This window comes from Xiphophorus maculatus, chromosome 19 (assembly GCF_002775205.1).
Source record: "Xiphophorus maculatus strain JP 163 A chromosome 19, X_maculatus-5.0-male, whole genome shotgun sequence".
Taxonomy (NCBI): Eukaryota; Metazoa; Chordata; class Actinopteri; order Cyprinodontiformes; family Poeciliidae; genus Xiphophorus; species Xiphophorus maculatus.
In genome coordinates, this window is record NC_036461.1 from 547,630 (window position 1) to 689,719 (window position 142,090).

Consider the following 142,090-nt stretch of genomic DNA (forward strand, 5'->3'; position numbering starts at 1 on the left):
GACCATTTTTCAGAGTTGGTTTTGTTACAGGTTGCCTCTGAACAAGGGGTTTACATTCTGATCAGAGAAACGCTGATCTGTTTTACCCAGAGGACGTCTGGCTTCATCGGACCCTAACAGATGACGGCAGAAGAGATGAGGCTCTCAAAACTGCAGACTGACGATTTGCAGCATCTGATGCAAACCTGTGAGGATCTTAGTTTCCTCATGACGTCCAGTCTGCTCTGTTCCTTCTTGCTTATGCATCCTGGTTGGATGGTTTGCCGTCCCCTCGCCACTTCTGGGTATTTAAGGCGACTGATTATCCTGAAACATTTCAAGCCAACATGAGGACGCAACGCAGCGTTTTATCAATGTTTGCTTTAAAGCCAGAAGGTTCTCTGTTTTAGGATGTTTCTGAAGATCTTCCACCAACATTAAAATGGTTTTGTTGGTGCAGCAGATTCCCAGACTTTAAAACCAGAAGCTGACAGCAGTCTGTTATTAAGGCTTCTGACCTTTCTGTGTTTGTTCTTCATGTCGTGTGCTGGTCGCCCACTGACCGTCTGCTGAAAATAAAGCTGCTCTACTCGCCTGGCTTCCTCAGTCTGATGAAAAACCACAAATGTTTCATTGTGGACGAGGAAACGTAACCTTTCTGCTGTGCCAGAACACATTTCCACATTTAGTAAAGCAGTTTCTGTTTTTCTCCTAATTAGAGGTGCTGGCCGCTCTAACACATCAGCTCAAACTGAAATGATTAAAGAAATATTCTGTGTTTAAAAATAGCTGCTTTGAAAAGATGCTAGGTGACCTGCATCAAACATCCAGTTACCATGACGAGTTTCCACCCAATCAGGTCGAGTTTACAGATTTAATTAACTCAGGTTGACTGATTATGTAACAAACTGTTTGTTTTTATTGCTTATGCATGTGCAGCATGTTGCTGTTCCTCTGTGGCTTCAAACCTCATCAGGCAGGGATTAGAAATAATAACTGCCTGAATTCTGTTTCCTCGGTAGGAGTGATGCCTTCAATTGGTAATTTTGATCTAAATTACTAGTTTAATTAATAATTGTCTAAGCATCCATCCATCCATCCATCCATCCATCTTCTTCCGCTTATCCGAGGTCGGGTCGCGGGGGTAGCAGCTTCAGAAGGGAGGCCCAGACTTCCCTCTCCCCGGCCACTTCTTCTAGCTCTTCCGGGGGAATCCCGAGGCGTTCCCAGGCCAGCCGAGAGACATAGTCCCTCCAGCGTGTCCTGGATCTTCCCCGGGGCCTCCTCCCGGTGGGACGTGCCTGGAACTCCTCACCAGGGAGGCGTCCAGGAGGCATCCTGACCAGATGCCCGAGCCACCTCAACTGGCTCCTCTCGATGTGAAGGAGCAGCGGCTCTACTCTGAGTCCCTCCCGGATGACTGAGCTTCTCACCCTATCTCTAAGGGAGAGCCCAGCCACCCTACGGAGAAAACCCATTTCGGCCGCTTGTATCTGCGATCTCGTTCTTTCGGTCATGACCCAAAGCTCATGACCATAGATGAGGGTGGGAACGTAGATCGACCGGTAAATCGAGAGCTTCGCTTTATGGCTCAGCTCTCTCTTCACCACGACGGACCGGTACAACGCTGCTTCACGGCAGACGCTGCACCAATCCGCCTGTCTATCTCCCGCTCCCTTCTTCCCCCATTCGTGAACAAGATCCCGAGATACTTAAACTCCTCCACTTGGGGCAGGACACCCCCCCTGACCCGGAGAAAGCACTCTATCCTTTTCCGGCTCAAGACCATGGCCTCGGATTTGGAGGCACTGATCCCCATCCCGGCCGCTTCACACTCGGCTGCGAACCGCTCCAGCGAGAGCTGCAGATCACGATCTGATGAAGCCAAAAGGACCACATCGTCTGCAAAAAGCAGAGATGAGATCCTAAGGCCACCAAATCGGATGCCCTCAACACCTTGGCTGCCCCTAGAAATTCTGTCCATGAAAGTGATGAACAGAATCGGTGACAAAGGGCAGCCCTGGCGGAGTCCAACTCTCACCGGAAACGAGCCCGACTTACTGCCGGCAATGCGGACCAGACTCTAACACCGGTCATACAGGGACCTGACAGCCCGTATCAAAGGGCCCGGTACCCCATACTCCTGGAGAACCCCCCACAGGGCTCCCCGAGGGACACGGTCGAACGCCTTCTCCAAGTCCACAAAACACATGTAGACTGGTTGGGCGAACTCCCAGAACCCTCCAGGACCCTGCCGAGGGTGTAGAGCTGGTCCAGTGTTCCACAACCAGGACAAAAACCACACTGCTCTTCCTGAATCCGAGGTTCGACTATCCGACGGACCCTCCTCTCCAGGACCCCTGAATAGACCTTGCCAGGGAGGCTTAAGAGTGTGACCCCTCTATAATTGGAGCACACCCTCCGGTCCCCCTTTTTGAACAGGGGGACCACCACCCCAGTCTGCCAGTCCAGGGGAACTGCCCCCGATGTCAATGCGATATTGCAGAGTCGCGTCAACCAACACAACCCTACAACATCCAGAGCCTTAAGGAACTCCGGGCGGATCTCATCCACCCCCGGGGCCTTGCCACCGAGGAGCTTCTTAACCACCTCGGCGACCTCGTCCCCAGAGATTGGAGAGCCCAACCCAGAGTCCCCAGGCTCAGCTTCTTCAATAGAAGGCTGGTTGGTGGGATTGAGGAGATCTTCGAAGTATTCTGCCCACCGGCCCACAACGTCCCGAGTAGAGGTCAGCAGCACACCATCCCCACTATAAACAGTGTTGGTGCTGCACCGCTTCCCCCCCCGAGACGCCGGATGGTGGACCAGAATCGCCTCGAAGCCGTACGGAAGTCTTTCTCCATGGCCTCTCCAAACTCCTCCCACGCCCGAGTTTTTGCCTCAGCAACCACCCGAGCCGCATGCCGCTTCGCCTGCCGGTACCCATCAGCTGCTTCCAGAGTCCCACAGGCCAAAAAGGCCTGGTAGGACTCTTTCTTCAGCCTGACGGCATCCCTCACCGAAGGTGTCCACCAACGGGTACGAGGGTTGCCGCCGCGACAGGCACCGACAACCTTGCGGCCACAGCTCCGATCGGCCGCCTCGACAATGGAGGCACGGAACACGGTCCACTCAGACTCCATGTCCCCCACCTCCCCCGGGCAGTGTTCGAAGTTTTGCCGGAGATGGGAGTTAAAGCTCCGTCTCACAGGGGATTCCGCCAGACGTTCCCAGCAGACCCTCACAACACGTTTGGGCCGCCAGGTCTGACCGGCTTCCTCCCCCACCACCGGAGCCAACTCACCACCAGGTAGTGGTCAGTGGACAGCTCCGCACCTCTTTTCACCTGAGTGTCCAAGACATACGGCCGCAGATCCGATGAAACGACGACAAAGTCGATCATCGAACTGCGGCCTAGGGTGTCCTGGTGCCAAGTGCACATATGAACACCCTTATGCCTGAACATGGTGTTCGATATGGACAATCCATGACGAGCACAGAAGTCCAACAACAGAACACCATTCAAGTTCAGATCGGGGGGGCTGTTCCTCCCAACCACGCCCCTCCAGGTCTCACTGTCATTGCCCACGTGAGCGTTGAAGTCCCCCAGTAGAACAAGGGAGTCCCCAGGAGGAGCACTCTCCAGTACCCCCTCTAAGGACTCCAAAAAGGGTGGGTAATCTGAACTGCCGTTCGGCCCGTAAGCACAAACTACAGTCAGGACCCGTCCCCCCACCCGTAGGCGGAGGGAGGCTACCCTTTCGTTCACCGTAGTAAACCCCAACGTACAGGCGCCGAGATGGGGAGCAACAAGTATGCCCACTCCTGCCCGACGTCTCTCACCTTGGGCAACTCCAGAGTGGAAGTATGTCCAGCCCCTCTCAAGGAGACTGGTTCCAGAACCAGAGCCGTGCGTCGAGGTGAGACCGACTATTTCTAGCCGGAACCTCTCGACCTCACACACTAGCTCCGGCTCCTTCCCCACCAGAGAGGTGACATTCCACATCCCAAGAGCTTCTGCAACCGAGGATCGGATCGCCAGGGTCCCCTCCCTCTGCCGCCACCCATCACACACTGCACCCGACCCCTTTGCCCCTCTCGCAGGTGGTGGACCCATGGGAGGGGGGACCCATGTTTCCTCTTCGGGCTGAGCCCGGCCGGGCTCCATGGGTTAAAGCCCAGCCACCAGACGTTCGCCATCGTGCCCCCTCTCCAGGCCTGGCTCCAGAGTGGGGCCCCGGTGACCCGCGTCCGGGCGAGGGAACACGAAGTCCAATGTTCTTATCCATCATTGGGGTCTTCGGGCTGTGCTTTGTCCGGTCCCTCACCTAGGACCTGTCTGCCTTGGGTGACCCTACCAGGGGCATGAAGCCCCAGACAGCATAGCTCCTAGGATCATTGGGGCCCTCAAACCCCTCCACCACGATAAGGTGGCAGCACAAGGAGAGTCTAAGCAATTTTATTCAAAGCTAAATGTGACTTAGAAAAGCAGGACACATCACGAATAAACTCAACATGAATTATTCTGGCAACAAAAAGCAAACATTACTGGGGTGGACGTATACATTTGAGCCTGTATGAAAATATTTAGTTAGAAAACTCAAACTTCAGCAGCCATTATGCCACTGATGACTTTAACTGTGCATTATGTCAAAATTTAGAAATTAGAGGGTTAATATTTATATCAAACTCTCTGTTTTATTCATTTATTCAGGAAAAGGTTCAGGAAAAGTTTCCCGTTTTCCCTCCAGCAGGATCTTTGAAACAACTTCCTGCTTTAGATGCAAAAACATTTCCATGTCTGACAAAAACAGAAATAATTCCCTCGAGAAAAGCCAAACACTTTTCATTCATGTTTCATTTCCTGTCCACAACTCGTTGATGATTTTACGATTAATCTCCGTTTCTGCTGTTTGACACGTTACAGCAGGGCTGCAGAAAACCAGCGTTCCCAGCAGGACGGGACAACTGGGAATCACTTCCTGCAGCAACAATGTCCTAAAGGAAGGAACGGTAACACTTTGACGGGTTGTGAATAAGACTGTCATGACACTGTCATAAACATGAGGAAGTCTTCATGAATATTTATGTCATAAAGTGTCATTCGGTAAATCATGACACTTTTAATACACAGTTGACATTATTCAAAATGTCTTTGTTATGACAACCTGACATTATCCAAGAAATCATGATCTGACATAAATTTGTTATAAAAGTATTACTGATTACTGATATTTATGGCTAGCGCTTTAGGTTAACGTAGCTAACTTTTAGTTAGCGGTACCATTCAGAGACCCAGAGAGTCGGACCTCGTTTGATCGATACACACAAAAACAAATCAGTCCCAGGTTTTTATTTAGGGGCATCAAACTGGTGATGTTGGTGTGTGAGCTGCAGCGGTCCTGTAGGGGGCGCCGGACTCTTACCTGGTGCAGGGCGCCAACGATCTTGCGTGCCTCCTGGAACACGGCCTCGGGGCTCCAGTGCTGGTTGATGAGCTTCAGGGTCTCTGCGAGGCGGTTGTGTTCCCGGAGCCACAGCGTATGCAGCGCGATCAGAGGCAGGCCCTCGTTGACCCGGCCGTCTCCGGCCCGGAAACACTCCACTCCCTGGCCGCACGTCGACGGCGTCGCCGCTACGAAGGGCAGGTAAGGTCTGCCCTGCCGGTCCCGGAAGCGGCCGTTTACGGCCAGCTTCCCGCTGCGGCTGGAGAGGTCGCGGAGGTCGCGCTGCAGCTGCGGCGTGTGGCCGTACACCAGAGAGGCGTCGATGAAGGACGAGACAGCGTTCAGCTGCTGCCGCTGCAGAGCCCGCAGGATGCCGGAGCCGGTCCTGGAGCTGCAGGCCGGCGTGGAGCGATGGAACGGCATGCAAAGGGAGTCCTGAGTCTGAGAGGCAGGCACACGCCACAATGTAATCAGATTACATATCGTACTCACTGATCTAAGAACGGATTTCAGTTCTTGGTGTTTTGAGCAGAATCACCTGGATGGGGAAGCAGGGATGCAGGTTTCCACACGACGTGCGGCAGTCCCGCTGCGCCCAGGAAGCGGCTCCGCTGAGGCTCTGCGGCGTCAGGGTCACATCGTGGTCGATGTACTGACCCCAGTCCGCCAGCAGCTGGGAGTACGCAGCGTCTGAGCCCTTACAGGAAGTCCTCACCACTTCCCTGCTGACACGCCGCGGCTGCACACACACAGCCAATCAGCACTCAGACTGTCATCACAGCCAATCAGAAAGTTGATTGGCTCTCTGATTGGCCAATCAGGTGAGAACACCTGGAGGTTAAAACCAGATCATTTAAAGCTGTAACTTTTATAAAAATGTTCTTACACGTTTGTTGAAATCGTCATCATGTCATGCAAACTAGAAACAACCAATCAGAGGAAGGAGGAGGGTCTTAGTGCTGTCAATCATCCCCTCTTGCTCTCTACTGTACTGCAGCTAGCACAGCCTGTTGTGGATGCTAAAGCTAGTTAGCATTACCACTGATGACAGCAGATAAACGGTTTTCCTGTGAGTTATTTCTTAGCTATTAGCACCTTTAGCAGCAAGTACATGATGATGATTGACAGCGCTAGGCCCTGCCTCCCAGCTCTGATTGGTTGTTTTTGCTCAGGGAGAAGATCTATATTTTCACAGATTATCTGTCTCACGACAAGGTGAGTAAAACAGTTTTTAATAAAAGCTTTAAGTGAAGCTGTGGAGAAACACTCCGTCTCCTCATTTCTCCTCCTGATTCGATAGAAAGTGGATCAGAGCGGCTCAGATCCACTAACCAGACTGCAGCTGGTAGTTATTTACTAAGTTTCTCCTGAAACTGACGGCGGTCTGGACTGAGGAACAGAACCGCTCCCCACGTTCATCTGAGCGGCTCGTATTCATTTCAGCCAATCACTTCCTGCCCGCCGGTCTGCCTCATAGTCCAGCCGGTTTCCGAGGACCTTATCAACCGGAAGCAGGCTGCGGAGCGAACCGGACCGCTGCTCCGGCCCGGCTCTACCTTCACTCAGATTACCGGGGGAAGCTGGGATCCGTGATGGAGCCGCTGGGGGTCCCAGCCTCTGGGTTCCTCCTCTCCGTCCTCATATTCAGCTGGAAGCCATCGGACCAAAGCCGTGTTGGCGGCGCCCCAGTCAGGATTCTGTCTGACAGAAGGAAGAAACCGGCTGCTCCGCTTTAACCCGACAGACTCAGCAGGAAATATTTCAATCTAAATGACATTTAACCCGATTCAGTAAAACCGTTAGAGCAGCTAATCACCGTAAACCATCAGCTACAGAACATTAGCATGCTAACGCTTTCATATTTCCCATTAGCCACTTTGATTTAAAGGATGGTGATCATTTTTCAAGATGGCTGCCATATTTGAGCCTTTTAAACTAGTTATTGTCATAAAATGTTGTCCATTTTCATGACTTCATGAACTTTATGTCACAAATATTTTCTGCTTTGGTCATTGTGTTCATAAAACTTTAATAAAATGCAGCAGAATCAGAAACTGATGTTATGTTAGCGAGTCTCACACCTGGAAGGACAAGATGAGGGATGGTCGGCTTAATGGTTAGCATTAGCTGCTGCTAATGTTTCATGGGCTTAGCAGTTTGGGGTTAGCGCCTGTTAACTTTTTATGTGTTTAGCAGGCTAACGCTAATGTTCACAATTTTTTAAAGTTATGCTAATTGCTTTATGTTTTAGCAATTTAGCGTTAACTCCTAATAATTTTTTTTAGGTGTTTAGTGTTCCTTTCCAATCACTAACAAAAATGACCTCTGGTTGTTTTTTAGCGGTTAGCATCAAACGCTGGATCTCACTGGTCAAACCCTTTAGCCTGTCTGTCCTAAAATCTGAAGCTGGGAATTTATTTCAGCTGAACAGCTGAAAGCTTCACTTTTACCAAGTTTTACTCCACATTCAGTTATTTCTCTTTGCCGTAATAATAAAGTCTCCTGACCTGAAGCATGACCCTGCGCCGCGGCGGTTTTGCTACCTGTTGTTGCAGACTCCTGATATGCTGCGATATTTGTCATGATGACTTCCTTCACAGACGGCTGGATCCGTTTCAGTCGGACACTGAGACAACTCTGCAAGCAGCTCCAGGTTTTCCCGTGACAAAAGCTCTGACACAAGCAAAAAAATGAAGTCACTGCAGCTCAGCGCCGCCGCAAACGAGCGTTAAAATGTCAGGCTTTATGGTTTCTACATGATTTTGGTAGCACAGCTAGAAATGAAAGAAAAAGATTAGAACTATGGCCGTACCTGATGCTGTGAAGTTCCTGTTATATTTCTGCTTTGCTGCATTTTTCAGGATCTGCAGGGCGGCGTGGAAAATCTCCCCAGACCTGGAAATCTCCTGATTCTGAGGATGGAAGTGAAACCTGAAGCCATGGCTGCAGAGAGGAGTTGGAGGGTAAAGCAGTTTCATTTTCAGACTGTTTGGGCCGGTGCTCGTCTGGGCCGGGTACCGCTGGCTGGAGGCGCCGTCAGCATCCTGAGGAGACGAGACCAGAAAGTCTCTGAAGGACGAGGCTGAAAATGAAAAACACAGAACTTCAGAGCTCAGAGCACAGCCTACATATTTTAAATTAAAATGATTTACTTTCTTGATCTTGTGTTTCATTTTTCCAAATGGCTGCCGTGGTTGTAACGGAGAATAAATGTTTGAACTAAAATCAGCAGCAGCTATTGCCAGTGGTGGGCAATGCTAACCAAATGGTTAGCTTCAATAACTAGCTGAGCCAGAATCTCAGCTCTGCTAATGCTAAACCAACAAAAAAATTAGCTGAAGCTAATGCTAAACGACTAAACACCGAGTAAATAGTGGAAGCTATGCTGATCTAGTATACAAATAAAAAATTAAATATGACCAAAAACCAGAATATTATGCTGTTAAATCTGGATTATTTTCTTCACTTTTTTCATTTTAGAATTTTAATTTGTCTGCTAATTAAATTCTGCAGGAAATTAGATGAAATATTTAATATTTGAAACTTAACAAGGATAAACTTTTTAAATTGAGACTCAAAGCTTTTAATACAGATATAAATAAAAAGATGAGTCTCAAACATGAACGTTTTCTTTCTCTTGCTGTATTAAACAAAATTCATAAGAAATATTTACTCACAGCTGAACGTGGAAGGAGTCGGTGGGACGTCGCAGACCAACATCACCAGAAGAGCCAGATGGAAACATTTCTTGGTCTTCATGGCTCCTCTGCGTCCGGCAGCAGACGGGTCTTTATGCGAGACCTGAGGCAGGAAGCAAAACATGCAGCAGGTCAAAGGTCACAGCACCTGACTCCAGAGGGGCTCTTCATCTCACATCACTGAGCCGACTGTTGTTTTTACCTCTGCATGTTTCTGAGGAGACATCTTGATGGGCCGTTACCGTGACAACGCTGCAGGCCAGTCGCAGCACTCTGGATTTCTCCAATTTTCTTTCTCTGGCTGCTTCCAGGTGATAAGATGCCGTCCAGAACCAGCAGAACCAGCAGAGCTGATGAGGTTAGAATACAGCAGAAATCTGCTTTTATTCTCCCACATTCTGCAGAAATTCTGCTGCAACAGCAGCAAAAAAAACAAAACAAAAAGACAGAATAAAGACTGAAAAACATGGCAGCGCATTGATTCAACACAAATGGTGTGCAGTTATTGGCAGCTTCTCTGGTCCAGAGGATTGTGGTAAAATAAATCAAAAACATGTATCTGAGCATTAAAAGGGCAGATTGTTAGTATAAGTATGAAACTGGAACAGCAGAGATTATATTCAGAATTAAAACCTGTTCAACACCTGCAGGGATGTGAATACTTATCAAGTTCGCCTGGAGCGGGACGGTTTAGAGTCCAACAGGTCAGGCAGACTGACAAAAACAAACTAAATCCTAAAAACTAAATTAATGAACATTAATCCGACTGTGTGCTAAAAGCTAGAGGCTAGCAGCTTTTAGCACAACAGTCTTTAGATGAGAAAAATAACCTCCAACGGCCCAGAGGAGCAGCTTCTGCTAGCGGCTGTCATCTGTGCGTCAGATTAACTGTCATTCCGGAAACACACGAATACAGAGGTTCCGGTCGGAAGGTTTGCATGGGGAACAATGTGATTAAAATTGTCTTAATTGATTCATCAAAATGAATGTGTTAAAGACCCGAACATTACTGAACCACATCAGCAGAGGGAGAACCGGGGAGCAGCCTGGGACATTAATTCAGGTGTTTCAGGAAATATCAGAGACAGCAGAGTTCATGTGATGCGTTCATGAACGTAGGAACATCAGCTGCTGCTGCATTCAGGCTGAAAGATCTCAGTGAAATGCGGCGACTCGGCGTATCCATCACAGCAGAGTTACTTATCCGAACTACAGCAGAACTACAGCGTAGTTACAGCGGGTCGGCCCTGTGACGGCTGGCTGGGTCTGGAGTGGACCGAACCGGTAACCATAGAAACTCCTCCGTTATCACTGAAATGCCGGCTGGCGGAGCAGAGTGCTAGCAGGTGATGCGGGACGTGACGCTGACGAAACCTCTTGATGTGATGACGTCATAAGAGCGTCAGACTGGGTTACCTAGCAACACATCAGGCCGGATGGCGGCGACAAGTTCAGCTTCAGAGCTTTAAATTAACTGCAAAGAATTACAGTTAGTTTACAGCATTTCTTTATAATATTCATAAATCAACATCCAGTCAGTGAAAGTTTCTGAAAGATGAAAAGCAGAACTGAACCTTTCTGATTTTAATGTTTAAGTGAAAATAATAATTACTGCAGCAGCCAGCGCCGGCCATCAGGAAGAGTCAACAGTAAAATATAGACTCCATAAAAATGGTGGCTATAGCAGAAAATACGATCCATAAAATAAAAATAGGATGTTAATGTTTTCATGAGGCAAGTAATATGTATAACGTGACCAACATGTTCTCCAGATTATAAAAGCTGGTTACCATGAAAACATGAATATGATCATTTTAAAGACATCATAATCCAGATTAATCTGGTAAAACAACAAAATGCTGATGGTTAAAATTATAGATCAACTCTGCAAACTCTCATGTTTATCAGAATTTTAAAACACATTTTAACAAATTTATTTCTGAGAATAACTTAAATTATCATTCTCAGAATAAAATCCGAATATTTATATTAATAGTAGTAATTAATACTATAATAAGTATTAATAACTACTATTAATAGTAAAATGTAGTAAAATGTGTAAAAAGGAGAAATAGCAGCAAAATAACAACAGATTTTTATAAAGATAATTCACAAGTAAAAAGGCAACAGAGCGAAACATTAACCAGTTGAATTAAAGTTTTTAAAGCAAAAAAAAGTTTTAAAAAATGGAGCAGTTTTATAAATATAATAAAATTAATGTCAGTAATAAGCAGATAAACATGAGCTACAGGCAGCTGGTCTATAAAGTTGGTTTTCTTTATTGAAACAGCAGAAAATATGTGATTCATTGGTGAAGCCTTGAATATTAATGAAGCAACGAAAACTGAACATTAACAGAGTGAAATTTATTATAAAAGTGTTTAATAATCTGCTGGATGGAACAACGTAGAAAAAGAGTCGATCAGATCAGACAGAAACATTCCAGCTAAAAACACAAACAGGAAGAAATGGAGACGGATTCCCGTTTTGTCTCCCAGCCAGACGAAGGACGAAATGCAGAACCATCAGAGAGTTCTAGTTGAGGCGGATCCAGCTGGTTCCGTCTGACCCAAATCAGTCCCAGGAGTTCAGCAACATGAAATATTTCAGAAAATATGACCAAAATATGACCTTCTTAGCTGGAACTGATGTTTCCGGTCCAGAAAGTTCCCGTTTGATCCCGACGCGGAGCGTCAGCACGTTCCCGTCAGCGCTGCCTTTTGTTGCTTCCAATGAAATAAACTCTTTCAGCTGATAAAGTCTTTATGATGAATTAATCTAAATGTTTGGAAAAACAATTAAAATGTTTGTTTTAAAATCTAAAGAACAAATAAATCAGCCACTTCCTGTTACAGCTTTTAGTTTACTGATATTAATCAAATCATTTATTATGACAATTATTACACTGTAATTACCGGGCAGTAATAACCTGCAGCTAGATGTTAATAATTCATGTATTATTAAATAATAAATCAGAATGATTAGTTTATGACATAATAATCACCAACATTAGACCAGTTTCTATTTAAAAAGTCTGAATTTTACTGATGAATCAGCATCAAATCAATATTAATGTTCTATTATTTGCTCCCTAGTTATGATTTTATTAAGATATTTCATGATATGACCCAATAATTAGTTTTGTTTCTGAATCTTTATCCCTCGCTGCTGTAACAGGAAGTGTTCTCCGACCCAAACTGAAAATATTCACCATCATGTTCCGACCTGGATAAAAACTGTGAGCATTTATAGAAAAACATCCAGGAACAGGAACGTGTCTGGTGAGCTACAGGAACAGGAAGTCTAGCTGCTGATGTGCGTGGCGAGGCTCTGGCCGCACAGGAAGCCGGGCTCCAGGGACGCCACCTTGGCAGCGATGAAGGAGTGGATGCAGTGGAGGACCGCCGTCAGGTTGGCAAACTCCAGTTCCTGACAGGAGAAGAAGAATCACAACATAATCAGAACTCAAGACTTTATGTTTTAAATTTAATGTAGTCGCCATTTTTCTTCACAAAATGGAGGAAATTTGACTTTATTTCCATTTGAAACACCAGGCTACGATGACTCCTGGTGCTTTCTGCAGTGAAACAATAAAATCCTCTAAAACTCTAAAAATCATTTATTTTAATAGTTCAATCATCAAATATCTGTCAGTGCGCCCAGGGGAAACCATCTTAGCACTACAGCAGAAATTTAAAAAATGTCTTCCTTATTTCTGGAGGTTCAGCCAATCAGCATCAAGGAAAACTAAAGCTGCTCCTGGATTGGCTGCTCTATTAGCCAATAGTGTGTCAGCTAGCAACGCTCAGTTATTTACTTTAGCATTTTAGATATTCTCTATGAAAGGCTCCAGAAATAATAAACATTTCTTTGTAAATATGTTTATATATAGATAACAGTTAAATAGTAAAACTTTTACTACTATAGTACATTTTGAGCGTTTTACTTCAACAAACCAGTTTAATGTTAAAAAAAGAAACAAAACATTTTAGCATTTCCAACTATTATCTTACAGATTAAAAAATTCATGAAAGTTAATAACTCATTTACTCTAAAATCAGAGAGAAAACAGGCTTTCTTACCTTCATTTCTATTTGGTTGCTGTCAGCGTTTTTAAAGAGCAGCTTGACTCGGGTTTTTCCGTCGTCAGATGAGCCTTTCAGCTGAGAGAACTTGTATCTCCACAGAACAGCCTGCAGGAGGAGAGCCAGGTTCAAACAGAACGACTTACAGTTTCACCACCGAGACGCTCTAAAAACCCAGAGGAAAACAACTTGGGGACGCTGGTGAATGACTGCTGAGACGTCATGGCTGCACTGTTGCCATAGATACCACAGCCAGGAAATAACATGCTGGAGGACAGCAGGAAGAGGAAGTGGATTACCTTTGAAGTCACGTCTGAGCAGCTAAACCCGGATCCAAAATCCAGCGTGAAGCTGACAACGCTCCCCTGGCTGCTGCACATGTAGCTTTTAGACTGAGGAGGAGAAGAAGAAGAAATTTACCGCCATTAGCCAGCTAACCGCTTAGCTAGCCCAGCTAGCACCGCCATTAGCCAGCTAACTGCTTCGCTAGCCCAGCTAGCACCGCCATTAACCAGCTAACAGCTTCACTAGCCCAGCTAGCACCGCCATTAACCAGCTAACTGCTTCACTAGCCCAGCTAGCACCGCCATTAACCAGTTAACAGCTTCGCTAGCCCAGCTAGCACCGCCATTAGCTAGCTAACAGCTTCACTAGCCCAGCTAATGGGATCTTAAATAGTAAAAAATAAACAATAAACTGCCCTGCTGAGCAAAAAACTCCACGCATCAACCTAAACTATTTTCAAAGTGATGACTAGCGACACATCTAGCAACTTTTTATCAGTAAAATGAATAGACAGATGTAGCAACTTTTAAAAAAGCAACTGTTGAAGACTTTTTTAAAAAGTAGCTAGCAACTTTTTTCTCCCAGAAAAGTAACTAGTTGTTAGATCCAACTAACTAGATCTAACAACTCTTTTTCTAAGAAGTGACGCATCATTTTAAGTGAAATGGTTTTCGCTGTGTAACGCTGGCCAAGCCGCTAAATAGCAAAAATTAACGTCTCAACCAGTAGAGGGCAGCACAGACTGTTTTAGAAATTTACACCAAAATGTCACAACTTGGACAGAAACAAAGACAGAATTTAGTTATTTCATCTGCAAAGAAAAGCTGATTTGATGTTTAGTGACATTTTAAGCTTCTGAGACACAAATAATCCTGAAGTAAAATTAAAATTTTTAATAAGTGCAAATAATTTAATGTTCATCAGTGAATCCTGAAGCTCCTCAGAATTACTGTCCTGTTTGTTCCTCAGCCTCTTTCTGTCTAATTAATCTGGAGAGAAGAGAAAGCAGATTAATAAAATTAATTATCGAGATGATTATTACCATCTATGGCTCAATTATCTTTATTGATTATGAATTAATTTTAATCCTGAAAAACAAACAAATGTCCTTCAAATATTTTAGTTTAATAAAGATCAATGAATGGAGGAAATTAATCCTTAAGATTTATTATAATTAATTATAGCATTTTATTATCTGTACAGAGGTGTAAAACATGAAAATGAAATAAATGATGTATTTAAGATGTAGATGATTTTCTGTGACGATTCGGGTCAGAAAACCTGAACATGTGTAATAATTCCTCAGTCTGTCGGCAGAAAGAAAAGATCCACTGTAGCAGATCCTTACTGGTTATGATAATCAATAAGGAAACATTATATAATTAACAGGCTATGGCACTGAAAAATAAAAGAATTTCCTTAAACACCATCATCCAGTGAAACCAGTAAAAACTCTGGAAAGTAACTGGTGAAGAACAAAGTGCAGAAACATCACGATAAATCTGATTAATATTTCTCAGTTAAATGTTCAAACCGATCTGAACGGCAGCTAGCCAGCCGGAAACTCGTTTGATTTCGTTTCTTGCGTCGCGGCTTGATTTTGGGCCGCAGCGTCTCCTCGGCTGGAAGACGGTCTGGCTGTTCAGATTCCTCTCTGTGCGTTTCTGTCCTCACACACACTGAGAGGAGGCCTGGAGATTTTCATTATGGAGTGCAGTGGGAGCGGCAGCCAGGAGGAGCAGGAAGCTGCTGCTGCTTACTGTCACCAGGAATGAGACGCTGAGCTGTGACTGCGCTTCACTAATTGGAAAGGATTTAGCAACATTTTCTCTTGAAGGAAATCTGCTTAGCACATTCTGACAGGACTGGGTGAGAGATAAAACCAGGAACACCAACATCGGCTCTCACTGCTGAAGCAGAAAAAGGTTTTGAGTTAAAGGTGTGTGTGGTTCCAGATCAGCGTTTTTATACCAGCTTCAGTTCAGTGACCAGGAATCACTGAGGCTTGCTTTGGTTCTGCATCATGCAAACATTCAGAAAGAACCGAGGAATGCAGGATGAATTCATCAAGATAAATGCAGAAACCTGGAGAACGGCAGAACGAAGCTTCTGACAGATCCGGTTAGCCGGCGCGTCTGCTGCAGAACTTCAGATGAAAACTCTCTGCCGGCTGCCACAGCTGCACGGCAGAACGGACCAGAACCGAACCAGAACATCCTGAGGCGGTCTGACAGGAACCTCTGCATGGTTTCTATCAGAGGCTGTGATGCCGAGTTACAGCAGAATCACTGAAAACATCTTAAAGCAGCAGAGTTTCTGTCTCCACTCCGCAGGCCATAAACATGTCAGGGTTAGCTAAAATGCTAAGGCTAGCTGAAATGCTAAGACTAGCTGGAATGCTAAGGCTAGCTGGAATGCTAAGGTTAGCTGAAATTCTAAGGCTAGCTGAAATGCTAAGGTTAGCTGAAATGCTAAGGTTAGCTGGAATGCTAAGGTTAGCTGGAATACTAAGGATAGCTGGAATGCTAAGGTTAGCTGAAATGCTAAGGCTAGCTGGAATGGAACTAACGGAACATTTTAGGAGACGTTTGGATCAGTTTCAGGTTGAACTGATCCTAGTGCATGCAGGAGGAGCGACCCGGTCCGCTCCGCCTGCATGCATGCCGGCGCTCACCCCGACGCGCTGCACCTCCAGGAACACGGCCCTCTGGAAGGACTTGTCCCAGGTTGCCAGGTCTGAGGCCAGCTCCACCCTGAAGGTGTGGCTCTGGCCGTGGCCCACCAGGATGCTGAAGCAGAGCGGGTCGCCGCCCGGCTGCTCCGGGGAACCGTGCAGACCCAGGAAGAGCCGCGCCTGCAGCCAGCAGTCCTCAGCCAGCCACAGCTGCAGCAGGAGGGGAGAGCATCACCTGATCAATAACCTGATCTATAACCAATAAACTGCCTTTATTACTGAATTACATAATTTATTACTTAATTTTTACCATACTTATAAAACATCACAATGTCAAAATAAATATTTAGCTAATATGCAAATTCACTCACTGATAACAGGAAGTGGACTACCAAAATAAAAGCTGGTTCTTCAGAACCTCTTTAGCATCGTTTCTTTTCCTGTTTTCTTGTTTCCTGTTATGATAAATAATCCTGTCAAAATAAAAGCTGATCCAGACGGTGAGCAGCAGAAACGTTTGACAGTTTCAGCTTTTATTTTGGTAGTCTGCTTTCACTTATTGACAAGGTGAATTAGCATATTAGCTTTAGCTTGCTATCTAAATGTTTATCTTGCTAATAAATATTTTGTTTGAAACTGTAACTGTTATAAATGAATGAATAACATGATGAAAACAAATGGCTCAGAAAATCTATTTTCAGTTTTTCCACAGAATAGATTCTGATTTACGGATCACTGTGAGAGCAGGAAACCCGACTCGGCGCTGATCCGACTCACCTTATGAACCTTAAATAGAACCTCACAGAGGTTGTATGTAGTTTCAGGTTTTCCCCAGTCGGTGGCGCCGACCTGAGAGAACATCAGAAGGTTCGATGAGCTTCAGAAACGAAAACCTTTCTGACCTCCGTCATTTAAGGTCCTGAATAGCGTTCTGGCTCGGAGTTGTTGGTACCGGTGGCCGTCTGAAGATATAAAAATATGGCCCTCTCAGCGCCAGGAACCTGAAGGCCGAACTCCTGCAGGGGGCGCTGTTCTCTGGAGCCTCACACACCCAGCCCATGTGGACGATCTGAGAAAACAGTAAATACTTTATTAAAGCAGAAATAAACAGACAACACCAACATGATGCAGACGTTACAAACGGTGAAAACAACTTTCATCTAAATAAATGAATTTTTAATCATTTGAATATTTCATCACTAAAGTCAGTCAAGAGCGATCTGATTGGACAGCAAGCAGCTGCTTACCTGATCATCAGAAGAAGACGATTTATTCAGCATTTTAATCTGCAACAGAAACAGACATGAAGTTATCAAAGTGTCTCATTAACAGCTTTTATTTCTAAGATGGTTTTGGTCTCAAAGCAGCGAGGGTCAGCTTCCTGTTCCAACATCTAAACTAAGCAAAGATCAAATCTGAAGCAGATCTGCTGATTTCTGATTCAGGCAGGAAAACGTTCAGAGTGTTTGGCGACTGAACAGCCTTAAACCTTCAACCCTTTAACGGTTTATGTCTGAGGAACCTGCCTTGTTTCTGTTAAAGGGAGTCATTTTGCTCCACTGTCGCCGCATGCTTGGTCAGGAGGAGGGATTACTGAGATTAACTTTTACTAATCTGGATTTTCTGATCTTTTCTTTCCGGGTAGTTGTCTCCACCCAGAGAGTCTATTTAAGAGCTGCAGGTCATTAAAAGAAGCGCTCCCATCTCTCCAAAAGCAACAGAACAACTAGATCCTGATTGGCTGTTTAGCAATCACGCTCATGGTGTCACTAATTAGCCGTGCATTAACGAGCTTTTAAACATGGCAGCTGTGAGCAGAAGCAGCAGCACTGGACCGTCAGAATAATCAGAGAGAGACGAGGAAATGAGCGAGGAGCTGCTTGGCGAGTCGATGCCTGGTTAACAGACACATCAGACCCAACGGGCCAATCACAGAGCTCCGCCTCCGATCTGGACTCACGCTCTCCTGCGTCAGCTCGCCGATGTTCGCAGCGATGGCCTGCAGCCAGTCTGAACTTTCTGCTGCCGAGCAGAACTGTAGGACGCTGCAGCTGAACGCATCCGGGGAGAACAGCTCGAAGCAGTTGGACCTGGAGGAGGGGTCAGAGGTCAGAGGTCAACAGGAACAAACAGCCACAGTTATCTTAGTAAACACGCAGATTTTGATCTAAACGTAATAAAAACATTCAGAGTTTCATGAAGAAGAAAACAACGAGCCAGCGACTCTGAGCAGAAATAAACCCAAAAGCGTGACGTATGACCTTCATCAGACTAGCTGCAGATGCTCCCAAGGTCATGGATGGCCCAGCTAAAGTTCAGGACCCAGCTGGATTTAGTTAAACTCCTCCTACTCCAGGTGTCTTCGGGTTCATGGAGGCTGATGCTGTAGCAGTCAGTCTCTGCTTCTGACTAAATATAGTCTTGACACACTAACATCCTGAAGTAACAAGTCCTGGATGATTCCACCAGCTGTTAGCTCACTCTGCTAATCCACCTCCTTTGCTTTTGCAGCCTAACATGTTGGTATAGCCTTTAGCGTTAGCTTGCATTAAATAACATGTTGGTATAGCCTTTAGCGTTAGCTTGCATTAAATAACATGGTGGTATAGCCTTTAGCGTTAGCTTCCATTAAATAACATGGTGGTATAGCCTTTAGCGTTAGCTTGCATTAAATAACATGTTGGTATAGCCTTTAGCGTTAGCTTCCATTAAATAACATGTTGGTATAGCCTTTAGCGTTAGCTTCCATTAAATAACATGGTGGTATAGCCTTTAGCGTTAGCTTCCATTAAATAACATGGTGGTATAGCCTTTAGCGTTAGCTTCCATTAAATAACATAGTGGTATAGCCTTTAGCGTTAGCTTGCATTAAATAACATGTTGGTATAGCCTTTAGCGTTAGCTTGCATTAAATAACATGTTGGTATAGCCTTTAGCGTTAGCTTGCATTAAATAACATGTTGGTATAGCCTTTAGCGTTAGCTTCCATTAAATAACATGGTGGTATAGCCTTTAGCGTTAGCTTGCATTAAATAACATGGTGGTATAGCCTTTAGCGTTAGCAGAACTGATGTTTCTGATTAGTGCTTTTATCTTTAGTGCAGCTAGTTTTTTAGCTAGCGGTGTCCACCAAGGCTGAACCGCTTTGCTTTGGGTCAGCTGAGGAAATATGACATCCATCCATCCATCCATCCATCCATCCATCGGTGGGATTCAAACCCACAACCTTCTTGCTTGAAGGCAGCTGCCCCTCCATGCAGTTAAAACTAATATCGTATGTGTTAGCATGTGATGTGGAAACATCATTAGTATAATCTCATGAAGAGAGACATGTTCATGATAAATATCTGTTTTATCAATAAAACACAAAGTTTGCTTCATGATTTGTGAAAATCTGTGATAAACTAAACAGAACCTGCACAGTTAAGGCCCTGAGATTATTTACATATTCCTCAGATTACAGGACAAAAATGGAGCAGCAGTGATTTTTCATTCTGATTTATTGATTAATCCTAAAAATATGAACAGCTGCTGTTTTTTATGTGCATCTTTCATTTGTTATAAAAACTGTAAACTCAGTATCTCAGGTTTTCTTTCATCTGCTTTAGTTTAAATACGGATTAGATTAGATTAGATTATCATTATAGTGAGGATTTTATCATCCATGTCGACCCTGATAGCTAATAACGTAGCATTAATGCTAACGTAGCTTCAGTTAGCTTGACCCCCTGCTGACCTCACAGCTTCTGCTGAAACAGAATCAACCGGAATTAATATGAGACTGAATTAAAACGGCTAACTGGGAGCTAACTGGGCGTTAACTGGGAGCTAACTGGGCATTAACTGGGAGCTAACTGGGCATTAACTGGGAGCTAACTGGGAGCTAACTGGGAGCTAACTGGGAGTTAACTGGGTGTTAACTGGGAGTTAACCAGTAACTGTATTTACTAGCTGGGTTATGGACCCAGGAGGAAGATGTTGGGATCATTTTTCTCCTTGTCATCTATCGTTTCTGGCTACAAAAGCAGAAATCCTGGGATGTTGTCGGCTCATTCTGGCTGAAATAATCTGGATCTTTTAGAGCGCTGAGAGTTTCTGAAGAAAATGTTCAATGATGTCAGACAAAAGCAGCTCTGAAGGACCAAACAGGCTTCATCAGACAGAGACAGAAGCAGGATAACATCAGAAAAACCTTGCATATTCTAAATCATGTAGTTCAACAAAAAATAGAGACTCTTGTACTGAGTCTGGATGCGGAGAAGACTTTTGACTTGGTCAGATGGTCTTTTCTTTACAAAGTTATGTCCAGGTTCGGGTTCCACCAGACCATAATAGATGTCATTGCAGCTTTATACAATAAACCATCGGCTAGGATAAAAGTTAACGGAGACCTTTCTGATCCCTTTACTTTGGAAAGGGGTACCAGGCAGGGATGCTGTGTTTCGCCGCTCCTCTTCGCCCTTTTCATAGAACCGTTAAGTCAGTGGATAAGACAGACATAGCTGGAGTTCACATGACATCGGGGGAACAAAAGTTGTCATTGTTCGTGGACGATTTATTGTTAACCATAACAAACCCAGCTCAAACTCTACCTGTACTTATGGAGGCGATCGAGGAATATGGTTCGCTCTCTGGTTACAAGATAAACATTACCAAGACTCAGGTTTTAACGATAAACTATAACCCACAGAACAATATTAGGAGCCTGTACAATTGGAGCTGGGAAGCAGAGTCCATAAAATATTTAGGGGTCACTTTGCCCAAGGATTTTTCCAGGATTTTTTATGTCAACTATGGGCCCCTAATTTCAAATCTGAAATCTGACATACAGAGGTGGAATCTGATCCCTTTCTCAAATTTACACTCCAGAGTGGAGTCGGTCAGAATGAACATTCTCCCGCGCTTCCTATATCTATTTCAATGTTTACCTATCTTGATATCAGAAAGGCGTTTCATAGAGTGGGAAAGATTAATATCTCAATATATTTGGCAGGGGAAAAAGGCAAGGGTTAGGTATAAAACGCTGCAGTTAAATAAAGAGAAAGGTGGACTGGGTTTTCCCAATCTACAGATTTATTACCTTGCAGCTCAGCTAAGACCAGTGCTCTGTCTAAGCTCTCCATCCTACGATGCAAGGTGGAAAGATTTGGAAGGAACAACAGTGGAAGGAAAACCTTTAATATCAGTGCTAATGGACAAGGATTTACAGGAGGGGCTGAATATACCACATGAGTCAATGCTACACACAATGCTGGATTCTTGGAGAAAGGTACTTAAAATTTGTGGATTGGGTAACCAGATAAAATTCCTCAGATGGTGTGCCTTTGATTCAGCTTTTAAACCGAACAAGATTGACAGAAGATTTGGAGGATGGATCCAAAAAGGATTAACCACTTACTATACATTTACCCAGAAGGGGGTGTTTCAGAGTTTTGAGGAGCTTCAGAGATCTAATGGGCTGGAGAGGGACGACTTCTTTAGATATCTACAGGTTAGGGCCTATTTTAATCAAAATATACGTGACAATTGGGAAACAGCCAAACCTGGACTTTTTAAGGTGTTTTTGTCTTTGTTGAAGTCAGGTTCATGCAAGAAACTTGTTTCCTTGCTGCACAATGGTTTTCCATCCTCTGAACAAGGTGACACAAACTACATAAGAAACAAGTGGGTAAAAGAAGGAAACATCCATCTCAACTGAAGTCTGGGAACAGATTAACAAATTACACTGGATGACCTCGAGCTCCAATACATGGAGACAGTTCTGCTGGAAGAACACTGTTCGATATTTTGTACCTCCAGTTCAGAAAAAACATCGGGGCAGCAGAGACACATGCTGGAGACTCTGTGGAACAAACGGGGCAAATCACCATCACATCTTCTGGGGTTGTCCTGTGATTAAGGATTTTTGGGAGCAACTGTGTTCCCACCTAAATAACATCTTTACTGAAAGGATCCCATGTAAATGTGAATCCCTATATTTAGGAAACGTTTCATTTGATAACTGGACTCTGGATGATAAAAAACTGCTGTTAATGCTTCTGGCAGCGAGCAAAAAGTCAATCACTAGGAAATGGTTAAAGCCTGAAGCAGCTACAGTTGAGGACTGGGTCAATATTGTACAGGACATTTACATTCTGGAGAAGTTCTTTTTCTGTTCAAGATCGAAAGGAATCGTTCTTCAGGATCTGGTCTAAATGGACAAACTATGTAAAATCAGTCATTCCTGTGGGCTAAATATGTCAATCGCATGCAAATACTGTTGTGCTGTGTATTGTACCCTGGCTTAGGATTATGGCAAAATGATGCTCTTGATTGTGTTTTCTTTTTTTTCTCCTAACATAAGAAGAATTAGATCTGGCCCTCCTTTACCCCCCACTCACTCTTGTGTTATGGTTGTTTGGTTACTGTAAAAAATAAATAAAAAAACCTGGATTGGCTTATGCTATTCCTTCTTATACTTCCACTGTGTTGGAAGTTGAATTGTACAATGTAATTGTAACTTGCCTTTCCAAATAAAAGATTTAAAAAATTTTTTTTTAAAAAGCAGCTCTGAAAAAGCAGTCCCTGTTCGGACGGAGATGGACTGAAATGAATCCTTCAGAATCGAATTGTGATCACACAGCGTCTGCATCTCAGAGTGGCTGCTCTGACCTTTGAACCCGTTCTGTCTCTGCATCAGCATCAGAGAGTCAAACGATGAACCGACTCTGACCCCCAGAGGTCAGCGGCTCGGTGCCGACGCAGCCATACCTCAGCTTATCGCTCCCGGCTCGTTGTCTGGAGACTCTGGCCATCTGCAGCGGCAGGCAGACGGCGTCCAGCCAGCGCTTCTCATACTTTGGCTCATTCGCTGAGAGCGAAGGGGGCGGAGCCTGAGGGGACACAGAACAACCAATCAGCTTCCAGTAAAAACCATCGTCACTAACTCGTTCTACAGTCTATACAATAACACTGGAGAAACTTCAAATATTAAATAAAATCAGTTTATTATGTTTAAAATTTATCTGGCTGCACTAATAAGATTTCTATTTTTCCTTCAATGCGTGTCGGCTGATTAGCTACTGAATCAGGTAATTACAGAAAATGTCCATCGGCTTTAAACTCACTCTGAGCTCAGCAGAATTTTGACAGAATATAAGAAATGATGGCAGCCAAACCCTGAAATATGATCATTATTACCATATTAGAATCATCTGCAGCCCGTATTTACAGACTGATCCGGTTGAAACAGTTCGCTGCAGTGAGGCGGATGCAGAACGATAAACACAGTCTGGAGGCTCAACGTTACCAATTAGCAATTAGCCGTTAGCGGTTCTGCTGACTGGAACCTGCTGACCTCAGCTCTGTGCTGATGAACAGATCGCTTCACATCGTCTGAAGAGCCGACAGCTAACAGGAAATCCTTGATCTGTCAGCAGCATCTGACCTGCTGTAGTCTCACGATCATTTCAGGGATTTATGGATTCATAACAGGAAGGCAAAACGTTCCAGCGGCGCCACGAGCTGGGCTCGGGTCGGACTCTGGAGCCCCGGGAAGTTCTGCTCCAGCAGTTGGCAGCTGACTGCTAACAGAACCGCTACGCTAACTCTGAGGTCCCTCACCGTGTGGTTCCCGTTCAGATGGAAGCCGCTGTTGAAGAGCGGAGAGGAGACCCGGTTCTGGTCCAGCCCAGGAGAACCTGGGCAAGAAATCAAGGAAATCAGAGGAAATTTCACCAAAATACGACAAAAATAGCAAAGATAAATCCTGGAGGGAAGTTCTGGTCCAACCTGCCTTCATCTCCATGGCAACAAGCTAAAACTCACTGTGCAGAACCACAGCAGCCATTTTAAGGCTGGACTACAGAATAAAGTTCATCACTTTCAGAACCAAGAAATTCCCAACATGCTGATAAACATGGCTGCTGGTTCTGGTTCTGGACCTTGCTCTAGAACCCCAAAGTGTCTTCAGTCAGAGGCCTCTTCAGATCCGCTGTAACACAGACCTCTACAGGAGAGCCTTTCACTAGAAACCTGGATGATCTGAGTTTCAATGTTTCATCAATTATTGAATTTGATCCGATTCTAAAGTTTCCTTCATCTGATCCGGATCAGAACGCCAAACTCAGACTGAGGGAGGAAGAGGAGGAAGAGGAGAGGCCGACCAATCAGCCGGCTGGAGGAGCCGTTACCGAGTGGCAGCTTCAGGAAGGACGGGACTTCGCTCAGGTAGCGGACGGTGATGGTGACCTCATCGCCCGCAGTTCTCAGCAGGTGAACCTGCCGGAAGAAACACACCTGTCAGGTGAGACGGAGAAAACCTTCATCTGCAGTAGCAACATCTAAAACCAGTTAGAAACCAGTTCAAACCAGTTAGAAACCAGTTCAAACCAGTTAGAGAATCAGAAGGAAGTAAACGAGCAGCTGTCATGGCGGCCATTCAGAGAAACTCTCATCAGCTGCAGGAGGAGAGAGAGCAGACGTTCAGGGTTATGATGATGATGATGGTGGTGGTGGTGATGAAGATGCTGAACAAAGAGCCAAACTGGACCAAATGAACTCAAACATCTGGAGGACATCCATCAGAACCAGGTGAGCTTCCTGGTTTAGTGAAATTATTTTAAATATGCCACAAAAAAAATCCTAATTCTTATTTTCTACGATTCAGGATCAATTAACAAAATAAAACATCTGGCGTCTGTCGGCCTCCATTTTGTATGTAGGTCAGTCTGATGAGCGACGCCAAAATCACGTGAATATGAGTTTATTAGCCATTATTATTATTGATTGGTGGACAGCAGAAAGCAAACTTACCACTTCCTGGTGCGTGCAATGCTCCACGTTAATGCCGTTAACCTGCAGGAGAAACAGAGAGCAGTCGGCCATGATGGAGGACTTACAGTCAGTTTACCTGCAAACTGAATGAGATGAAAGATGATTTTATGGAGGAAGAAACGTTTCCAGGTACAGAGCGACTGACGGATCTCCCAACTTAAAAAACCTAGAAACAAGAAAATCTGATCTAAAAACATTTTAGTTTTACTTTAAGGTCTAAATCTGCCAACACTGTTATTATACTGAATAATATAATAGTCGGTGAATCAGTTGGTTCTTAACACCCACTGTGGAAGGTCTGACGGACCACTTGTGGGTCCGGAGCCGCAGGTTGAAGACCCCTGAGGAAAAATGTTTGTTCTATTTTAATATGAGAAATGATTTGATTTGTTTCTTCATAAATAAAGAGATACGATCCATAATAAGCTCCAGGATCAATATTAATATTGATTCTCTAGGAACAACCAAAGATATGAACATAAATGAACATAAAAACTGGAACATTTTGTCACCAATAATTAGTTAGTTTCTGATGAACAACATGTAGAGAAAAACGTAAAACTAAAGCAAATCCTTCTCCACCGCTTCCCGTCAGACAACAGGAAACGGGCGAGGCGAAGCAGGAAGTGATGTACTGACCTTCAGCACGGCGTCCCCGACGAACAGTTTCCCCGTCTGATCGGCTGTGGGTAAAAGGTCAGAGGTTAACGTAGCGGTTAGCTAACGGTAATGATATGAAGTCGTCTGTCGAAGGTTCTGTTCCGGTTCTGGGTCGGTACCGGTATCTAATAGTTTGAACCCACAGAACCTTTCCATCGAGGACATTAAGGTCATTCACTGTTACTATAGCAACGCTGTACAGCTGACTGCCTGTTCTACCGCAGCAGACAGCCTGACTAATCAACCGCTGCTTTAGCAGAAAATAATAGTTTTAGAATCATTAAAGTTTGGCATTTTACCAGCAGATGTTTATTCTGAATAAAAACATTAATAAAGAAATTAATCAAGATTTAAAATCAGTGCTGGTGGATAAAAAAATCACAAAACATGGAAACAGAAAAACCTGCAAAAAAAACTAACTGCAGGAGCAAAGAGAATAAAACCAAGTACACCCCTAAAACCAAGTACACCCCTAAAACCAAGTACACCCCTAAAACTAAATACACCCCTAAAACTAAATACACCCCTAAAACTAAATAGACCCCTAAAACCAAGAACACCCCTAAAACCAAGTACACCCCTAAAACCAAGTACACCCCTAAAACTAAGAACACCCCTAAAACCAAGTACACCCCTAAAACTAAATACACCCCTAAAACTAAGTACGCCCCTAAAACTAAGTACACCCCTAAAACCAAGTACACCCCTAAAACCAAGTACACCCCTAAAACCAAGTACACCCCTAAAACTAAATACATCCCTAAAACCAAGTACACCCCTAAAACTAAATACACCCCTAAAACTAAATAGACCCCTAAAACCAAGAACACCCCTAAAACCAAGTACACCCCTAAAACCAAGTACGCCCCTAAAACCAAGTACGCCCCTAAAACTAAGTACACCCCTAAAACCAAGAACACCCCTAAAACCAAGTACACCCCTAAAACTAAATACACCCCTAAAACTAAGTACACCCCTAAAACTAAGTACACCCCTAAAACCAAGTACACCCCTAAAACCAAGTACACCCCTAGAACTAAATACACCCCTAAAACTAAGTACACCCCTAAAACCAAGTACACCCCTAAAACTAAATACACCCCTAAAACTAAATACACCCCTAAAAATCAAGTACACCCCTAAAACCAAGTACACCCCTAAAACTAAGTACACCCCTAAAACCAAGTACACCCCTAAAACCAAGTACACCCCTAAAACTAAATACACCCCTAAAACTAAATACACCCCTAAAACTAAATACACCCCTAAAACTAAATACACCCCTAAAAATAAATACACCCCTAAAACCAAGTACACCCCTAAAACTAAGTACGCCCCTAAAACTAAGTACACCCCTAAAACCAAGTACACCCCTAAAACCAAGTACACCCCTAAAACCAAGTACACCCCTAAAACTAAATACACCCCTAAAACTAAGTACACCCCTAAAACCAAGTACACCCCTAAAACTAAATACACCCCTAAAAATAAATACACCCCTAAAACCAAGTACACCCCTAAAACCAAGTACTACCCTAAAACCAAGTACACCCCTAAAACTAAATACTCCCCTAAAACCAAGTACACCCCTAAAACTAAATACACCCCTAAAAATAAATACACCCCTAAAACCAAGTACACCCCTAAAACTAATACGCCCCTAAAACTAAGTACACCCCTAAAACCAAGAACACCCCTAAAACTAATACGCCCCTAAAACTAAGTACGCCCCTACTACTCCCGTTTAGGGAGAATGCTAATAAAATGCCCTGATTCATTTATTGTTAATTCTGGGCAAGAACAGGTTCTACTGGAGTACTCGGGTGTCCTAAAGGTCAAAAGTCACGACACCAAAACTGAATTACTGCTTGGAAGGAGGGAAACCTTTTCTGTCTAGAAACAAAATGGCTGCCGGACTGAGGTTAGCAAATAAAAAACTACGGAGACAACGAGACACGTGATGGTATGGTTTGTCTTGGCACATTGAAATAAATCTACAACAGAAGGACTGGAAATCAAATGGCCTAGTCAAAGTCCAGGCCTTTAACCCCGTAGAGTGAATTAACGTTTTCCTCTCTGATTCTGAAATGTTTTTACTTTCTGAACGTTTCTTTCACCCAGCAGATTAAAACCAAACCTTTTCTTACCGACTTGGTCCTTGAAGATCTTTGAAATGACGACGGGCACGTTGTGCTCCGCTCCGCCCTGCAGAGCCAACAGGAAGGCGTTAGCGTTAGCTCCAGAGCTAGCCGGGTGACCTTCAGCTCACCTTGATGCTGAGGCCTAAACCGCCGGCCGCCTGTCGTCTCAGGACTACGGCTCTGTGCTTTAGAAATGGGGAGTTTTTATTGGCAGACGGACTTTTTTCAGCAGGAAGTGAGCGCACGGCGGCAGGTGAACTTACGTTGGCTTTGGGCTCAGAGCCGTCGGTGCAGACCACGTCCAGCTTCTGGATGGTCAGAGCGTCTCTGCTCAGCCGCAGGCAGACGTCGAAGCTGTCGCCGCTCTCGCCGCTGCACAGCAACGCCACTCCAGATCGGCTCTGGAGAAAATCAGGACAGCAAACATTCAGCTTCAGGACGACCGGAAGATTCTGCCGGTTTGGGTTCTGGACCTGAAGAAGATTTCATTGATACTGAAATTAGATCAAAAAGATCAACTATTTGATATTATTTAGATTTCCTTCCATGAAGCAACGGCAACATTGCTCAGAATCAGCAACATCAACAACATGGAGGAGCTGCTGAAGCAACACAACCATCATTATGAAGGTTTGTGCTGCAGTCTGGTGGTTTGTGCTGCAGTCTGGTGGTTTGTGCTGCAGTCTGGTGGTTTTGGTTGAATTGATCTCGGACCGTTTCAGTTAAAGAAAACTGAACTGATTAACAGAAACTCGATAAAGTCGACCACAGGCTGAGTAAATACACCACTAACCTACCCCTGTTTGGGTTCATCCACATTTTGACTCATGAGAAGTTTAGTTCTAGCAAAAGGTTTGCAGGATCATCGTCACGGCGACGTGGGTCACTGAACAGACCTATGATGATTTTGATCTGAGAGGTCAAAACATCCTGAGCAAAAGGAATAATAAGAGAATCAAAGCCGCTCTTAAAGTCGACTTTATGCAGCAGAGAGCAGCGCTGGAGGGGAAGCATTAAACACACACACACACACACACACACAGCAGGGTGCAAACTCAAACAGAGATCACATCAGTCAAACATCGCATGGCGTTTCCCTCCGTGACTTTATGAATCAAAAACACTTCAAAACAAAATCTGAGCTTCATTAAAAGTTGAAGGATAAAGTTTTTAATGTCTAGAAGGCAAAACAAAAGAAACATTTAAATAATTAACCAGTTTAGTTTTCTAGAAGCAGCAAAGCGGCACCAGCAGGGGGCGCTGGCTGGGCTAAGGAGCAGAGCCACTTCTGAAGGTCAGAGGTCAAGCTCTTCTCCTCATCAAGCTGAAAACTGTTTGACTCGACAGACGCTAAGGATTCTGACCAGCTGCAGCCCCGAGAGGAAACTCCAGATTCACGTCTTAATAACAGACCAGACAAGCAGACAAGCCTCCATGGGGCGAAAAACTAAATCATCCAAAAATCTGAGAAACTGGCTCAACTGGAAACCAGCAGCAACCAGCAGGAACCAAAGTGATGATTTCTGATCATTTCCAGTTTTCTGAGAAACATTAAAACACAGATCCTGCTGCCGCCACAATCACTTCAATCATTTCTGGATTTCCAGTCAAAATTCAGCAGCAGGTGAGTTCAGAGGTAAAGATCCGTTCCGATTGGATCAGCCTCCGGTTCTGTTTGGTTTGTTGTAAACCGCTCTGCTCCTCAAGAACCTCGGCTTTTTGACCCGGGCCACTGAGTTCTGTTGGACCGGAGGGCAGTTCCAGAAGCTGCTTTAACGACCTTGGAAATGTTTTTAGGATGTTTTTCCTCCTTCAGTCCGGTCGACCCGGTTCCACTGGACCCAGAACTCCCATCATCTGCTCCACCTCCAGCTGCTGTGGTTCTTTGACCCAAACCAACCTGTTCCCCTCCTGGCCTGTGGGGGCGCTGCACCAAGAACCACTGAAGGAAACGACACAAAAACCTCTGAAGACACTGAGAGCAACTTCCTTCTTCACCAGATGGAAACAAGATGGAGGCGTCAGATTTTAGAGGATGGAGGATTTCTCTTTAGTCTTTGGCTAAAGACCAGGAGCCATTTCTGCTGCTTGCGCTAGGCTAGCACGTTAGCTTTGGTTGTATTTACCCAGAATGCCCTGCGCTGTAGTCCACTTCCTGCTTTTGGAGTGTTCTCAGTTCCGCTTGGCGTTCACATTCAAACCGAACCAGAGTTCACTTCAACCGAACCCAGACCGAGGTTTGAAGGAGCAGAGGTCAGAGGTCGATAAGCATTCACAACTCACCAACCGAACTGGACTTTGACTAAACAAATGGACGGGAGTTGGCTTGGAGTGGACTGGACTTGGACTCCCTCCGGGTTCAGAGTACCAACTAGGTTCTGCACGTTTGCCGATTATCAGATCATTCCTGGTTTCCATGGAGACGGTATGTGGCAGACTCTCGGCTGTTTGTTAGAATAAAAACATCTCGTTTCCTGAATGAAGATTTTCTGCTGGTGAAAATGTGTTTATGCAAAGGAAACATGAATCCAGATAATGCAGCAGAGCTCTCCACTCCAAATTATTTACCTCCATATCAGAGCCTGCTGAGTCAACACACACACACACACACACACACACACACACACACACACACACACACACACACACAGGCTTCGTGAACTCGGCCTGCCTGCATCGAGGAATAAACACCAATAAATGTTTATTTGGTTGAATAATGATGGAGTAAAAATCGAATCTGAAATGAGATTCAGGGAGTTCAGGATTATTTTATTTAAACCAGATTTAATTCAGGAGGGCTACTCTTTTAGGAACACCTGTCTAAATGTTTATTTACACTGAATCAGCCAATCACACGGCAGCAACTCACTGTAAAATAAACCCAGTAACCATTGATGTTTGTGTGTCCAACCTGAGGGTCGGGGGCCAGTTCTGGCCCGCCAATACTTTGTTTTTATAAATATAGACTCTAAAAAAATTATTTTCTGAACTCAGATTAACTCTCAACAAACTGAACAAAAGATGAAACTTTTTACATTTAAGATAAAAACCAGTTTGAGCTTCACCTGTAATAAAATCTATTAATCACTTTTACATCCAGATATTAATCAGCTAATCAATAATTACTCCCGGATCAGTCCTACACTCTGCTACAAGCAATAAGGAATGCTCTTATTGCATTCTAGACAACATGTTTATGTTCTTACTTAAAAACAAGTTTATTTGCATTTTTTATATTTATAATATTGTATAAAATAAACAGGTTTTTTTCAATCTGTCAATAATCAATACTGAAATCGTTAGCTGAAGTCGGAAATGCTATGTTAATAAAAACGAGTCAGCTTCAGATGTTTATTACTCTTATGGATCCAGCAGCAGGTCCAGGTTCTGGACCCGCCCGGAACCCAACGCTGCTACTTCCTCAGAGTGTATGAATAATTCTGAGCCCGAATGGGTCAAAGAAAATCCGGAATAAAAATGAACTGGTCCCAAAAGGTCCGAAAAGGTCAATAATAACCCGGAACGGGGTTCGGACAAACCATTATTATTAATAATATGAATTGTCCTCAGCAGGGAAACATCTGCCAACGCATTTCCGAGCCGAACCGTTCTGGTGGTTCGGCTGGGTCGGGAGCGGCTCCGGGTTAAAGCCCTGTGTCGGTTCCGGTGGTTCCGACACTAAAACCCCAGAAACCGGCTCAATCAGAGGGAAGTCCGGACGGCTCCCTCTGGGTACCGGACCTTCATCAGAACCGCTCTCTTTTTGAACAACCCTTCCGGAACCAGAACCAGAGCTGGACCTCCGCGGAAGTTTCGCCGGGAAGCGGGACCGAGCAGCGGGTTCCTACCGGAGTTGGCACCGGGAGGCTGGCGGGTCTCCGGCTCCCGGTCACGCTCATCTCCCCGGGCTTCCTCAGCTCGGTGGACCGCGCGGCGGCTGCTGCCCGGCGTCCCGATCAGCGGCGCGGCGGGGCGGCATGCCCGGAGGCTCGGCGCGGATCCGGGAAGCGGAGGCTGGGCTGCAGGAGGAAGAGCTGCTGCTGCTCCGGCCGTCAGGGCTCCTCTGCTGCTCAGGACGCCCACCTGCGGCCCGCAGCCTCCTGTTGACCCATCCTGCGTCAGAGCGCATTAACCCGTTCAATGGCTGCTCGCTGCAGGAGGTCCAATCAGAGTCCCTGGCTTCTCATCGATCCTTATGACGACATGAAAGCGGAGATCAATAAAAACAAAGTTGATCAGAGGCGGACCGAGGCGGCAGGCTGCCCTGGGCGGCTCCAGTTAGCGGCCCCTCATGTTGACCCTCCCTGTCCTGAGTGGCGACCCGCCACCCTTTCAGAGCAGCAATTACCTCTGCTGCTTTTTCCTTCCACTCAACTTTCTATGAATATGATTAAACTTTCACTGAATATTGTGTTTTTCTGAGATATTTTCTGTGAGCCAAAATAAAAATTCAGAGATTGTTGAAATGAGAAAACCAGAGCTGGTTATAACAAGATTTATGTCCTTAAAACCCAAATATCTTCTCAGTTGACTCAGAAACAGCTGATGGGATTTTTAGATGTCTGGAACAAACAGGAAGAGAAAACGACAAAGTGATGCTCTTTAGATGATGCAAGATGACCGTATTTTTATAACTTAAAACAAATTTTTGTTTTAACAAGATATGAAACTGATTTTAAATAAGAAACTGTCTTTCAAATAATTCTGTTCCTGAATTTTGGCAGTTAAAAGCTTCCTTACAAAATCACAATAAAGGCTTAATTATTTCACTTCATCTGTGATGATTCTAGATAAACGATTCTTTCTTCCAATACGTTAAACTTTCTCACTTTATTCTATTTTTTATCTCTATATTTTACATATTTATTTCCTCTTGGGGATTATTTTATGAAATCCGTTTTTGTTTTTCGCTCCAGCTCACAGAGAGAAGCCTGATGAATCCAACCCGTCCTCCAAGTTGGGAGTTTTTCTCCAGGTTTGTGTTGCTGAATTTGTCTCGGCTCCATTATTACCCAGTTAATGTGAAAAATAATCTCCAGATCAGACCTGTGATGATGCAGCGTTTCTGCTGAACTCAACATGTTGATGTCAGGATTTTGACCTCCAGATGGATAACCCCAAATGATCAAACACTTGCTAAAGAAACTTTAGGCAGTAAAATGTTAAATAAAAATCAGCAGAATGATATTATTTTCAGTCCATCTGTTCTCTGCTGATCTCCAGATCATTGCTTCTCGCCGTGCGGCTCGAAGAACTCCAGGTAGCGCTTCACCTTTTCTAACAGACACCAGGAGACAAGATGGCCGCCAGTGATCTGGGTCAATCAAGCCTTCATCAGCCACTCAGCACCGCAGGACTCCATCCGCCGTGAGTTGTGATCTCTGATAACTGCAGGTTCCCAAACGGATGGAGATTTTCCACAGAAGCGTTTATAGATTACATTCATAAGCTACCAACTACAACAGAGTGAGTCTGATTAGCAGCTTCTGCTAAATAGAACGTATGCTAGCCAACAATCATAGTTCTGATTCAGCTACGTATATAGCTAGCTCTGAGCTAAACATTCAGCTTGCTCTGAGCTAAATATTAAGTATCGCTGAGCTAAGCTTTCAACTAGCTCAACGTTAAACATTCAGCTACCACTGAGCTAAGCTTCCAACTAGCTCTGAGCTAAATATTAAGCTAGCTCTAAGCTATATATTCGGCTGGCTCTGATCTAAATATTAAGCTAGTTCTGAGCTAAATACTATGCTAGCTCCAAGCTAAATGTTAAGCTAGCTCTGAGCTAAATATTTTTGCTAGCTCTAAGCTAAATATTTTGCTAGATCTTAGCTAAATATTATGCTAGCTCGGAGTTAAATATTTTGCTGGCTCTGAACTAAATAATAAGATAATTCTGAGCTAAATATGCTAGCTCTGAGCTAAAACACTGAGCTAAATATTCAAATATTGCATCCTGATTGGTGGAGAAAGTGGCAACAGTGTGTGATCAGGATGTTTACTAAAGATTGAAGGAATACAAAAACTCAAATTCAGGAGAAAAACATGAAATATAATAAATTTAGACAAAATCAAACTGAGTGAAAGCAACCAACCCCTCTGAGCAACCTATTCCCCTCCTCGCCTGTGGGGGCGCTGCATCAGTAACCACTGAAGGAACCCATAAAAACCTAAAGACGAAACAATGCAACTTCATTCTTTACCTAAGAAAGTTGCGCTCCTTTCGTGAACAAGGATTTTTTAGTCTTTTGCTAAAGACCACGAGTCATTTCTCCTGCTAGCGCTAGGCTCACACGTTAGCTTTGGTTGTATTTACCGCTGTAGTCCACTTCCTTCTTTTTCAAACTGCACCAAAGCTCACTTAAACTGAACCAAACCTTCTGTATGTGTTCAGGTTTATTTTATAAACTCACATCGGCCTCCTAAACCCTGAGCTGTTGCCATGGCAACCGCACTGGAAACCAGAGAACCAGATTGATGAATGAGCTACCTGTCCTCCAGGTTTGCTTCAACCGAACCACACGTGGAAATATCCTTAAACATAATGACATTCCGAGCAGCCAGCGGCTAATCCGCTCAGCCGCTTTGTTAAAGTCGACTTTTAATTCCAGGTGAAGGAGCTGAAGTGGAACGAGCTAGAAACTCCATCAGGAAGAAGAGTTCAGCTGCGGCCCGGATCAGCGCCGCTGCTGTCCGACTTTCTCTAACGCATCGTTATCACAGCCAGGGCCTTCATTATATGACAAAGAGTAAAGAAAACTGTTAGCCTTCCTGTCCAAAACCACAGAACGTTCAGAACCAAAGCAACAGAAAACCTTCCCAACAAGAGGAAAGCTTGAAGGAGAGAAAATCACGATGTCCGACAGGAAAACGAGCTGCAAACCCATGAAAGATGAAACTTCAAAACACAAACGCAACAGAAAAATCACAAGAAAAAGAAGCAAAAATATATTGGAGGTAATTAAAATTAAACTGCTAAACACAAAGTACTGGAAAGCTAGAGCTAAACGGCTGAACACAAAGAAAAATGATCGGAAGCTCACCCCAAACCTCTAACAAAAACATTTGCCGAAACTGACTAAAACACAGAAATTTAGCTGAAGCTAATGCTAAGCACAAAAAATAGCAGAACCTAAAGCTAAACCTAAAAAATAAGGAGCGGACGCTAGTGCTAAACTGTAAAACATTCACAAAAGTAGCTGAAGCTAGCACAGTAAACACACAGCAGAATTAGTAGAAGCTAATGCTAACCATTAAGTTTACCATCTCATCTCCTTCCTGTTGACTGATGTGAGACTCGCTAACAGGAAAGTCCTCAGTTTCTGAATCTGCTACATTTTATTACTTTAAAGTTGTATGAACAAGATTAGTAAACTGAAAAACATCTGATGAGACAAAGTTTATACGTCATGGACACGACAACAGGTTTAAAAGGCTCAAAAATGGCGGCCATCCTAAATGATATTGAAGTGGCTGATTGGAAATGTAAAAAAGATATTTTATGCTTATATCGACAAGATTTTTTACAGTAGTAACTTTATGTCTCATTTAGCTCAGATGTTGTGAGTTAGCGGATCAGAAACGGGTGATATAACGTAACCTTCTGAATAACTTCCTGTGATTATTACTATATTAAACCATCATTATTATTTTAATAAAAAGACTGCCGTCCTGACCTCCGCAGCCTCTTTCTCTCCGGTTCTTCTATAATTCAGGGCCAGGCGATGGAGCTGCGGGCCTCTAACGCCCCCTGCTGGTCAGCGGCTCAGCTTTCATGTTTAGATGCTTTTGCAGCCGCTCCAAGAAGGAGAAGAAATAAAAGCGATGCTCTGCAGTGATATGCAAATGAGACACTTCAAAGCGGAGCAGCTGGAGGGATGAAAACCAAACCCGATGCCTCCTCCCGCCTCCACACGGCGGGAGCCGCCGGCGCCTCCGGTGGCGCCGCAGGAAGCTCTGAGCGGACACCGCAGAGAGGCAGCCGCCATGTTCAGGGCGCCGGGCCAGGACCGGGCCAGGACCGGGCTCATTACGGGCCAGGACCGGGCTCATTACGGGCCAGGACCGGGACCGGGCTCATTACCGGCCAGGACCGGGCAAGTTCATCTAAATGACGAAGTGAATCTGGAATGATTTCCTTTTCTCATCTTCGTTTCAAACTGATCTAAGACTCCTTTCAGGATCTGCTCCAACGTCCCCCCCCCCCCCAAATTGGTCGTTACCATGGAAACAGATCTTTCACCAAGCAGTGACCTGTGGTGATGAAGGTCTGCTGGTTTCATTGGTCCAGAAAATACTGAGGTCCGAAAGGCTCAGACGGTTTGGTGGTTAATTTCCCTTTGGGATCAAGAAAGTGTTTTGAATTTGAATCAGGCTGCGTGGCAAAAGTTCTGCTACGTTAATAGTTCTTAATGCTATTAAAAACTATGAATGTACCAAAATTATTAATAGTTCTGGTGCATAGAAGTGTGTTAATCGTTCCTAAAGTTCTGGTACAAAGCGGAGTGAAGGAAGGAAAACTAACTGGTCAACTGTAAGGCTAACAACAGGCCAGCATTATCCTGGGATTGTCTATCTGTAAGCACAAAAGGCTAGCATTAGCCTATCTAAGGCTAACCCTAGCAAGTAAGTAAAACGTTATTTATATAGCACCTTTCAAGACAAAGATCACAAAGTCATTCAACAAGCAAAATAGGCTATTAAAAGCTAACACTAGCTTATCTGTGCTAATAACCAGCAGAGAACGAAGGCTGTCCAGTGGGTTACTAGGCTAGGCATGCTAGCCACAAGCCTCTCCAAAGCTAACGCTAGCTTCTCATTGGCCAGCGCTGGTTGCTTGGTTACTAGCGCCAGCCTATCACTGAACAGATTAGTAGTTAGCTTAGGAATGGATGTGGCCTCCTGCTATGTGGTTGTAGCCACCGCTAGGTGTTAGTTAATGTTAGCGCCATCGCCATGATCTGAAGGAGGTCCATCCAGCCCACTAGAAGGACCAGAACCTTGTTGGAGAAACGTTTAAACCTGAACCTGGAGAGCCTGGGGAACTTGGGGAACCTGGAGAGCTTGGGGAACTTGGGGAACCTGGAGAACCTGGGGAACTTGGAGAGCCTGGGGAACTTGGAGAGCCTGGGGAACTTGGGGAACCTGGAGAGCCTGGGGAACTTGGAGAGCCTGGGGAACTTGGAGAGCCTGGGGAACTTGGAGAACCTGGAGAGCCTGGGGAACTTGGGGAACCTGGAGATTTGTCCCAAACTGAGGGGACCTGAGGAAGAAATCACTTCTTGGTTTCACCCTAAATGGAAATGGTTTTATTACGTTAAGAAATCAACACACTTAAGAAACGGATCTATGTACACTGGTTCTACTGCGGATTAAAAAACGGACCAAGCTACAACACCAGAGTCACGTAGCGTTCCCACGTCCCATAAATAAAGAGTTAAAACAATCATGGTGAGGTCTGAGGAGCAGCTGCTGATGGTCACTATCCTACATGAAGCATGCCTGATCGTCTTCCATGGGAAACAAAGAAAAGGCCGAGGTGTGTTTACATGAACTAGACCGTCCATCAGGTCAATGATGCTAGCAGCAGCAGCGTGGTTCTGGATGAAGAGTGGTCAGAGTAATCAGTCCGGATGGGTCCCCGTTCAATCTGGATCTCAGTTGGATCCCTGAAGTATCTCCCAGTTGGGTATTGGTTTGGTTCCAGTGGGTCCCAGTTAGATCCCAGTTAGGTCCCTGTTGGGTTCCAGCCGAATCTCCCCGTTAGATCCCGTTTGGACCCCAGTTGGGTCCCAGTCCCTCCCTCAGTGCTCCTCTTTGTCCCGCCCCTTCCTGTCCTTCTCGTCCTGCAGGGCGGCGCCCAGCTTTTTGATCAGAACCGACAGAACCTTGTCCAGCGGGTCCATGACGCCGCGCTGCAGCCACTTGGGGATGGTGGTGCGGGCGTGGTGGAAGCCCAGCTTCTGCAGGATGTAATCCACCCCGACCGGGTCGATCTTCCTGCCGGTCCAGGAGATCAGCCTGGAAACACAAACAAGATGGCCGCCCTCAGTCCTCAAAATAAAAATGAGAAAGCTCTTAAATCAGGAAACGCATCAGCTGTCCACTGAATTTATCGTTTATAGGAAATGATTCAGTTCAGCTTTTACTGTAAATAAATATTAAGTTTTCAATATTTTGGAGTTTAGTAAATAATTTATTTTCTTTCTATTTCTTATTTTATCTAAGATGAATCAAAATCTGGTGAAAAACATTAATATCTGCAGAGTATTCTAGTATTTCTACATAAAAACCAGATTATCGGGGGCGCTGGTGAGCAAGATATGGCGTAGGACGTACTTTTCAGAGCTCCTGCAAAATCCGTTTTAATTACATAAAAAAAGAGAAAAAAACAGCATTAACCACGGTAATATCTGTTGAAAAATTGGAGAGAAAACCTTACGGTTATAAACAGCCGGACAATCCGAACATAATCATCCTGAATGGCCGAAAAACTGCAAAAGTATAGATGCGGAAGCGATGCTAATGCTACAAGGCCTGCTAGGACCACGAGACAGCGGGCAACAGGCGACGCTGACCCACCGACAACCACCGGGTCTGACGGGCCAAATATGAGTAACGAAGAAATGAAAGCGGACATCTTATTGTCACTGAGAGGAGATATCGCTAAAGTGATAAGAGACGAGCTTAAAGGCGCATTAGCGGAAGATTTCCAAGCTATAAGATCCGAACTGCAAGCGGTCCGTTCCGAAATTGCTAACAACTCAAAGGCCATACAAGCTGAAATGGATATTATAAAGACGGAGGTCCGGGACTTACAGGGCGGCCTATCAACGTGGTCAGACCAGGTTACTTCACTACAGTCTACTGTAACAAGCTTACAGAAGGAAATGTCAACGCTCAAAGATAAATGTGAAGATCTAGAGGGGAGCACGAGAAGGTCTAATATCCGCATAGCGGGCATTGAAGAACGTCCTGGCTCCAGCTCCCCACAAGCTGTGGCAAAAATCATCAAAGAAGTTCTGCAGATGGACCGAGACATAAAGGTGGACCGCTCACACCGTACACTCACCGGGAGAGGACCCAGGGACCGTGAGACACCAAGAGTCATCATCGCTAAATTACATCATGACGGGGACGCGGCGGAGATCCTGAGGAGAGCCCGGGGCAGAGCTCCGCTTTTTCACAATGGTCACCGTGTCGCCTTCTTCTTCTTCCCCGATTACACGGCCAGCGTAGCCAAAGCAAGAGCCACCTTCACGGAGGTACGGAGGGCGCTGCGGGGCATCAAGGAGGTCCGCTACGGCCTCCTCTATCCGGCCCGATTTCGGATTACATATCATAATGAAGAATAGGAGTTCCTCGACCCCAAAACGGCTATGGAATACGTCCGGAACAATATTACTCCAACAGAGTCAGCCGAATAAAGGTACCGTTAGCCTATAGAGACAATAATATTAGAAAATATCTCATTGTCATGGCTAACGTTCATATGGCTCTCTTTATAAGGTTTATGATGATAAATCTATAGATTTCAACGATAGGAGCAAATACGCTGTTTTATTTTAGATTTCTTTTTTAGGATTTGCGGGAGTTTCTGCAGTATATTTGAAGCTTACGTGGTTATATTATTTTCCCCATTATGTCTTTAGCTTACTTCCCACCTTGTGTACATATCTAAGCGCACCTACTGCACATATATTCAATCTTGGTTGTGCACTTTAGCGGCTCATTTTAGCTGCTGGGGACTATGTCCCAAATATTCAAACATTGTATTTACCTGTTCTATGTTTTTCTAGTTCGGATCCCTCTGTTCCCCGGGGACCCTGCGCAAATTATTTTTGCAAACTTATTTTGTTTCTGTTATTATTATCATTTTGCCTCATTTCTTGCTCATACTCATTCTGTGAGACTAGAAATGCTGGTCACAGTTGTCAAAAATTTGCTTTATCCCTCCCTGTTTGGTTTTGTGGACATTCTGTACATATTCCTTAGACCCCACACAGATAAGACAGTGTTATGCATAAAGGGTTTGTTGCCATTTATGATATATTCTGAGATGTCTAAACATAGACCACATAGAGATAATGGATGACCCACTTAAAATCGTAACTTATAATGTAAAAGGGCTCCACAATCCAGCCAAAAGAAAGAAAATATTGAATCAATTAAAACAAATCAACTGTCACATTGCTTTTTTGCAAGAAACTCATCTATCTGATACAGAGCATGAAAAATTAAAAAAATCTTGGGCAGATAAGGCTTTCTACTCATCCCACCAGTCGGGGGAAAAAAAGGGCGTTGCCATACTTGTGCACCGGCAGATTAATTTCACACAAACGTTGCTACATAGAGACAAAGAGGGAAGATATGTATTAGTTAATGGTACAATTGATGGCATAGAAGTATCGCTTGTAAATGTGTATGCACCCAACACGGATGCGCCTGATTTCATAAAGTCACTGTTTAAGGTAATATTACAGCACAGTACTGGGCTGTTGTTGCTGGGTGGGGACTTCAACTGTACTCTGTCACAAATATTGGACAGATTACCCACTCCAAAAACCCCCCTCTCTAGAATGAGTAGGATGCTTAAACATCAGATTATAGAGACGGGTATTGTAGACATATGGAGAAGCAGGTTTCCCAGAACTAAAGACTTTACTTTCTACTCAAACAGTCATGCCTCCTACTCTAGGATTGACTATTTCTTTACCCCAAAGTCAGAACTGCATAGAATAGTAGATATCGAAATATTACCTATTACTATTTCTGACCATGCACCTATCTTATTAAAATGGAATATAGGACACAGGCTAACATCTAAACAATGGAGGCTTAATACGTCCCTGCTTAACGACAAGGTATTCATTGCATTTATTACAGAGGAGCTCAGGATATACCTAGAAACTAATACATCTACAGAAACAACACCTCTGATATTATGGGACTGTGCCAAAGCATTCCTTCGGGGCCGCATAATATCCTTCACATCTGCGAGGAAAAAACAGAAGAATGCTAAACAAAAAGATTTGGAGGACAAAATTAAAGAATTAGAGCTTAAACATAAAAGACACGCTTCAGCTAAAATCTTGAAGGAATTAAATGTAACCCGCAGACAACTAAACAGCCTACTGTCAGATAAAGTAGAGGGCAACTTGAGGTTCACTAATCAAAAATATTATGAATATGGCCAGAAGGCTAGTAGGTTATTGGCATTTAGATTGAGGAAACAACAGTCCTCCAACATGGTTCATAAAATAAAATCCCAAGAGTCTATTGAGACAAGACCTGACAAAATAGCAGAGGCCTTTGCAAAATTTTACAAATTATTATATACAAACACCGATACCTGTAATAATGACCAAGAGCTCACAGATTTTTTAAATAATATAAAATTGAACCACTTAACGGATGAGGCGGCGTTGAACTTAGATCAACCGATTGAGGAATGGGAGATCAAGCAGATAATTAAATCACTTAAGAACAACAAAAGTCCAGGCCCAGATGGATTTACAAACGACTTTTATAAAACTTTTCTAGATCTTCTGGCCCCCCTGCTATTAAAAGCATATCACCATGCTTTAAAATCCAAAACTATGGCACCATCTTGGACAGAAGCCACTATAGTAGTAATCCACAAAGAGGGTAAGGATCCTACAGACTGCCAGTACTATAGACCTATCACTGTTGAATACAGATTCATACTCACAGCAATCCTAGCAAGACGACTTAACAAATTCATCACCCAAATCATACATCCCGATCAGACAGGATTTATTGTAGGCAGGTACTATGCTGATAATCTAAGGCGCTTACTAAACATAACAAGCGTTCAAAAAGAGAGAAAGATTGAATCAGCAATCATATCCTTAGATGCCCAAAAGGCGTTTGACAGAGTGTCTTGGAAATACTTAATTCATACTTTGAAATGTTTTGGATTTGGCCCACATTTTGTTGACTGGGTGCAAACACTTTACTCCTCTCCACAGGCAGCAGTTAAAGTTAATGGCTTTAGGTCTGCTAGATTTTCATTAGAACGGGGGTGCAGACAGGGGTGCCCGCTCTCACCCCTTCTGTTTGCCATTAGTGTTGAACCGTTAGCCCAAATCATTAGAGATGATGCTAATATTAAAGGGATAGAAATTAACAAGAAAGTACACAAAATCTCATTATATGCTGATGATGTATTATTGTATTTGACGGAACCTAAATCAACAATCCCCCACCTGGAAGAACTCATCTCTCAATATGGATTTTACTCAGGCTACAAAATCAACATAGAAAACACGGAAGCTATGGATGTAAATGGCACAATTTCAGACTTCATAAAAGTACAGAGTGGCTTTAAGTGGCCCAAGAACGGTATCAAATATCTGGGTATTCAAATACCTCCACTTCTATGTGACCTCTATGAGGCAAACTATAGCAAACTTCTACGAGTCATCAAAAATGACCTGGAGCGTTGGGATACACTCCCTATCTCTCTGATAGGTCGTGTTGAAAGTATCCGTATGAACGTTTTACCAAGACTACTCTATCTATTCCAGATGCTACCGGTGGAGATTCCCAAATCTACCTTCGACACTTTAGATAAAATGATAACTGGATTCATTTAGCAAAAAAAGTGACCTAGAATCAGATTGAAAACCCTGCAGTTACCTAAACCCAAAGGGGGCCTCAAACTCCCAAACTTCAAATATTATTACTGGGCTGCACAACTTAAACCCTTATTAGTATGGCTAGAGAATAGTGCAGATACTCGTTGGCTGGAAATAGAGGAAAGCAGGTGCTCAATACCACTACAAACATTACCTTTCTTAGATACTCCTGCAAAGGAAATGACAATCTGGACAAAAAACACCCTCAAAGTTTGGAACAAAATACAATCGGCTTTTAAATTATCAAAACAGATTTCACTTTTATCAAATATAGGATATATATGAAGACATTTACACCGAACAATTTAGATTCTGGGTTCAAAAACTGGTCTAATTATGGGCTATCTCATATCCACCAATTAATTAATAAGGGGAATTTCAAAACCTTTGAGCAGATAAAAAGTGAATTTGGCCTCCCTAAGACGGACTTCTATCGATACTTACAACTTAGAACCTTTGTGACGACACACAACAATTGGACTAAACTTCTTGAATCTACACCTATAGAAAATTTCCTAATGGACATACAAAGGGGAAAGGGAAATGATAAAGTAATTAGTAAAATATATGACCTGTTTCTGTCCATAAATGTGCACGATTCCACAAACATAAAGCATAAATGGGAGACTGAATTGCAGGAGTCAGTAGCAGGAGACACATGGGAAGAAATATGTACTGAAGCACAATTAACAACAAATTCTAATACATGGAGAGAATTCAAATGGAAAGTAATAGTCCGGTTTTTCAGAACACCAGCAATAACCAGTAAAATGAACCCAACACAACCCAGTCCGTGCTGGAGAAACTGTGGGACGCAGAATGCAAATCATACTCATATCTTTTGGGCTTGTCCTAAACTAAGTGTATTCTGGGAGGACATTTTTGAAGCTCTCAAGGTAATTTTTAGAAGAAATGTTCCAAAAACCCCCTTGGTGGCAATTTTGGGAGTAATACCCTTTGGATTGGAGAGGAAGGATGATAGATATCTTCTAAGAATCTTGCTCACAGCAGCATTGAAATGCATAACTATCAGATGGCTGAAGCCAGGACCTCCTACATATAACACATGGATACAAAAAGTTTGGGACATTCATTTGATGGAAGAAATCACATATTCCTTAAGGCTTCAAAAAACAGTTGTTAATATAAGGTGGAGCTTCATACCGTTATTATTTCAGTGACACAATTACAGGATTGCCCTTTTGCACTGGTATGTTCTCTTGGGTCGGTCTAAAATACCAAGGTGGGAACCACTTTAACTCAGGGAGGATTTAATCGTATGTTTTGTATTTATTTTATTTTGCTGTTATCTGTCTGTTGATTTTGTTTTGTTGTTTTGTAATCATTATTACATTTGTTAAGAACACCTACTGTCTCATCTCCTGTTGCCAAGTTGTAATGCAGATGACAAATGTCAGTAAGAGACGGAAGAATGTAACCTTGAACATGTGTTGTAAAAAAAAATAAAAATAAAAATAAAGTTCAAAAAAAAAAAAAAAAACAGATTATCAATAACAGAAATAAAAAAATTGACAAATTGTGATGCAAACCGAAACGAAACAGACAAAATAAAACTTTACATAAAAACAAAAAATGACCTGAAATGCATTTTATTATTAATAGAAGCTGTAAAAAAACAGATTTTGACTTTAGAGAGTGATTCAGGTTTATTTTATTACTTATTTTTTTTTAACTTAATGCATTTATTTTCACTATTTAAATAATTTTGTAATGTTATTAGTTTAATATTACTAAAATGTTTATTTCATTCATTTTCTAATAATTTTTACATGACTAATTTATTTTTATTGTTTGCTTGTTTTTTTTTACTAAATTTCTTAAATTATTTTCATTATTATTATTCATGTATAATAATAATAATATCAGCTTCAGTTTTTGAATCAGGCTGTAATTTCAGGTTTTGCTGTTATTTTCTCCTCTGCCGAGTCGTGAGCCGGACTTCGGTTCTGGATGATTCTGGATTGTGGTGGCGGTGGGGGCGGGGCCTCACCTGAGGGTGGGCTCCAGGTGCCAGGTGTTGCACATGAACTCCCTCCAGTCCACGGCGGTGTAGTTGACGGCGTCGTCGTGTTCGCTCTGCGCGCCGCCGTTGTCCTGCGGCGCCGTGGGGCTCTTCTGGCCCTGCCGGGCGACCGGCAGCCGCGGGGCGAAGAGCGCTGAGGAAGAGGAGGAGACATTCTTCATCAGCCATCGGAGCTCCTGGTTTCAGCCTGAAGCTGGTCGCCACGGTAACCAGGTGAGCTCACCTTTCTCCTTCTCCTTCAGGTAGGCGGACACCAGGTCGTGCAGGAACATGATGAGCTCCGCGTCCATGGTAACGCAGATGTGGTCGGTGAACTCCGTCACCATGCTGCACTCCACCTTCGGCTTACCGCCGGCGTCTGCAACAGAGACCAGAACCGGGTCAGAACCGGAGCGGAACCCGGAGCGGAACCGAGTCAGAACGCCGGCAGCCCACCGCTCAGCGCCGGCTCGTCGGCGTCCTGCACGTGGATGGACTTGAAGTCCAGTTGCATTCTGGGTAGGGCGAAGATGGTCTCGGTCTCGTGGTCGTAGGCGTGCGAACCCCGGAAGCTGCTGAGCAGGCTGGAGCTCCGCGCCGCCTCACCGCTCTGCTCGCCGCTGGAGTCCACGTTACGCAGCAGGTTCAGCTCTGCAGCACAGGGGTCAAAGGTCACAGACACGTTCTGCAGAACAAAGCCCTCAGATTATTTTCATCCAGCTGACCAAACATTTCTCACATGGATTATTAAACAGAAATGGAACCTTTGCTGAACAAACACAGTAAGATTTTATTGTGTTTTAGGAAAATATTCAGCAAAGTTTCAATAATCTTTATTAAAACTTTAATATAGTTTAAAATTTAATAAGCTTCAATAAACTAATAAACTTTTGTTTCCATCTAAACTTTGTGTTCTTGTCTGTGGCAGAATTGAAATGTTTCTCTTCTGGTTTTGTCCGTTTTATTTTTCGTGTTTCATGTGGAAAAGTTAAAAATGACTGAAAACCAAGAAATATTTTTAAAAACTGAAATCACCAAAAAGTTGTGAGGATATCATCAATAAACGAAGCATGAATTATTTTTAATAAAGTAATCAGATGTTCCTGTTGGGACGTCAGATGATTTTTGATAATTTTTATTGTTAAATGAAGAAAACTGGAATAATATTTCATCTGTTTTGATCTGAATCTAAACGTTTTAATCGAGCAGATCTGGGATTGCCAAAGTCAACGAGTCCCTGGTTACCATGACAACAGAGCGAAACTAGGAAGCTTGGAGAAAGATGACGATTTTATGTTTCTAACAGTTTTACGATGAAACTCAAAGTTTTGTCCTGATTTTTCTCTTTCTTCTGGAGTCGTCGTCGGGCCGTAAATAAACCAGTCCAGGGGCCACAAACGGCCCTGGCGCCTTACCTTGAACCCGCTCGGTTCTGTGGGCGGTACCTTTGTTCCGCATGGCGGTGACGTAGTTGAACCACTCCTTCACCGTGGCGACGCCGTGTGGCGGGTTCTCGTGGCGACCGCGCGTGATCTTGGTGATGGTCGCCATGGGACTCTCCAGGGCGCCACATGGCTTCGTTACCATGGTGTTGTGTCCAAGATGGAAGTCCAGCGTCTGCACGATGTAGGTGGAGTCGTCTCTGGAGCCTGCAGCCAGACAGGAAGCGAGTCAAGTCAGGCAGGAAGTGGTTAGCGGCCGATCGGGCGGCAGAAGCCCCTCCCTCACCGTCCTCCCAGATCTTCTGCGCCTCAGTCCAGAAGGCGATGTTGGGCTCCTCCAGGTGGAACAGCGCCCAGGACTTGGACCGGAAGTTGGGCCCGTGGAAGCAGGCCAGTGTTGTGTGGTTGCCATGGAGACTCATGGAGCCGCCAAGCTGCACGGCGTCTTCGGGGAGCGGCGTCTGGAAGAGCGAAATGTGGCAGCCGGCGACGACCTTCAGCACGCCGGGCCAGTGGCGGTGATGGGCGGCGTCCACGTCTGCTGGGAGACAGGAGATTACCCTAATCTGACAATCTGCGCTAATCTGCTGCTGCTGGCCTAGGCCTGTCGCGATAAACGATTAATCAATTAATGGTACGATAAATTAAAACTATCGACGTCATTTTAATTATCGGCTTTATCGTCTCTTCCGGCCTTTTTCTCTTTCTGTTGATGACACTGAATGAAAAAAGGCTCAACTCTGGTGCTCTCCACTGACCTCTGACCTCATTTCCTTAGTGTAAAGCCCAGCCTGCACTATCTTATCCTGCATAATCTTAGAGCTGTCAGCCGATTGTCGGCCCATTTTCAAAACCTGACAGACCAAACATTAGCCGACAGAAATCCTAGGTATAACGGTTCCACCGGGTTCGGTCCTGCCCTGTGGTGTCCAACAATGGGCACAAAATAATGGCTACAAGTTCAGTGAACTAATTTTAAAACCAGGCATTAATCAATGCTTTACTACAATCTACCTGCAATGCATGTGGCTAGTGTCAGCGTAAAGTCCTGACTGAATGAAAATCATTAGAACCTGTTTACGTCACGTTAACGAAGAACAGCTGAAAAGTTACCGGGTTTATCAACTGCGGTAACAATTTCGCTCCAACTCCTCCTCTTGTCATTTCTATATTCTTTACATATTGAATAAACATTAATGTTGTTTCCACATATCATCTCCAATGTCCTGGACTTCGGGTTGCGCCGTGTCAGCTGTTTGGGATTCCCCTCCGTAATTTCCCCTCAGAAAGCAGGAGGAGAATCCTGGCTTTCTGATTGGCTGCCTGTCACATTCAACAGGTGGAGTTAAGATCCCAGTCGGGAAAAAACCCTGATTTGGATCGGAGGGGCAACTAGATCTACCGTAACACACCACACAATCGTAGAAAGACCAACATGCTAAGATTGTTGTAAGGGGAAAAATAGGAGCAAAAAATCATGTAGTGTGAATTATTGCATCAGGTAGTGGATGTGCCCATCTTCTCTATTTAAATCTAATTATTACTGAAGGGCAACATAATATACAGACTTCATAATCTTTTGGTTGAATGCAGTATTTATTTCCACTTTGGCTTTATGTTGTTTAGTTTTTATCAAGTACATTTTTTGTCAATGGAGACTGAGAATCCATTTTATTTTTGTTTTTGGTTGTTTTGTTTATTTTGTTTATCAGCTCCAGTGTTAAATATTATTTTGAAAATAAAGTGTATCTATCTTTGGCAGGAAATCACATGCATTATTACATCATTTCCATTAAATCAGTGTAAAAAGGTCTTCAGACAATATTATCGTTTATCGCAATAATTTTTGAGACAATTAATCGCTCAGCAAAATTTGCTATCATGACAGGCCTATGCTGGCTGTTAATCTGAAGCACCAGCCCTCAGCTCCCACGCAGTGAGCGGTGCGCCCCCCGGTGGTCCTTACAGAGCTCCGCAGCTCCTTTCTCGGCACTGATGACGGGCGTTTTGGGGGGCAGGTAGGGCCCGGGGCCCCAGGTGGACAGCGCCCGCTTGCTGGTGTCGAACTGCTGGGTGAAAAACTCCTGGAGCTTCATGCCGATCTTGATGAGGTCGGGCGTTGTGGAGCGAGAGATGATGACCTGGAAGATGTCCCACTGCAGGTCGCCGTGCACAAAGATCTGACTGGAGGACGGAGACAGAGGAGTCACTACGCACTCTTCAGAAATTTATCTGGACTAACCTCCAGCTGTTAAAATGAGCTGCAACAGCTTTTATTTTTTTTATTATGTTAAGACTTTAAACTGTTTAGAGGTTCAGTTTATTAACTCGGTTTGTTACATTTAATCCACAGTCTGAAGAAAAAGTGAAGATGATTCACTCGGATGTTTATTTTTACACTAAACAGTAAAAATATTTATTTCAACTTCTTCACTTTTGACTTTTTAACATTTTGCACAAAATTTCAAACAATAATATCAGCTAATCAGAAGAGATTAAAACATTTTGCATAACCGTAAAAAGGCTTGGTTTGTTTCTTTTCTGTGAACTACAGTTACTATGTCAGTATTGGAGCCAGATTAAATGGTTTTGTTTGTTTTAAAAAGAGAATAAATTCATAACTCAGAACCAAACTGTTATGATGAGGATCTTCTTGTGAGGTTACAGTTGGTTTACAAACAGGGAAATATTGAGTCTTTATTCTGCTCTCATGACATCATGACTTTATTCTCATTTTTTCCATTCTCTTTTCTAAACTGCTGCTGTTTTTATTTTCAGTACTTTTCTCCTCTATGGAGGCAGAAAAGTTTCTAAATGTTCTTTGCAATGCAGGATTACACCAGTGTGTCTGCTGCCACCTGGTGGTGACCCCTGAACCCCAGCAGCAGCTGTACCTTTTCTCGGAGAGGCTGCTGTCCACTGCACACAGGTTGACCTTCCACTCGTCCTGCAGCTGCAGGTCGGCGTTGCTGAACACGCCCATCAGGATGCTGGAGCCCATGTAGTCGACCCGCGCCTCCGTGGAGCCCATGGTGATCTGGATCTTGTGGCCGGGCTGCTGGTTGGGATGCTCCGAGATGTGGGCTGCAGAAACCACAGAGCGACACAAACCATCGCTGAGAGCAGACCCGACTCGCTGGATTAACTCTGGATGGATCAGCAGAGCCACCAACGCAAAAAGAAAACCCTTTAAGACATTATTGATGAAATTTAAGACCAGCATCACGACAGAAACGCACTAAAGAAAAACTCATGTCTTATACAGTAGTGCCAAGCAACAGCAACACGAGCAGCAGAAGTGAGCCAGGGGCAAAGACGAACGTCGTCCAGGAAGCTAGCTAGCTAGCTAGGGTGTGTTAGCCTCTAGTTAGCAGTAAATGTCTTGGACCAAAAAAATAAACTTCATACAATGAGATACAGTAGTTCTTTAAAGCAGTGGTTGGGGACCACAGTACCGGTCCGCGGACCAATTGGTACCGGGCCGCGCAAGAAATAATGAACTACTTCCGGATCTTTTATTTTGAAAATCCTAAACCGGATTTTACCGGTTACGTCTTGCGCGTCAAAATTGAGCCAACTTGCAGCAGAATGAGTAACAAAACAACATCGGAGTACTGCGCGCGCCCCCCTCCCCTCCCAAACAACAGCATCGGACTCGATACTTACCTGGCGCTCGCACCCCCCTCCCCCCTCATGCCCCGCCCCCTCGGTCCGCAGCAAAATTGCGAAGGGCTGACCAGTCCGCGCGACTAAAAAGGTTGGGAACCACTGCTTTCAAGCACAACATGTAAGACCTGTGGTTAATATATATAAGGTCAACTAACGAATTTTAGACATTTTAGGGCCTTAATTTTAAATACATGAATTTAAAGGGGCAGTATTTAATACATTCCTGGCAAACAGAATCATTTTGTAGAACAATCCAGTAACTATGTTACCTTCAATTGCTATAAAACTGCTGAATATATCAAATATGACAAATTTTACTTCCTGATTTAACATCTTCAACCTGTCTCTAAAAACTCCTGCTCTTTCTGAAGCTCCGCCTCCAGGAAGTCATCCCAACATGGCTCTTCTACAGTATTAGCCCTTTAAAACATTTTTGCCAGCATTACACTGAGCAGCAGCTCCTCTGATGAGCTCAGCAGCTGTTTGCTAATTGCTGCTGGCTAGTCTGAAGGAGCTGCGGCCGGCGTTTACTCACCGACCATCTCCAGGGTGTTGACGTCGATGTTGCCGCCCACCACGCCGCCCTTGGAGTCGAGCTTGGAGCGACCCAGGCCCACCGACATGCTGATCTCGCGGTCGCGGTTGCTGCCCACCGACAGGCGGCCCTGGCTCTTCAGGCCGCTGGTGGTCCAGCTGCAACCGCAGGAACAACGCCATCATCCACAGACAAACTCAGGTCCACACAGAGCCAGCAGTTCAGGAGTTTTCAAGATGGCCGCCAAGGTTGTGGTGGAAAATTTATTTTTGAAATCTCCAATTAGATTAAAATGTTTGATGTCAGATCACAGCCATCATCTTTTGAACCATAAAAATCTGATATTTTCTTGATATTGTGTTTTCTTTTTCTGGCAGACATTTTGAAAAGGCTAAAACATTTTAGTTTGGTTCAAAGCTAACAAACATTTTAAAAAATTAGCAGAGACTAATGCTAAACTGCTAGCCTGTAGACTGGCCAATCAGGAGCTGCCAGAAGTTCACCATTTTTTATTTTTTCTGATCAACTAATTTAGTGATTTCTGGACCCAGCAGAACCTCGGCCGGCCTCAGGGTAAAAATGGCTCCTGGTTGCTAGGAGACCACCTACGTGTTGTTGCCCATGACGTTGCTCATGTTCATCTGGACGGTCAGCTGTTTCAGGTTGATGGCGAACACCACCAGCGTCTCCCACGGCGACCCCTGCTGGCCGGCCGACTTCCCGTTCTTCCCGAAGGCGGGCGTCGACGTTTTGGCCAATGGCTCTGAGGGAGAAAGGTTAAAGGTCAGGAGGAAGCCGGCGCCGGGGCGGTTTGAACCGGGGGGGCAGTTACCGGTCCTAGGGGCAGACGAGTCGGACACGCTGCGGGTGCGGCCAGGCGCCGGGGACTTGAGGTGCCCCAGGCTGCCGGGCGACATGTTGGCATGCTCTGAGAAGACGTTGGGCGATTGCGGAGCGTGCGACGCCGCCGAGCCGCCGTCCCACGTCCTCCAGTACGCCTTCCGACTGGACTCGGGCGACAGGTGCTGGGCGATGCTCTCCGCTGAGTCCGGGGTGGCGGGACCCGAGGCTGCGGAGGGAAACGGCTGATGAGACGGCCGCCACGGAGCGTCAGGAGCTCAGGGACAGGAAGTGCTTACGCGGAAGGTTGATGGTCTGGTCTCCCAGGAAGAGGCGCCTGGCGATGCTGCGGCGGTACCAGGCCCGGGGGAACGCCAGGATCTCGCTCAGGCGCCGCATGTCATACTTGAAGGAAGCCGACCCGATGTCGCACACGGCTGCAACGACAACTTCCTGTTTAACTGATGTCACTTCCTCTTAAACCACAGCCACACCGCTCTAATCGCTGCAGAAACCTCTGATTCAGAGACCTGCCGCTGCGTCCCCTGCTGGCCGAGCCCGCCCTGTCCTCCAGCCGGTTGCTAGGAGACGCTGCAGCCTGACCCACCTGACCTTTAATTCAGCCCCATTAGCAAAGTAAGTACACCCCTGGAGCACGGTGAAAGGAGGGGTCATGTTGTGGGACAGCTCCTCAGCTGCAGGAGCTGGACAACTTTAACGCAAGACCATCTATCCAACAGCTGAAGCTGGGTCAAACCGGGTCATCAACAGAACCGAGACCCAAAACTCAGCAGCTGATCTACAACAGGACGGCCTACTCAAAGCCCAGACCTCGAACCAGACTGAGATGCTGCAGCGGGTCAAATAACCTGAGGAACCATGAGCGGACCAGAACTGGGCATAGGGTGTCCTTCGTTTCCCCAGCAGCTCGGCTCCTACCTGAGATGTTGATCAGGGTGGTGTCCATCTTGCCTCCCTTGGAGACGAAGCTCTCGATGAAGGTCGGCGCTCCGGTGCGCCTCATGCGCGACAGGCTGACCTTCACGAACTCCAGGTTGATGCACAGCGAGTCCTTCCGGCCCGTCACCGACGACGGTTCGTCGTCTGCGGGAGACCGGCATCAGAGTTCAGTCTGCCTCTCGGCAACCTTAAAGGTTCGGTGTTTGGCCACTCACCTAGCGGGCCCGGGCCCGGAGGCAGGCCCGTGACGGCTGATTTCTGCTTCCCGGCACCGTACGGGTGGAACACGTAGAGGGAGAAGTCCGACATGCAGGCGGTGAAGCTCAGGCCAGACGAGTTGCTGGGCGGCGCGGTCAGGTCCGACTGGCTGCTGCTGTGGCGGCTCCGGCCCAACGGGCTGCCCAGCTGGGGAGATGCTGTAACAAATGCACCGTCTGTTAGCTAACCAGAACCAGACAATGTCATACGGCTAACTAGCAAGCTAGCGGCGCTAACCCTGTTTTATGGAAAATTTGTAAAAAGTCATGTTAATTAATGTTTTATATTTTATTCATTAAAAACTAAAAACAAAAACATTGTCAAAGTTATCAAAAACGGCAAGTGAAGAATTTGCTTTGCTATTAGCGCATTTCCAGTAGTGTGCCAATTGTTGTCAAGAACCCAGCGGTCCCAGCAGAACCGCCCCCCTACCTCTGCTGGGGGGTGACTTGGGGCCGTGTTGCCCCGGCGGGGTGGAGGACGGCGCGTGCGGCCCGTCTGTGGGGTTGGTTCCTGTCGGCGTCTCCAGTTCTCCGCGGTTGGAGGAGAACACCAGGTCCAGCGACGGCAGCTTCAGCATGCACTCCACCCTGGACATGGGCAGGCAGCTGAAGCGGATCTGAGAGGGCTGGAAGCAGACGGGTCCGTCAGAACCAAATGGCATCAGGGAGGCTAGCTGCAGCTGCAGAGGTCACGGTTCGGGTCAAACCTGGACTCTGACGTAGACGACCACATCCACCGGGAACGAGGAGTAGGCCGAGGTGGAGGAGGAGACCAGCGAGGCGGAGGATTCCTCCAGCGGGTCCACCGGGTCGAACTGACCCATGTCCTCCTCCTGGGTTGCCGTGGCTACCGAGACAAACATCGACCGTGAAACGAGGAGCGCCGAGTCGGTGCAAGGAGCCATCAGTGGCACAGAACCGACCTGCGTAGCTCCGGTCCACCGGCGTGATGGGAATGGTCTCCAGAGCTTTTTCCAGGAAGTCCAGCAGACACGGACTGATGACCATTTCCTCCGGCAGAGTCTGAAGCGCCACCCAGGCGTACAGCTTGGCTGTCTTCACCCCACCAATGCCCTTCCCTTTGGCTGCAGGAACAGAGCCAGAGCTGAAACGGCTAGAAGCAGTCTGCATGAAGCGGGTTGCTTCAACTATACGTTCACATCAGATCAGAGGCCCATGCAGCTAGAAACACTGAAAGGCTTCTAGACAGATAGCAATTTGTCTGGATAGCTAGCTAACGCTACATAGCTATCTCACTATTTGCTACATAAATAGCTATACAGATAGAAAGATAAATACTGAAGAGTCGACATTAGTTCATCAGATGGAGGAGAGGGAGCTACAGCATGCAGCTACAAACAAATGCATCCATGTAGATGGCTATATAGCTACAGTGATAGCTACGTAGCTATACTGATAGCTATCTAGCTATGTAGATAGCTATCTATATAGCTAGATAACTAGATAGCAATATTTAGAAAGATATATATCCATATATCGATAACTCAATAGCTAGATAGCTAACTATCTAGCTAGATGAATGGGTATCTAGCTCTAGATAGCCAGCTAGCTCTAGATAGCCACCTAGCTCTAGATAGCCACCTAGCTATGTAAATAGTTACACATAGCCATAGACAGCTTGATAAATAGCTTGATAGCAAGAAACCTCAATAGGCTCAATAGTCAGATAGAGAGCTACCTGTCCAGTAAGATATCTGGACAGGTAGCTAGCTAGCTAGCTAGCCGTCTCCAGCAATAGAAAGCTTGATAGCTAGAAACACAGATATCCAGAGTTCACATTAGCTCAACAGATGGAGAGAGGGGCAACAGCATGCAGCTATAAACAGAGAAATGCACAGTACCTGCAGCAACAGGTGGGGGCGGGGGAGGTAGGAGCGAGTTAGTCTTGCAGTGGACAGCATTGGGGGGGTTTGGGCCACTTTCTTTCATACCATACAGCTTGGACTCTTTGGAGAGCGTGCGGGGCAGAGAGGATCCCCGCGAGGCGTTGGGAGAATCCGTCTTCAGCGTCTTGGAGTTGTAGTGCAGCTTCAGGAGAAGCGGAAACATTTCAGATTATAATCTCAAACCTGGAGAGACAAGGACGTTCAGAGAGCAGCTGACCTTCACGTCTACGCCGGGGATGTAGAACACCGTCGTCTCCAGGTCGTTGGACTTGGTCTGCAGGGTGGCAGGGCCTTTCTTCCCGGCCAGGAGGTGAGTGGAGGAGCTGTAGGCCGGCTGCAGCTTCTTCTTCTTGGGAGGAGAATCCTGGTCCAGACTCCTCAGGATGCGGTCGCAGCTCCTACACAGAAGAAGAAGAAGTTCTCCATCGGCGAACATTTACGAACCCAACCAGTGAGAGAGGGTTTCACCTGCGCAGGGCGACGTCCTCATGCTCCGACTGCTGAGTGGTAGGGTGAAGGACGCACTTTCCGCTGTCGATCTCCACGCGCACGTCCAGCTCAAAGTCAATGTTCTTCTCCGGCGCTGGGCTGCTGAAGCTGCGGCTGGCTGGCGTGCCGGGCCAGCGTTCGCTGAACAGCTGGCTGACGGCCGAGAAGCCCGACGGCTTCTTATGGGACGGATGGCTGGGAAACACAGAGGTTTCCTGACCAACAGGCTCACATTTACCCCAAAACTCACCACAAAAAGGAGCCTCTGCTCTTTCCTTTGTAATCGTAACATGAAATGTTAATTTCTACTGCATGAGAGTAATATCTGAACTTTATGATGAGCAAAAAGTTTTCTAAACGAACTTCATCCAGCTCTGTTGCTGGGAGAAAAACCACAATTAGATAGAAATTACTACAACTAGCCATCTAGCTCAATAGATGTCAGCAAGGTTGATATCTAGCTCACTTTCAATCTATCCATCAAGCTACATAGCTAGCTAGCGACTGAGATGGCTAGATAGCAAAATCGCAAAATAGATATTCAACTATCTATCTGGCGATTCCGCTATCTAGTTTCCAGTTATCTATTTAGCTAGCTGGCTAGATAGATACACGATTAGCTAAATAGCTTTCCATCTATCCATTACGCTGTATGGATAGCTAGCTACCTCTGGATAGATAGATAGCCAGTTAACTAGTCATCCTGAGAGCTTGATAATCTAAATAGAGTTGGGCGGCTCCATTTAGACCCTGAAACTAAAAATCGCTCTGAGTTGTAGCCACGGTTTGTTCCAGTCCCGACTTTGTGCAAAAAGAACTGATATTAGAGATCGAGCTCCATCAGGTTGGAACAGGAACAGAGCAAACGGACACAACCCAGAGAACCAAACCGCGGCTTCACTCACAGCGGCCGGCGGTAGCTCGACGGTCTCTCAAACTCATCCTCCTTCTCCGAGTCCTCGGAGGACGAAGAGGACAGGTCGTCGCGCCTGGAGTCGTAGTGCTGGAAGGGAACGATGGGTGAGAAGACGGCGGGCGTGGCGGGGGCACTGAACACCGACTGCTGGCCCTCCGCAGAGGATGGAGGATGGAGGTGAAGGTGATGATGAGGATGGGATGGGTCGTCGATGGTGACGGACAACAGATCGCACTCGGACTCCTCGGGAAACTTTCAGAGAGGGACAGAGATTCAGACCGGCAGGATCCAGACGGACGGGCCCAACCATCCCGCAGGCGTAGAGACCGCCTGAAAACCCAAAGAACCAAAACACCAAAAGACGACGCGACCCGGCGTCCACCGACTGAACAACGCCATGAAACAGAGAAGCTTTTCTCACATGGATGGAAACCATCGACACCAGCAGACGAGACAAACTCCCTCCAAAGAGCGGCCATGACACGGACCAGACAGAACCCGGAACGGCTCTGACTGGGTCCAGCTGAAGGTTGACCTCATGCCGACAGCAGAGAGAAGCAGGACAGCAATGAGGGAGGAAGGCGGGAAATGGGACAGGAAGTGGAGGGGAAAGGGACAGGAAGTGGAGGGGAAGGAGACAGGAAGTGGAGGGGAAGGAGACAGGAAGTGGAGGGGAAGGAGACAGGAAGTGGAGGGGAAGGAGACAGGAAGTGGAGGGGAAGGAGAAGTGGAGGGGAAGGAGACAGGAAGTGGAGGGGAAGGAGACAGGAAGTGGATGGGAAGGGGACAGGAAGTGTAGGGGAAGGGGACAGGAAGTGGATGGGAAGGGGACAGGAAGTGGGGCTGGGCTGCTCTGATCCTGCTGGGGGACCATTTGGACCTTAAAGTCACCAGAGCGGTTCTGGGACGGAAACAGGAAACTGCTTCCTTTAAAACAGCTTGACCTTTCACACAGCCGGGGTCAGAGGTTCTTCTGATGGCACCGGGTCAGATCGACCCAAACAGAACCAGTAATGCCTCCATAGTCCTCCATTATTCCACCCACTTTCTGCAATAAAGCAGCAACACCACAGTATGATGCTGCCACCACCATGCTGGGCAGTCAGAGGTCAGATGGTGGGGGTAAAACATGGGGGGTGGGGACTGGTGCAGGTCGTTTTTGTTAGGAATAAGGTCAAAACATAAATATGAATTAAATACATTTATATTTAATTAATGAGGATAAATTCCTGATGAAGATATTTTGTCAGATTAAAAATATAAGAGAATTTAAAGATCTTAAATCACCTGTCTTTGTCTAATCTATAAAATGTTTCAAGTGGAGTTTCTAAAAAATATCAACTATTTAATAATTTTTTAATTTATTTTAAGAGTTTGTATATTAGCCTGATGCTTGGAAGTTGGAAACAGTTAAAAATGAGTAGCTTTTTGTGAACAATAATTAAGTCGCCTTTTATTGCCTCATTTTATCAAGAGCTCAAAAACATCGACATTATATTGAGAAACAACCAAAATGTTACTAAAGAAATAAAAAAACAGAACAAAAGAATCCTTTATATTTTCAGTAAATGCAGACCTAACAGGATCTGATGAGTTTTAAAAATGACTCACCTTTTGTTGCTGGTTTAGTTTATTAATTAGAATCTATAAAATGTCCTGAATCTGATCCATATGTGATAATCAGCATTGCATATTTTAAACGGCCGGTCCTGGTTTTTCCTCTGCATTTCCAGCAGCTGTGTCTCACCTGAGCGGCCGGCGCCTCGGCTGTCCCTGACCCGACTGCCGTTTGAGTCCCTGCGTCCTGCTGAGTTACAGGGATCAGACACGACGCATCTTAAATAGAGCAAATATTTCTTTACTGTTCCTCCTGAACGCGCCTCACCTGCGGCTCTGCAGGCGACCCTGCCACTGTTCTCTGCTGAAAAGCACAGAACCAGGTCATACCTGACATTTTCACTTCCTGAACCTACAATCTGCTTCAGTTTTGTTCATTTCCAAAACGAGTCAGCAACTTAAAATGTCCTTGTCGTCACAGAGTGAATATTTTTATATTTTTTACCTGTAAACCAGGGTCACTTTCCTCAGAAGAGCCGATCTGAGTGGGTTTTGTTTCCTAGTCGGAAGAACACAAGCTTGCATTATAAGCTGCCAACAGCTTCACATGCTGCTAACCGCAGAGCTAACTGTGAAAATACAAACCAAACCGGACGAAGCTGCAAAAACTAAAATCACTGAAAATCACTAAAATCAAACGGTGGGTATGCAGTGTATGCAGCGCATCGGGCGCTGCACTAGAGGCGCACAAAAAGGATGGGGGGAAACTTTTTCTAGTCGGCATTTTCTGTATTCAACAGCTGCTTGTGCATGAATGAAATGATTAGTAATAGAGGAACGGCACTGATTAGGCGCCCCTCCATCACCCACACACACACACACACACACACACTAAGCGGCCCTTGGAGAACGCACTGAGGTGTGTTTTTTTTTCTTTGAAATTTGAATTGTAGTAATGAACTCGACAACAGGGAGCTAAAGACGGGCGGCAGAAAAAATCTCCGGGGGACAAAACAGAAAACAGAAGAGGGGGAGGGATGAAGATGTTGAGAGACGAAGAAAAGCTTTTCAAAGTGGTTGAAAGACAGAAGGTAAGTAATGTGAGACAGGAGAGTAATGTATCAACATGTAAATACTTATATTAACTTAAGCTGGCCTAAAATGACAGGTGGCTGTTGTCTCGTTGCCACCCGCCCCATAAACTACGGAACCGTCTCGTATTTGACTCTTAACTGTTGTGTGCCGTATTGAACCCACACCGGGCGCAATTTGTTTCCCATTTCTATAAATGTCTGATAGACACAGGCTGTCACACAGATCTCAACAGTAACATAACACATTAAATGTTAAGGTTATGTTGAGCATTAAATGTTAAGGTCAGCTAAAATGTTGTGGCGTGAGCTAAATAGGACCTTAGAAACAAAACCTCTGGCAAAAATACAGACGGTGGTGGGAAGAAACACATTCCAAGCTGAACAACTTCAGTGAAATTGAATGCAGGTGATTTTTTAAAAAAATGTTTCGGCGACATTCAGTGGCGCACAGTGAGCTGCATGATATCAGACAGGATGGGCCAGGAGAGGAACACTAAAGAACCAGACATCATTTATTATTACTGATACTTTAATTAAAGATGAGTTGTATAAGTTTATGTTTGTATCAAACAAACTAATCTTCAGTGTCACTAAAGCTCAGAGACTCAAAACAGTTGGTGACTCTTGTTCTAGGACTACACTAATAATATACACCGCTTACATTTAGAAAAGTGAATATTTAATTTTCTAGCTAGCTAACAAGCTAAATATTTAAGTCAGAGTTTACAAACACAATATTTACCTTGGATCTTAATATTTACAATATTTGGAACTAAATATTTAGCTCAGAGCTAAAATCTTTAGAGCTACAAATTTAGCTTGCTAACGAAATATTTCATTTGAAAATGTGACGACCGTGTACAAACGGCTAACGGGTCTATGGAGCCTTCAGCAACACTTACATATAGATATGTAGATGATTGTGTATCTATGTGTGAATTAATGAGGACCTGAGTTTCCAAATAAAATCACTTCAGCTGCAGAAAAGCAGCTCAAACAGCCAGAAAAGTCCCAACAGTCAGAAGAACGCCGCGTTCATCACGAACACTGAAGTAAAAGCTGAGCTCCGGTTTCAGGTCTCAGCGAAACATGCAGAGATGTTAGAAAGACTAAAGGAAAGCTGCTGATGCAGATTCATAACAGGATGACATCATGAGGCAGTATCAGTTATTGATTACGCAGCATTAAATCAGATGTTTTCCTACAGAAATTAATTTATTAGTGAACTAAGAGCTGAATGCTTGTTATGCCTCCTGTTGTGATTCGACTCTCAGCTCATCAGAGGACAGATCTGATTTGGTTTTCTAACATGATTTAGTTTGAACCGTCTACCTTGAATATCTCTGCTGGGCTGACAGGTGAACGTTCAGAGTCCAGAAGCTGAACTTTATTCTTTAATTAAACAGAAAGTCATGAAGAAAACAGATCCGTTAGAGCAGCAGACAGGCAGTGGTGTGAGGTGAAGCTACGCTCCAAAACTGTTCCTGCATCGTCTAATGAGGATCCCTGCTGATCTATCCACGTCCCGCCAGCAGGGGGCGCCGGACTTTACCTGGTCATGGATGTTGAAGGTGACCCGAGGTGAAGGAGCGGACACGTCCACACGTACTTCTGGGAAATCATCCACATCCCCGACCTTAGAGCTGCAGACAGAAACGTTACAGAGACGCTTTCTGTGACATCAGCAGAGCTGAGCCAATCAGCAGGAAACGACTAATGGCTGCAGAGCATCCTAACGTTTCAACGTTCGCACTCTGACCTCTGGCGTTCGATCCGTTTCTGAGGCGGCCGGCCCGCCGCCGCCGAGATGCTTTTGGAGCGGCTGTAGCTGGGTTTGTAGCCGAGGCCCCACTTATCCTTCAGGGAGGCGGCCTGGAGGAAACAAACGGGTCAGAGCAGAACCAGAGCCAGAATTCTGACTTCTGCATCCCCAGAACCAGGCAGCATTCAGCTTCTATGCTCCACTAATCTGGAACAAACTTCCAGAAAACTAAAGACCAGCCGAAAGCTGGATCCAGCAGGATCCGCATCGAGACGTTTCGATTTCCACGACTTCTGGAAATAAAACCTGATTAGAAATGTTTCTCACTCAGGGAGGAATGTGTTAAATAATTACAACACAACACTGGATCTGTTGTAGTTTAGGGGCGGCTTTGACCTTGAACTGACCCTCATGCTGGAGCGCCGCAGCTTCTTCCTGACGTCTCTCCTGATGTCCTGGACGGCCACCGACTCCAACTGCTGGTAGCGCTGGATCTCCTGGTTGATGGTTCCCTCGCTGGCGCCCAGCTTCCTGTAGACACACAGGAAGCGCCGCGTCTGCACAGCGTTCACACACAACCTGCACCGCTCCGCGGGACGCTCTTACTTCAGGTCGTCGATGACCTTGGCCTGTTCATTCAGCTCCCGGATGTCCACCACCCTCTTGGTGACCTTCCTGCCGCGGGCATCCAGCGCCGCGCCGCACGTCGCCTGCCGCCGGGGGTCAAAGTTCTCCTGCAGGGAGCAGAGCGGACCGTCAGCCCGTCGGGACTGAACGCCAGTCAACACGTCACCTGAAACCCGAATCGCGACCGGATCGATTGGAAGATTGATGAGCGATTGATTGACCCTCCACCACCATCACCGCCTGGGGAACCAAGACCGCCTCTAAATCACCCCAATGATCAATCAGCCGCCAACCAGCATTCTGGGACCAGAAGCTCCATGTGAACCCAGCGGACCCAGAGTGGTTCTACATACGCAGGCCCAGGAGAGGGGCCTCTGGGCCCGGGCCCCGGACGGGGAGCCGCCGTCGGAGCCGTCCGCAGAGACACTCTGCGGCCTGGGGCTGAGGCCCAGGATGTGGTTCACCAGGCGTCTCTTTAGGGTCAGCCGGGGGCTGAACGGCGCCTCACAGCTCTGCAGGAAGGAGACGGGCGGGGTTTACCCTCTGACCCCAAACAGGAAGGAGGAACTCAAGCAGCTCTGACACAAAAACCTTCTGCCAGTTTACTGTTCAGCTTCAAACAGAAAAATCTTCCACAGACAGAAACCTGATGACAAGTTTCCCTGCAAACATCAGCAGCTTTTCTTTAACTCACATAAAGCAGGTCAAATTTTCAGCTGGTTTTTATAACTTTTAGCTCTACAGATGATAAGCGTCTGATTCTCGGCTCCGTCTGAACCGAGCTCGGCGCTAACCGGACCGGGTCACTGACCGTGTGGACGGTGGGCAACATGGTGTCGGCTTCGTCCTCGTCCGACAGGTCTCCCATGTTCACCGAGTTCTGGTCGGCGATGTCGTCGGCGTCCTCCTCCCCCGTCAGCGACGTCAGCGTGTTGCCCAGGGCGTTCAGCCGCTTGCCGATGTTCGGGTCCATGTGGACGTCGATGCCGCACATTTTCCACAGAACGTTGAGCGTCCAGGTACCGGCGCTGCTGCTCTCTGCTCCAAGACAAACATCAAAGCTCATTTTTCTGAAGCGGCGTCTCACTGAGCCTCATGAAGACGGTGCCTTGCCTGCAGACGGCTGGCCGGTGGTCCTGGAGCAGACTTCATACGTCCCGTCAGGGACGATGCCTGCAAGCCGACACAGCAACGCAACATTCAGGAGGCGACGCAACTCCAGCAATCACATGAAACGTTTCAACATACACCACTGGATTAAACGTCAACAAAGTCAACTCGCTACGCATGGAGTCAGGAAAACGACACAAAGAATTTGGAATAACAAAGTTTTGCTCTTAATTGTCAACCATAAGAGTTTCACATCTCACAGGCCTGGAAGAAGTTCTAATTAAAAAAATATTTAGTTATCCTCTTTTGTCAGTACTCCAGTAAGCTGACACTGTTTTGTCTTGTTGATTTTTGTAAAACTCAAATAAATTTATATATATATATATATTTAGAAAGTGTGAAGTAGATCAGCTGTGCTAGCTTGACTATGAAAACCTTAACGAGTGGATGTGCTGTGGAATTCGGTGTTTCAGTTCAGCTCCAGTTTAAACACTCACATGCGTTCATGACGAGGTCTCCCCGGACTTCGGGCTTCCAGTCGTCCCAGGACGTCTCGAAGCCTTCGGCGAAGCGGATGCAGAAGTTCTTGAAGTGACCTTTGCTCACCAGAGACTCGGAGGAGCAGGCGGTGATCAGCGTGCTCTCGATGGTCAGAACCAGAGCCGAGCCCGTGTCGAAGTCGATGCTGTGGTTGGCCTGAGAGGGACGGAGCACAGCGGGTCACAGTTAACGGCAGAACCGGCAAAAACAACCCGTTTCATCCATTCACAGAAGCCAGAGCTGCATGGTGACATTTCACTCAGAAATGAAGTTGAAACCCTGATTGAATCTTCATTTGGATCCAATTCAGAGGGAAATGTCTCTGACAGATTAGCGTTAAAAACACCCAGAAAGCATTGATTCAGCTCCCCAGAAGGCTAATATGATGCTAATCCCACCAAGGAAATCAGAAAACATTCCAGGAGATTTTAAATGTCAGAGTCGTTTTCCTCGTGCATCACCACCGACCTCCGATCAGGACAGAGATCCACACACACAGGCCAGAGCTGGCTCTAGCTCTCCTCCACTTAAAACACAGCAGGCAGCCGACAGGAAACAACACATTTCAAAATAAAAGCTCCACAATCAGAGCAGAACCACAGCAAGCCACCAGGCAGGACGGAGGAGCTGCAGGTTACTTTGTGGGGGGGCTTTGGCTGGGCCGCTGCTGCAGAGCTCACCTCCGGCCCTGACGCTGCTGGTCCTTTCTACAGAAACGGGTGACAGCACAGCTGGGTGACCTTCAACCCCACACACATGCTAGACGTGAGCCTGGATTTTCATCAACTCTGATTACTCTGAAGGTTTTAGGAAAGCAGCTGCTGGTTAATCCAGCAATGAGAGCAATCTCAGTGAGTTAGCAGACAAGATTCAGGTTATAAAACAAGGATTTTAAGGCAGAAATGTTCAGTTATGGATAAACAGAGCAAACAACCTCCATTAGGAAGGGCTTGCTACAGAATGCTGTCTGCTCACAACAAGACGTTTCCTCGTTTTTAGCTTCCACTAACTACCATGTTGGTTTTAGCGTTAGCTTCTGGACTTTGGGTCCAGATGAACCGCAGAGTTTAGATGCCGATGTTTCAGGCAGAGCGAGTGGAGGCCGCTGGGGTTGCCTGGTGATCAGGTTACCTGTGAAGCGTTGGTGATGGGCAGGCAGATGCCCAGGTCGTTGACGGTGAGCTGCAGGAACAGGGTGCTGAAGGCCTGGGCCGAGGTCTGCTGGATGCCCGGCAGCTTGTCCACCACCTCCTTGGTGGCCATGTGGATGTCCTTGTTGAGCGCCAGCCGCTGCTCGTTCCAGTTGTCGTACGCCGCCTTGTAGTTCAGCCAGAAGAGAACGGCTGCAGGGACAGGAGGCAGAGAGCAGAACCAGAACAGAACCAGTTTGAGCTCTGGTGCTTTAACAGAGCAGTTTTAACGTGCGACGTGAGCCGAACCTCTGTCAAACGCCACTGGCTGAGCGAACACGATGGGCCGGTTCAGAGTAATCAGAACCGCCTCCTTGTCCGACGAGCCGCTGATCTCCTCCTGCAGCGCGTTCCTCAGACCGATCCGGGTCCGGAAGTACGCCACCTGGTGGAAGTCTGAGCCGGCCTCTTCGTAAACCTGCAAGACGGACGGGGAAATGAAAGAGGTTCCGGCCGGGTCCGGTGCAGAGGGTCGGCCGGCCGGTACCTGGTGCTTGACGATCTGCCCCAGCGCCAGGTTCAGGTCCACCTGGCACTTGCCGAACAGCTTCAGGTAGCTGCTGCTGCCTCCGGGCTGAGCCTTGCACTGGATCCGGTTGGACAGCTCCAGCTCTATCAGGCCCGTCTCGAAGCGCACAGCCCGCATCGACGGCGTGGTGGCCGTCATCTGGATCCCCTGGAAACACGGTGAGGAGAGCGCCGCCGCTAACAGTGAGCTAACGCCGAGCCAACTATGAGCCATCGCTGCACTAACCTTGAGCTAATGCTGAGCTAACGTTAAGCTAATTGAGGGCGTTTCTTCTGAACCCACCTTGAACATCAGGCTGAGGGAGTAGAGCAGGATCTTGGGCTTGTCTGCGTCCGTGGACGAGTCGTGTTCGTTCCACAGCGGGATCGGCTGTTCGCCTCCTGCAGACAGAGAGCACAGCGTCCTGAAGGAACCAGAGCAGACGCTGATGACGGCTACGCTAATGCTAATGCGCAGCAAACCGATCTCAGTTTTTTGTTCTGCGTTATGAAGCAGACTGGAGTAGATCAGGAGGATCCTTCACTTACCGATAGAAGTGGAAATCGATTTTGAATCGAGTTGTGAGCCATTATAGATTCAAAGTCTGAAGACAGGAAGTCGAGCTGTGTCTGGAGTTTCACAATAAAAGTCTGACGTTTACCTGAAACCTTCTGGATGACTTCGTTGACTTCCTTCATGAAGACCTTCTGCAGGAACACCAGGTGGTTCAGCAGGTCAGTCGTCAGGTTGTGTTCAAACGAGCCGATCTGTCGACACACAGAGCAGCGTCTCAACACGATGTGGCATCAGGAGCCCGTTGTCACGGCAACCCTGCCCACCTCAGCAACGCATCGCAGGTAGTTGCCCTGCAGGTAGTTGCCCTGCTTGGCCGGGAAGTCGTCGGGGGCCCAGCTCTGGTCGGAGTGGCTCTCGTGGTCCTCCATGATGTACTCCCCCGACATGGTGACGGGCGGCAGGGACAGACTGGCGGACGGGGACATGGTGGACATGTCCACCGGGGACACCTTGGACTGGAAGCACAGCTTGTGGCTCGGCAGCTCGAAGGTGAAGCTGGTCTGAGCTCCTGAGGAGCAGAACCTGATCAGAACTGGGCAGAAACTGCCTGTAAACAGGTGGGGGAGGGATCACCTGTCATGCCGTGGCTCTTCACCGCCCCCATCTTGTACTCTGCTTTGAGCGAGGGCAGCAGGGCGGCGCCGATGGTGATGCCGTCCATCATGGCGCTGAACTTGAGGACGATGGGCTTCTTCTCCAGGCCCTCGGGCAGCTGGGGGAACTCGTTGGCCTCCACCGGCGTCTGGTTGATGCTGGACGACTTGTCTGGCGGCTGGGGGGTCGGCGTGTCCTCACGGTTCGGTTGGCTGCAGCAAAACATGGCAGCAGCCAATGAGAAGGAGGGGGCGGGGCGGGGCATCAGGCAGGGGCACTGACTGACACCAGGACTAAAAACGACGGACGGACATTTCATTGATCTGAGATTAACCAACAGAGAAACTCTGATGGAGACACTTCCTGCCAGCTGGACCTCAGGGGTTAACCCTGAACTCTGAGTTTAACCCTGAACTCTGAGTTTAACCCTGAACTCTGAGTTTAACCCTGAACTCTGAGTTTAACCCTGAACTCTGAGTTTAACCCTGAACTCTGAGTTTAACCCTGAACCTGGAGTTTAACCCTGAACCTGGAGTTTAACCCTGAACCTGGAGTTTAACCCTGAACCTGGAGTTTAACCCTGAACCTGGAGCTCCGTCAAACCGATAAGCTGGCGCTGAGGAACGTACGTGTTGGCGGGCTGGCGGATGAGGTCGGAGATCTGCTTGGAGAGTTGGTGGGAGCTGCGGACCATCATGCTGTGCAGCGTGGCCGGGTGCTGCGGGATGTTGATCATGATGGAGCCCACCTTGAAGATGGCGGCGTTGTTGGTCCTCAGGCCCCGCTGGGCGCTGTACAGCGCCTGCGACTTGGCGATGGTGCACTTGACGACGGTTCTGAAACACGGGAGGAGCAGAGTGAGCGGAGGGAAACCTGACGGAGGATGAAGACGGACTGTGAAGCGTCATGCAGAGTCAGTGACGATGGCTGGAGACGACCCACAGGGGAAGAAATGAAATGACCTCCAGCTCCAGAAACATCTGGATCTGCTCTCGCCTGACATGAAGTCAGGCGAGAGAAGATGCCGCTCCGCCAGCATGAAACACAGATGGACCCTGAGGAAGACAAGCAGCAGGCGATGAAGGACGGACTCAGCACAGCAGCATATTCAGAGAAATCTGTTTCGCAGATACAAGAACCCAACTGGGCACAGATGTTGCTGTTCTGAGATGGCAGCCATATTTAAAGACAGCTGCCATCTTGAAATACTCTCTTCAGTTTCATTGTCCAAAATGTAATTTTTTGATGTCAAATCATACATAGTTGAACTCAGAAATCATACTGGGTTTTTTTTTCAGTTTTCAACATGGCTGCCATGGTGGCCATGGAGAATAAAGGCACTAAAATCAGCAGCAGTTATTTTCAGTGGTGGGCACAGACAGAAGTTAATTCACTGAACAAGACTCTTAGCTACGCTAACACTGAACTGCTAAACACACAAAGCATTTAGCATAAGCTAACACTAAGCTGCTTTAAAAATTTGAGGATGGTAACACAAACCTGCTAACCACATAGAAATTTCCGGAAGCTAACCCTAAACACATAAAAACAAAATAGCTGGAGCCAATGCCAGACCTCAGCTTCTGATTTCATTATCACTAAAGTTGCAAGGACAGGATGAGCCAAGACGAAAACATACGATGTGACCTAAAGTTATGAAAGTATGAAACTTTCTGTGGCAATAAATAGCTTAAAAAAGGCTCACAAACGGCAGCCATCTTGAAAACTGTCTGTGATCCTGAAATGCAGGTGGCTGATGGGAAATCTGAGGGTTGATCATACAGGTGTTTATGCCACAGCTGACTGTTTTTCCAGAGATATGCTGCACTGCATGAGACGGTGGGTTTACTGATGCAGAGGTCACTGGGGTCAACATGAACATACAGAAACTCCTGCTTAGCCGTGCTGGTGGGAGACGTGGGGAAATCCTCCAGTCTACGCAGTTTACCGGGAAGACAAAGAAGAGCGAGGAAGAAGAGAAGAAGAGTCAGGAGGTATTGAGCTATGGAGATAGATAGGCTGGAATCACCTGCGGTAAATAAAACCACATCAGCTTCTGATCCCACCAGTTTCTATAGAGCTGATCAAATGATCAGTTCTACTGTCAATTTATTACAAATAGCAGCTTTAACTCATTGGATTTATTTCACATTTAAGTTTCAATTATTGTTTTTAACCAAATTCTTAATAACCCAATCAATTTAATTTCCATTATTAATCGTATTAGTTTCAGTGGAGCCCAAAGTGGGTCCTGGAGGCCCGGGATCCTGAACCTTTTAGTTCTCTCCCTGGTACCAACAACCTTTTCAGGAAGTCAATGTTCTTCTTAGGCCTCTAATGATCCATCATTGGATGCAGGTGAGTTAAACCAGGGAGAGACTAAAACATGCAGGATGCTGGGCCTCCAGAACCCACTTTGGGCTCCGCTGGTTTACATACTCAATGACCTTAATGACTAATTTACTGAAAAACTTCCTACCATTTAGGATTTATGAATCAATTTATATGTATATTATATATATATAATTGATGTTGTTTTAACTTAATATGGTAGGAGTTTGGTTTTTGTTCATCGGTATTGGGCCATCGGTACTGGTTCATCGGTATTGGGCCGTCGGTACGTACTGAATGTCCGGCGTGATTCCCTCCAACAGAACGATGTTCACTCCTCCGATGTGAGCAGATGCGCACGTCTCCGTCATCTTCTGGTGGAGAATATCTGCATGGCAGAGAACACCTTCAGAGCCGCCCGTCCAGCAGGGGGTGCCGTTCGCCGCCGCCGCAGCAGCAGCTCTCACCCTTCATCTTCTCCTTCAGCGTGAACGACCCGTGGATCTTCTTAAGCTCCGCCTCCATGGTCAGGCCGCCGATGTCGGCCTCCAGGTGAGTGCGGTTCACCATGCCGATGCCGAACACGATCAGCGTGACGTGCTGCGGCTCGCCGCTCACCAGGCTGCGCCGCCGCCCGCCCGCAGCCCCAGGTGGCCTGCCGGGCGTCGCCGGCTCCAGCTGCTCGTTCTCGTTCTCAAAGATGACCTTACAGAGCGACTCTGACGGCCGCCGCCCACCCTCTGCAGACAGGAAGTTCAGCCTGTCAGCCACTCAGAATCAGACAGGAAGTGGCTGGTCATTAATCATGTGACAGGAAGTGGCTGTTTTTTGTTAACTACAGCCAGGAAGTGGCCGGCTTTGGTCAGTCATGTGACAGGAAGTAGTGATGCGCGCTGACCTGAGATGCAGTTCTCCGGCGAACTCTTCTCCAGGATGCCGGTCGGGTCGGAGATCAGGGAGTAGAAGTTGAGCAGCTTGTACATGTTCTGCCAGCACTCTGCCGACGGCTCGCTCTGCTCCGACACCGTGATGGAGTCCGAGTCGTCCATCTGGATCGGCATGTGGTCCGCCACGTCCCGGGAGCCCTTTCTGGATACCTGGGGGGCAGAACCAGAACCCATTACCCGGTACCAGAACCTCCTGAAGTTAAACCACATCACAGTGTTTCTGCTAAACCTGGGAGTCTGGAATGACCAGTGGCGCCCTCTACAGGTTCAGACATTAGTGAGTTCAGATTCAGAGAATATAATGATAAATTTATAATAATAATCTGAGGCTGATCTGTTTAAAGATTAAATATTTCAAAATCGATAGACAAGAAGCTCAACATTCCTCACTTAATTGTTGAAGGAGTTCTCATATAGTCATTACTTCATTCTGGTAATATAAAGACTTTAATCTCCATAAATTAAGACATTTTAATCATTTTTATTTAAAAACATGATGCTTTTTATTTATCTTAAAAGTAAAATTTATATTTTTTTTGTACATTTTTGGGTTCATTATTGCAAATGGCCTTTTTAGAGTTAGTTCTCTAGTTAACAATTAATCAATTATTCCAATAATCATGATTAATTGATATAAATTTCAATGATTGATTCATCAATTATTTCAATAATTAATCAGAATTAGTCATGATTAAAACACTTGAACAATCAATTAATCATTCCAGCCTGTTTCCTGAATCTTAGCGCTGCCCCTCCCCTGTCCGTTGCTACCTTGGAGGTGCGGCGCTCCGAGCGCCCCAGCGAGCTGCGTCCTCGGGGTTCCCGCCGCCCCAGCGTGTCGATGCTGGACGGCGGCCCGTTGGCGGGAAGCCCCGGCCCTCCTCCTCTCTTGCTCTTCAGCGTCTGCGTGGCGCCGCGGCCCGCGCCGTTCAGGCTGCCGCGGGAGCTGCGGCTGAAGTCAGAGGACAGGATGTGGCGGTAGGGGCGGGCCCTGAAGGTGGGGGTGGGGGAGGTGGAGCCGGCGGTGTAGCGGCTCAGCTTGATGTCGGTCTGCGTGGCCTTGATGTCGTCGATCATGGTGCTGAACTGGTGAATGAGGCGCACCAGCGCCATGTCGACGCGCTGGCTGATGGCCTGGCAGGCTGTGGTGAAGTCGCAGTGGAAGGTGTTGTAGTGGCGGCGGTTCAGGTCGTGGAAGGAGAGCGGCGCCCCCTGGGGGGCACTGGCGGACTTCTCCATCACCACGGCGTTGACACTGAAGGTCTCGATCAGCAGGGCGGGCTTGAACTCCAGCGGGGGAAGGTTGACGGTGCCCTGCCTGGAATCACAGAGGCTCAGAATCACCTGCCGGTTCTGATCCGATGACCGGACTTCCTACAGCGACTCGCATCACAGAGCAGCTCAGGAAAAGCAGAAATGTTACAGGAAATGATCAAAGTAAGAATATTTGTCTGCTTAAAGGGGCAGTACCATGAGTTTTACATTTTATAGCATGTTTTAATAACTATGTTACCTTCAGTTATGAAAATGATGTAAATATCAAGAATGAGTAAGTTTAAGCCATGAAATTGGGCCTCTGTCTCTTTAAGAACTGCAGCTGTTTCTGAAGCTCCGACTCCAAAAAGTCATTCCAAAATGGCTCCTGTATTAAGGAGCTCAGCAGATGTTTACTAGTTGCTGCTGGCTAGTCTGAAGGAGCCGTAATCGAAAACAATTTAAACATCTCAGAGTGAAATAAATCCAGATAAGCGATGGGTTAGGGTCAGGTTTCTACCTCCTGGACTTCTTGTTTTTCCGCTCCTTGGTCGTATCGGAGTCCACGATGTCGGCTCGCAGACACTCCAGGTTGCCCGAAAATGACAAATGTTCTCCAAAGTACATCTTGTAGCTGAGGGGAGTGGCGTCCTGCGCCTGGATGCCGATGTAGCCCAGCAAGGGCTTGAAGACAACCTGGAGCCGGAGAAAATCAGGAGGTTTCATTAGACCAGTCTGCTCGTGTTTCCATGTAGCGCTAGCAGCTGCGTAGCCTGCTAGCCGCTGCAGCTAGCGACGCAGACCTGCAGCTTTTACTCCGAGTTGATTCATGTCGACGTGACCAGACTGTTCCAATATAGGATGAACAGGAATCTGTCACATAAATGTTCGTAATATTTATCATCTGAGTTCTTTAAATGTGGCTAAAGTTAACGTTGAGGAAGTTTCCAATGTTTTGATACATACAATCTTTATCCTATCTGGATAAAACATATAAAAAGTTTCATTAGGCAGAGGTGGTCTGAACACAGCGGCGGTTGATCTGTCGGTGTGTGTTGACGCAGACAACGCTAACACAGAAGACGCTAATGCTAAAGCATGAATCCAGTCGGCTCACCTGAGCGTCGGCCAGCTGCACGGCGGCGGGACACTGGTTCCCCTCCTCCACGTCCACCAGGTCGTCCTGACTGGTGCTGTGCTGGGAGTGCGTCCCATCCAGCGTGTTCTGGTCGCTGGACAGAACCGTGTTGAAGTCCGACGCCGAGGGGATGGTGGGCAGGGTGCAGGTTCCGCCTGGCAGGACAATAAAGACACTTTCAGAACTGGGCCGAGGGAAGAACCGAGTCAGTACTGCACCTAGCCTCTAAGCTAACAAACACCAAGCTGACCTTGTGGACTGCTAGCCTCTAGCTAACAAACACCAAGCTGACCTTGTGGACTGCTAGCCTCTAGCTAACAAACACCAAGCTGACCTTGTGGACTGCTAGCCTCTAGCTAACAAACACCAAGCTGACCTTGTGTGCTGCTAGCCTCTAGCTAACAAACACCAAGCTGATATTGTGGGCTGCTAGCCTCTATGCTAACAAACACCAAGCTGACCTTGTGGACTGCTAGCCTCTAGCTAGCAAACACCAAGCTGACCTTGTGGACTGCTAGCCTCTAGCTAACAAACACCAAGCTGACCTTGTGGGCTGCTAGCCTCTAAGCTAACAAACACCAAGCTGACCTTGTGGGCTGCTAGCCTCTAGCTAACAAACACCAAGCTGACATTGTGGGCTGCTAGCCTCTAGCTAACAAACACCAAGCTGACATTGTGGGCTGCTAGCCTCTATGCTAACAAACACCAAGCTGACATTGTGGGCTGCTAGCCTCTATGCTAACAAACACCAAGCTGACCTTGTGGGCTGCTAGCCTCTAAGCTAACAAACACCAAGCTGACATTGTGGGCTGCTAGCCTCTAAGCCAGGGGTGTCAAACTCCAGTCCTCAAGGGCCGGTGTCCTCCAACTTTTAGATGTGCCTCTGCTGCACCACACCTGAATAGAATAATTAGGTCATTAGCAAGGCTGTGGAGAACTGATCTACACAAAGAGGAGGTAATGTAGCCATTTCATTCCAGTGTTTTGTACCTGTGGCACATCTAAAAGCCGTAGGACAGCGGCCCTCGAGGACTGGAGTTTGACACCTGTGCTCTAAGCTAACAAACACCAAGCTGACCTTGTGGGCTGCTAGCCTCTATATTTGCAGCAACAGGACGGTAGCTGAAGTCCAGAGATTCTAGAGACAGACATGGAGAGCTGAGAGCTGGTTCTGTAGTCTGGCCGGGTCCGGATCGCCGGCAGCATCATAAGGTTCATGCAGCTGGAGCCCAGCGGGCCTCACCTGGCTGGGAGCGACTGAGTGGGGAGTCGTTTGACGCGGAGCCGGCCCGGTTCCCCACGGCGTTGGACATCCAGTTGTAGAAGCTGACGGAGGATGGCTCGGACAGCAGCGGATGTTCGGTCAGCATGTCCGTCCCTGCAGGACGGGCCGGGTCAGAACCAGGAGACACAAACAGGTTATGTTCTGGTTCATTAAAACCCATCTGCTCTGAACATCATGAACTCATTCACAAACAGGAAGGTGGTCAACATAAACCTGACCAGCAGGTGTCACTGCTGGACCAAAAATGGGTCAAAAATATCCAGAACTTTGATATCTAAACTTTCAGTTTTCAGGCTATTTCATGTAAAATAACTTCATTTTTCACAGTGTGAAAATGTTTTATACAGGTGATTCTGAACCAAACTGAGATCCAGCTGAATAATCTCACTCTAACGGACTCATCCAGTAAATGAAGCCGTGGATTATAATCCCACATTTCACCAGGTTAAATCAGCACTATAACGGGGTTGAGGCCATTTAATAATCCATTATTCTGATAATTAATTAGATAAAACAGTCCGTAGGCCTTTTTTATACAATGTCAGAAATATATTAAAAGATGCAAACAAATGATTCAGTTATTTTCTAAAATAAGAAAATAAATATTTATGTCCTAAAATGCAGTAACAGAATTATTTTAATGAACTTTTGATCATTTGTAGCAGAGCTAAAAATACCGTAAAGGTTCAGAGCTTTCTGCTGGTCTGAACAGTGTAGGACTGACCTGGACATCAGTTATTCATTAATGATTAACAACAGGAGGTTGTTTTCCCTCGTCTGAACCAGGTGAAGCTAAAACTTTTCCGGTGGAATGACTTTTAATTTTAAATGTTTTTATTTATTGTCCAGTTTCGGTTTTGTTTCTGCTCTGCGTCGTTCTGTATAATCCAGTTAGTGATCAATCAATGACTGATTAATTAGTGACTCATCCCTAATCCCACCAGATAAAACCTGGAGTTTGCTTCGTCCTAACGAGTGTTTATTGCTCTGGTTTTACTGATGAACTGGTTTTGCTGGGATTCCTATGGCTCACCTGTGCGTGTGAGGGAGCTGCTCTTGGCGGCGGCGGCTGTGTCGCTCCGCTGCGGCGTTCCCTCCAGCAGGTTGTGCAGGCTGCGGAAGCTGCCCGTCAGGTTGCTCAGCAGGCTCTCCTTGCGCGGGCTGTCCCTGGCCGGTGGCCCTCCGCCGCGGCTCACGTGGGCCGGCGAGTCGGCCGCCGTGTCGCCGCTGGTGTAGCTCAGCGACTGGTAGGGATGCGAACCCTGGGTGTGACAAACAAGCAGAGTGCTGGGCGAGGTTACGACGGCCGCCGGGGTGTTTCATCTCCATGACAACACAGATAAATGGTCTGGAGAGTGACAGGGGAGACTGAATAGTTTAGGATGGAAGAGACGACACTCAGAGAGACGCAGAGGGAGAATGGACGGAGTCACCGGGAGAAACGCCTGCAGAGCTGCAGCACGGAGCTGCAGCACAGAGCCAGAAAAAACATGAGACCAGAACCAGGACCAGGACCGGCCTTAGAGGTAAATCTTGATGAGCCTCATTAAATCTGGCTGGAAACGCCTCCACCAGGACTGGAGCTAATATTTAGCTTCATGCTTTTGCTAGCCTTCAGAACATTTAGCACTTAGCTTCACATAAATTAATTCTCCCTGAAGCTGCGAGTGAAAGCCAGGTGTGCAATAACAATTTGATCCTATTGGTGGCGATATACTGTGCTGTACACTAGCTGGTATGGAGGTTTAGCAGAACTAATGATAGCGCTGCCCGCTAGCTCTGGGTTAGCGCTGGCTTACCTTTATCCTGTGGGCAGACTCGTTGTGTGTGTGGGACTTGGAAAGCTTCCTCATGATCTCGACGCCGCTGACCGGGCCGGTGCTGGCCTCCTTGGGCGGGGGGCGGCTGCAGGCTCCTTCCAGCAGCATGGTGTGTTCACTCACTGTGGCTTCAACAGAAGGAGATCCGATCAAAGTCCCAGAATTAACTGATTCCTCTAAACACATCATCATCAACCGAGCAGCTTCACATGATCAGAACCAGCAGCCAGCAGACCCTGGATTTATATCTGCATTTATCCCTTTAGTTGTGGAAACAGAAACTAAACGCATTATTTCCAGACTCTGCCAGACTGAGAAGATGCTAAAATATAAACTTTTTCTGAACAGAGTCGTTTAAAGGGGCAGTGTCATGTTTTCCAGGTTCATAGAGCCATTTTATAGAACAATCTATAAAATGTTCTATAACTACCTTCAGTTGTTATAAAATGCTGTAAATATCAAATATGACTTCAAAGAAAAGTTATTTCTGCTTTATCGCCTTGAAATTGGGTCTTTGTCTCTTTAAGAGAGCCTGCTCTCACTGAAGCTCCGCCTCCAGGATGTCATCCCAACATGGCTCCTCTATTATCCCATTAACGGTTTTACCAGCGTTGCTCTGAGCAGTAGCTCCTATAATTGTTTTTGCTAATAGCCGCTGGCTAGACTGAAGGAGCTGAGTTGGGAGGAGCTGCGGCTCGAAGGCGGGGCTACGTCCACCCAGGTGTTTAGAACCAGGTGACTGGTTGCCATGGAGACTAAAGGAATTTTCAAACATGAAAGAATCAAAGCAACACAGCAGGGAAAAGCATTAAAGGTCTTAATCTGGTGTGGATCGGACCGGAACCGCCGGCGGTTCTGGATCAGATCAGAACCACCGGTGGTTCCGGATCGGTCCCGGTACTTCCAAGTGTTGACCCGTTAACTTGGTCCCACCTGCGTCGAACTCGAACTCCGCTCCGTCGGCGCTGGTGTCGCTGTGCAGCGCGGCGCCGTTATCCAGGCCCAGTACCGGGTCGGGCTGGTTCTGCTGGGCCTCTTTGGGCTTGGCGATCTGGCTAGGACCCATCAGGCCGATGGCCTTGAAGCCCTGAGTCACAACGATGAACTTCATCCACTGCCGGGCCAGAGCCACCAGACCCTTCTTCAGCGTCACCAGGGCCGGAACACCGTCATTCTGGAGAGAGACCAGTAAGACCAGAGGGACCAGCTGGCTCCCAGTCTGCTCCCAGTAAAACCAGTCTGCCCCTCACCATGGTGGCCTCCTCGATGATGGCGTAGTCGGCCTGCTGCAGGTAGCGGTGCAGGATGTTGCACAGCATGCAGGACGGGTTCTCGTGCAGGTAGCGGGCGCGCTTCGTCACCCGGTTGTACTTGCTGCGGATCGGGATGTGGATGCTCTTCTTCTGTTGCACAAACACAAATGAAAACACAGTAAATAAAACCGATTCCAACAGTGAAACCAGATTCAGACGTTAAACCGATTGGGCGCGTTACCTCCAGAGCCTCCGTCATGATGCAGCCCATGACGGCGCAGACGCGCAGCGTTCCCTCCATGTCCAGTTTCCGTAGCGACGACTTGAGCTGGTCGATGGGGACGAGCCAGGCGCCAATGGCCGGGGTGGCGGTGCTCAGCAGGTTCAGTTGCCTGAACACGAGATGGGAAAAACAACCTGAGAAATGCGAGTTCTCTCCAAGACTGGGCTCTTCAGAGCGCCGCCACCAGGGAGCGCCACAGAGGAAAAATATGGCAACATATTTATGAATCTGACAAATGTATTTTTCCTTACATTATAAAATCTAATCTGTTTCTTACAATGCAATGAAGTATTAGGGCAAGACAAAGAAAATAATTAAATTACGAGAATACTATGAAAAAATAATCCAAGTCAAATTATAAAGCTGTAATTTAAGGCAATAAACTCATGATATTCAGAGAACAGTCAAAACAATGTGAGAAAGTTGTTACAATTTTACCAGCATAAAGTCCCAATAAAGCCGCACTAGCCTAGCCTAGCCTAGCAGTTAGGCTAGTTATTCTGGATTTTTGAAATGTTATTTTAACCATCTTGCTTTAGCCTAGCCTAGCATCAGCAGTCATTCTGGAGGTTTGGGTTGCAGATCCAGTTGGGTGTTTCTGGGGTAAGGCGTCCCACCTGGACATGGTCTGGGACGCTGAGCGGACGTTGGTGGGAGCAGCGAAGCTGAACCAGATCTCCCTGATGGTTAGCTTCATGCTGCTGGAGTCGGGCGGTGGCGGCATCAGGGGGAGATCTTTCTTCAGGTCGTCAGACTCCACGCCTTCATCCTGCATGACGGGAAGCCTTCAGGTAAAAATGGATTCCACTCAAACGCCTCCATATCCGTTTACTTCTGTTGTAGTTTCATCTATATGCTATCTGCACCGTTAGATTAATACTATTATCAGATTAGTATCCAATAATAAAAGTATTAACAGTTAGAACAAGCAAACTCAGAGTCTGTTGGTATTTCTAGTTTGTTTGTTTTTTTTACACCTGTTGAACTTATTATGACCATCCTGCTCCTCAGCTGCATGTTTTAGTCTCACCATGTTACTTTAACAGTATGCAGAGTTTCCTGTGAAACTGATGCTGTGAGTTTAATCTTTGAGTTTGAGCTGTTTGTTTACCCTACCCGCAAAGAAAGAAGGAACGCTTAGCCTGGCGGGGGGCTAGGAAAGCATGGCGGGCCGCCAGGCTTATAATACACTGGAAGAGGAAACCCTGAGTATGATACGTTTCCTGTTCAGTCCATTTTCTGTTTTTATTTTATATTTTCTTTACGTTTTATGTTAATCTCAATGCTTCAACTTAAACTTTAGAACTACACAATACATCTATGACTTGGGTATTTTTATTGAATTTTTACATTTATTTTCTATGTGATTATTTGTGATAGACTGGCGCCATGACAACATTACGCCCCGCCTCTAGAAACTGTATAGTTTTATTTATTTATGCTCAGGTTTATTATTGTAGTTTTTATTATGAACAAACAGTTTTAATTCTGCTCAGATGTAATTAATCTTAAAGTATTTATCAAATCTAGTCCACTTTATTGATGTTCGATTCATTTATTCTTTATTTTCAACCAAATTATCCATAATTTTCATCTTTCCGTTACAAAAAGAAGCTTTAAATTCAGAATTTGATAATTTCTGCCAGTAGCTGGTATTGATTACTAATAAAATCTGAATTAATCAGAATTAAATTCCGTCTTTTATGAGGTTATTCTCCACCAGGAGAGCAGGAACGAGTCGTCCTGACCTGCTCGTCCGAGTCCGAGTTGTCGTTGGCGTCAGAGTTGGGGCTGATGACGTCGTTGGGCAGGTTGTCGTCAGAAACGTCGGTGCTGTAGCCGCTTCCGGTCTGGGATCCTGTGGAGCCGTTGGACTTGCCGGTCCCGGTCTTCCCGCCGCCGTCCGAGTGTCCCATGATGCCAAAGGCGTTGTAGAGAACGGCGCCGGACTGACGGCCGCCTGGAAGCAGAGCGGAGACGTGAGCCTCCCGTCCTGCGGGGGGCGCTGCAGGGAGCGGCGGCGTTACCTTTGATAGTGAGGTTCTCGATGCCGCATTCGAACATGATCCAGCCCCATTTCTCCAGCGAGGCGGCGGTGCGAGTCGGGTCGCTCGGCGCCGCCTGGCCGTCCGTCTCGTCCACCAGGGAGAACTCGTCCAGGTCCTCCAGGCCGAACAGAACCTTGGACTTCTCGAATGGGATGGCGGTGATGGCGAACGTTCCCACGTCTGCAGAGGACAAGGCGGGGTCAGAGGGCACGGTTGCAGTGAGGGGCCAGGCCGGACCGTGGAACCGACCTGTGGAGTCCAGTCCGCGCAGCTGGCTGTGGATCCGGTGGACGTTCAGCCTGGCGGCGATCTCTTTGCCCTTCTCGATGCCGGCGTTGGAGCGCAGCGACCCGGACGACTGTGGCTGCATCTTGGTGGCCGACGCGTACTTCTCCAACATGACGGATGGTCGGCCATGTTCGGTGGCGTTCGGCGTCTCCTCAACGATCCCCCTGACAGGAACAGAGGCAACCGGTTCCACAGCAGCTTCACTATCCATTCATTCACTAAACAAAACTCTTAGCTCCGCTAACGCTAAACCACCAAACACATTAAGGTTAACAGAAGCTAAGGCTAAACCTCTTGGCACATAAAACGAACTAGCAGATGCTAACACTAAAAAGTGAAATACAAAGAAAATTGCTAATGCTAAACTGTTAACTGCATAAAAAATTACCAGGAGCTAACATTAAACAGCAAAACATAAAGAAAATGATAAGAAGCTGAAGCTAAACCACTAAACACAAACATTAGCAGAGGCTAACGCTAACATTAAAACAACTGTTGATTTCTGCTACATTTTATCACTTGAAAGTTGTATAAATATGACGACCAAAGAGGAAAACATTTGATGAGACAAAGTCATAAAAAGAAGGAATATTTCATCACAATAAGAGTAAAACGTGGCAGCCATCTTGAATAATGGCTGCCATCCTAAATTTAAGTGGCTGATGTGAAATCTGAAAAGCATCAGACCTGCGAAGTTAGCATGTTAATGCTAATATTAGGCAGGTTTTGACAGTGATGAGTGTCGCCGTGGTAACCTGCGGGTGGCTATTGGATGCGGACGGCTCACCGGTTCATCCTGAACTGGGTGGCGATCCGGTCGAAGCACAGCGCCACCAGAGACACGTGTGGGACGCATTTAGCGGACGGGGAGCCTTCCTCTACGGAGGCCTGCAGGAGGCAAAGGTTCACCTGCACAGACACAGTTACACACAGTCACCAAACACATCCTGGACGCGTTGCCTTCCGGGTCAAAGGTCATACCTTTGGGATGGAGACGTTGGCCTGGAGCCCCTTTATCTTGACATTGTCGGGTTTGACGGACAGCTCCGTCTGTCCGCTGGAGGTCAGAGTGGCGGCGTCCGGCTTGGACAGCTTTTGCTCCGGCTTGGCCGTCTGACTCTGTGGACGCACAGCGTCAGTCGCCGGCAGGTAAGTGGCTCACCTGTAGAACCGGGTGGATGGATACGCACCGACTCGGCCACCGTGGACTTGCTGATCTGATACGCCTCGGTCAGCACTTTACCGTGCAGGTCGTCCAAGATGGCCGCCGGGTGCCGGACGCTTTCGAAGTGGACCATGGACTCGATGTATCTGAGACGGACGCAACAGATAACCGTGTGATCGTTCCGGTCCCGGTCCAAACGGAACGGAGCCGTCAGCCGGTCTCTACCTGTCCAGGGACTCGGCCACCAGCGGCGTCAGAACCACGTTGATGGCGCCTTTCACCTCCACGATGGCCGTGGTTCTGGTCTGAGCCAGCGGCTGCTCCAGCGACCAGTCGTCCGTCGTCGTGTCCTCGTCCGTGTTCTCCATGGCTCTTTTATCCAGCGGCGTGTACGGCGTGCTGCGGGGCAACAACCGCACCAGGGGTCAGAGGTCAGAGGTCAGGGTCAGGGTCAGTATCTGATCAGCAGGTCATCCTGCTCCACTTCCTGTACCTGGTGTTGTCGCCCATCAGCTGGAGCCCGCGGTCCAGCAGGGAGGTGGCAGACAGGCCCGGCTTGATTACCTGGAGAACAGAACCTCGTCTGAGTCCAGAACCAGAACCAGGCACAACAGGAAGGTTCTACGGAGCGCCAGAACCTCCAGACGGTTCTGAGTGTCCCTGCTGTGTCTGCTGTGGACCAAGCCTAAAAGGGTCGCTAACAAGGTTCTGCAGAACCATCAGACCCTAAATGGGTGCTAACAAGGTTCTGCAGAACCATCAGACCCTAAATGGGTCGCTAACAAGGTTCTGAAGTTATCAGAACCAGGCATCCTGGAGCAGAGATTAATCTGGACCAGGAAGGAGCAGAACTTTATAAAAAAGCATCTGGAGTCGGAGCAACAGAACCAGAACAGACCAGGCTGGTTCCGACCCAGTGAACAGCAGGAACCCGTCCAGAACAGAGGAAGTCGGACCTTGAAGCCGGGCACGGCCAGCTGGTCGAAGGAGGCGGAGCTTTCCTCACTGGTGGGCGTGTCCAGGTCCAGTGGCCGGTGCAGAGACGACTTGGAGGTTCTTTTGTTGGTCGGCTGCTTGACGGACCAGTTGGACACCTGCAGAGAGCCGCGTCATTCAGAGCCCAGACGGAGAACGGGCCGGGCCGGGCCGGGCCGCGGCGGGGCGGTACCTGGTAGTGGGCCAGGTAGTTCTGGTAGCAGGCCATGACGTGAGGCTGCCGGGTCACCGGGCCGGGCTCGGCCGTCTTCTCCGCCTCCACAGAACTCTCCTCCTCCATGGCCAGCGCCGACACGAAGGAGGCCTGGGACGGGTGGGCGGCCAGCGGCTGGGGCGGCGGCGGGGGGCGGGGCTCCGTGATCAGCTCCCCGTTCAGGACGTAGGTCAGAGGCCCCTCCACGCTGTGGTATATGGAGCTGCGGCTGGGGGTCAGAGGTCAACAAACCGTGAAATGAGCCGCAGACTGGTGCAAACACGTGAAAAAGCGCCAAAAGACGCTGCAGCCACGTTTCCCTGCTGGTTTGAGTTTGTACGTTTTTAGCTCAGTTCGTTTGTGTTTTCAGCAAAGTTAGCAAACATTTGATGAGCTTTAGTTTATTCTCCCTTTGCAGCCCCAGCTCCAGACCAGTTTAACGGGGGGTGGGAGGGATCAATCTATTTAGCATTAATAATATTTCTTACGGTATTAGCTAGTCATCTTTTAGCTAACGTTGCCTAGCTTTACTCAACTCATTCCGTTAGTTTGGGGGAAAAACTGCAAAGTTCTTTATGTTTTGCTGCCATGATTCGAACACACCTGAGCAGCTCTGCACAGCAGCAGCAGGTCTCCTTCGCTAGCGTCTTAGCGCTCATGATGCATTTAAAGGCAGCTCGGAAAAACAAGTTACTATGTGTTAACAACGGATTAAACAGTTTTAACTGCTGAAAACAGTGACAGAAGGCACAGATATGGGAAGTGCGGAAGCCGCTACTGTATCAAATTGATATAGGAATAACAGAGAGTTATCAGTCACAAACAGCTTCCAGTCCAGGGGGGCACAGCTGACTCTGTGGGCGGGCAATGTGTAACCTAAGTGTCATTTTAAACCTTCATGTCCTCTGATTTTCTACTTTTGCCTTTTAGCCTTAAATCTCGCGATGTTTTAATAACCTTAGGAGTGATTCTCGCGAGATTATTTAGCCAATCGTGGCTAAGTATTGGGGTCACGTGTACCGTCGCAGTTTATTGGCTCGGTATATTAGCTGGAGCGAAAGGCATGAAGGTTAGATCGCGTCGGAAGGAGCAGAGCTGGCAGGTCAGTTAAAGCGTAGTATCATTTAATGTCTATAAATATGTACGATGCTCACTTAATGTACTGAACTGTAGGAGCCCATTATTGTGAGCCGGAAAGGGAGATGGAAAAGATCCGGTAGTATGACACAAAACTGCGGAACTGGTGAGTGTTGTTATGAATGACTTAGCGTTGGCTTGTAATCACTCCTATTGTGTAGCCACTAAAAACTGATTGAACATTGCTTTTGATAACCAAAACGGGTAATTGAAGTATTTATTGAGCACTGGTTTATATTAGTATTTTACATTTCATGTTAATTGATAATATGGTGTATATTTATTGAATGTTTCATGAATGTAATTTATATTGAATTTTAGATTTATTGCAATTGATTGAATATGATAGAATTATTTATTGAACCGTGTATACACTAAGAATATTAGAAAATATAATTATATTGAGGAAGTGGTCCTGTTTTGTTGTTCAGGCCAGATGGATGGCGAGCTATGAGACCAGGCCTAGAGCCAAGGAAAGAATTCACCTGTTGGTGATTAAGGACTGTTTACTTCTCCTACCCAGCTGGTAGGAGAATCCTACAAAGGACTCTGCTCCTTCTTTGATTGGACTTTCATTTACCCAAGACGTGAATCAAGCTCCGGATACTCGCCTTGTTGGTGAGCCTGATTGATCCCCATTCGGGGTGGATGGACTAAGGGGGGGTGTGAGATGAACTTTAACTTTGGGACCGATTAATTAATTAGTTTTTTTTTTGTTGTTTGTTGTTTTTTTCCCTTGTATTTTTCTTGTTTTTTTATGTCATTGTTTTTTTTTCCCCTTTCTTTCATTCATGCCTATGTTTCATATCCCAATGTGTGGTTGTAAATATGTAAATATAATATTCACATTGCAAATACAAAATACTCGCAGCTGCAAAACTCTAGCCTACCTGCTCCTTTTTTGAGTCGCACCTACTCTTCTGAAAAAGGGAAGAAAACCTAGCCTGTCTACTTGGTTAAAAGCTATTTTATATTGAATAACAATTCAGTTATTTTCAAATATGCTACATACATTTGTGGCGAGCTAGCCAGGAGCAGTTGTACAGAAGCTGGATTGTTGCAGTTGCTAGTTGTTGCTAATATGGATGTTTTGGTGAAATGTGGGGTTAAAATACCTAACGCAGTGTTGATTAGACATGCAACGAACTCAGAGACTGATAATGAAGTGGCTGATTTTCTGACTGGATATGGGTCAATGGAAAAGTTCGAATTCATAACTGATTCTGACTCAGATTTTTATAACTGCATAATTTTTGAGTTTTCATCAGGGAGTGCTTTGGAGAGGCTGCGTAAAATCTTGCCTTACTCGTATGTTTGCCAAACTAAAAAAGTTACTTATGAAATTGAAGAGCTGTCAGTAGTTTGCTCTGAGTTAGAGACTAAAATAAAAACTGAAACGTATCTGAGTGAAATGAAAACTGTGGCTAAGCTCACAGGTCAGGATTACACAGATGTTTTCAGGCGTGTAATGTCTCTGCTGGGCCAATCCATCACTGAACTTTGTCCAGTCCCATCTTCTTTGAAGACTTCCCCAGAAGAAGAGGATTTGGCCATGGCTGCTTCCCTTACATCAAAGATGGCAACCAAGGGTGGTATTCATCTTAAACCAGAAGATGTCGCTGCAGAGGATGGGGAGTCGCCACACGTTCAACCTGATCCTACAGCACGTTATACGTCACGTCCTTCTGGACCTTTTCCAGCCATGTCTTTATCAGATATCAACCCACCTGGAGTCCAGAGGTATGTGGTTGAGCACATCATGAAAAGTGATGACAATGCAATACACATGTCCTCATTGAAACTTAGATCATTTTCTGGTCGAACTCCAAGACCACAACATGAAACAGACTATGAAACTTGGCGATCTAGTGTTGACCTACTGTTAAAAGACCCTGTTGTATCAGAACTACAGCGTTCTAGAAGGATATTTGACAGCTTATTACCACCAGCTGCAGACATGGTTAAACATCTTCAACCGGATGCTCCTCCTTTAATTTACCTCAGAATCTTGGATTCTGCCTATGGAACAGTCCAAGATGGCGATGAACTTTATGCAAAATTTATGGAGCAGTTTCAAGATGCAGGTGAAAAGCCATCAGTTTATTTACAACGCTTGCAAGTGACTCTAAACCATGCCTTACGGAGGGGTGGAGTATTGGCTGCTGATTTTGAAAAGCATCTGCTGAATCAATTCTGTCGTGGATGTTGGGATAACACCTTAATTTCTGAGCTCCAACTTAAGCAGCGCAAGTCAAAACCACCGTCTTTTGCAGAATTGTTGTTGTTGCTCAGAACAGAAGAAGACAGAGAAGCTGCCAAAGCTCAGCGTATGAAACAGCACCTTGGCTCCAGTAAACCCAGGGCTAGTGTACATTTACATCATGCTTGTGCACCAGTTGAAGAACAGAGTGCTTATGATAATTTGACGACTATCACCAAAGAACTTGCCAAACAGTTGGCTGATATCCAAAAACAGTTGGCTGCTTTTACAAGTGTTCAGTCTGGTCAGAACCCGGCTGTTTTGCCAAAATCTATGCATGCTGCTAAGTTCAATCAGACCCCACAAACTAGTAAAAGTACATCTCAACCCTCTCACAAAAAAGCAGCTTCATCACCCAAGCCAGGTTACTGCTACAACTGTGGGGAAGATGGACATATAAAACCCAAGTGTGACAACCCTCCTAATCCTTCATTGGTTGCTGCTAAAAAGAAACAGTTGATGGAAAAGCAGAAGAAGTGGCAGAAAATGAACTCGTATAGTGCCCTGTCGTTAAACTGAATCAGGTTCTCGTTGAGGGGCGAACGGGAACTGCAGAGGACCAGCAAAGTCCCACTAAGCAGACACCTATAAGATGCACCAAGTTGTCTCATGTAACTCCTGAGGCTGCAGAATTGCCACAAGGGTTGATTGGTTCAAAATGTACTGGTCAAGTAATAATAGCTGGTCAGCAAGTTCAATGCCTGTTAGATACAGGATCCCAAGTTACCACAATACCAGTTTCATTTTATAATCAGTATTTTTCTCATCAACCTGTGAAACCATTAAGTGAGCTATTACAAGTGGAGGGAGCTGCAGGCCAAGCTGTCCCATACTTGGGGTATATAGAAATGATAGTCATTTTCCCCAAAGAGTTTATTGGTACTGATCTGGATGTTTGTACTCTGGCACTTGTGGTTCCAGATGTTAAAAGTGGAACTCAGTCCCAAGTTCTGATAGGAATGAACACGCTTGATTCATTGTATGACAAACATCTGAAAGATGAACATGTTAGCTTTAGCCCAGCCAAGTATTGCTATAAAGCTGTTCTCAAGCTGCTTCAGTTACGTCATCAGCAGACCCAAGAACCCAGTGTATGTGATGTAGCATTAGATAGTGAGTCACCTGTATTTATTTCAGCAGGCCATACCAGGGTTCTAGAAGGCTACGCCCGTACCAGCTTGCTGCCGGTTAGCAGTTGGGCATTAGTTGAGCAGCCATCTACTCCTTTGCCGGGAGGATTGTGTGTGAAAAGTTGTCTGGTGTCATTGCCCAAACATACGCCTCATAAGATCCCAGTGGTTATCACAAATGAGTCAAAACAGAATATAACATTGTCACCGCCTGCTATTATTGCAGAAATTACAGTGTCACCCCAGCTCCTTTCTGAGGTTTCCTGCTGTAATGTGCAGCCCAGGAACACTGACAAAGTTGATCTCCAGTTTGAATTTGGAAATTCTCCGATTCTTCCTGATTGGAAAGAACGCGTTATTGCTAAACTCAAAGAAATGCCAGAAGTGTTTTCTCATCATGACCTTGACTTTGGATGTACTGATCGGGTGAAACATCACATCCATCTTCATGATGAGACCCCATTTAAACATCGTGCTCGCCCTATTCATCCAAATGATATTGAGGCTGTTCGAAATCATTTGCGAGATCTTTTGGAGACGGGGGTAATAAGAGAATCTGAGTCACCATTCTCTTCACCAATTGTAGTTGTTCGAAAGAAGAGTGGTGATGTTCGGCTTTGTATAGATTATAGAAAGTTGAACCTACAAACAGTGAAGGATGCTTATGCATTACCAAATTTGGAAGAGTCATTTTCAGCTCTTACTGGTTCATGCTGGTTCAGTGTTCTTGATCTGAAGTCAGGATATTATCAGATAGAAATGGAAGAAGGTGATAAGCCTAAAACTGCATTTGTGACTCCACTTGGGTTTTGGGAATTTAATAGAATGCCCCAAGGTGTGACTAATGCACCCAGTACTTTTCAACGCCTTATGGAGAGATGCATGGGTGATTTGCATTTAAAAGAAGTTTTAGTCTTCTTGGATGATTTGATTATATTCTCTGACACTTTAGAAGAGCATGAGAGTAGGTTGATAAGAGTGCTGCATCGACTTAGAGATTATGGCCTTAAACTATCACCACAGAAATGTAAGTTTTTCCAAACTTCTGTGCGTTATTTAGGCCATGTAGTTTCTGAACATGGGGTTGAAACAGATCCAGAAAAGATAAGTGCTTTAAAATCCTGGCCAGTTCCACAAACTTTAAAAGAACTGCGATCATTTCTTGGATTTGCGGGTTATTATCGCAGGTTCATAAATGGCTACGCTGCTATTGCTAAGCCTCTAAATGACCTGACAAGGGGATATTCTCCTGTGCGCAAACGTGTCAGTAAAACAACTATCACGCTGAAAAACCATGATGCAAAACAACCTTTTAATGAAAGGTGGACTGAACAGTGTCAATCTGCTTTTGAAACATTGATTGACAGACTGACTACAGCCCCAGTACTTGGTTTTGCTAACCCAAGCCATCCTTACATTCTGCATACAGACGCCAGCACCACTGGGCTTGGAGCTGCTCTTTATCAAGAACAAGAGGGGAAGCTACGAGTTATAGCATATGCTAGCCGAGGGTTGTCTGCCAGTGAAGCTAGATATCCAGCCCATAAATTGGAATTTTTAGCTTTAAAATGGAGCGTAACTGAAAAATTTCATGATTATCTTTATGGCTCCAGTTTCACTGTTGTTACTGATAACAATCCGTTAACCTATGTCTTAACCTCTGCTAAACTTGATGCTGCTAGTCATCGATGGCTTGCTGCACTGTCTACATATGATTTTAAATTGCAGTACCGTGCAGGCAGTCAAAACAGAGATGCTGATGCCCTCTCCAGGAGACCACATCCCCAGACACCTGACCCACAAAGAGAATGGGCTATGGTGCAACAGTTCATCACGACCCATATGAATGAAATGGAGGATGCTACAGAACTTACCTCAGATGTGATCAGAGCCATTTGTCACAGTTGTCTACTGAGAGGCCAAAGTCCAGATGGTCCTTTGGAGAGAAACATTACTTTAGTGGAAACTGTGAGTATGACCCCTACAGTTCTCCCTGACTTGTACATGGATGAGAACCAAGGGTTGCCAGTCCTTCCATCACTGTCCTTTTATGACATCAGGGAGAAACAGAGAGCTGATCCTGTTTTGAGAGAAGTTATTCATCAGCTTGAAACAGGAGAGGAAATCCCTCCAACTGTCAGGGCTGAGCTTCCTGATCTTCCTTTGGTGATGAGAGAATGGAAACGCCTTGAACTAAAAGATGACATCTTATATAGAAGAAGGCAGGATGGTGAGGTCCTATCATTTCAACTTGTGTTGCCAGAGGAATACCGTTCTATTGTGCTTTCAAGCCTTCATGATGATATGGGGCACATGGGGATTGAAAGAACACTTGACCTTGTAAGAGCTAGGTTTTTCTGGCCACGCATGTCTGTAGATGTAGAAACCAAGATTAAAACATGCAGTCGCTGCATTCGCCGGAAAGCGTTGCCAGAACGAGCTGCACCATTGGTGAATATCCAGACCAGCCGGCCCCTTGAACTCCTGTGCATGGATTATCTATCGATTGAACCTGATAAAAGCAACACTAAAAACATTCTTGTCCTCACAGACCATTTTACTAAGTACGCTATGGCTTTTCCAACAGCCAATCAAAAAGCAAAGACTGTTGCAAAATGTCTGTGGGAGAATTTTGTTGTGCATTATGGGTTTCCTGAGCGGTTGCACACGGACCAAGGGCCTGATTTCGAGTCTCACCTCATTAAAGAGCTCTGCAACATTGCTGGCATTAAAAAGTCACACACCACGCCATACCATCCCCGTGGAAATCCTGTTGAAAGGTTCAATAGAACTTTGCTCAATATGTTGGGTACTTTGGAGCCAGAGCAGAAAACTAGGTGGAAAGAGTATGTCAAGCCACTTGTTCATGCTTATAATTGCACCCGCAATGAGGTTACAGGTTTTACTCCATATGAGTTGATGTTTGGTCGCTGTCCAAGACTTCCTGTTGACATAGCTTTCAACTTGCCTGTCAGAGATTCGTCATCCCAATCGCATTCTCAGTATGTGCAGAACCTCCGTTCTCGGCTGAAGGAAAGTTTTCAGCTAGCTTCTAAAAATGCAGAAAAGATGGCAAGAAGAAATAAGATTCGTTTTGATCAGAGAGTGAAACCAGCAAGTCTTGATGAAGGTGATAGAGTATTAGTCCGAAATGTGAAGTTGAGAGGCAAGCATAAACTGGAGGATAAGTGGGAGACAAACATCTATGTGGTGGTTGGTCGTGTGGGTGAGCTTCCTGTGTATATTGTAAGACCAGAAACGGATCCCTCTGGAGGCACCAGGACTCTGCACCGTGACCTTCTCCTCCCTTGTGGATTTCTTCCTCAGGCTGAAGTTGACCCACCAGTTTCCACACCGGCTCACAGGCCACAGACCCGCAGTCTACAAGAACCAGTGGAAGAATTGGAGGAAAGCCCAGATGAGGAGGATGAGGACTGGAGGGCATCTCGGTTTTCAGTTTTACCAACTGTGAAGGTCAGTGTTGAGGGGACATGCCCTACTCAGCCCATGAACAGAATTCCAGTTCCAGAGATGGAAAGAGAGAATTCTTCACCTGATGTGGACAAGTCGTCTCTACTGTCTGATGCTATGGATCCACTTCCAGTCTTGGAAAAAGTTCCTTCACAAGATCAGATGGACCCGGGAAATTCACCTGAACTTGAACGTGTTCCGGAGCTAAGCCCATCTGAAGATCTGGAGAGCCATGGCCCGGTAGAGACATCACCAAATTCGGCCATACCAGCATCATATTCCACAGAATCACCTATAGATGCTCATCAGGCTAGTGACGGTTTAAAGGCTGAACAGTCAATTCGTCGGTCTAGTCGAGAGCCAAAACCAATTAAGCGCTTTCAGTATGCTACTTTAGGAAATCCTTTAATTTCTGTAGTGCAAAATCTTTTACACAGTCTAGCTACTGCTTATGGTGAAATGGTTGCTGAACCTGTTTCAGATGCTCCTGTGCGTCATAGTGTTCAGATAATTTAGCATGCACCGGTGTTGCATGGAATTAAGGGGGGAGGATGTAACCTAAGTGTCATTTTAAACCTTCATGTCCTCTGATTTTCTACTTTTGCCTTTTAGCCTTAAATCTCGCGATGTTTTAATAACCTTAGGAGTGATTCTCGCGAGATTATTTAGCCAATCGTGGCTAAGTATTGGGGTCACGTGTACCGTCGCAGTTTATTGGCTCGGTATATTAGCTGGAGCGAAAGGCATGAAGGTTAGATCGCGTCGGAAGGAGCAGAGCTGGCAGGTCAGTTAAAGCGTAGTATCATTTAATGTCTATAAATATGTACGATGCTCACTTAATGTACTGAACTGTAGGAGCCCATTATTGTGAGCCGGAAAGGGAGATGGAAAAGATCCGGTAGTATGACACAAAACTGCGGAACTGGTGAGTGTTGTTATGAATGACTTAGCGTTGGCTTGTAATCACTCCTATTGTGTAGCCACTAAAAACTGATTGAACATTGCTTTTGATAACCAAAACGGGTAATTGAAGTATTTATTGAGCACTGGTTTATATTAGTATTTTACATTTCATGTTAATTGATAATATGGTGTATATTTATTGAATGTTTCATGAATGTAATTTATATTGAATTTTAGATTTATTGCAATTGATTGAATATGATAGAATTATTTATTGAACCGTGTATACACTAAGAATATTAGAAAATATAATTATATTGAGGAAGTGGTCCTGTTTTGTTGTTCAGGCCAGATGGATGGCGAGCTATGAGAACAGGCCTAGAGCCAAGGAAAGAATTCACCTGTTGGTGATTAAGGACTGTTTACTTCTCCTACCCAGCTGGTAGGAGAATCCTACAAAGGACTCTGCTCCTTCTTTGATTGGACTTTCATTTACCCAAGACGTGAATCAAGCTCCGGATACTCGCCTTGTTGGTGAGCCTGATTGATCCCCATTCGGGGTGGATGGACTAAGGGGGGGTGTGAGATGAACTTTAACTTTGGGACCGATTAATTAATTAGTTTTTTTTTTGTTGTTTGTTGTTTTTTTCCCTTGTATTTTTCTTGTTTTTTATTTCATTGTTTTTTTTTCCCCTTTCTTTCATTCATGCCTATGTTTCATATCCCAATGTGTGGTTGTAAATATGTAAATATAATATTCACATTGCAAATACAAAATACTCGCAGCTGCAAAACTCTAGCCTACCTGCTCCTTTTTTGAGTCGCACCTACTCTTCTGAAAAAGGGAAGAAAACCTAGCCTGTCTACTTGGTTAAAAGCTATTTTATATTGAATAACAATTCAGTTATTTTCAAATATGCTACAAATGCCCCCCAGAACCCCCCCAGCGCTGCCGGGCCTGGCTCTAAGCGTCGTGTTTTTACCCATTAGCGGTTTGGCCCATGGCGACTGGTCTGTGATGCGCTGTCACCCTTCAGCCATGATTTTATACTGTGAGGTACAGGGATGCAGATTAACTTCGTCTTGTCTGTCATGAAAGTGTTTAGCTGAGGCGGCCGGAAGAGGCTGAGCGTCTGATTGGCTGATGGAGTCAGACAGGAAGCATCAGATTAAAGACGGCGGTGCCGGCGGCCCGCGTTCGGTCTGAAGCTGCTCAGCTTTAACATTAAATCAGAGTTAAATCATTCATTCATCCAGCCTGACAGGAGCAGAGCCGCTCAATCTGTCTGATCTGCTGCGACCTCTGACCTCACCTGTAGCTCTCCATGCGGTACGGCGGCTGCTGCGGCTGCTGCATCTGCTGCCGCCTCTTCTTCTTGCGACCCGGGTACGTGCCGGGCCCCTCGTCGGCACTGCTGATCGGCTCGAAGTCCTCGGTGGCGGAGAAGTAGGCCTCGCTCTCGGCCACCGACATGCTGGAGTCGGCTGAGCGGTACTGGTGGAAGGTGCTGGAGTCGGCCGACGGCGTGAAGGGGAACGAGCCGTAGCTGCGCCGCTGCCGGGGCGAGTCCAGGACGTTCTCGTCGCTACGCGAGACCTCGCTGCTGAATTGGACGCCTCCGCCACCGCCACCGGCGGAGGTCATAGCGACCGGAGGCTTGTCGGCGAACACAGCGGCCGACAGACTCTTGGTGCTGCCCAGCCGACCCGAATGGACCGAAGACTGGCGGCGCAGCGGCGAGCAGAGCGGGCAGCGCACCGAGGCGTGGTCCTGGGAGACGGGGGACAGGGGGGACGCCTCGGGGACGTCACCCAGCGCGCTGCCGAGACACAGGATACGGAGAGATTACACCGGATTATAATCTGATACAACCAGAGTAAACCAGGATAAACTGGAAACAGCCGTATTATCACTTCTGGAAGGATTTATCCTCCAGAAAACACGTTACCGTGACAACTACAGGGACAAATGACTAACGAGATGGGAAATGTTGCAGTTTGCTCTCTAAGTTAGGAACTGTGTGTAAAAATGACTGTGATAAATGATAACACTGTCGTTTTGAGAGTTTCATTTCATACTGAACACGCCACACTGAAACTAGAAGATAATTTAAATATCCAGAATAAAAACCAGAAACAATAAAAAGGAAATATAAAACCATACAGAAATTATAATGTGTCTGCAAACAAAATATTAATCATCTGATTGGAAATTATGAAGCTCATTTTAATTAATCATTAATTATTTATTGAGACAAGCTTATGTAGTGAAGCTAATTTGGGATTAGCAGTCTGGTTTTGGGATTATTTTCATAAACATGCTCTAGTCTGATGAAGCTGAAACTCAAATGTTTTTGGAGGAGAAAGAAGGACGTCTGAAAGGTACAGCGGCGGCAGCATCATGCTGAGTGAACTCCAGCAAAGCCAAAACATCCGACACAAAACGTTCAGATTAGAAAAATATTCAGGAGACAAAAAACCATAAATAAGAATCTGACATTTAGTAAAAAGAAAACCCTGTTAAAGCAGGATTAAAGAGTGTGTCTCTGTCTCTGTGTGTCGGACTCACTCGGCGTGGGTTCTGGCGCTGAGCGGGAAGCGGCGCTCCTCGGCGCTAGGAGGCGGCGAGTCTCTCTCTCCTGCCAGCAGGGGCAGCGCGGCGCTGGAGGAGCTGTTCTCCTCGGAGGAGGAGGCGGAGCTGTGGGAGCGCTGGGGCACCTGGAGGCTCAGGTGCTGCTGGCTGCGCCTCTCTGGCACCTCCGGTGGCAGGCAGGGGGAGTGCGTGTCCCGCTTCAGCCCGACCACTTTACCTGAGGAAACCAGAGAAACTCAGAAACTGAGTGATGGTGAAGTGAAACCGAAGTGATGGTGCTTCAGCATCACACACACACAGAGAGACGCCATGTTTTGGTTTTAATTACGTCCATCAATCAGGGAAAAAACATCAACTTTTTTCCTCCCTTTAACATGAAAAAATATTTTCAGAATCTTTCATAAGCATGATTTAGGATTAATCATGCTTATGAATGATTAGAAGAATTTTTTTGTTCAAAGTAAAAATAAATAAATAATATATTAAAAAATAAAAATAAAAAATTGAAATATGTAGTAAAATACAAAAAATTAACAATAAAACTGCTATTTAAAAATAAATCAAATAGTTTTAAAACTTCAAATTAATACAAATAATTCTAACATTTAAAATCTAAAATAAAAAGAAATAAAATAAAATAGTCCAAACTGATAATACTATGACACTTATAAATAAAAAATAGAAAACATTTGAAAAGGGAAGAATAAAATACAAAAAATACAAATTTAATTATAAAATTAAAAGAAATTTCAAAATATAATAATTGAGAAAAAAAATAAATGAAAAGCATAAATTAAAAGCTGAAATTAGTTAATATTGGATCCTTTTCTACAGTAAATTCCCTCCACATAGACCAATAACTAAAATAATAATACACAGTAATAATTACAATAATAGACAGAGCAGATTCTTACTATCTTATTCTTGGATTATTAAAAGAACCTCGCCGTTGTGAACCGATGCTTCCTGTTCTCCTCCAGCAGCTCCCCGTCGATAGCGTAGCATTAGCATGCTCAGCTACTCACCGTCCACTTTGGGCGTCTCCTTGGTGACGATCCACTCGGTGGGCTGCAGCAGCGACTGGCCGTAGCTCATGTCGGACTCGGCGCCGGAAGAGGAGAAGGCAGACGAAGACGACGGCGTCAGCTCCTCTAGCCTGAAGAAGTCCAGACCCATGTTGGTTCCTCCGAAGAACCTGCAGCCGCCCAGGCAGCCGCAGCGGTTCCGGCTGCGCTTACTGCGCAGGCTGGCGTCATCGGGCCACAGAAACCAGAGCCTAGAGGAGACGAAGAGGAGCGGCTCCATCTAAACACAGAGAACTATTCCAACAGCCGACAGGGAGCACTTTCTACTCCCCATGAGATTCAAACTTTCTATTCACTAAAGGACAGTTAGCTTAGCATAATGGTTCTATATTCAACAGGAACGAGTTTGTCAGGCTAGCAGTTAGCTTAGCATAATGGTCATATATTCAACAGGACCGTGTTCATCAGGCTAGCAGTTAGCTTAGCATAATGGTCATATATTCAACAGGACCGTGTTCATCAGGCTAGCAGTTAGCTTAGCATAATGGTCATATATTCAACAGGACCGTGTTCATCAGGCTAGCAGTTAGCTTAGCATAATGGTCATATATTCAACAGGACCGTGTTCGTCAGGCTAGCAGTTAGCTTAGCATAATGGTTCTATTCCCCACAGGACTGTGTTTGTCAGGTTAGCAGTTAGCTTAGCATATCGGAGGGCAGTAGCCGAAGATGGTTCAGTCTGACCCTGAAACAGGAAGTCGGCTGCTGACCTTCTGGTCTGCGCGTCGTGCAGCTCCAGGAAGTGTCTCTGGACGTTACACTTGGCTGGGTGGTCGGCCGCCAGTGCGATGTCTGCCGTGATGAGGTTGAGGTTGACCGAACCTGCCTCCAGCCAGACGGAGCGGCGCAGCAGGGGAGGCTGCCCCTGACCTGGCTGCTGCTGCTCGATGTACTGCCGAATGTTGATGTCCTGCACCACGGCGCTGATGCCCTCCCCCACCGCCTGGTTGTGCAGGTTGCAGGTGGCGACCCGGACGGCGGCCGTCTGGAGAAACGAGAGTCAGAGCGAATTAGGTGGCGGCGACGGGCCAACCGTGGCGCGCTAGGCGCTCGTTACCTTGATGCTGGCGGCACAGCCGTGCTCCACGACGAAGAGGTCGACTCCATCCAGCGCCAGACGGGTCATGGTGTACTTCAGCTCCTCGGAGGTGCGGCAGTGGCCGGGCAGGCGGCCCAGCTGAAACACAGACGGCTTCGGATCAGCAGTCACACTAATGAGGCGCCTGCTTTTAAAAATATCCCTGTTCTCATTGGCTGGCTGCCTGTTGGCATGGCAACTCAGAGACATGCTTCTGCCCCAACCGTGTGCGTTCCTCACAGAGACGACCCGACCATCAACTAATCACAACAACAAGAAGCTTCAGAGTTTAAGGGAAAGTTTAACAGAGAGGTGCAGAGCTCTGGAAAAGAAAAACACCCTCCTTCAAAGCCAAAACCCCAGCAGTGAAGCACTGATGTTCATTTAGCAATGTGGCTAACTTTGAAAACATTTAGCACAGTTAGCTTTCCCTAAATTTATTTCCTAAATAATTTTAATCACTAATTTACTTGGTTGTTGTATGACCTTACAGCTGAACAAAATTAGCTACCGTTAATAAGGAGTTTATAGCCGTTAGCCGTTTATAGTCATGCTCTTATTTTGAAGTGTTTAAAAACTGTCTACTAGGCCTGTCGCGATAAACGATTAATCAATTAATCGTACGATAAATTAAAACTACCGACTTCATTTTAATTATCGGCATTATCGTCTCTTCCGACTTTTTTCTCTTTCTGTTAATGACACTGAATGAAAAAAGGCTCAACTCTGGTGCTCTCCACTGACCTCTGACCTCATTTCCTTAGTGTAAAGCCCAGCGCAGAGACATAATCTTAGAGCTGTCGGCCGATTGTCGGCCCATTTTCAAAACCTGACAGACCAAACATTAGCCGACAGAAATCCTAGGTATAACGGTTCGATCGGGTTCGGTCCTGCCCTGTGGTGTCCAACAATGGGCACAAAATAATGGCTACAAGTTCAGTGAACTAATTTTAAAACCAGGCATTAATCAATGCTTTACTACAATCTACCTGCAATGCATGTGGCTAATGTCAGAGTAGAGTCCTGACTGAATGAAAATCATTAGAACCTATTTACGTCACATTAACGAAGAACAGCTGAAAAGTTACCGGGTTTATCAACTGCGGTAACAATTTCGCTCCAACTCCTCCTCTTGTCATTTCTATATTCTTTGCATATTGAATAAACATTAATGTTGTTTCCACATATCATCTCCAATGTCCGCTGGACTTGGGTTGCCGAGTCAGCTGTTTGGGATTCCCCTCCGTAATTTCCCCTCAGAAAGCAGGGAGGGGAATCCGCGCTTTCTGATTGGCTGCCTGTCACATTCAACAGGCTGAGTTAAGATCCCAGAGGGGAAAAACCCTGATTTAGATCGGAGGGGCAACTAGATCTACCGTAACACACCACACAATCTTAGAAAGACCAACATGCTAAGATTGTTGTAAGGGGAAAAATAGGAGCAAAAATCATGTAGTGTGAATTATTGCATCAGGTAGTGGATGTGCCCATCTTCTCTATTTAGATCTAATTATTACTGAAGGGCAACATAATATACAGACTTCATAATCTTTTGGTTGAATGCAGTATTTATTTCCACTTTGGCTTTATGTTGTTTAGTTTTTATTCAAGTACATTTTTGTTAATGGAGACTGAGAATCCATTTTATTTTTGTTTTTGGTTGTTTTGTTTATTTTGTTTATCAGGTCCAGTGTTAAATATTATTTTGAAAATAAAGTGTATCTATCTTTGGCAGGAAATCACATGCATTATTACATCATTTCCATTAAATCAGTGTAAAAAGGTCTTCAGGCAATATTATCGTTTATCGCAATAATTTTTTGAGACAATTAATCGCTCAGCAAAATTTGCTATCATGACAGGCCTACTGTCTACAAAGCTTTTCCTAAAAGTGTGTTGGAATAGCATCTTAGCATTAGCTTCAGCTAGAAACTGTATTGCTATAGTGCTTTAGCTTCCACCAGCTACCAAGCTGGTACAGCACTCTATCAGTGAGTATCAGTGTTAGCTTCAGCTAAATGCTAAGTTGGTACCAGGTTAGTTAGCTGTGCCACCACTGCGCAACCTTCATTTATTAAACAGATGAAAATCTAAGTACATCCCTGAAGCCCAGTCATTTCCTTTAGCATTTCATCATACTGTGCGATCACAGAACGCCGATGTACAGCTAGCATGAGTCCATTTGAACACAGCAGTCAGACGGCTTCATTAAGTTTCATAAATATCGTGAAGTCTTCAGGTAATCATTTCAGAGAGGTGTACTTTCTTTCTGTACCTTGTCGGCACAGATGCGGCGGTCCACGCCATGCTGGCAGATGATGGAGGGTTTGGGTTGCTCCAGCTGGAACTCCCTGGAAACCACGTGGAAAATGAACGTCTCTGCCCACTCAACCATGCTAGCCAGCTAACAGGGACAAAGCCAGAGACGTTAGCGCTCACTGCTAACCATTTCACAGAACAATAAAAAAAAAAAATCACAACAAATCCAGTTCTGAATCTGGGAAACTGATTCATAGGGAGGTGAAGTTGCACACCTGAGGAACCGTGACCCTGCCAGTCAGCGCCCCAGCCTGCATGTCGATGAGCCACGCGTACTCCAGCGTGTCGCTGCCCAGAGGGAGGCCCTGAGCCGAAAACATGGCGTGCGCCCTCATCTGCAGCCCGGACAGACTCAGGTGTCCGTCTCTCAGCACGCCGTCCGCCGTGGGGCGCTGAGGAGGAACCAGCAGCCAAACGTCACTTTCAGAGCCCTGAAGGAGAGTCACGTCCTCCTTCACATCACACTGATCAAACCTCAGAGGACACGTCTGCAAACACCAGAGCCTCTGGCCCAAAGTCTGTCTGAAAACTGTAATGGTTTTAATGGCTTCTTCCTCTCTGAGCAGCCTTCCAGCCCAGGTTGGCACAGTCATAATTACACCAGAATAAAGTTGTAGCATTACTAGGATAAAGACATAAAGTTACCACAGAATGAGGTTGTAAAGTTACTCAGAAAGCTTGGAATAATTTGAGTATAAAGTTGGAAAAGAAGCTTTCGGTTCATCTGGTTCGTTCTTCCCTCCTGATGTGAAAGCGCTGTCTGGTCGGTACCTGGTAGTTGTCGCTGACGAAGATGTGAATGGGCGACAGGATCATCTGCAGCATCGTCTCCTTGTAGCCTTTCTTCATCTCGAAGCAGAGGCGCTCCAGGAAGCCGGACGGGCCTTCTGGACCTTCACTGCTGCAGTGCTGCAGGAGCGAACCGGGTTACTCTCAGAACCAACCACAGCATCAATACACAACCCAATTTAACATGGAAACCTGAAAACCTCATCACAATACAAGCGATTCATATCAGTGGATTGACTTTTAGTTTTATACATCTGAACTCCTCACGTCTTTGCTTCATGTTTTTATTTTTCAAGAGTTATGAGACGAAAAACTGAAACTGCTGCAAGTTACTCAGCAGCTTGTTGCTAGGCAACCACAGAGTGAGAGTTGATGCTACCCAGCTAGCTTAGCTCGCTGTGAGCGGCTAAAGCCTTTCCTCTGCCTACATCTCCCAGAATGCTGTGCGGTTCTGGATCAGAGTTCAGTTAAATTATTGAATATTTTATCACAAATATACATTTTGCATATTGATCCCATATCTATGGAGACATATATAGTTATTGATCTTTGTGTCCAACATGTGTTCACATGTTCTGCAGCCATGTTTGTTTTTATTTCAGCTTCCTGTGGATCCCAATCGGTCAGAACCGTGTGACCCGGCTCACCACTGGCAGCCGGCCGTGGACCTTGTAGAGGTTGATCAGTACGGTGATATCCCAGGGCCGCAGGTCCAGGGGGTGGCCGTGTGCGCCGTCCTCCGCGCCAGGAGACGAAGAGTAGCCGAGGCCTGACGAGGTGGCTGAGGACGGCACCGGGCTGGACACGGCCTCCTCAAAGTCCGTGTACATGTCGTCCTCCCCGAAGTAGTTCTCCTGGAGTGGGGGAGGAAGAGGAGGAGGAAGAGTTCAGAGTTCAGATCTGAGAGGAAGCCAAGGCGTTCGGGTGACCCCAGCTGCAGACCTTGATGGCGATGAGGGCACGCAGCAGAGGCCCGTACAGGAGGATCTGGGAGTCCGGAGACATTTCCATCTCCACCTGCAGCCGGTCGGGCGGCAGGTCCGACGGGTCGGCGGGGAGCCGCGCAGCCGGGGCGGCGCCGCAGGGGAAACGTGGCGCCGCGCCCTGGTCGGGGGGGCGGATCGCAGACAGCATGGACTCCTCTATCTCTGAGACTACGCAGTGAGGAAGAGGAGGAGGAAGGTCAACAGACAGCAGCAGAACCAGAACCAGAACCAGAACCAGAACCTACACGACTGCTTGAGCTGCTCGTCCGCCTTCTGGGGGTAGATGGGATGCCAGGTGTAGTCGATGATGAGCAGGAAGTTTGGGACGCTCCAGCAGTCCACCCAGCCGGCCCTGCGCCATGGCAACAGTTACAATGCTGACTGTAAACATTCAGGCTATTGCTCCACAGAACAGAAGTATGAGCCAATTCTGTGCTAGAGCCATGCTAATGCTATGCTACCGCCATACTAATGCTATGCTAACATCATGCTAAAGCTATGCTAATACTGTGGCAACAGAGCGCTGACTCTAAACACAGGTGTTCTACTAAACGTGGAATAAAGTCAGAACAAAGAAATACGAGACGTTTTAATACAAAAATAAAGTTGGATTAATGTGAGAATGAAGCTGTAAAATTACAAGAATAAAGTTATAATATTTAAAGAAATGTAAAAAAAATTTTAGAAGTCGAATGTTTTGTGAAGCTGCACTTTGACATCAGTTGTACAAATACAACATACTTTTACCACATCAGCATCAAATTATCAGCAGCGTTTGAATCGATCAATCAATGATTGAGTCTATTATGAAGAAAGAAAGACGAACTGAGCTGCTCACGTCACGCCTTAATGGATGGAGAATTTTTCATCTAAACAACTAATTTCTCATAAATTTACTAACTTTTTCCTGGTCATTTTGTGATGTTCAGTCTGGTCCAAATGCTGTGAGCTAAAGGTAATAAATCAAATGTTTCTGTTTCCTGACGAAGACGACTGATGAAGGTTCATGAAGGGAAAATAAAAGTTTTACTGGACCAGTAACGACCCAACATGTCGGCCATGTTCAGCTGCTGAGAGCTCAGCCGTCAGGTCGCAAACAGCTGACCTTTGCACTGACGACAGGAAACGAAGCGACTGGTTTAGCTGCTGTTGACCTGAAGGTCACCGGGTCACCTGACCAGATTATACAGACCGCTGGGATTAATCTGCAGATTAATCTGACGTTTTACCCAGCTGATTATTCACACTGCGCCTCCGGTTTAACACGTCAACGTTCAACACAAAATCAGAAATTACATTACAGAAATCTAAGTTCAGAGCAGAAATCTGACCAACATGAATGATACTTTAAGAAAACTCATCTATGACTCATCAAAATTAGGTTTTAGATATTTGGTTAAGAAAGTGCTGCCACTTTTTAAATATTTTACACAAATAAAGTTAATAATGAGAATAAAGTGGTAATAATGCTGGGGTACAGTCAGGCTGTCCAGACAGTCGCCTGTAGTTTTAAGTGGCTGTTCTGTCAGAAATGCTCATATTAAAAAAATTGAATTTATCTTTGATTATTTTTCAGATTATTTGCCTTCAGGAAATTACAACTGCATCTTCACTAGACACTTTTCAGACATCTTTAATTAGAAGTATTAATCTAACGGCGACTTCACGGCTCGTTATAATTTCATTGGTTTTCAGTAATTTATTGCAGATATTTTGAGTTAAAGCCTCCATAGATGAACTGACGTCTCTAGTTCTGAACCAGTCAGATATCTGACAGTTTATTGTTTCTGCTGGGATTAGATTATGTTCTGTGTTTGGTTTTGAATGTATTCGTTCCTTGTTTGTTTTTGTTTTAATTGCTGTTATTTGTTCTATTATTTGGTTAATTATGTTGCAGATCAACACCCTTCCTGTTCTTTGTCAGTCTGTAATATTTATTGTATACACTAATTGGTGAATTAAAAAATAATTTTAAAAAGACATCAGTAGAGGTGATTAAATGCTAATCTGGCCTGCCATACTGGCCGTCCCAGCATGCCTCACTCTGCTTTGGTGATGTTCCTCCAGCGCGGCTTGCTGGTTTTGGAGGACGGGGCTCCCTGGCCGTCTCCGGACGCCGCGCCGTCACCGGGCAGCTTGACGCTCTGGTAGTCCTTGGCCAGGGTGAGCAGCGGGTAGCGGCTGGGGTGGCACTCCGGTAGCGACAGCCGCATGTCCGTGTCCTCGGCCTGCGGGAGAGACGCGGCGGCGCCGGCCGTGTTCAGAGCTGGACGGATCAGAGCAGAACCAGAGGCAGCAGACGGACTCACCCTCAGGCTGAAGCGGGTGTGGCAGGTAGTGGGGACGAACTCGGTGAAAGGAAGCGTGAAGTCGATGTTGAGCGTCTCGCCGCAGGCCGCCAGGTACACTGCAGGTCAATAACGCAATCGATCAGCTGATCGATCAGCTAACCCCACAGGCAAAACCTCAACATCACTCCACCATCAATCAGCATATAAACCCTTCAACTACAGAAAGTTATTGCAGCTAAAGCTGCTGGAACCAGAAGTTTACATACACCACACAGAGACATATTTATTCTCTGAAGCTGAATCTGATTTTGTTGACAAGTTAATAATACTTTAACTTCCTGCTGATGTCTGTCCGGGTTATGGTGATGAGAGCTGCTGAAGAACGGAACGATTCATGCAGAGCGGCTTGCTCACCGTTCTCCTGCTGCTTGGTGGAGCAGTCGATCCAGTTGTGCTGGTTCGCCGCCCAAATCATCTCAAACTGGTGGAATAAGATCTTAAACTTCCAGGAATACGGCACAAAGGAGTAGATATCCGGCGCACTGTCGCTCGCCCAGTCCTTGATCAGATCTGAGTGGACAGAGAAAACTCTGAGGACCGGGTCTCAGTCATCGTGCAGAAACGTGCTCTGGCGCTGCTGACCTGTGAAGAAGTTCTTCTGGGCGTAGATAAAGTGGTACGTGGCCTTGTAGACCTCGATCTCGCACTGCCAAGACTGGGGCATGTTCCACACGCAGGGGTAACTGGCGATCACGTGGAACTGAAATACAAAGCTCAGGTCAGCGTGACGGGGCGGCCTGTGACGGGGGAAAAGCGTGATGGGGCAGACACTTACCGCCAGCATCTCGGCCTCCAGCAGCGTCCGGTACTGCATGCTGCTGGTGGTGTCCACGTGCAGCAGCTGGCCTTTGATGTTGGGGGAGTAGCCTGCAGGGAGACGGGTAGGAGAAAAGTCCTCATCTTCAGCCTGATGAAGCTAACTCGGTTTGATTGACCTTTGAGAGTTTGACCTCAACATGATCTGTGGCATAAAGTCCCAGCTGGCAGCCTATCGACTAAGTCTCTGCTTGTGCTTTGACAGCCGATAGCGACAACAAAACACACTTCCTCTGGTCCATACTCACCTCTCTGCTCTGCGTACAGCTTCCTGTCAATAAGCTCTATTCAGAACCCAGAAAGCGTTCGCTCCAAAGGTTACAGCTGCAACACGCAGCAGAGCCAGAAAAACTCCTGCAAAAATCTACATAACCAAAACTCACTTATCTTTTACCTATGAAAGCAGGAACTAATTATCCATGACTTCTTGTTTCCCTGGGGAGTGAAAAAAATGCAGCACAGAAGCTCTGAGAACATGCCATAATTACAAATATTTAAACAAATATTAAAATGAGCAGAATTACTCAGCAAACTGACTTCTAGTTAGTCTGTATATATATGAGCATGGCAATTAACAAGGGCTGCAATAAGATGCATGATGTGATAATTATAAGTTTAACAAGTTTAGGAAACTTCCAAAGAAAGCAAAACTGAGAATAGTGCTTTAGCATTCGTGGAAGCTAAAGCTAATGCTTTAGCCAAAGCATTAGCTTTAGCTTTAGAGTAATAGTGCTTTGGTTAGCAGAACTAGATCATGATCCCTTTAAATAAAAAAGAAAAGATATTGTAATTTTTATTATCCAACCCTCTTTACTATTAACGAAATTGTGGAGAAAAAAAAAAGATCTTTTGTGTCAAAACATCTTGTATCAGTGCGAGTCTGTGGGGGTCAAAGGGCACGCCAAAGCCTAAATGTTATCGGTTAGTTTGCTTTTGTTTATTTCACGGCTTGGCGTTTTTCTGCAAGCTAAAAATTAATGAGTGGAGTTCTAAGATCCCGGCTAAGCTTTTTATAGTGTGCGGTTCTGGCGGGTCGCCGGCTTATTAGCTTTTCTGTGGTTTAGCGAACTGAAAAGCTGACGGGTCACCAGTTGGCTAACATCAGAAAAAAAAAAAGTTCCAACAGATCCAAGGGCAGCACAAAACTATCACTGCACCTGACCTGCAAGAGCCCAACCACCTCTACAACACGCATCATGTCCACAAAACCAGCACACTTTCTTTTGTTATTTTTTTACAAACGATGCTAAATAATAAAGACTTGGAAGAGAAGCCGACTCGTGTGATCCACGGGAAGAGGAGGATGTTGATTCTCAGGTTCAGGTGGCGTCCAGAAGGGAGAAGGAGAAGCAACAATATTTGCTTAGTTTCTACTCTTGTGGGGAACATTTCGACTAGATTAAATTGTTTAGCCCGCAGTCTTAGTGTGACGCTCAGGAAGAGCGGCAGATGTCAGCCAACTGGTGACCCGTCAGAACCGCACACGGTAAAAAGCTCTGGCAGGATGGGGCGTGCCGTGGTGGCGTAGCGGTTAGCGCGACCCATATTTGGAGGCCTTGAGTCCTCAACGCGGCCGTCGCGGGTTCGACTCCCGGACCCAACGACATTTGCCGCATGTCTTCCCCCCTCTCCTTCCCCGTTTCCTCTCAGCCTGCTGTCATATAAGGAACACTAGAGCCCACAAAAGACCCCCTGGAGGGGTTAAAAAATAAAAAAATAAAAAAGCTCTGGCAGGATCATTTTTAGGTAGCATTGCCTGCTACTGATATTTCATCACATCTCAGCAACTGCTACTCCTACATCACCACCAGACTATCTGCCTGCTAAGCTAAACCCTCCCATAACCGTTGCAAATAGCATAAAGCATGAGGTGCTGCTGTTTCTTTAAATCTAACCTGGAGCCATGGAGATGTCTGCCGACATCAAAACTGACATCGTGGTCGACTGATGTTTCTGCTGTGAAACTCCTACTTACCATTCTCTCCCACAGTCATGGGGATGTTGACTTCCAGGTAGGAGCCGGCGCCTACGTTCACATGGATGGCATTGGTTTCCTAGCAACAGCAATGAAATGTCTCATTATCACAGACTAAAAATAAAGGAGAGCAGCCTAACCCGAACAGAAAATGGTCAAAGGAGGGAAGGAAAGGACGATCCTGTCGGTTTTAATATTCCCTTCACATGGAGGACAGTTTGAAAGAGAATAAAACATGACGCGATATCAATAACTGATGCATAAAGACAGAACAGCAGGAGGAAGAGGGATCAGAGGGAAGCAGAGTCACCCTGTTTTTGGTGAAGAGCAGATCGATGGTGGCGTCAGCGATGATGTTCATGCGAAGCTCGAAGGCTTGGATCTGCCGGGCTTTTCCTGGCTGGGCCACTTCGCTCACCTTCATGGCCTGGTAGTCGGCCGGCAGGAAGAACTTCCAGAGACAGTCCCTGGAAAGGTAAAGGTAAAAGGTCATTTTATTTATATAGCACATTTTCAGCAACAAGGCAATACAAAGAGCTTTACAGGATTTAAAAGGAAATGCAAACAAAATAACAAACCAAAAGAAAGAGCAAAAGAAGAAAAAGCTAATAATGTTTGTTGATCCAAAGTAAATGAACTAGATGCTCCTATTCAGGGTTGGTAGATCAGTAAAAGTTAATATCCTCTGGTCTAATCCCTGTTCTGGGTTGGGAGAATAGGAGTCTAAAAAGTTGTTGCTAAGGTAGTTTTTCTGGGTTCCAAGTTTTAATCCCTGTTCTGGGTTGCAATACTAGGAGTCTCTGTGCATAATAATCTAAAAATTAATCTAATATTGGTCTAAATAGACAGCTAGCTGGAGGCCACAGGTTCTCATTTCAAATCTGACTGTTACTATTTAATGTTTGGGTTAATAAAGTATTTCTGAATTTACTCAATCAGCTCTAAGTGTAGAACAAAGAGAAGCTAAAACTCCAATCTTTAAATGTTACGACGTTCAAGTCAAACATTTACAGTCCATAATGTCAACGAATCCAGTCCAGTGCGGCACTTTCTGTTGCTAGGCACCGTTGCCTAGCAACAGAAAGGTCTGGGGTTCAACTCCCAGACCTTTCAGATTAAAACTCACATTTTAATAACCATTGCTGCGATTTGATTGTTTCAGCTGCAGCTTTTCTTTGGCTGAGGTGCTTTGGGTTTGCTCACCTCTGGCGGTCCGCCCACGGCCCGTAGTTAAAGTCCGTCCCCTTTCCACAGACAATGTCCAGACCCCAACATGGAGGGAGGTCCTGCAGCTTATCGTCCTCGCTGCTCGTCTCGGCCTCCTCCGACCCGTCCTGCTCCACGGGGACCAGGCCTGCCAAGGGGGACGTCCGGAGAGAGAGACGAAAATAAAGTCAGTAATGTGTATTTGTCCTCATGGAAAGCAGTTCATCAGATGGTTTATCTGTGGAGGCTCAGGACGGAGCCATGACTCCAGCAGCGTACCGGGTTCATCCTGGTAGTAGTAGATGTCCACGTCGTTGGACTGCATCACCACAAAGCCCTCGCCCATCAGTCTGGGAGGCCTGGAGGACAGATGAAGGTCAACATAAAGGTCACACTTTGACACAATAAAAACAGAAAGAAAACACATCTGGGTTAGAAACCTAAAGTTCCTGTTTCATCTGAGAGTTCTGCTTAGAAACCCAGATTAGTTCTAATCTGCTCAACTACAGCCCAGATTGTGTGAAGCTGAATTATTCATTTCCAGAGACTGACTCATCGTTCTGCAGGCCCAGGTAGCGCGGACTGGGAACCAGCATGACGCGCACGTTCTCCAGCGACCCTTTGACGATGTGCATGAACTGGTCCAGGTGGCTGGACGGTGGCTTGGTGGCGTAGGTCAGGAAGGCGTCCTCGAAGTTCACACACAGAGTCTGAGGCAGGTGGTGGTTCCCGAACGCCAGGCGACCCTACAGGAACCAGATTAAACCCACATTATACCGGGTTAAACCAGGTTAATACCAAGTTAAAACCAGACTAAACCCAGATTCAAACAGGTTAAACCCAGATTAAAACAGGTTAAACCAGATTAAACTCAGATTATACCGGGTTAAACACAGAATAACCCAGATTAAAACTAGATTAAACTATGTTAAACCCAGATCAAATTAGGTTAAACCCAGACTAAACTGGGTTAAACCATCTTAATACCAGGTTAAAACCAGATTACACCAGGTTGAACCCATATTAAAACCAGATTATACTGATATAAACCAGATTAAAACAGGTTAAAACCAAACTAAACCAAATTAAAGCAGATTAAACCCCTTTATACCAGTTTATACCAGATTAAAACCAAATTACAGCAGGTTAAACCAGATTAAACCACTTATAAACCCATATAAACCAGATTAAACTAGTATAAACCGGTTGACCGCCCCGTTGTAGCCGCTACAGAACCGCTGGCCGGTCGCTCACAGTGCTGATGTTCAGCTTGATCACTGGGATGAGGGATCGCCATGACGACGACGGCTCGGGACTCTCCGTCTGGACGTTCACACTGCAGGGAGTCGGATTAACACAGATTACTGATGAGACTGGAGAGACACTGATCAGAGGGCAAGGATGCAAGGAAAGGAAGTGAGGAACAGAGGGAAGGAAGTAAATAAGGAAACTAGGGAAGCAAGGAAGGAAGAAAATGAATGAAAGAAGTGAGGAAGGAAGTCAGCCTATGGACAGGTTTGCGGGTCCGGACCTGTCCAGGGCGTGGTTCTGGGCGTGGTTCCGGGGCTCCGGGCCCCGCTCCTCGTCCCGCCGGGCGTTGAGCAGCGTGGGGTCCAGGCCGAACGTCTCCTGCAGCCGGGCGTAAAGGTCGGTCCGGTTGTAGACGTGGAACTCAAAACCGTTCACCGTCACAAACAGCCTCGTCTCAGCTTTGGGATCTGACAGCGAGAAAACAGAAACTGAGGACATTCTGAGGACACCCAGAGGACACATTGAGGACACCCAGAGGACACATTGAGGACACCCAGAGGACACATTGAGGACACAATGAGGACACCCAGAGGACACAATGAGGACACCCAGAGGACTCTGATGCTCCGTTATAAAAACAAACAGTGATGAAAAATAGTAAAAATAATCTTGATACCATTAGGGCTTTTTAAAGATCATTAATGGGAATTTATTGTTACTAAAATAAATCAAAATATTATCGTTATAAAAAAACTGAAATAAAAACCATTTCCAACCAAAACAATAAAATTGATTATAATGTTTCTGTAAACAAAATCATCCTTCAAAAATTGATCAGAATGGAAATTATTAACTAACTGTAATTTATTTAGTGATTAAATGATAGTTTCTGTGTGAACATTTCAGCAGCTGAACTCACCATGCTGCTTTTGTTTTGGGTTATACATTTTCCACCAGCGAAATATGAGGAAGCCATCCTGGATCCTGCAACACAGAGAGCAGCCAATGAGGAGGAGGCGTGGTCGCCATGGAGACGGAGAGATAAAGAGGAGCAGCAGAGATCAGGTGACCTGATGGACATGTCCTGGTTGATGTAGTAAACGTCTCTGAACATGACTTTCCCCGACAGCACTGAGAAGGAGAACGAACCTGCGGAGTGACAAACATCAGGTTACCATGACGACCACACAGCGAGGCAACCTGGAAACCCGACGGCACCTGACCCGGTACTGCAGCAGGAAGCCAATCTCTGCCTGTCCCAGAACATAAAATGAATAAAATAAAAACAGGTCTCTGGACCGGCTTTAGCTTCCATTAGCTTCTTTGTCCTCCAAACATTTATTTGCTTCACAAGCATGATTGACAGCACTAAGACCCGCCTCCTGGCTCTGATTTGCTGTTTCTAGTTAGCGCTGGGAGAAGACAGAGAAGTTTAATTTATTCATAGATTATCTGTCACATGTTAAACTGTTATAACAAAAAAAACTGTTATAAAAAATATATACATATATACATATATATATAAATTATTATAAAAGTTACGTACTGCAGCTTTAAAAGGACAGTGTTATTCATTTTCCAGGTATATAGTTTCATCTAGGCCTGTCACGATATCAAATTTTGCTGAACGATTAATTGTCTCAAAAAACTATTGCGATAGACGATAGTATTGTCTGAAGACCTTTTTACACTGATTTAATGGAAATGACGAAATAATGCATGCGATTTCTTGCCAAAGATGTATATCCTTTATTTTCAAAAGAACACTTGCTCCAACACCGTCTCGATCATCTTCTGTTTAGTGCCCCATCGTGTGACAACATCCTGTGGAATATTGAAAAGGTTTTTATTAGAAAAACATATAGAATTATTATGTTACTCATTTAAGGCAAAGCTTCACCAGTGACGAGTAAAATATTACACCCCTTGTGCTGACAAGTAGAAATAACACCAAAATGGCTCTAGCAAAAGACATTAATACTATATTAGAACCATACTATTTTTTATTAGTTAATTTATTTCAACTTGTTTAAAGAAATGATACTAATTCTCCTTAACAATTTGTGTTGTTATATGTAAAATTATTGCCAGACAACGGTCTTAATTAGATTCTACAGGTCTACATGCTACAAAAATAAAAAATAAATAAACATGGCTCTGAATATTTTGAATAAATGAATTTAAAAACTCACCAGAATGAGATTGTGCTGAGGGAGATTAGCTTCATTCTGTGCCTTCCTCAGATCTCTCTTTTTAAAGAAGCTCAGGTTGAAAGTGTTGACCAAACTTTTACAGAGTCCTATGGCACGTGCTGTACGTTCTTTGTCACTGTCTAGACCATGGGAAACAGCAAGGTGGAGGTTGTGGCCAAAGCAGTTGAGCCATGGCCAGCCAAGATTTCTTATTGCAGCGACAATGTTAGGGCCATTGTCTGTTGTAATGCAGACCAGCTTGTCCTCATCCAGTCCCCAGTCTGCTAAAGCAGATTTCAGGTTTTCTCCCAGGGTGTTAGCAGTATGGTTATCTGGGACATACCTGGTCTCTAAACATTTAGAGTGCAGGGTCCAGTCAGCAGCTATATAGTGAATGGTCAAGCTCATATAAGGAGTCATATTTGAACTTGACCACATATCCGACGTAGCAGAGTAAAATGAAATGTCTTTTATCTCCTTCAGTATGTCCTCTTTAATACTGCTGTAAAGTTGTGGAATTGCCGTTTGTGATATGCATGTTTTTCCGGGGATTTCGTACCATCTATCAAAAGTTTGCAACATTTTTCGAAATGCCGGCTTTTCAACAATATTAAATGGGAGCATCTCTTTAGCAATTAAGCGAACTACGCTGTCTGTGAGCGCGCACCACTTTGCGCCGTCCTTTTTGTATGCTTCCTGTCGATGAAATGTTTCAATGACGGTGGACTGTCGCGAACTTGAAGACGAAGACGGGCCACCGGTTGTACTTTTCCTCCTCAGCTGGAAAAACTTTACTGGATGGTTGTGCTTTAGGTGCACGTACAAGTTGGTTGTATTGCTACCCTTAGTTGCTACTATTTTATGACAAATGCGACATACCGGCTCGCAAAGGTTCAGCGGTTCGCCTCGGTCATTTGGTTTGAATCCAAAATACTCCCACACTGCGGCAGTTGCGTTCGGCTTTGAAACGAGTTCCATTTCGAGTCCCTCCTCCCCCAATTTGAGATAGTGTTTCTTTACCTTGCTAACTCCTCACGGGGCTCTAAAGCTGCAGCAGTACAAAATGATGTGCGCGCTGACTACCTGACGTAATAGTCCCCTCCTCCTCCCTTCTCATTTTTCCCTTCCTAAAAAATGAGGAAGGGAGGGGTCAGTGGATAGCGCCGGAGTTGAGCCTACACATCCAGCGTCATCAATAGAAAGAGAAAAATACAAGCAGAGACGATATGGACGATAAATTAAATTACGTCGATAGGTTTTTTTTATCGTACGATTAATCGATTTACGGTTTATCGCGACAGGCCTAGTTTCATCTTATAGCACAATCAAGTAACTATGTTACGTTCAGTTATTAGAAAAATGCACCACATATGAATTAAAATAAATTTTACCTTGTAAGTTAACTCCTTGAAATTGGGCCTCTGTCTCATTAAAAGTTCTGTCTGAAGCTCCGCCTCCAGGTTGTCATCCCAATATGGCTCCTCTATCAACCCTTTAACATTTCTACCAGTGTTACTCTGAGGAGCAGCTAATATAATGAGCTCAGCAGTTCCACTAGCTGTTCGCTAATAGTTGCTGGCTAGTCTGAAGGAGCTGAGAGGGGGCGGTAATGCAGCTGAATGGTTGCCATGGAGATAAAAGGATTTCTCCAAGCAACACTGCATGATTGCTTTAGATGAAGGAATAACACGATGTGAGACAAGTTGATTTTACATGATGCCGGCCCTTTAAATACATAAACACATCAGCAGCTTCTCAAGTCATACTATCCCAACATGTTGTGACTGCAAACAGGAAGTGCTTCTCAGAAACAGGAAGTTGGTCTGGGCCTATGCTTTCCTCCACCGGAGTCACTTCCTGTCCAACATACCGATGTGAATGTAGCCTCCCTTGTAAAGCCGGTTGATGATGAGGGTGAGGAAGAGGCCGATGTTGCGAGAGTTGTAATAAGTTAAATAGATGATCCATCCACAGGACAGAATGGTGGCTGAAACAAGAAAAACACAACATCAGTCACACTGCACACCTCACCGCTGGCCAGCGACTAACGTGCCGGCCGCTCCGCTAACAGCGGCTAACGTGCCGACTGCTCCGCTAACAGCGGCTAACGTGCCGGCCGCTCCGCTAACACACCAGGTGCTTCGCTAACACTGGCTCACTGCTAACGTGCCAGCCGCTCCGCTAACAGCGGCTAACGCGCCGGCTAACGGGCCGGCTAACGTGCCAGCCGCTCCGCCAACAGCGGCTAACGGGTCGGCCGCTCCGCTAACAGCGGCTAATGCGCCGGCCTCTCCGCTAACGCGCCGGCCGCTCCGCCAACAGCGGCTAATGCGCCGGCCGCTCCGCTAACGCGCCGGCTAACGCGCCAACAGCGACTAACGCGCGGGCCAGCAGCTGCTAACGCGCCGGCCGCTCCGCTAACGCCGGCTCGCTGTCCAGTCTAACTAAATAGCTGTGAATGCTTTTGCACCTTTAAAGGAGCATTTTAAAGGTGTAATATTTTTCCATAAAGGTTGCAGTGAGTCTCTTACCAACGAGCAGCCAGATGAACTTGGAGTTGTGCCGGTTCAGGTAGGTCTCCAGATCCTCGTAGTTGAGGAAGGAGGTGTTGTTGGAGCCTTGTTCATCCATGGCTACAGGCTCTCAGGCAGCGGCAGAAAACTACAAATCAAAGCAAACATGCACCAGATGAGCTTTCTTCTCTTAAAAACAGCAAGCAGGGCTCATGCTAAAGCTATAAGAGGAACAACGAAGTCCTGTTTCTACCTGTAGATCTGATTTCTAAACACCTAACATGATCCAAGTGGGGAGGGGAAAAAAGGAGAAGGTTTTCAGCTTTTAGGCTCAACATCAGCAGCACCACAGAACAGCTGCTGCACAAACAAAGGAGCTCCTCACTTAAGGTCAGATTCCTGTTGTTTCACCTGCTGACCCCCTGGACTGGGTTTCTATGGAAACGACTGAGTCCTAAAGCAGCTTATCACTGTAAGAATGAGTTTCAGTCATGGATACAAGCATAAAAGTTAGCATGCTAGCTCCTCAGGTTGTACTTTTCTTCGTATTTCCCATTAGCCACTTGAATTTCAAGATGGCTGTCGTTTTTTAACCTTTTCAACCATTTATTGCATAAAATCTTCCCCATTTTCATAACTTTATGTCTCATCAAATGTTTCCTCTTTGGTCATCGTGTTCATTCAACTTTAAAGTGACAAAATGCAGCAGAATCAGACACTGAGGACTTCGTTGTTAGAGAGTCAGCTGGAATGAGAAGGAGAAGAAGAGACAGGAGACTTAGTGGTTAGCATTAGCTTCAGCTAATTTTTTATGCATGTAGTAGTTAAGCATTAGCATAGCTAATACTCTTGTAGAGTATTAGTGAAGCTAACTTTTAGGTCAGCTATGGCTGCTGATATTTTCTTCCACCATGGCGGCCATTTTTAAAAACTTCCACCAGAAAAAGGAAACGAGCTAGAAAATATTAAATGTTTTTTATAGTTCAATGTACGCCGACTGTTATTTGACACCAAACATCCATCTAACTGGTGATTTTTGTGCAAAAATTTATTTTCCATGACAACTACGGTGGCCATCTTGAAAAATAAAAGAATTATCAGTAAATATGATTTCAGTGGGTCGGTCCAGTTATGCATGATTTGACACCAAAGAATGAATTATAAACATTTAAAAGTTTACACACAGATTTTCCTTTGTGACCATGGCATCCATCTTTAGCCATCTGTTGCAGAGCTGCTGAACCTGATGGTGAGCCATCCAGTCGGGGTGCCAGGCCCCCAGCATCACACGTCTTCCACCATGCCTTCTAATGGATACGAGTCTCCTCATTTCAGAGTGTTTGTTGCTCAGAAGCTCAGTGTGACTCCAGTCTGACCAGTAAGAGTCCAGTTCTGCTTGGACAAACAGTTCATGTTGGCAGGAACTTCAACTCCTCTGAGGTTTGGGGTCAGAGTTCAGGTGTCATTTGTGAAGCTCCTCAGCCGCTCCCGGTTGTGAAAACAATACCTGGTTGCTATGGTTACATATCAGAACTGTCCAAGAGTAAAAAAGTGAGCGGGACAGCGTTCGTCTCCGTGTCAGTATGAGACATTTTTAATGACATTCTCTGAGCTTTGGGGATTATTTTCATTTCTATTCATTTAGAGGACAACATGCTGCTGCAGAGAGACGGGTCGCTGTGTCACGTCATATTTCTTCCCCACAGAAACAGGAAGGTCTACAAGTGAGAAGTTTCTAAAAACACTCATATCCACTTAAAGGAAGGTAGAAAGTTAAACTGCTTTAGTTGTATGTTTTTATTATTAGCTGTATCAATAATTGTTATGAGTCCTTAATGTTTGAACATGGGATTTTAATAAATGAGTAAAAGTGTTTCTATTTTCACTTTCCTATTTAAAACTCAAAGTGTCTTCAGACAGGAAGTCAATGTGATGACAAAGCTGAAAAAGGAGAATGAAATCGGGTCGGGTCGGTTCCGACACACCATAAAAACATTAATGAATTCAAATCAATGCTTTATTTAGCTTCAGAGAGTATTAATGAATCTATAATAAACGAATGAGTGGTAATATGCTGGTAAAGCAGGAACCATTCTTAGAGGTTTTCCATTTCTGACCATCAGATTCATCACTGAATTGATCAATTAATTTAGTAATCAATAAATCGCTAACTGGAGTGTACAGACTCAAAAATGCAATCTGCTGAAAAAATTAACTTATTCAGAGCAGTAATTAAGCCAAAACTATACAAAAATGAAACATTTTGCATTTCAGATAAAAAAACGTACATTTTTTAAATACTTTGACAGATTTTAGATGTTAAATTTATCCAGATTTGATAATCAATTTTCAACACAAAGCTGTACCAAAGCTGTAACCTGTTGGTGTTTATTTGTACTAGAGGAAATTAATGTTTTTATTTAGTATTAGAAAAATCTGGTGCCTTCTCTGTCAGTGACCCAATCATTTCCTTGCAAAGCTTCCTGTAAGGCCAGTTCAGCTTCTGAAACTTTATGGAATAAAGTGCCGCTCTGGGTGACTCACCTGTAACCTGTCAACTCAGGTAAACTCGTTTCAGTTTTACTAACTGTGTTACTGCCTGCAGTAACGTACGCTGAAGTTAGCGTCTGATTTCAACTCCATCATGAAGCTGGATGACATCTGATGAACTAAAATCTAAAACACTGAAAATGGTCAAACCGTAATTCATCGGTCAGCCGATTCAAGTGGATCTGATGTTTTTTTTAAGGGAAGTTCAGATCAATTTCAGGGTTTTAAACTACCAGTTTCAGATGGATCATTTATCGTGAAAAATCTATTAAAATCATAAGAATTTTGATAAATTCCAATTTGGTGATGTTTAAAAAACTGACACATTGTTGAAATCTTCATTTTTACCATTTTCTACATTGTTTTGTTCATGAGCATTTAAAAAACAACACCAGTAAATTGAAAGTATGACTAAATGCAGTTTGTGTGCAGCTAAATGAGAGCAATCAGATCTCTGGCGCCCTGAAGAAGTTTATTTCACATGGAAATGTTTTAGAGCAGCAATGTTTATATTTATGGAGCCATTATGCTGTAATTAAGCATCAAAAATTTTCAGTAAGATCTCTGAATACAGTAAAGACTATATATTATTTCTGAAAGGAACTTATTCTAACATATATACACTATTGTATATACTAAGTATGAGTTTCATAAGTTTATATTGGGAGAACGTATATGAAAAAGTGTTTCTTCTGCTTAAAATCTGTTATGTAATTACATTATTTGTTTGTATTAATTTATTTTAGTCGCTTTTTTTTTACCAAATACTTTTAAAAATCTTGAGTAATTTCTTGGACAGGCTAGTTTTTAACTTTTATTTGAGTAAAAACACATATAAATACTGCTACTCTGACTGTATTACAATGTTTATTCACCACTAACCAAGCCTGGATTAAACATTATTTTTTAATTTATGAAAAGCACAATTTCAACACTATGGTCATTTTTACTCATTTTAGAGAAAGAGTAAAGACAAATGAATCATGAATTGGGTTTTGAAGTGTAGAATTATCTGCCCCGGTTTGATCCGTCCAAGTATTTCAGATTTTAGCTGATTAAAGGTAGCCTAAATATGCGGAACAGCCCTTTACTGAAGCCGCGGTTCAGAAGCCAACTTCGGCGATCTCTGGACCGAACCCCGCCTCTCTGACCGAACCAGAACCCGACAGTTGGGGATATAAACAATTCTGATATCTAGACTGGGTGTAAACAAGACAAAAATATGAACTTGACATTTTCATGCAAAGCGCTAATTCTGGACTAATTCCTTATTCTGCTGAACAGGAAGCCCAAACGAACCGCATGCAGCGCATTTTATGAAGACACAAGTAGAAACGTGATTCTAAAGCCCACCGAACCCGTCCAGAACCACCTGGCGGTTCCGTTTCAGCTCCACAGTTTTTAAGTCTCTCCAACATCGTTAGCATTAGGGCTAGCCGCTAGCCTGCTAACGAAGCAGGCCGCGCCTATTGGCTTCTCCCGTTCTTCCCACACACCGAGCTCCATTACTGAGAGCGGCCTACCGTAGAACTCCCGGTACGGGAGGAGGTCTCATCCTGGCTCCAGTCAACCAGCAGCAGCCGCCCTTCTGTCGGGATCCACACCTAGCATCCTATGTTCACTATTTACACGGCTGTACGCCACTGAGCGTTTCTTCCTGTTCTTACCCGAGCTGTCACACAACTGACCAATCAAGAAAAAGTAGCCGTTCAGAAGCTAACCAATCAAATAAAATCTTGGTTAAGTCCACGCCCACCTCGGATTTTCTACCTATCGACACGATCGTTTTTGGACGATGGAATTAAAGGAAGGTTGTTTTGATATTTAACCTCAAAGAAACGTGATTTAAAGAGTAAACAAGGGAGATTTTTTTTTATTTAAATCTACAAAGTGAAGAAATTCATTTCCAGAAAAGTTCACTTTATTCCAGAAATTTCTTCTCTTTTATAAAGGTTTTGACTTGAATATTAGCCTGTATGTTTAGTAAATTTATAAGTATGGTTTTTATTTTTCAGAGTTTGACTTCGTTGAGCCTTATGATAAATATTAGCCTTATTAATATTCCACACATTTAAAGTTTGTGAGACATGTGCACTGTAAAAAAATATTTTGCAGTGAAATCAACTCTAGTAGCAATTTATAGCCTACTTTTAGTTAGTGGTTAAGGTTAACCTGAACTGTTTCTTCTGTCATGCAGCAACAGGCTCAGGCTGCTGGAAGACTTAACTTTATTCTCATACTACTCTCCAGTTTTGTGGTATTTGCTGTTATTTCAACTCTTTGTTCTTTTCTCACAATAGAAGCTACAGCTGGTGTAGCGTTCTGTAACACCGTCCTACTGCTGCCAACTACCTAAAGCTCTCCTTCTGCAGATGATTTAACCCTGTAGCCTTGTAAACAAGACTAATGCTAAAAGCTAAAGTATAAGCTACAGCTAAAGGCTAAAGGTAAAGGCTAAAGCATTATGGATGTTGTGGGTTTTTTTTTGTAATTTTATCTGCAGTTGTTCTTCACTGCCTGCAAAGTAAACTGCTGCTTGGAGACGGTGGAGTTTCCAGCCGTTAAACTGACTCAGAGCTGAAGCTGCTGCTGCCATTAATGCTTCGCTTTTCTTTAGCAGAAAGTTCTCCTGGATCACGCCTTCTGGGTTGTTTTGTGTGGCAGCTGGTTCTGGTTCTGCTGGAGGTTTCTTCCCAGTAACGGGGCGGAGCCAGTTGGTGCACGACTCTGGAACAAGCACTTCCCCTCCAAAACACGTGGTGGCAGCAGTGATCCCAATATACTCCTGTATTCATTATATAGCAAGTATTTTCTGTCTTTAGTGAATTATTTTGAAAATACAGATGTTGTGCTCTGAAGTGGCTCAAAGTTTTTTCTCTCTGCTGTCGCTGCGTGCATGCTGAGAATGAGGGATTGTACTCTGTCGCCCCCTGTTGGCCAGGAGGAGTGAATGCTGCAGCATCAGGACGCTCTGCTGGTTTTCCTTAGAGAGAAACTTTTTAAACTAATCTGAATCATAGTCTGAGCTTAGTGCTTTAATTAATAAGTGTTTTCTCTGCACCAAGCTGAGGCTGCTGTCCCCCGAGGAGGTTTAAATTCTCCTAAGTGCATTTGGGCGCCATCTTTGGTCCATCAGCAGAAGGACTTAGAGCTGCTGTTTATTTGCTAACCCTCCTGGGTGTTTGTTAAACCTGTAAGCAGTTAAGTTGTCCTTCAGACCCGCCTGCTCCCTGACGGACGTCCGGCTCTGAGCAGCGCTAACAGCATTAGCAGCTTTCTGTCTGCTGAAGTCCTGAAGGACGTCGCTGCTGCAGACTTTCTACATAATTAGCAGCTTGTCTTAGTTTAAATATGCAGCACTGAAGGATCTCAGAGGAAATGTAAATATACTCAGGCTGTTGTGGAAGGTGAGGCGCTTTTAGCGCGACTCTTCAGGGACGCTGGGATGGAAAACTGCAGTTTCATTACTGACGAGTTTCATGTTTTAACTTCTAATTGGGATTCTACATTCAGAGCTGGTGGTTCTGTGTGGAAACCACAACCAGTGAGGACCGAACTGGAGAAAAGTTCAAAAATTAAATGACTGAAAGACGGATGGATGACTGGTTGGTTGGTTGGATTCAGTTCAGCTACAAAGGAAGTAAACAGTTCTGATGTTTTATTTAACCTTTATTCCTGAAACGTTTCTTGCTGATGGACAGAAAACAAACAGCTGAGAAAAACATCGACAAAATAAGATAAAACATGAAACAGCTCAGGTCCTGACAGCCAATCAGAGAACGGCAGAACAGAATGTGAAGCTTTTCATCTCAGCAGCTTTGCTGATTTATCGTCTATAAACTTTAAATGTTTGGCTCACAGTTGAGCCGGAGTTTAATAACTCGTCATAATTTAAATTATTCATGATTATAAAATATTAAAAAGCTCCAGTTGTCTCCCAACTTCAGCACATTTAAAATAAATATCAGCTTAAATCCAAGTTAACATCAGACCGAATTCTGGTTCCTGGAGACGAAGGAAGCTACCAACTTCAGTCAGAACCAGCCGTCTGAATACTGGACCAGAACCCGGTCCGACCCGGTTAGACCCGGTTTGACCTGGCGGGGTCAGAAGCTCATGAGCACGTCCCTCTCCTGCACGCTGGTGTAGAACGGCTTCCCGAACACGAAGGAGTGAAGCCCTGCCCTCAGCTTCTCGGCCATCGCCATGACGATGTTCAGGTCCCCCTCGGCCTTCAGGTCCAGGTCCGCCTTCAGGTTCCGGAGGGCCCGGAACGGCTTCTTCCCTTTCTGCCTGTGAACAGAGGTCAGCTCGGTTTGATCAGCTTAATACATATTCAATAACTAAAGATCAATAATTTCTACTGGTAACAGATTCATGTTTGTTTCTGATCAGTTTGTCCTGATTTAAAACCAAAAGGTTTTTATTTACAACTTCTGGTGCTGGGGAACAAATCTGGATCGGGCCGCAAAAACATCAGCCTAAGGGCCACAAATGGCCCACGAGCCGCACTACGGACCCCCGGTCAGAGGGGATAAACCCCACCAGGGTCGCAGGTCATCGTCCTGCCAGGTTTCAGACGTGTCCGCAGCATGACGCTGCCCCCGCCGTGCGGCCTCTTACGTCTCGTCCTCGATGTACTTGAGCAGCGTGAGCGCCTTGCGGTGCAGCAGCAGCAGGAACTGGGCCAGGTAGGAGCTCCTGAGGGCCAGGCCGGGCTTCAGCAGGAACACCTGGAGGAAAGAGGCAGCAGCCTCAATTATTCAGTTCAACACATCAAACTGTTTCTGTTCGTTTGGCAGCAGCTTCTGCTTCCTGCCCTTCACAACAGGTCAGGCCGGTGTTGCCATGGCAATTAGAACAGGCACCAGCCCCAACCTGTCCAGTTTTCCCAGTTTTAACTGGTTGATCTTGGTCAATCAGAAAAGCTCTGAGGCCCCTGGATGTTTTTCCTGTCTGGTTTCTCCCAGTGGATTATCAGCCTGGCAGCCACCAGTCTAGGCACTACTTTATGTATTTCAAGTTTTTTTTCTTGTTTTAAGACTTTATAGTTGGTGTCTAGGTATTATTAATAATATCTTCCAATAACACATAATTACCTGGTGGTGTTTTACAATTTCCTCCCAACTTTAAGTATTTTTTTAACTTCAAAACACAGCAGGCCGCTGGATGACTAAGCTAGCTAACTACCACTTAGCTAACTACCACTTAGCTAACTACCACTTAGCTAACTACTACATAGCTAGCCACATAGCTTAGGTCACCCCCGGGCTAGCTAATTACCACTTAGCTAACTACCAGTTAGCCAACTACCACCTAGTTAACTCCCACTTAGCTAACTACCAGGTTAATTGGTTTTCTGGAGTCAACATGGTTTCTGACACCTGCAGATTAAAACTATTTTTTATCAACTATAGTTAATTTCAATCATTTAATAATAATATATGGGGCGTGCCGTGGTGGCGTAGCGGATAGCGTGACCCACATTTGGAGGCCTTGAGTCCTCGACGCGGCCGTCGCGGGTTCGATTCCCAGACCCGGCGACAGTTGCCGCATGTCTTCCCCCGTTTCCTGTCAGCCTGCTGTCATTTAAGGGACACTAGAGCCGACAAAAGACCCCCTGGAGGGGAGAAAAAAACAATAATAATATACTGCATGTCACAATAGACATGTGATTATGTCTATTGTGACAGTGGAGCAGTTGGTAGCACTGTTGCCTTGCAGCAAGAAGGTCCTGGGTTCGATTCCCGGCCTGGGGTCTTTCTGCATGGAGTTAGCATGTTCCCCCTGTGCATGGTGGGTTCTTCCTCCCACAGTCCAAAAGCATGACTGTCAGGTTAATTGGTCTCTCTAAATTCTCCCTAGGTGTGAGTGTGGTTGTTTGTCCTGTGTGTCTCTGTGTTGCCCTGGCGATGGACTGGTGACCTGACCAGGTGACCCCGCCTCTCACCTGTTGACAGCTGGAGACCAGCACCCCAATGACTCCAATGGGATAAGGCAGGAAGAACATGGACGGATGTGATCAGAATCAATAGATAATATTTAGTGAACTCTGATCCAGAACCGCACAGCATTCTGGGTGATGTAGGCAGAGGAAAGAACTGCTCAACCTCTCAGCCAAGCCAGGTTGGTGGAATCAGCCAACTAACTCACTCTTTGGTTACCAAGGAACAGCCTGGTTTGTGGTTACCTAGCAACAGCCTGCTGAGTAACTTGCAGCAGCAGTTTCATGTTTCATAACTCCCTCAATAAAAACGTCTCACCTCGTCTATGAAGGATCTGACCAACGTGTCGGTATGCAAGACATCCTGGAAGATGTTCCTGGGAAATGAAGGACGAACATCTCATTGGTTACCTATCAAATAAACACCCGGGGGCGGGGCTTACAGATTGGGGTGGGATTTAAGAGTTTGGGGTGGGGCTTAGGGAGAGCTTACAGGTCCGGGGTGAAGGTTTCGTCTGTGTGGATCACGGTTTCCGGCGGGATGTCGTCCTCGCTGTCGGTCTTCCACAGCGTGTTGAGCTCAGAGCGCATGTAGCGCCGCTGGTTGAAGGTGTGTTCGTGGCACGGCGGCATCTGCTTCACGGTGTTGATGTCCACGTCGATGTGCGTGGTCGGGTACGGCGCGTACAGCACCTGGCGGAACGGCAGCACGAAGCTGCCGGTGGAATCCTGGAAGCAGACAGCGGCAGCGTCAGACAGCGGGTCAAAGCGGGCCTGCAGAACCACGCGGCGCCGGCAGATACCTTCAGGAGTCCCTGGACGAACAGACCCGTGTCGTACTTGAAGGAGGAGCTGGCCCGGCAGAGGCGGGAACACTTCCTCTCAGCTGGAGTCAGGAACAGGCAGAGCGTCCGGACGATCTGGTGACACATGAGCAGAACCTCAGAAAACTGGAGGAATATCCACTCAGAGGTTTTTAAGTCTCCAGGTCCATCCAGAACCAGTTGGGTCCAGTTTGGCTCGGCTGCTAGGATATGTGGTAGCATCAGCAGAACAGCGTTCCACACCGTTAGCAGAAGCTAACACTGCAGTGCATGGTGCTATAGCATTTCACAAAAGCTAATGCCATAGCGCTATGCTAACATGGTATTTAGTAAAGGCTAGTGCTATTCTAAAATGGTGTTTAGCAGAAGCTAACAGTAAGGTACCACACTATTTAAATTAGATGTGCTGTTAGCGCATTAGCAGGTTAGCAGGGGTGAGCCCGGTGATGCGTTTACACGCGGTTGGTTCCAGTAAACTCACCTTGTTTACTTTCTCTGGGTTGCTTCCGACCACGATGGAGCAGCCGCACGTCTGCAGATGGGAGCTGATGGCTCTGGAAGACAGATGCTTGGAAATTAGAGCCAGTTAGTATCCAAGTAGCTCTGCTAATCAAATGAGCCATTCTACAGTGCTAACTGCAGTCAGTGAGTCTGGGGATCTGGATGTGTGGAGCAGATGAACAAGTCATCTCAGGCTGGTTTTCTATGGTCACATATTTGGTCTTGTCCTGCTGTTAATCCCAGTCTGGAGCTAAAAGACACTTTGAAATGACTTTTTAAATCATCACAGAAGGCCAAGCCCACAAATCCTCTCAGCTGTGCCCATTTAAGGCTCTAAAGCTGGGCTCCTGCTCACTGGCGGGCGATTCCTCCGTCTCGGTTTCTCTGGGGAGAAGCTGAGCTGGGAGAGCGCCATCACTCATCATCAGGTGGCTGACAGGTGTTAAACGACCATTGTTTGTCATCTGTCTCCATTAGGCTTACTTGTGGAGGAAGCCCTCATGGCAGCTGTCCCCGATGTCGTCATCATTTAGCACGGTGTCTCTGATCTGCTCCACAGGAAACAAACCGTCCAGATCAGAGAAAACCTGATTTAAATGCTAGAAAATAAAACCAAGCACCAGATCTCAGCTTACGTCTATTTCTTCAGGCACGCAGTGAGACTTCATGGAGGCCAGCAGCTCCATGATGGGGGCGATCTCCAGGCTCAGCACTGAGATGATGTTGTAGCCCTGAAAGTTACAGGGAGCAAGAAACCATGAGCTTCACACAGCAACCCGGTTCTGATCAGGTTCTGACCAGGTTTATGGACAATGGAGAAAAACTTAACATCGACTCAGAGACGAAAAACACGGTACTGAGCGGAAGCTAACGCAAAGCAACACAGTGTTTACTGCCAGCTAATGCTAAAGCGCTAAAGCAACACAGTGTTTACAGACAGCTAACGCTAAAGCGCTAAAGCAACACAGTGTTTACAGACAGCTAACGCTAAAGCGCTAAAGCAACACAGTGTTCACAGACAGCTAACGCTAAAGCGCTAAAGCAACACAGTGTTCACAGACAGCTAACGCTAAAGCACTAAAGCAACACAGTGTTCACAGACAGCTAACGCTAAAGCACTAAAGCAACACAGTGTTCACAGACAGCTAACGCTAAAGCGCTAAAGCAACACAGTGTTTACAGACAGCTAATGCTAAAGCGCTAAAGCAACACAGTGTTTACAGACAGCTAATGCTAAAGCGCTAAAGCAACACAGTGTTTACTGCCAGCTAATGCTAAAGCGCTAAAGTAACACAGTGTTTACAGACAGCTAACGCTAAAGCAGTAAAGCAACACAGTGTTTACAGACAGCTAACGCGCTAAAGCAACACAGTGTTTACAGACAGCTAATGCTAAAGCGCTAAAGCAACACAGTGTTTACAGACAACTAATGCTAAAGCAACACGGTGTTTACAGACAGCTAACGCTAAAGCGCTAAAGCAACACAGTGTTTACAGACAGCTAATGCTAAAGCGCTAAAGCAACACAGTGTTTACAGACAGCTAACGCTAAAGCACTAAAGCAACACAGTGTTTACTGCCAGCTAATGCTAAAGCGCTAAAGCAACACAGTGTTTACAGACAGCTAACGCTAAAGCACTAAAGCAACACAGTGTTTACAGACAGCTAACGCTAAAGCACTAAAGCAACACAGTGTTCACAGACAGCTAATGCTAAAGCGCTAAAGCAACACAGTGTTTACAGACAGCTAATGCTAAAGCGCTAAAGCAACACAGTGTTTACAGACAACTAATGCTAAAGCGCTAGAGTAACACAGTGTTTACAGACAGCTAATGCTAAAGCGCTAAAGCAACACAGTGTTTACAGACAGCTAACGCTAAAGCTAAAGCGCTAATGCAACACAGTGTTTACAGACAACTAATGCTAAAGCGCTAAAGCAACACAGTGTTTACAGACAGCTAACGCTAAAGCTAAAGCGCTAATGCAACACAGTGTTTACAGACAACTAACGCTAAAGTTCTCCCCAAACCTTCTGCATCCAGATGCGTCCTTTGCGGATGCCGTGTGTGAGCCGCTCCACGCAGGCGGCGTGCAGCGGCAGGTAGAAGGCCAGCTCGGTCTGCGGCAGGATGACGGACAGGGCGCACGTGTTCTTGTCGCCCTTCAGCTCGCCGTCGAAGATCAGAGACACGATGATGACACCTTTCTCTGCCAAGACGAAGAACTTGACGTCCACGGCGCCGCACTCGGCGTTGCGCAGGATCTCTCCGTTCAGCGTGTGGTTGGCCAGGAAGGTGACCTCGCCGTCGCTCAGCGACATCGGCTGCTCGCCGCGCGGCGACCACATGTGGCGCACGCGAGGCCCCAGGATGTTGTCCCAGTAGGCGAAGGTGGCGGCCAGCAGGGGGCACTCTCCCTCCACCGCTACCTCTGTCTTTGCTACGGCCGGGGACTGGGGGGGACAGCCGGAGGACATTTGACCGGAGACGTCTCCCTCTAATTTAGCTACAGCCTTAACAGAAAATGAAGATTATAAAATCAGTTGGACTCAGAAGACATGTCCACATGACCAAACGTCTCCGTCCTCTGGGACAGGTGTCAGAGTTCAGACTTCAACATGGATGGACATAAAGATGGACAAACTGATGTGTACTCATGTATCAGATCTGTCCATATTTGTCCCAACCAGTAAAATCTTTGCCTCCAGACGGAAGTCCTGCAGAAGGAGGAGACGCTCAGAATGTTGGACAGACGATGTGGGAGGAGTCAAGGAGGCGGAGCTTCATGGAGGTGTTGGTGACGTCAGAGGAAGGTCTGGGATGGGGACAGAAATGAAAGCAGCAGGGGGGGAAGTGAAAGTGAGCAGAGAGAACTCCCTGCAGTCAGCTGAGCCGGAACCAGAGACCATAAAGAAAAGCAGAACTTCCCGGTTCTGCTGCTGATTCAGCAGACGGAGTCTTTTCTACACAGTTCGGTTCCTGTGCTGACATAATCTGCATCATCCCGACAGATTAAAATCACAGATTATAGATGGAAACTATGAGTCCGCTGAGGCGGAACATTTTGGATTTAATCCTTTAAATTAGCTTTAATTTAAATGGATCCTAAACACGTGACCTGCGTACTGATGAGCGTAAAAACGGTCAAAATGAGAGTTAAAGCAACAAGCCAACAGGAAGCGGATCACATGGTTCTGACTCACCTTTCCTGTCCTTTCCGAACCGAACCGCCGAACTGCAGCTGGGTCCTGCCCCTCCTGATAACCTCCAGTTTAACGGTGGCTAGCTGCCTGCTGGTTTGTTGTGCTGTTTTCACTTTTCCTCGTACGTCACATGACGTCAGCGTCCAGGCGGCGCAGCGGCCTCTGCTGGTCGAGGCAACGCGGTGCACCGGGAATCATGATGATGTCACTTTTAGAATCAGTTCCCGGACCATAAATAACTAAAAATCTAAATAAATGGGTTTAACTGCCACAGAACTGGACGGGTTCGCCTTTAGGTTTCATCTCCTGATGGTGCAGTTCAGTTTAAAAGCATGTATGCTGTTAGTGACGGTACGTCAGGTTTACCGACGCACCAGAAACATGAACAAAAGGTTCCAACAGGTTTATCTGTGCTACCCGTAAATCCGTCCTTCTGGGAAGCAGCGGGGTGAACTGACCTGTTTACACAGCCTTTCAGTGTCGGCTTCATGTTTTCTCCAGTTCGGATAAAAGCTGCTCTATAACAGCAGGCAGGAGGAAACAAACGTTGATCATGTGACAAGTGGGTGGTGTTAAGGAAAAATGATTATTTTAGTACTTAATACAGTTAATCTTACGCAGGTGTAAAAAGGGTATGTTTGATACTCTTGTTTTGAACCGGACAGACAGGGGTCAGAATGCAGATCACTAAATGGGGCCTCTTGCTGCCCGGCCAGAACACAGAGCCATAAATTAGCAGTCCTGCAGGCAGTTGGGGGGAGACCTGCCGGAGGCCAGCATCTGCGATGGTGTAAAACTAATGCAAAATAGAAGATTGAAACCCCTAACAGTTAATTTCTAAGTATTAATACCATGTCTCCTCCTTGGGCTGCCACCTTATCGTGGTGGAGGGGTTTGAGGGCCCCAATGATCCCAGGAGCTATGCTGTCTGGGGCTTCATGCCCCTGGTAGGGTCACCCAAGGCAGACAGGTCCTAGGCGAGGGACCAGACAAAGCACAGCCCGAAGACCCCAATGACGAAGGAAAACCTTGGACTTGGTGTTCCCTCGCCCGGACGCGGGTCACCGGGGCCCCACTCTGGAGCCAGGCCTGGAGGGGGGGCACGATGGCGAACGTCTGGTGGCCGGGCTTTTACCCATGGAGCCCGGCCGGGCTCAGCCCGAAGAGGAAACATGGGCCCCCCCTCCCATGGGCCCACCACCCGTGGGAGGGGCCAAAGGGGTCGGGTGCACTGTGTGATGGGTGGCGGCCAAGGGAGGGGACCCTGGCGGTCCGATCCTCGGCTGCAGAAACTGGCTCTTGGGACGTGGAATGTCACCTCTCTGGTGGGGAAGGAGCCGGAGCTAGTGTGTGAGGTTGAGAGGTTCCGGCTAGAAATAGTCGGTCTCACCTCGACGCATGGCTCTGGTTCTGGAACCAGCCTCCTTGAGAGGGGCTGGATATACTTCCACTCTGGAGTTGCCCAGGGTGAGAGACGTCGGGCAGGAGTGGGCATACTTGTTGCTCCCCATCTCGGCGCCTGTACGTTGGGGTTTACCCCGGTGAACGAGAGGGTAGCATCCCTCCGCCTACGGGTGGGGGGACGGGTTCTGACTGTCGTTTGTGCTTACGGACCGAACGACAGTTCAGATTACCCACCCTTTTTGGAGTCCTTAGAGGGGGTACTGGAGAGTGCTCCTCCTGGGGACTCCCTTGTTCTGCTGGGGGACTTCAACGCTCACGTGGGCGATGACAGTGAGACCTGGAGGGGCGTGGTTGGGAGGAACGGCCCGCCCGACCTGAACTCGAGTGGTGTTCTGTTGCTGGACTTCTGTGCTCGCCATGGATTGTCCATAACGAACACCATGTTCAAGCATATGGGTGTCCATATGTGCACTTGGCACCAGGACACCCTAGGCCACAGTTCGATGATCGACTTTGTCATCGTTTCATCGGATCTGCGGCCGTATGTCTTGGACACTCGGGTGAAGAGAGGTGCGGAGCTGTCCACTGACCACTACCTGGTGGTGAGTTGGCTCCGGTGGTGGGGGAGGAAGCCGGTCAGACCTGGCGGCCCAAACGTGTTGTGAGGGTCTGCTGGGAACGCCTGGCGGAATCCCCTGTGAGACGGAGCTTTAACTCCCATCTCCGACAAAACTTCGAACACGTCCCGGGGGAGGTGGGGGACATGGAGTCTGAGTGGACCGTGTTCCGTGCCTCCATTGTCGAGGCGGCCGATCGGAGCTGTGGCCGCAAGGTTGTCGGTGCCTGTCGCGGCGGCAACCCTCGAACCCGTTGGTGGACACCTTCGGTGAGGGATGCCGTCAGGCTGAAGAAGGAGTCCTATCGGGCCTCCGGAAGCAGCTGATGGGTACCGGCGGGCGAAGCGGCATGCGGCTCGGGCGGTTGCTGAGGCAAAAACTCGGGCGTGGGAGGAGTTTGGAGAGGCCATGGAGAAAGACTTCCGCACGGCTTCGAGGCGATTCTGGTCCACCATCCGGCGTCTCAGGGGGGGAAGCAGCACAGCACCAACACTGTTTATAGTGGGGATGGTGTGCTGCTGACCTCTACTCGGGACGTTGTGGGCCGGTGGGCAGAATACTTCGAAGACCTCCTCAATCCCACCAACATGCCTTCCACTGAGGAAGCGGAGCCTGGGGACTCTGGGTTGGGCTCTCCACTCTCTGGGGACGAGGTCGCCGAGGTGGTTAAAAAGCTCCTCGGTGGCAGGGCTCCGGGGGTGGATGAGATCCGCCCGGAGTTCCTTAAGGCTCTGGATGTTGTAGGGTTGTGTTGGTTGACGCGACTCTGCAATATCGCATGGACATTGGGGGCAGTTCCCCTGGATTGGCAGACTGGGGTGGTGGTCCCCCTGTTCAAAAAGGGGGACCGGAGGGTGTGCTCCAATTATAGAGGGGTCACACTCTTAAGCCTCCCTGGCAAGGTCTATTCGGGGGTCCTGGAGAGGAGGGTCCGTCGGATAGTCGAACCTCGGATTCAGGAAGAGCAGTGAGGTTTTCGTCCTGGTTGTGGAACACTGGACCAGCTCTACACCCTCAGCAGGGTCCTGGAGGGTGCATGGGAGTTCGCCCAACCAGTCTACATGTGTTTTGTGGACTTGGAGAAGGTGTTCGACCGTGTCCCTCGGGGAGCCCTGTGGGGGGTTCTCCGGGAGTATGGGGTACCGGGCCCTTTGATACGGGCTGTCAGGTCCCTGTATGACCGGTGTCAGAGTCTGGTCCGCATTGCCGGCAGTAAGTCGGGCTCGTTTCCGGTGAGAGTTGGACTCCGCCAGGGCTGCCCTTTGTCACCGATTCTGTTCATTACTTTCATGGACAGAATTTCTAGGCGCAGCCAAGGTGTTGAGGGCATCCAATTTGGTGGCCTTAGGATCTCATCTCTGCTTTTTGCAGACGATGTGGTCCTACTGGCCTCATCAGGTCGTGATCTGCAGCTCTCGCTGGAGCGGTTCGCAGCCGAGTGTGAAGCGGCCGGGATGGGGATCAGTGCCTCCAAATCCGAGGCCATGGTCTTGAGCCGGAAAAGGGTAGAGTGCCTTCTCCGGGTCAGGGGGGGTGTCCTGCCCCAAGTGGAGGAGTTTAAGTATCTCGGGATCTTGTTCACGAATGGGGGAAGAAGGGAGCGGGAGATCGACAGGCGGATTGGCGCAGCGTCTGCCGTCAAGCGGGCGCTGTACCGGTCCGTCGTGGTGAAGAAAGAGCTGAGCCAAAAAACGAAGCTCTCGATTTACCGGTCGATCTACGTTCCCACCCTCATCTATGGTCATGAGCTTTGGGTCATGACCGAAAGAACGAGATCGCGGATACAAGCGGCCGAAATGGGTTTTCTCCGTAGGGTGGCTGGGCTCTCCCTTAGAGATAGGGTGAGAAGCTCAGTCATCCGGGAGGGACTCAGAGTAGAGCCGCTGCTCCTTCACATCGAGAGGAACCAGTTGAGGTGGCTCGGGCATCTGGTCAGGATGCCTCCTGGACGCCTCCCTGGTGAGGTGTTCCGGGCACGTCCCACCGGGAGGAGGCCCCGGGGAAGACCCAGGACACGCTGGAGGGACTATGTCTCTCGGCTTGCCTGGGAACGCCTCGGGATTCCCCCGGAAGAGCTGGAAGAAGTGGCCGGGGAGAGGGAAGTCTGGGCCTCCCTTCTGAAGCTGCTACCCCCGCGACCCGACCTCGGATAAGCGGAAGAAGATGGATGGATGGATGGATGGATAATACCATGTTTTTACTGAAGATTGTATTATCTCATTTTAAAACTACTAAATGATGAATGTATTTGAAAACTGTATTATCTGTGACCATATTAGAAACAAATGGAAATTGTTTGAATGAAAATGTTTTGTTTACTATTAGAAAATGGTTCAGGAATTATACTTTATTTTGTCCTGTGGATTTTATGTATTATTTTGGCAGAACTCAATCTTTTGGGGGGGGGGCTGACTGTGGAAAAGCAAAAACTGGGGTTTGCAAAGATAACATTTCTTGAAAATTACCAGATGCAAGTCTCTTTGAGAACGTTAGGAGAGATAATGGAAGAGACGTCAGATTCCGAGGGTGTCTGCGAAATCTTATCTTAGGACTTTCGGCGCCGGGGACATTCGTACCTGGCACGGTCCAAGATTAAGTGGTCCGCCCTTGTCTCTCGACAGAAACCAGACGCCTTTGGAACTTCGCTGTAAATTAGGAGACTTCTCAAGTTTCTCTGAGTCCCTACGGGAGTTTCTAATTGGTCGAAGAACGGAACGCCTTGATTGAATATATTATATAGAAGAAACACCCACTCAGTATAAAAATTCATGTCAGCGCTAAAAATTCAGAAAGCTACCACTGTTTTGCTTTTTGGCATAAGCTCTCTCCAAAGACACGTCTTTGCCGTTTTTCTTTGTGTTTCGTTTTCTATTTTTCCTGTTACAGGGTATGAATATATATCTCTGTACCTCTGCAGCTTTGTTAATTGATTCATGCGTTGCTTTGTATGGGATTAAACTCTGTGATCTGTGAAGTCAACGCGCAGTGTCGTGGTTTCACTTTCTCCAGCCGCAGCATCGCCCGCTAAGGATCCCGGGACTTTAAGGGAGAAAGAGCCATTAAATTAATCTTCCTTAATAGTGGAGACTGCTGTCCTCTCACCTGTCTACCCGCCGCTTCCTGTCTACCCGCCGTTTCCTGTCTACCCGCCGTTTCCTGTCTACCCGCCGCTTCCTGTCTACCCGCCGCTTCCTGTCTACCCGCCGTTTCCTGTCTACCCGCCGCTTCCTGTCTACCTGCCGCTGGCTTTAGGCTCATCAGTGATTGTGAGTCTGGATTTCTCAGATTATGTAACACGATGACACCTATTAGGGTTAAGGGTTAGGGGTTAAAGGCTAAGGGTTAGGGTAACTCTCGGCCCGGCTGCTCACCTGGTTCTGCTCCAGTTGTTGCGGTAATCTCACCTGGTGTCTGAGCCCAGGTTGTCTGTCCTCATCAGCTCATCTTCTTCCTTCAGTAGCAGGATCTCACCAGAACCCAGAAACGGGTCGGCTGCTGCGTTCGGGTCGTCAGTCCTCCGGGTCCGGTCCTTCCCTCCTGGTGCACAGCGCTTCTCCCAGCAGGACGGTTAGATCAGCCACAGCAGATCGATCAGCAGATGATCGATCCTCTGGTTTACCCAGCGGCCGTTATTATTGACCCAACCTGAGTTTGGACCAACAGGTAACAGCAGGACGAGTTCTGGAAGTCTCGGTTAAAACTCAAGACATTTCCTGATTCAGCCACGAAGATGTTGGAAGATGGAAATGTTTCTGATAATGTCAGATCAAACCCAGACAGGATGAGGTTCTGGAAGAAAAACGTGACCAGTGACTGTCAGGAAACAGAAACGGGTCGGTCAGTACCGACCCGCAGAATGCTCTCTCACATCCTGCTGATTTATTCTGCACTTTCAGGCCGTCTGACAGAAACTGATGAACGTCGTTGTTCTTATTAGCTTCCGATACCTTCACAGGGAGAGCAAACAGGTAAAAGGTTTGTGAGGATTTTACACACTGTGACGTTTTTGTGATATTTCATAAGCAGAATCTGAGTCTGTGACCACAGGCTCCCCTCCAGTCAGAGCAAAATCACATTCAGCTCACATAACAACATCCACACCACATTTCCTCTCATATCTCCTGATTCCTGCTCCATCCCCTGCAGCCGCCTGCAGCCCCAGACCAACCGAGAGCTTCATCGCCACTCCGCAGCCCAACCAGCCAGGCGATAAATGGGCCGACGCCAAAACAAAACCAGACCAACTTTCCAAGGTCAGTGGGCATCGCAGCGTTCAGCCTCCGGCCGCGCTGCTGATGTGGTTTCACTCTAAGAGCCGCTGTCCTTCACTGCAAACAGCACTTTATGTTTTCACAGCCAGACTCTTCTCACTCCCCGTTTGGACACAAATCTGAGGCTTTCCTCTCCAACCCACTGCTATAAATACCGTACACACTCTGCTCTGAAGAAAACTCTCTGAGGTCAGGCAGACTGAAGGATTTCTTCTTCAGTGTTCAGAGTTTCTCCACTTCCTTACTCCTTTCCGTCTCTTCAGACAAGTAATCACGCTGTAAGCTAAAACACGGCATGCTTCGTGCTGCTGCCCTTCATGGTGCTCCCACAACGTTTTGGTGTCAGTCTGGAGTTTGATCCCTTCTTAGATTCATAAGAAATCTTTCAGAGGAACCTGGAAGTGATTTTCTGGCAGCAGTGTAATGTTTGATGAGCAGGTCAATGCTATAATCTAAGCTAGCTCTCCACCAGCCCAGTCCAGTCCACTTCATCCCGACTCCAACCCACCTGTCTAGTCAAAGTCCGGTTCAGTTGGTGAGGTGTGAACGCTAACCGACCTCTGACCTCTGGTCCTAAAGACCTCGGTCTGGGTTTGGTTTGAATGCGAATGGTAAGCCGACCGGTTAACTGCTGTTAGCAATTCAAGCTAACTATAAAGTTTTCACTGAATTTCCAATCCAACATGGCCGCTTCATGTTCAGGTCAGTTCAGTTACTTTAACTATGGAAGATTTTAGAACTGGAGTAAAACTCAGCAGGTTATTGCTGGTTTTGGAGAAACCTGCGACTTTCCCTCTTCAGATTCTGACGTTTACACATTTTTCTGTTCATCTTTTTAAATTTAAACTTGATGACAAATAATCTCAATTTATTTGATCTCCCTGACCCCTGACCTTTTCGTAGTTTAGCTCACTTTATCGAGCTTAAATTAGCTAATTTTATCTTTGTTCAGTTTAGCTTAGCTCATTTATTAGCATATGGCTTAGCCTTAATGCCTGAATGTTTTTTTATCTGAGTTTATCTGAAATTAACTCATTTTATCTTTGCTTAATCCTTAGTTTAGCATAGCTTAGCTTTCCAAGGTTTATCATATTCCAGATTATCTTAGTTTAGCTGAAATTAGCCCAGATTATAATATTTTAGCTTATATATGCTATATATATAGCATATCGTAGGTTAGCCTTCTGAGGTTTGTTGTATTTCAGTTTAATTTATCTCTCCTTAACTTGGCTTAGCTTGGCTAACACTTTAGCATATTTAAGCTTAGCATTGCTAGGTATATTGTATTTACCATAGCTTTTTTTTTGCTTAATTTAGCTTAGCTTATACCTTAATGTATCATCGTTTAGTTTTCCAAAGTTTATTGTGTTTCAGTTTAACTTAAATTAGCTCATATTATCGTCACTTGGATTACCATCATAAACTCATGGTGTCTCAGTGTAGGTGAACTAATTTTATTTTGCAGTTTATATTTATTTTATAGCATAGCTCAGCTGATCAGGAGAAATGTTGTAATATCTTCATGTTTTCATTGTTTACAGCTTTATTTCCATTTAATCCGGAGTAAAGATCCAGAAAGGAGAAACACCTCCTGACTGGATTTATTTTCTCTGCCTGCCAAACTCTTCCTCAGTCATTTTCAGCCTCATCATTTATTTCATAAAGTGACAGAAGCTCCCAGTCGCTGCCACACGGCGGTTATTTTAAACTGCTGTGTTTCTATTTCCATTTGATCCATGATCCGTCTAACGCTGCGTGCGTCTTCACCTCTGGAAACGAGTGGGAGGCGATTCTGCCTCTGAGGCTGTTTCACCTTTCAGCCCAATTTATGGAGAGAAGAACGGAAACGTTAAAATGGCAGCAAAGATTCACATCATGAAACGTTTCACAGCTTTCAGCAGCTGATCAGGAACGGACTCCACAGACATGATAACGATGAACACTGAACGCTGACTAACATCAGACTTTGTTAAAATACATTTACTATAATATAAATGCTGTATCTTCATTTCTCAGGATTTAACAGAAACTTTTTAGGTTTTTAGAGAGAAAATTTACTGATTTGTTTTGATCAGATTTTTTTTACCATCATGACTTTGGATATTATTTATAAACTCTGAAGCTTCGGGGCTTTTGGGTAAACATGGATCGTTTTAGACCTGATGTTTCTGCTGTAAACCAGCACCAGGGTTCAGACACGGCGGTGGCAGTGTGATGGTCTGGGTTGCATTCCTGCATCAGAACCAGGATGACTTGTTGTCAGAACCACAAATCCAGAAGATTCTGGAGGAAACCGTCAGTTTGTGGCTCAAATGCTGCAGATTGTGACCCGATGGAACCGAATCTAAGCGTGTATATTTGTTGAATGTACACAAGGACCTGGTTTGGCAAATGGATCATCAAACATTTCCTCCCTATAAGAGGCTTCCTGTGCAGGAGGAATCGGACACGGAGCCCGAGGGCCCGATGGGGGATGACGAAACATCCTACATTTATTCTGGAGATGCTGGCTTGCACAAAAAGTATGGACTTTAACGTTGCCTTGGTTATATGAAGATTTATCTTATGAAATGATTGTTAATGGATTAATGAAAGATGACTGGGAGAAAAATGACTTTCTCTGGCGGATAGTTAATTGCATAAAAGATGCTATTTGGAGAGCAAGAAACATTTTAACATTTAAAAACATGAAGTTGTTGAAACAACGGTAAGAAAAAGTTGGCAATTTAGTTATAGATTATATTTTGAAGAACCCATTAGGTATAAAAATAAAGATAAAATACTAATATGGAAAATCCACAGTCATCTTTCAAATAATTGAAAATGATTGATGTGTTGACATAAGGAAAAATATATTTTTCTTTTGCCTTCTTGTGTATTTTGTAACATGAGAAAATTTTTTACTTTTGTTACAAAAATTGTTTGTCTTTGGATTTATTTGTAAAGACTGAATAAAAACTGAAAAAGTGAAAGTGGACTTTCTGCAGGAATGAGAAAACAATAACTTCAAAATGTCTGTGCAGTGAAAACCTGAAACCAACAGGCTTTATTAAACCAGTGTCAAATATTCAGGTCTTAATAAACCGTTTAAAGACGATCCATCGGGTTGCAAACGCCTCATGAATTATTAATGCAGCTAATTGGGGATTTTAAGTAGAAAGAGCCAATTGGCAGGCTGAGCGTTTCTGCTGAGAGGTTACAGAGTCAGAGCTCGTCTGCATTAGCATCACGGCTCCTGCAGAGCAGCAGGCGGCAGAGAGATGGAGTGGCTGCAGCAGCCCAGAAAATCCAGAGCTGCAGCAGCAGCCTGCAGCAGCAGCAGCAGCCTGCTTCATGCTTCTAAAACACCAAAACTCACAAAGCGGCTTTATTTCCACTTCAAATATGACCAACTTCTCTTACAGGTAACTTTTCAGCATAGTATAGGAGTTGGTTTTCAGTCAATAATTCATTAATGTTTGATAAAAATGAATATTTTCATCAAACATTAATATTACATTATGTATGTTTCCAAAGAAGCAAACATTTCTAAAAGTTTCACCATTATTAAGGAAGGAAAGTTATTTGGTTAGCTTAAGTTTTGGAAACAGCATGGCTCTGCTTTCCCTCCTGTTCGCCGGGTCTCGAGCAGATGTCGTCACGGCCGGCAAGAAACGGCGAAGCTCAATGACGTCACAGAAATGCAGAGTTTAATTCAATAGAAAACACTGTATGAATTTAACAAGAAAACTTCAGAGTACACAGAAGTACATTCTTTACCTGAGACAAAAGAATTAAAAGAAAAAGAACAAAGGCGCCTTTGGAGACAGCTGATGCTTAAAAGCAAAACAGGGCAGTTGTCTGAATTCTTATTACTGAGCATTCCCTTTTCTAGTGAAGGCGTTTCTCTTTGTTAATATATGCAAATAGGGCGTACCTCTGTTTTGACCAACCGAGAGCTACCTTGGAAAAAACTTAGACCTTCCCCTGAGTTTTAATGACAAATATCAAGAGTCATTTTAGTTATTAAAATTATAAGTTATTTTCACAAAACCTATCTTGCTCCTCTGCAGTCAGCTTCTCCAAAGATTTGAATCTTTACCTTATCACAAACAATAATGAGATAGAAGTCTTTTTTTCAACCTGTAAAACATAACATTCAAACCATTCCCTTTTGGTTTCCGATATTGTCATAGTTAGTACATTTTCAAATACATTCCATTTAACTAGATTAGTACTTGTAACTTGGGTAATATATTTTAATCTAACACACTATTGCTATTAATATTAAGAAGGTGTATCAGAAATTAAACCTCAGTGTTTCCAAGATTCCTAAGTTGTGATCAACTCCAGATGCAACTCTGAGCTCCTGAGAAACCCCCGACCTCTGACCTGCGAGCCGGGGAAGATATTCTTTATGGCCTCCTAATTTAAAACCTTTCAAGAGCTTTGTGTTTTATGGCTGATCTAAGTTACAGCCTTGCCAGAAAAATGTTTATCTGTGAACTCCTGCTTGCATCTGCTTTTGTCCAAAGGAATGTTGGTCTACTTAAACACACATGGCATTAGCTTAACTATATTAAACCATCAAAAATAGCCATGATTCCTTAACACCATGCAGCAGTTGAACTGTGTAATATCAGCTGATTTAGTTCTATAAACAGGCTGATAGCATTAGCGATAGCAATAAACTGAACTATGAAAAGACTCAGTTCAGTTCGGATCAAAACATTCCTTCACCAAACGGAAACAAAATGAAGGTCAGACTTTAGCCTTTGGAAGATTTCTCTTTAGGCTAAAGACCACGAGCTGTTGGTCCTGCTAGCGCTAGGCTAGCACGTTAGCTTTGGTTGTATTTACCCAGAATGCCCTGCGCTGTACTCCACTTCCTGCTTTTGGAGCGTCTCCGGTCCCCTTGGCGTTCACATTCAAACCAAACCCAGACTGAGGTTTGGAGGACCAGAGGTCAGAGGTCAGATAGCATTCACGCCTCATCAACAGAACCAGAGTTTATAGGCAAATGGACTGGAGTCGGATTAAAGCGGATTAACCAGGACCGATGTAAACGCTGCCGCCTGCTGTTGGCCCTCATCGGTTTTTAAACTCGTCTGTAATTGTTCTTGGTTTCTATGGCGTCACGATTTTAATTTATTTCAGTTCCTGCCCTCGGTTGACTCCATCTTGTTGTTTTGGACATGAAGTTGAGCGTGACTTCCTGCGGCGCCTGAACACATCTGAACAGGAATCAGTGCATTAATATTAATCTGAGGGCAGCGGTGAATGTGCAGCATGTGGTTCTGAGTTCCTCTGCGTTACGTAACGGCGCCGATTCTTTCACCTGGACGGATTCACATGGTCAAAGTGGCTCCGCTGAGCTGAGACCGTTCAGCTGCAGCTGATTCTCGTTTCCTCTCATCTCTTTTCTTTCTGGATGTAAATGAAACGTTTTCATTGTTTTTTCAAACTGAAGCACCAAACATGATGCAGAGCAGAACAGTTTTTATTTTACACACAAGTTTAAAAGTTAAAAGCATGAAACTTTAATCAGCTGTTGCATCATGGGATTATCTCAGCTAATTTATCCCAGAGATGCCCCATCGTTCACTCTGTCTAATTAGCTCTGTGACCTCTGACCTCTTCATCCGGTAGAGGCGCTGCCTCCTGCCTCCTCTGCTTGACTCCAGGCTGACCTGCAGCCCGCAGCATCATCCCTCCCAGACCAAGAAGAGCCAGTGGAACAAGGCTGGCGCTGCTCCTGCCAGGCGTTTCTTCACACATTTAAACGATTTGGAAATGAGTCCCAGCTATGGCAAGCTGTTGTACCATACAATTAGCTTCAGCTGACTAAAAATTAGCTTTGACTAGACAACTACATTTACATTATTAAGAAATCTGCATTATGATTAGTAAGAACAAGTTAAAGTAAAAACTACATTTTTACATTTCTGAATGAAGTCCATCCAGACAGCTGCCTGCAGGATTTCAGGTTTTCTGAACAAAATGATCAGAAAATCCCACCAAAAAGAAACATTTTAAAGTGAAGCTGCAGAAACCGCAGATTGATGAAAGACATCTGGAAGCTAAAACAGCTGCAGTCGATGCATCGACATGCTGGAAAGTTTCAAAAATCGCTTTTCATTTTGCTCACTTTTCATTTCTTCATTGAAATTTGAAAATGTGACGTAAATTCTGATTATTCTCTCTATTAAGTTAAACTATTGCTGTTAATCTGTGACTAGACTTAAGAAATAGCCTCAGGTCACAGACTGCAGTCCGACCATCCAGATGCATTTTTAAAGTTCAGGAAAACTTTTAGTTTAAATCCAACCTGGCTGTTTATCAGACACTGAAAAACTGAGCTGTTGTGTTTAGATTTTTTTGTACTATTTATTTCTTTATCTTTGTATATTATGTATATACACATAACCTGCATCTTAACTCGAGTCGAGCAAATCTCAATCTCATTGTAATCTGTTGATGACAATGACAAATAAATCTCATCTTATCTTAGATGCTAAAACCAGCCAGAGGTTTGTTCCTGACAGCGACTCGATGTGAGAGAAACTGGAGCCGACTCCGAATCCGCCGATGGTTCTTAGTACATTTCATGCAACTGAGTGACTGATTCATTCAGACTCACCGGTCTGCAGACCTGTGGTGAGGCGGTCTGCTGACACAACGCTGCGTTTTCTCCTGCAGACACACCAAGACGTTTCCCTGTCAACAGACCTGCTTCAACTCAGCCTGCCACTGCCATTCAGCTGGCTTCAACTTTAATGTGTCTACACTCAGAAAGAGGAAAGAAGCAGCAGTTTAGAGGTCAGAGGTCACCGTGGGGTGGTCTACATTCAGCATCACTAGCTGGTGTCTGCAGGGAAAATCAGTTATTATTAAATCCTTAATAAATAATAACAGTAATTCCAGACTTTGGGGTTGAATTTATTTCCTTTTGAAAATATACCCATAAATTTGTCATATGAAAACAATTATACAACCTGGAACATTTTATCACAACAGGATCACACAAATACCCCTCCACCCCCCACTTTGCCCCTCCTGCCCCCCCTTTACAAATAGTTGCCCTTCAGGGTTAATTATTTATTTTCCCCATCGTAAACATTTAAAACATCGTCAACAAAAATCAGAACAAACTAAAGGAGAACGAGAAACTACAACATTCAAAACGGCCATTTATGAAAGACCCAGACCTCCTTACTGCCCCCAGACCTCCTTACTGCCCCCCAGACCTCCTTACTGCCCCCCAGACCTCCTTACTGCCCCCCAGACCTCCTTACTGCCCCCCAGACCTCCTTACTGCCCCCAGACCTCCTTACTGCCCCCTGGCCAAGGTTAAACGGTCTGATCAACCTGCAGAGGGTCCAGTTGCCCAGCGGCCATAAATCTTTGCCACCGACTCTTTTTGTCTGCCTTTGATTTATTATGATATAAAATTCGACACGACTTTCTGTTTCTCTGTTTCTGTGCAGTGGAGCAGCAGACCCGTTTTCCTGAAACGCCTTTCAAGTCTAGAAAACCAGAAGTTTTTCTACAAGGGGCTGATCTATGTTACAGTTTCTGCAGCATTTGGTCAGTAGATTCATTTGCGCGTTTGCATACAAACACCTGCTTCTGGTAGAAAAACCCAGAAAGAAAGAAAAACACTTTGGACCTCAACGCTTAGTTGCTCCACCTCACGAGAAAGGCAATGCGTGCACATGCACAAAGAAACACACACACACACACACACGCCCCCACACACACGTCTTTCAGGCTGCAGCTGAGATGGGACGGTTCGGTCGTGACGCTGCAGTCTGTCCCTCCTTCACCTTGATGCCACGTTGTTACTCATCGCGTCACTGAGTCACTCGCAGCACGATGTCAGTCCCATATTGATATGTCGGTTATAGATTTATATTGAGTGTACATTATGAACATCATATATCACAAGTCCACTGATCACTAGACCACCGTCAGACCCACAGCCACTAAACAGTACATCACTTTCGTTTGTCACAAATCCACTTTGTCATTAAAAAAACAAACAGACATTTTGTTTTCTGGCTGAAGCCGTAGCGTCCGTCAGATCATCTTCATGTTGACGCGCCGCGGGCCGCTGGTCTCTGCCACGTCCGCGCCGCCGCCGTTGGACTTCCGGGGGACGTACTCGATGTCGAAGTTGTTCTTGTGTCGCCCTTTGCCCCGGCTCCAGGCGAACAGCAGCAGGAAGCAGAACACCACCACGCCCAGGAAGGACAGGCAGCCCATGGCGGCGGAGATCAGGATGGTCTTCATGTCGATGGGGACCGTCATGTTGTACAGCACCGTGCCGTTGCCCCAGGTGCCATTGGGCTCTGTCAGGTAGCTGGAGCTGCGGTTGCTGTAGTGGAGCCTGTCGCCGGTCCCCAGGCTCTTCACGGCCAGAGAGGCGGACAGGCTGGCGTTGCCCGCCGGGTTGCTGGCGATGCACAGGTACACGCCGCTGTCATGCAGCTCCGCCGCCTTGATCTCCAGGCTGCCGTCCGGTTGGACCTCCACGCGGCCGCTGCTCTTGGCTGTGACGTAGCGTCTGTGCGGCGTGATCCAGAGCACAGAGGGCCGCGGCGCTCCCTCTGCCGTGCAGCTCAGCCGCGCCGGCTGGCCCTCGTCGGCCATCAGCAGCTGCGTGGCGTTGGGGCCGACCCGCGGCTTGGTGCAGGTCATGTACCTCGACACCAGCGGCTCCTTGAGGTCCCGTAGGGATTTGCCCAAAAGGTGCTGCGGTGCGCTGCACTCCGGCTGCAGGTCCAGGATCTGCAGCGAAGCCGGCTTGTGGCTGCTGAGCAACCAGAGCAACCGGCAATCGCACACCAGCGGGTTGCCGCCCAGGCAGAGCCGCTGCAGGGAGTCCGCCGAGGCGAACACGGCCCTCTCCAGAGAGTCCAGCCGGTTCTGGGACACATCCAGCAGCTGGAGGGACTTCAGGCCCGCGAAGGCCAGGGGTTCGATGGAGAGCAGCTGCGACCCCTGGAGGCGGAGCTCCAGCAGCTGCGGCAGAGGCCCCAGCTCCCCCTGCTGGATGTGCTGGATGCGGCAGTAGGACAGGTTGAGGTGCGTGAGGTAGAGCAGGTTGCGCAGCGCCGCTCCAGGAAAGGCAGACAGGTTGGTGTTGGTGATGAACAGGGTGGTCAGGTTGAGGCCGTGCAGCGACAGTGGCGGCAGGCTCTCCAGCAGGGGCCAGGAATCCACCTCCAGGTGGCGCAGGCGAGTCAGCCGCTTGAAGGAGAAAGGCTTGAGGAAGCTGATGCTCAGAAAGCGCATGCGCAGCTCCAGCAGGTTGTGCAAGTGGGCCAAAGCGTCGGTGGGAACCACGGTGAGGTTGGAGCGCTCCAGGGTCAGACTCTGGATGCCCAGCAGTCCCGTGAAGGCGCGCTGGGAGATGAACACCAGCTGGTTGTTGCTGACCTCCAGGAAGGTCAGCCGGTGCAGGTCCTGGAACGCGTGGTCCAGCAGAACAACCAGCCGGTTGTGACTCAGGTCCAGGTGCGTGAGGTTGGTCAGGCCCGCCAGCACGCCCTTCGCCACCAGCATGAGCTGGTTGCTGCGCAGGTTGAGCGAGCGCAGCGCCACGTTGGAGTGGAAGCAGCCGGGCTCGGCTACGCTGATGGTGTTGTCGCTGAGGTCCAGGTCCTCCAGCTGCAGGAACGACGAGAAGTTGTAGAAGTTGATGAGGCGCAGCTTGTTCTTGCTGAGGTCCAGGGCGCGCGTCTCGATGGGGACGCCCTCCGGGATGCTGGCCAGCCGCTTGCGGTGGCAGCTGACCGACTTGGTCTGGGCGGAGCACTCACACCGCGCGGGGCAGCCGGAGGCGGAGCCGGCCAGGACCAGCAGCAGGCCGCCGGCCAGCAGGAGGCGCCGTATGGCTCTCTTACCCACCATCACGGCAAACAGAGCAACATCACCAACAAGCCCTGCAACAAAGCAGAGCAGGAAACCAGTCAGTCAATCAATCAATGACCTTATCAGCCAGGGTTACTGGTGTCACACCAGAACAGCAACAAGGCAGTTCAAACAGCCTTCCTTCTTAAAAATATAAAAATAAAAAGTTATAAAAACATCATACAATCACCAGCTGAGGCATTACGCTTTATCCAGTTCCATCGTGAAAATGATCAATAAACGTGAAATATGTTGATCCATAGCAACAAAAGTCTGCAGATCGTTGTCTGTCCTCCTCTAATAAATTAATAAACTATTTTGCATTTGCAGTCAGAGTTTCTCCCAGAAAACCTGCTACTCCTGTTGCTAGCGTTGCCGAGGCAGGCCACCATGTTTCTGAGCTAAAACATGTCGGAAGTTCCAAAAATATGGAGGTGAACGACATTTCATCACGACTTGGAAACAATAGTGTGTGATGCTAACAGGTGCAGCTGGTGCATTCCCAGTTCAAAGTATTTAGACTGTAAACCTAGCTGGTACTGTTAGTGGTGTATAACACTCCGATTCACAATTAAACAACTCTTTGCCTGGCAGGGATGAAGTAAAGCCTGGTGACCCGCCAGGCTGATAAAACGCTGGAAATGTTTCCATTAAATGAGGAAAATTAAAATCACATCTGAAGAAGCTTAAAGTCATTAAAATCATGTCAGCGATGTAAACATGAAAATATTCATGATGTGAAAACTGTTTCGACTCGTCCCAGCAGAACAACTTTTGATCCAAAACATGTTTTTTCTGCATTTTTTCCACTCAGTGAATTTATTTTTTGTACTTTCAATTTTGGAATTTTACATTTAAAGTAAACTCAGCTACTGTTGTTGTAATCAATGTAAGTGGATGAGTTTCTCTTCAGTCCTGGAAACGTTCTCCAGGTGACAGGAGGCCGACTTTGTAACCGTCTTTATGTGGCTCCGAAGGTTCAGAGTTCAGCTGCATCAAAGTTACTGTAATAACAAAAACATGATGAAATAACTAAAACTGATAGTAAGAAATCATTTTCATTCACTAAAATAAATAAAAACAGTAATTAATGTGGAAAAATGTAACTGGAACAATATCCTGCGTTTATAAAAATAACCAAAACATACTGAAATTATAGATGTAAGATTCGTTTTTATCAGCCTTTCAAACTGATGTGAAATTTATTTTTTCCCCACATAAACCGTGATTTGATGTCGGTAAATTATTTCGCTTCACGTACGTTAGTCTGCAAAATGGCGACAGAAAATCTTTGGATAAAACTCCAGAGTCGATTGGCTGTTGGACAAAAATTAAATACATTTTCCTTCTGTTGGGTTTTCATTACCCAGTCAATGTTCACATAATCACAAAACAATACTCTGACCTTCCTGAATATGAAAAACTGATCAAATCTACACTAAACTGATGCAATATTTAACTAAATAAAACAAGAAAACACTAAAAATGTGTTAATTCAAACTGAATTAGACCAAAATCTTAAAGAAATAAAAGTATAATAATAAAATACCCAAACTCTTCTAACCCTAGTCTGAACACATTCCTCCATTTTCAGCGTCTTTCTCTTTGCCTGCAGAGCAGAAACTGAGGCAGAGAGTGAAGGAGTGAAATGTTTCATGAGATTAAAATGTTCCTCTGCTAGCTGCAGCCAGGCTAAACGCCCTTTGCAGGATAACTCGATGTGTGTGTGTGTGTGAATGTGTGTGTTTGGTTGCAAACCTAAAATAAGCTGCTGCTATTATTAAACCCTGCAGCAGATTTACCAGCAAACCTCTGGGTAAATAAGTCATCCATTGTTTCCATAATTATCACTGGAAACATTTTAAAAATTACATCGGTGTAATTTTCTCCAGTTCTGCTATAAAAAATGCTGTGAAAAAGTATTCAACCCCTTAAAGATTCTTTCCTGTCATATTTACATGTTTTATAGATAAAATAAATCCCAATATGAGACAAAGATAACCTGAGTAAATACAAAAAGCAGTTTTTAATGGTTATTTAAATATTTAGGTGTTTTTAAAAGTAATTAGCAGTCTTTAGGATTGTCTGCTATAGCGCCCCCCACAAGATGGCGCCCTATCGCCCTTATCAGAACCATATCGCTGGATCACGTGATCACCTGACAAGTGACCCAACATGTGGTTGTTCTCCCTACAGTTCAGCTGTTTAAAGATCAATACAGACGTTTCCCAATGGATCACACACTAGATTATTACCGGCTTTTATTTTGAAACTCAACATCCATTCATTTGTTAGTGAATTAGCATATTAGCTAAACAATTAGCGCTGAGGTAGCTAAATATTTGCATACCAGCTAGTTCAGAACTAAATATTACATATATTGCAGCTAAATACTTCACTTGTTAATTATTAGTTTCAAACAAAAATATTTAGATTGCTAAATAAAGTACTTTTTTTTTAGCTAATTAAATATTTTTTACCAACTTTAGTTTAAAAGAAATACTTAGATTGCTAAATAATTAATTTAGCAATATTTTGTATACCTTCAAACAAAAAATATTTAGCTAAATACTTTTTTAAATAAAATTTTTAGTTTGGAGCGGATTTCTTAAAATTTAAATTTGAGCTAAATATTTACATTCTAGATGAATGAACAACGATGGAAATATGACTGAAAAATGAACCCAATTAATAATATTCAAATTACTGCTGTTCATCTTTGCCTATGAAGTTGCAGGATGGAAACGGCCACCAGCTGCTCTCCTTCAGCATGATTCATGATTCAG

General features: G+C 45.9%; 5 protein-coding genes and 1 long non-coding RNA gene across 27 annotated transcripts in view; 1 reads left to right on the plus strand and 5 right to left on the minus strand.

Annotated features, from left to right (window-relative positions):
* Window positions 1-10,456, minus strand: part of LOC102232241 (thyroid peroxidase-like) — a 19,327-nt gene extending 8,871 nt beyond the window's left edge. Inside the window, exons 1-7 of the mRNA XM_023352302.1 lie at window positions 9,327-10,456; window positions 9,104-9,227; window positions 8,239-8,508; window positions 7,970-8,099; window positions 6,998-7,127; window positions 5,965-6,165; window positions 5,406-5,867 (exon numbers count right to left, since the gene is read on the minus strand). Of these exons, the coding sequence (XP_023208070.1) occupies window positions 5,406-5,867; window positions 5,965-6,165; window positions 6,998-7,127; window positions 7,970-8,099; window positions 8,239-8,508; window positions 9,104-9,227; window positions 9,327-9,350 (1,341 nt within the window). The 5' untranslated portion in view covers window positions 9,351-10,456. The remainder of the gene's footprint in view (window positions 1-5,405; window positions 5,868-5,964; window positions 6,166-6,997; window positions 7,128-7,969; window positions 8,100-8,238; window positions 8,509-9,103; window positions 9,228-9,326) is intronic.
* Window positions 10,457-11,387: 931 nt separating this feature from the next.
* sntg2 (syntrophin gamma 2) lies at window positions 11,388-32,060 on the minus strand. Of its 3 annotated transcripts, none has more exons than XR_002754533.1 (18): window positions 31,632-32,060; window positions 28,047-28,184; window positions 27,912-27,968; window positions 27,790-27,847; window positions 25,622-25,665; window positions 24,962-25,003; window positions 24,340-24,427; window positions 23,771-23,847; window positions 22,919-23,040; window positions 18,129-18,258; window positions 17,416-17,454; window positions 17,121-17,237; window positions 16,946-17,017; window positions 16,169-16,378; window positions 13,509-13,601; window positions 13,207-13,317; window positions 12,350-12,553; window positions 11,388-11,902 (listed from the first exon to the last, which is right to left on the minus strand). XR_002754533.1 is itself a non-coding variant. In XM_023353317.1 (17 exons), the coding sequence occupies exons 1-17, from the start codon at window positions 31,680-31,682 to the stop codon at window positions 12,428-12,430; spliced, it is 1,575 nt and encodes a 524-aa protein (XP_023209085.1). In that variant the 5' UTR covers window positions 31,683-32,060; the 3' UTR covers window positions 11,388-12,427. The 3 variants fall into 3 exon arrangements, 1 of the variants encoding a protein (XP_023209085.1); XR_002754532.1 differs by having other exon boundaries at window positions 12,336-12,553; XM_023353317.1 differs by having other exon boundaries at window positions 11,388-12,553.
* Window positions 32,061-37,068: 5,008 nt separating this feature from the next.
* Window positions 37,069-114,314, minus strand: kiaa1109 (KIAA1109 ortholog). Of its 19 annotated transcripts, none has more exons than XM_023353300.1 (94): window positions 114,172-114,314; window positions 110,117-110,246; window positions 109,456-109,572; window positions 106,464-106,542; window positions 106,313-106,377; window positions 105,674-105,860; window positions 105,397-105,478; window positions 104,695-104,888; window positions 104,422-104,501; window positions 104,140-104,290; window positions 103,247-103,403; window positions 102,937-103,015; window positions 100,921-101,012; window positions 100,728-100,845; window positions 100,500-100,655; window positions 100,104-100,201; window positions 99,838-100,022; window positions 98,040-98,146; window positions 97,751-97,962; window positions 97,456-97,662; window positions 96,791-96,928; window positions 96,235-96,411; window positions 95,976-96,104; window positions 93,680-93,799; window positions 93,333-93,607; window positions 92,563-92,813; window positions 91,514-91,754; window positions 90,258-90,764; window positions 80,023-80,272; window positions 79,811-79,948; window positions 79,348-79,418; window positions 79,080-79,253; window positions 78,880-79,000; window positions 78,671-78,808; window positions 78,477-78,598; window positions 77,651-77,853; window positions 77,381-77,581; window positions 77,102-77,313; window positions 75,971-76,122; window positions 75,312-75,462; window positions 75,068-75,220; window positions 74,751-74,991; window positions 73,797-73,939; window positions 73,031-73,259; window positions 71,956-72,090; window positions 70,692-70,867; window positions 70,095-70,270; window positions 69,092-69,638; window positions 68,272-68,470; window positions 67,841-68,113; window positions 67,668-67,761; window positions 66,927-66,977; window positions 65,672-65,878; window positions 65,022-65,254; window positions 64,712-64,956; window positions 64,534-64,639; window positions 64,176-64,273; window positions 63,852-64,040; window positions 63,614-63,782; window positions 63,306-63,517; window positions 62,813-62,881; window positions 62,132-62,330; window positions 61,638-61,697; window positions 61,336-61,562; window positions 60,878-61,036; window positions 60,504-60,631; window positions 60,305-60,428; window positions 59,895-60,007; window positions 59,688-59,778; window positions 59,468-59,527; window positions 57,547-57,600; window positions 57,370-57,405; window positions 57,232-57,291; window positions 55,474-55,736; window positions 54,548-54,763; window positions 54,297-54,477; window positions 54,035-54,221; window positions 53,096-53,257; window positions 52,880-53,019; window positions 52,603-52,798; window positions 52,128-52,328; window positions 51,892-52,056; window positions 51,252-51,389; window positions 50,945-51,181; window positions 50,722-50,875; window positions 50,113-50,270; window positions 48,803-48,992; window positions 47,875-48,092; window positions 46,195-46,449; window positions 45,912-46,115; window positions 44,923-45,117; window positions 44,711-44,845; window positions 44,455-44,620; window positions 37,069-37,803 (listed from the first exon to the last, which is right to left on the minus strand). In XM_023353300.1, exons 2-94 carry the CDS (start codon window positions 110,214-110,216, stop codon window positions 37,587-37,589), a joined length of 15,471 nt encoding a protein of 5,156 aa, XP_023209068.1. In that variant the 5' UTR covers window positions 110,217-110,246; window positions 114,172-114,314; the 3' UTR covers window positions 37,069-37,586. The 19 variants fall into 19 exon arrangements, with proteins under 19 accessions (XP_023209068.1, XP_023209067.1, XP_023209073.1 ...); XM_023353299.1 differs by having other exon boundaries at window positions 57,232-57,288; window positions 73,797-73,945; XM_023353305.1 differs by having other exon boundaries at window positions 54,125-54,221; window positions 73,797-73,945.
* On the plus strand, window positions 106,365-106,701 carry LOC111612300. The gene is made up of 2 exons (XR_002754534.1): window positions 106,365-106,458; window positions 106,523-106,701. It is a non-coding gene; the product is annotated as an uncharacterized LOC111612300 (long non-coding RNA).
* Window positions 114,315-116,299: 1,985 nt separating the features above from the next.
* Window positions 116,300-123,624, minus strand: c19h9orf72 (chromosome 19 C9orf72 homolog). Its single transcript, XM_023353290.1, has 10 exons — window positions 123,119-123,624; window positions 121,946-122,428; window positions 120,553-120,648; window positions 120,401-120,465; window positions 119,898-119,970; window positions 119,396-119,512; window positions 119,086-119,321; window positions 118,912-118,969; window positions 117,272-117,381; window positions 116,300-116,941 (listed from the first exon to the last, which is right to left on the minus strand). Exons 2-10 carry the CDS (start codon window positions 122,390-122,392, stop codon window positions 116,755-116,757), a joined length of 1,389 nt encoding a protein of 462 aa, XP_023209058.1. The 5' UTR covers window positions 122,393-122,428; window positions 123,119-123,624; the 3' UTR covers window positions 116,300-116,754.
* Window positions 123,625-136,310: 12,686 nt separating this feature from the next.
* Window positions 136,311-142,090, minus strand: part of LOC102227733 (leucine-rich repeat and immunoglobulin-like domain-containing nogo receptor-interacting protein 2) — a 26,678-nt gene continuing 20,898 nt past the window's right edge. For both annotated transcript variants that reach the window (XM_023353350.1, XM_023353351.1), the window contains exon 2: window positions 136,311-139,336. In XM_023353350.1, the coding sequence (XP_023209118.1) occupies window positions 137,469-139,336 (1,868 nt within the window). In that variant the 3' untranslated portion in view covers window positions 136,311-137,468. The remainder of the gene's footprint in view (window positions 139,337-142,090) is intronic.

Bases quoted from the DNA above. Each gene is read 5' to 3' on its own strand.
- sntg2 (XM_023353317.1), bottom strand. From the start codon at position 31,682: ATGAGCGTGACCGGGAGCCGGAGACCCGCCAGCCTCCCGGTGCCAACT. The intron at 27,969-28,046 runs GTAAGTTCACCT...CCATTTCTAAAG, and splicing joins GCTCTGAGCCCAAAGCCAAC to CACAGAGCCGTAGTCCTGAG. The intron at 25,666-27,789 runs GTAAGAAAAGGT...TTTTACCCACAG, and splicing joins GATCTTCAAGGACCAAGTCG to CCGATCAGACGGGGAAACTG.
- kiaa1109 (XM_023353297.1), bottom strand. From the start codon at position 110,216: ATGGATGAACAAGGCTCCAACAACACCTCCTTCCTCAACTACGAGGAT. The intron at 66,978-67,667 runs GTACGTACCGAC...TAAACTGCGTAG, and splicing joins GGAATCACGCCGGACATTCA to ACTGGAGGATTTCCCCACGT. The intron at 59,779-59,894 runs GTCAGAGTGCGA...TTCTGTCTGCAG, and splicing joins AAACGGATCGAACGCCAGAG to CTCTAAGGTCGGGGATGTGG.
- c19h9orf72 (XM_023353290.1), bottom strand. From the start codon at position 122,392: ATGTCCTCCGGCTGTCCCCCCCAGTCCCCGGCCGTAGCAAAGACAGAG. The intron at 119,322-119,395 runs GTATCTGCCGGC...GTCTGCTTCCAG, and splicing joins TCGTCCAGGGACTCCTGAAG to GATTCCACCGGCAGCTTCGT. The intron at 117,382-118,911 runs GTGAGACGTTTT...TCTTTCCTCCAG, and splicing joins TCAGATCCTTCATAGACGAG to GTGTTCCTGCTGAAGCCCGG.